Source organism: Somniosus microcephalus, chromosome 26 (genome assembly GCF_052327205.1).
Source record: "Somniosus microcephalus isolate GS21.2 chromosome 26, FLI_Smic_1.0, whole genome shotgun sequence".
In the NCBI taxonomy this organism is placed as follows: Eukaryota; Metazoa; Chordata; class Chondrichthyes; order Squaliformes; family Somniosidae; genus Somniosus; species Somniosus microcephalus.
This window is the reverse complement of record NC_141012.1, coordinates 13,604,397-13,748,575: the sequence shown is the minus strand read 5'-3', so window position 1 is coordinate 13,748,575 and position 144,179 is coordinate 13,604,397. Positions and strand designations below refer to the sequence as shown.

The 144,179-nt window shown below is 44.0% G+C and overlaps 4 protein-coding genes and 1 long non-coding RNA gene across 8 annotated transcripts in view; all 5 read left to right on the top strand.

Moving 5' to 3' along the window:
* The window catches only part of sik3 (SIK family kinase 3), a 349,943-nt gene extending 290,948 nt beyond the window's left edge, over nt 1-58,995 (top strand). For 2 of the 4 annotated variants that reach the window (XM_085967853.1, XM_085967857.1), the window contains 16 exons: nt 6,541-6,618; nt 8,777-8,886; nt 11,768-11,924; nt 17,415-17,570; nt 18,443-18,516; nt 22,470-22,613; nt 32,246-32,408; nt 33,412-33,537; nt 34,511-34,611; nt 37,286-37,401; nt 38,728-39,091; nt 41,684-42,600; nt 48,735-48,880; nt 49,950-50,079; nt 54,295-54,496; nt 57,391-58,995. In XM_085967853.1, the coding sequence (XP_085823979.1) occupies nt 6,541-6,618; nt 8,777-8,886; nt 11,768-11,924; nt 17,415-17,570; nt 18,443-18,516; nt 22,470-22,613; nt 32,246-32,408; nt 33,412-33,537; nt 34,511-34,611; nt 37,286-37,401; nt 38,728-39,091; nt 41,684-42,600; nt 48,735-48,880; nt 49,950-50,079; nt 54,295-54,485 (2,973 nt within the window). In that variant the 3' untranslated portion in view covers nt 54,486-54,496; nt 57,391-58,995. The remainder of the gene's footprint in view (nt 1-6,540; nt 6,619-8,776; nt 8,887-11,767; nt 11,925-17,414; nt 17,571-18,442; nt 18,517-22,469; nt 22,614-32,245; nt 32,409-33,411; nt 33,538-34,510; nt 34,612-37,285; nt 37,402-38,727; nt 39,092-41,683; nt 42,601-48,734; nt 48,881-49,949; nt 50,080-54,294; nt 54,497-57,390) is intronic. The other 2 variants (XM_085967854.1, XM_085967856.1) reach the window with 2 other exon arrangements.
* Nucleotides 58,996-67,573: 8,578 nt separating this feature from the next.
* LOC147100305 (uncharacterized) lies at nt 67,574-74,891 on the top strand. Its single transcript, XM_085967852.1, has 4 exons — nt 67,574-67,851; nt 71,522-71,584; nt 73,163-73,313; nt 73,829-74,891. Exons 2-4 carry the CDS (start codon nt 71,542-71,544, stop codon nt 74,424-74,426), a joined length of 792 nt encoding a protein of 263 aa, XP_085823978.1. The 5' UTR covers nt 67,574-67,851; nt 71,522-71,541; the 3' UTR covers nt 74,427-74,891.
* A 12,156-nt stretch (nt 74,892-87,047) lies between these two features.
* Nucleotides 87,048-101,278, top strand: LOC147100304 (uncharacterized). The gene is made up of 4 exons (XM_085967850.1): nt 87,048-87,139; nt 95,243-95,308; nt 97,653-97,806; nt 99,497-101,278. The coding sequence occupies exons 2-4, from the start codon at nt 95,266-95,268 to the stop codon at nt 99,984-99,986; spliced, it is 687 nt and encodes a 228-aa protein (XP_085823976.1). The 5' UTR covers nt 87,048-87,139; nt 95,243-95,265; the 3' UTR covers nt 99,987-101,278.
* Nucleotides 101,279-103,985: 2,707 nt separating this feature from the next.
* On the top strand, nt 103,986-112,548 carry LOC147100303 (uncharacterized). Its single transcript, XM_085967851.1, has 4 exons — nt 103,986-104,081; nt 106,240-106,302; nt 108,361-108,457; nt 110,652-112,548. The coding sequence occupies exons 2-4, from the start codon at nt 106,260-106,262 to the stop codon at nt 111,139-111,141; spliced, it is 630 nt and encodes a 209-aa protein (XP_085823977.1). The 5' UTR covers nt 103,986-104,081; nt 106,240-106,259; the 3' UTR covers nt 111,142-112,548.
* Nucleotides 112,549-133,558: 21,010 nt separating this feature from the next.
* LOC147100302 (uncharacterized) lies at nt 133,559-141,492 on the top strand. Its single transcript, XR_015073708.1, has 2 exons — nt 133,559-134,159; nt 140,544-141,492. It is a non-coding gene; the product is annotated as an uncharacterized LOC147100302 (long non-coding RNA).
* The last annotated feature ends 2,687 nt before the right edge of the window (nt 141,493-144,179 follow it).

Genomic DNA, 144,179 nt, shown 5'->3' with positions numbered 1-144,179 from the left:
TAGAAACTTGTCTTTGCCTAGCTTCAGTAAAGGTGCTGCAACTGTTACTCCATCGAATGCCAAACAGTTTGTCATGGAATATATTCTTTTAATGTAAATTCTGATAATTAAGGAAAGAAGTTTTGAAGAAATGTTCACATTGGTTACTTATGAGAGCTGTTTCAGGTGTTTACACTGGTTATTTATAAATGCAGTTGTAGATTTATATCCTCATCAACAGCTTACATTTATAGAACGCATTTAACAATAGTAAAACGTCCCAAGGTGCTTAACCAGTGCAATATCAATTAAAAAAAAACACACTTTAATCCTTTGAGTAATTTCCCCAACCTCTAATAACTCTCTGCTGGAAAGCAATGGAGCTCACTCCTGGCTTTGATCTGGATGTGTGCTTCCTTGTATTGGAGAGCATTTTTAGCTTTCAAAGTATAATGATGGTTACTTTTGCACATGAATATTGGTACCTAACCCAATCAACTGTTGTTAATTAATTTAGTTGCCTTTATTTTTGCTTTGCTTTACTTCCTATTTTTTTCATGCTTTAATTCCCTGTATACCATTATGTAGATGAGAGGATGGCTAGGCAATTTTGTCCCTGTCTTGTATTGATACTGCTCTTGAAAAGGACACCAAGTGTAACAATGGCAGAGGATGATTTGGATTTTTCCTCCTTCTCTGTGGAGAACAATCTCGTGTGCTGGGTATTTCCTCATGAAGACACAGCTGAGATCAGAAATTTGGTGCCTGAGTAGGACAGAATCCTGGCTACAAAAGTGATGAGGCTGTGGCAATAAACTGCAGTGGTCTTGTCTGCCATCTGAGCTGTGAAATAATTGAACTCTGTGGGGGCAATTTTAACCCTACTCACTCAGCAGAAACCTGGCGGGTGGGCAGTTAAAATCACCCTGGCTCTTGCCTGTCCGAAAGCCACCACGATCGCAGCATCTGCAATTTCAACCTGCTCTCCTGAGCAGGCAGCAAGGACGCGTGCCTGGAGCCAACAGGGTCCTTCTTTACATACAATAGCAAAATACTGCGGATGCTGGAAATCTGAACTAACAACAGAAAATGCTGGAAACACACAGCAGGCCAGGCAGCATCTGTGGAGAGAGAAACAGAGTTAATGTTTCAGGTCAAAGACCCTTCTTTACATATGCAGGTTGTGGCCCGATGACATCATTGAGACCCGACTGTAATTTTAACTCGGGCCTGAGTGGGGAATCCACCTGGAGTTAAAATCGGAGCCACATCTGACATGTTAAAGTGCACAATGCAAGCTTGAATCTTTTTAGTATAGGAAAATGAGGTACTGTGTACATATTCTGAATGGATAGCAGTGGCAGTGCAGAGAATGCAAGAAATTACGCTTCACAACAAATTATGCACCAACCACTCTAATTACGTGTCGTACTGTTCCATGGCACAGCGTGTTAGCACAACAATACTCTGTGTTCCTGCTTCATTTTTAGACAAAAAAAACATTGTACAACAAACCAGGCATACATCAAAGCTTGTACACAATGTCAGCAAAGAGAACAGTAACCAATTCTATTAAAGAGAGGGAGCTACAGCTCTCAACAGTGGCATTTGAGATGCTTTTTAACTGTTTGGTTGAAGCGATACTTGGGTTGTACGGCTTAGTTTTGTGTCGTCAAAAGAGTAAGTGCACTTTCATACATCAGAACGTACAGGTTTTCCTGTAGTTTCACACCTCCGAAATCAAGTGTAGCTGTTGCTTATTGCCAGTAATCATTTCCCTTTTGTAGTGAGTGACCCTGACACAACACCAATTATTTTTTCTCTGTGAAAAATATCTTTTACCAAAATAGCAGATGGTCATTGCCTGAGCTACCATTATACTTCGTTACAAGAACATAAAAATGTTAGGGACCAAAAAAGGCCATTGAATCCATTGAAGCTCATCCATTCAGTACCTTAACTCTTCCATCACAGCATCAAACTATATTTTTAGCAACTACAGTGGTTTTGTCTCTATTGCTCTGCCTAGCAAACTCTTCAAAACATTCATCACTTTTTGTGTAAAGAAGTTCTTCTTGATTCGTTTTAAATTTAAGCTAAGTTTAAATTTCCATTTATACCCTCTTGCCCTCCTTTCCTGCCTTACTTTGAAGTAATATTATGGGTTTATCTTGTGTGCAATTCAATACCGTATACATTTCAAAGAGATCCCCCTTCAACTACCTTCTTTCTAGCCCGTAGAGCTTCATCTTTCCTTATATTCTATCTTCTTTGCATTTGTTGCCCTTTTCTAATGCATGTGTAGATTGTTTGTGGTGTGGTACCAAAACTAAAGTATTGTACTCTAATTGTAGTCTAACCAGTGCATTGTAAAGTCTTCGTATAACTTTGGCAGACTTGCATTCTATTGTACTGGCTATGTGTTCAAACATTTTAATAGTTTTTTTAAGATTGATGAATGAGGTAAGTGGACTTTGTTTGAATATAATTAGGAATCCCTGCTATACAAATGCTCCTGCAGCCAATTCCTTGGAGCAGATTCCATTATTTTACCTACTATTGATATCTGTAGATGTCTAGATCAGATTTATAGCCCTTTTAAATTTAGCTACTGTATGATGTTTGCTTACTTCCAGTCCCGTGGAGTCCTCACCAGTATCCAGCGATTCCTCTATAATAGCCAGTAACCTAAAATTTCTCACCTGGTCTCCTTCTGTACCGCAACTTATATACTACCTGGTCCAGGGGATATTTAGTCTTAATTGCCCCTAGCTTATGCCATAGATATGGTGAATTCAACATTTTCAGGGATATCAGATGTATACAGAAATTGAATACAAGTTAGAATTATGCTCTAGTGAATACTTCTAGAAAATATTAATTAAATATTTCAGCTATTTTGTCCTTACTACCACTTTTACCTTTGAGTTCTAATACTGGAAGAACATTTTAGCATTACCAACTTCAGCGATGCTCATCTATAGGTTCCTCCTTGCACCTCTAATATCTCTTTCAGCCTATTCTAGAAAATATTCTACCAAATACTCCTCCTATCATTCTCTGCCTCCTTTGTCCTATAGGTTTTATAAATGTTTTTCTTTTTGAAATATAATTTTATTTGATCTTGAGTAAATGCTTATTTTGGATATTCAGCATTTGTAAAAGTGTTCCATTATTCCTCAACTGAGATATATTTCAGTGATACTTCCCAGATACTTTAGTTTATTCTTATTTCCTTTGAAATGTTCCACTTTAAAAGCATATACTTTTGTCTTTACTGGTGCTGATGCCAGAACATCTTCACAGACGGCACGGACTCGATGGGCCGAATGGCTTCCTTCTGTGCTGTTGTGACTCTATTATGACTGTAATGTCATATTGTGGTCATTAGTCACTAGAAGTTCCACTACTACTTATTATGGATTGTACACTGATCACATACAAGAACCAGCTGAAGAAACAAGTTGCCCTTAATGGGATCCTTGAAACATTAGACAATGAACAATCTTTTACCACATTCACCTTGGCTCAGTGGTAGCACACTTACCTCTGAGACAGGAGGTATTGGGTTCAAGCCCCATTCTAGGATATTAGCACTTAATCTGTCTGACACTTCAGTGCAGTTCTAAAGGAGTGCTGCAATGTCAGCGATGCTGTCTTTCAGATGAAACGTTAAACTGTGACCCTGTCCACCTATTCGGGTGGAATTAAAATAAATCCCATTACACTTTTTGAAGAGAAGGACATTCTCAGTGTCCTGGCCAACATTCATCCCACAACCAATGCCAGCAAAACAGATGAATTAGGACCTTGTTGTGCATAAATTGGCTGCAGTGTTTACCTACATAACAACAGTGACTGCACTTTGAAAGTAATTAATTGGCTCTGAAGGACTTTGGGACATTCTGAGGATATAAATGCAATCCCCCCACCCCCCACTAGTTTTGATTCTGTTATCTCATTTCCATCAAGGAATCCGCGGTTTATATTGGGCTGATTGAAAACATCTATTAAAACATAAGAAATAGGAGCGGGAGTAAGCTGTACGGCCCCTCGAGCCTGCTCCGCCATTCAGTAAGATCATGGCTGATCTACTTCAACTCCACTTTCCCACCTTATCCCATAGCCCTTGCTTCCCTTAGTGTCAAAAAACAGTATTAATGTCTGCACATACTCTTGTCATCCCATCATACTTTGTCCTGTAATTTTTATTAATTCTGTCCACTGCAGCATTCCTCACCTCCACATATTGAATTCACTCCCATGTTTTTGAAACTCCTATAGCATCATAATTTCTTCTGGGGTATATGCCACTAACTTGAGCATTTCATTCTGATTGGTTCTAGCATTCAGACTGAGATACTTAATTATACTTTCCTTTTAAAAAAAAAAAAAAAAAAAAAAATTGTCCTTCAGTTACTAAGTATTTGAAGAATGAGAGATGATCTCATTGAAAGGTATAACATTTTTAAGGGGCTTGACAGGACAGATGCTGGGAGGATGTTTCCCCTGGTTGGGGAGTCTAGAACCAGGGGTCACAGTCTCAGGATAAGGGGTTGGCCATTTAGGACTGAGATGAGGAGAAATTTCTTCACTGAGGGTGGTGAATCTTTTGAATTCTCTACCCCAGAGGGCTGTGGAGGCTGGGTTGTTGAGTATATTCAAGACCGAGATCGATAGAATTTTGGATACTAAGGGAATCTAGGGATATGGGGATAGTGCGGGAAAGTGGAGTTGAGGTAGAAGATTAGCCATGATCTTATTGAATGGCGGAGCAGGCTCGAGGGGCCAAATGGCTGACTCCTGCTCCCATTTCTTATGTTCTTATGTTCTGTTTGTTTCCTTGGCTTGGAATTATTTTCTCCTTTTGTGTTATTCTTACCCTTTCTCTTCAAGGTCTGAATATCAACATTTAAAGTCTTACCTCCCCTTTCCCTCTACATTGTAATTGTTTCCTAAACTGGCCAGGGACTGCACACCATATCTTTTTCAGCCTTGACCAATTGTTATGTATGTGCTGATATATTTTGAACAATGATTGTACCATGAAAAAAAAATCCCTTGTTGACACCGATATCTGCATGGAAATCTATAGGCCTAGAAATTCAGTTGTTAGTGCCAGCCGCTAGCGCCTTAGGAGGAGGAGAAGTGGGGCGCTAAGTGGCTCGCGCCCGGGCGTGGCGCGATCTGCGCCTCTTGTGAACTTCACTCAAGATTTAGCGGCGGCGCAAAACCGCAGCGCCCGCTCAGCTGCGCGCGCAGATCCTGACGTCATTTCATGGTGCAACGCCCTTGGTGCGCCCCGAACCGGAACTTCAGTGGCGCCGCCCTTCTGTGCGCCTGGCGCCCCCAGCGAGTGGTAGAGGGGAACGGCTCCCAGGTGCGGGGGGCACTATTTAAAGGGGACTCCTCCTGCATTATAAGTGGCAGCCATTTTGTGCCAATCCTGTGTGAGAGATGGATATTTAGAGAGAGACAAAGGGAGAGAGCTTTCTGCTTTGACTCAGCGCTCGCACAGGTACTTCTGGCTTCAGGCCAGAGCTTTGCACTTGTCTTTAACTTCAGTGCCATAGCCTTGAGTTGCCACATATAATGGGGGCTGCAATGGGTGGAAACGTTGGGCTTCTCCATTGCATTCAAAGGGCTCAGAGACGCCGTGAGAGAGTGCCAGTCATGGCCAGACGGAGAAGGGCCAACAGGCGTCGGCACAGGAGACCTTACCCACCCAGGGTATACCGCCAGCAGTTCTCATATCTGAACATGTCTGAGGAGCAGTGTGTTCGGAGGCTGCGATTCAGAAGGGAGGTGGTCACTGAGATCTGCCACCTGCTTCGCAGAGATCTGCAGCCACAGCTGAGGAGCAGGACGTCTCTGTCGGTGGCAGTGAAGGTGACGGTGGCTCTCAACTTCTATGCCACCGGCTCCTTCCAATCCGCTACTGGGGACATTGCCAACATCTCCCAGTTCGCGGTACATTGCTGCATCTGCCAGGTGACCAATGCCCTTTTCAGAAGGAGACGTCAGTACATCTCCTTCCCCATGACCCTGGACAAGCAGCAAGAGCGTGCAATGGGATTTGGAAGAATAGCGGCCTTCTCCATGGTCCTGGGCGTAGAACTGATGAACCAGCAATGGTCAGGCCTTGCTTCAGGGCTGCAGTGTGCAGGGCGTACCAGCCAAACAAATCGACCCTCCCCATTTAAGAGCTGACCGGTGCCAGCGTGTCTGCCTTCAATCAGCAACTCGCCGCACCTGCGCTGCGCCCGCCCTCGGTGTTAACGCCTCGGCTCGCCGGCTTAGCGCCTTATGATAGTCGTGCATCGCCTGCTTTAGTGCAGCAGCAACCTCTTGGGGCGATGCAACTCAATTTCGGCGAAGGTGGCGCTAAGTTGCTCCGGGCGCTAAATTTAGCAAACGCTCAGCTGTAGTACCCCAAACGTGGCGATACTGAATTTCTAGGCCATAGACTATTAAACAATTCTGACTTTTGTGTTGAGAATGAAATTTTGGAGGAACTGATCACTTCTTCTTTTCTGACTTTCCTATGATCTTTAACACCAGGCTGAGCAAACAGGTAACACACTGAGTCTAAATGTGCCACAAGTGCAGCTCATCAACCCAGAGAACCAGATAGTGCAGGTCAGTTATGAGACCCTTATAGTGTCATTGGATGTTTCTGGTAAATGCACAATATGTTCAAATGTGATTTATTTTAACTTTTCCTGTTGAGGTCACCGAATAGTTCTGGCCTCTTAAGGCTGCAGCACCATACTTAGAAATACTTAGAACATAAGCTTTAATCTTGATGAAATATTCATTTTTCTTTCTTCCATGTTTTAAAAAGAAGAAAAAAGGCAAGAATCTTCACTGTTGATAATAACCAGGTTTTCTGGATTATATTTGAGAAGTTCTTTCCCGATTGCATTATCTTTCAGAAGGGACTTTATATCCCTTGTGGAAAAAAATTGGGATTGAGTTAATCGAGTCTCTTTTGTTACGGGTCAGAAGAACCTGACAGATACCAAAACCTCTGATCTTGGCATCAATTCTGCATGTTAACAAAAAACAGCAATAAAAATAAACATAATGCAAGAATATTTATGAAGAGAAAAGTCCATTCAGCTCATCAGGCCCACTCCTTTCTCAGATCATGCACAACACCCTCAACCTCCCATAACCCACCCAGACCTCTCTGCTCTCTTCCTAACCCCCTGTGACTCTCATAGATTCATTACCTCTAGCCCTCGATCTCCTCCTTTTCTGATGAGCAAATATTCTGATAATATAATGGGCGTACTTGGTAATGAAATAGTATTAAAAATATGCAAAGGATGTTCTCTAATATATTTAATGTAAAGACAAGTTCTATGGAAAGAGCTAGTTACTTGCTGGGTTAGAAAACTGAGCACAGATTTTTGTCTGACACTTAAAATGCAATAACTCACTACTCATCATCTGAGGTGATTTTTATTTATATTCTAAATACAATATCAAAAGTTGATACAACACGTTGGAAATGGCTTTTCTATTAACTGAAGACCTAATTATGTATAATTGTGGGTTGGGCTTTTTGATTTTTGTTTTGAAAGCCTTAATTACTGTCAATTAAATGATAATCTACTGGACTCTTACCAATGCTGATATTTATCCCAAAATCTCATTTGTAAAATAAAACACTAGCCAGCAATACATTTTTATTGAGACCATATAATAGATCTCAAATTGGAAGTAAGACATAAAACTGTCCTTTTGATATACTATGCAAGCCCAATAAATACATGTATATAATAAATGAGACAAGTAATTTGGTATCATGCTAATCTACTCGGAATTTGACATTTTCACTGACCTCCAGAATTCTCTGTAAGATTGAAGTACTCAGGCTCATCAGGCCCACTCCTTTCTCAGATTATGCACAACACCTTCAATCTCCCAGTGCTGTGCGTGGTATGTGTAGAGATTTCATGGGGTTTGTCACTGGATGTTATACTGTGCCAATCGCTTTCCCTAATAAGGAATGGAAATGAAAACAAACAATATGTGCACCAACTAAGATCAAGATAATTTTTCCCACCCCCATGAAGATATATAATGTACAAAAAATGTAAGTAATCTATCAATGGAGATTTCATTTTAAAATCAACTGTGTAAAAGGGCTTGTTGGGCTAGCTGCAATATTATTCATAAACACAGCAATTAGGATAACTTGCAGACCCTTCTTATGTATACTTTATTATGCCCCTAGTAAACTACAATTACAAACTGACATTAAACCATAAAACATTACTTCAGCACTATTACTTTTTGTGCAGAAACTGCTTACGAATGTTTTGATTTCAGTAGAAAAATGCTGCCTGCAATATTCTTATCTTTGAATCTATCTGAAAAATATACAGAATTTGTAGATTTTTGCAAGTTATTTAAGTTAGTTTTTTTGTTGAAGTCTGCCATGCCGTGTCCTTCCAGGCTAGGCTGCCGTCGCCATGGTGTTTTCCAGGCTAGTCACTGGGACATGACATTTTGTCACTTAGTCTTCACTCCCAGGGCCTTGTTCTCTCTATCCTGCTGATTATTGGTTTAAATTGTATCATTTTTATCTGGAACATACTTTTAACAGTGCTTACAAAGCATTTTTTATATAAACTCATGATTCTAAAATTTATAGATCCAGAGATTCTTTACTAAGATTAAGAATTTTTTCTAGGTCAGATATAATCACGATGGATGAGGTTAATAGTGACAGATTGTGACACTGCTCCTTCTGTTAGTCACTTGTGATGTTGGTCTTCCTTCTCAGACTGACGGTAACATGAATCTAGATAGTGACGAAGGTGAGGAGCCGTCCCCAGAGGCACTGGCGCGATACCTATCCATGAGGAGACACACTGTTGGCGTTGCGGACCCCAGGTTGGTATTAGCAACGTAATAACTTTGCCTACTTAACCAATATAAATGTCATTAGATACATGCATGCTTATATTTAATGCACATCGAATCATAGAACAGTACTGCACAGAAGGAGGCCATTCAGCCCATCGAGTCTGCGCCGGCTCTTTCGAAGAGCAATTCAGTTAGTCCCACTCCCCCCTGCTCTTTCCCCATATCCCTGCAATTTTTTTTCCTTCAAGTATTTCTCCAATTCCCTTTTGAAGGCTACTATTGAATCTGTATCCACCGCCCTATCAGGCAGCGCGTTCCAAATCCAACCACTCATTGCGTAAAAAAGATTTTCCTCATGTTGCCTCTGGTTCTTTTGCCATACATACATACAGGAAACTCTTTTTTTATCCGGGACCGGTGTGGTGACGGTTTATCAAAAAGTCCGGATTACAGAGAGGTATAGTAAAAGGTACGAGAGCCCCGTACACAGCAACAAATCCAGGCTTCCCTGTTGCTTAACAACAGGTGCAGGAACCCCGGCCACAAGATCCAGGCGTCCCTGTTGCTTAGCAACAGGTGCAGGAACCCCGTTACACAGCCACAGATCCAGGAACGGCCACTAATATGAAGTAAAACTTACCTGAACCTACTCCTGAATTTTGCCGGTTAACCGAGATTTCCGGTTATTTTTAGGTGCCGGTAAATCGAGAGTTTCCTGTACATACATATATATCAGGGAAATCAGCACCTTGTAACTGTGCTGGATGACTTTTTTTTAGAAATGTGAATATATGCATTGGGGAGAGGGAAAGATGCTCTATGTGTACTCTTGTTTTAATCAGATGTAGTACATATCAGTAAATATTAGGATGCTTTATACAAGAAGCACTGGTCTTGAATTGACTTTGAGATTATAATGGTATTATACTAGATGTACTTTCAGGAGTACATTTGGAAGTTCCGTACAGATATGCTCAGAAAATTGCACTGCAGCTAAGACTGGGGGAGAAGGGGAAAAAGCGTGTGTAGATTGGGAAATGCACAGCACTGAAAGAAAGAAAGACTTACATTTATATAGCGCCTTTCACGACCACTGGATGTCTCAAAGCGCTTTACAGTCAGTGAAGTACTTTTTGAAATGGAGTTGCTGTTGTAATGTGGGAAATGCGGCAGCCAATTTGCGCACAGCAAGGTCCCACAAACAGCAATGTGATAATGACCAGATAATCTGTTTTTGTTATGCTGGTTGAGGGATAAATATTGGCCCTACTCTTCTTCGAAATAGTGCCATGGGATCTTTTACGTCCACCTGAGAGAGCAGACGGGGCCTCGGTTTAATGTCTCATCCGAAAGACGGCACCTCCAACAGTGCAGCACCTCCTCAGCACTGTTCTGGAGTGTCGGCCTTAGCTCACTGGGGAAGGGGGAGTTTTGCACCCTCAGCGATACGCAGCGAGTTGCACCGCACGAACAAAGCTGTATAGAAGTGCACTGGGATGCAGCAGTAGGAGTTAGTTACACTTAAAAACTCTCAGGATGTGGGAAGGGAGTTTGGACAGGGGAGAAGTTACGAACATTGAGAGAGAGATTTTGTAGAGAGAATCTCAGTGGAAAAATTATGCATCGCATTGGATAGACTGCTGTTATAATGTTCACTCCAGTGATTAAGGGTCGAACATTGACTGCTGGAAAACCCGATGGCAACGTTTTGTGCCCAATCTTGAGGCGATGCACTTGCCCTTTATGTGGTGCCAATGGGGACAACGCGCACACCATCAAATACAGCCCACTCTCCATGCTCCAGCCTACTATTCCCAAACTGTGTTAGCAAGAGGGTCGGTTAAAAAAACCCAACCAAGGAAAGCAACGTGAGCCGAATTCAATTCATGCTCCTGACCAGGCTACGTAGACTAATAATATTTGGACATTATTGGGCCTATTTTGAGTCTGGGATAAACATTTTATAGTGACTGAATATATACTTTGTCTAAATTTGCTTACAATCTATACTTTGTCTAAATTTGCTTACAATCGAATGTTTCTGGTGGAAAATCTAGACCAGAAATCTACCTCAGTTATATAATTAAATATATAGTTTATGGAAATAAGAGAATGTCATAATCAAATTCTTTTTGTTTTTAAATCCGCTATATGCATTTCGTTTTCAGAAAATTTAAGGTAACTTTAACAGTGATATATTGTAGAAGATGTATTTTGATTAAATTTTTCTTTTGAATGTAATGTTTGCTACTTTTAAAAGTGAAATGTAAAAAAGATCTGAAGATTATTAATAATAAGTAACTGTGTTAACAGTGCGGGGAGCCAATAAATTTTCACGTTTTGAAAAACATGGCTCGAGTGGAGCATAAATGCCAGCAGGGACTGGTTGGGCCGAATGGCCTGCTTCTGTGTTGTAATCCTATGTAATCTGCTGGTTTAAAAGGTTGGAAAACAGCTCCATGAATGGCTTAGTGGATAAATGTATGACTTGGTGTGGCACTGAGGCATACATGCCAGGAATGTTCCAGTTTCAGTATCCGATCTGTGTCCTCTGCCAGAATGATGATGGAGGTTTTATAGCTGACCTCCGTGATCCTGAGCTATGGAGAAATTGTGTAAGTTTTCCTGTCTATAACTGCTATCAAGTGACTCTTGCTTGACTTTGCGCATGAGTAGATGTCAAGTCAGAACAGGATCAAGCACAGCTATGGTCTCCCCATGGTTAAACAGCCTACCGACAACTCACTCTTCAGACTTGCACATCAAGAATATCAGGGCAAGCTGCCAGAGGGTTGCCATTGTGCATCGAACAATACAAAAGCTTAATTGCTGGCTTTAGAAGAGAGGGGGTTAAGTGTGAGAGGAAATGTAATAATTAAATTAAAATGTTGAATGTTTTATGATGTAGAACTGAAGTTACAGAAGATCTGCAGAAATGCCACCTGCCTGGTTTTCCACGTGTCTTGCCTCAGGCTCCCTTCCTGCAGGTTGTTCCAAACGTTAATCTAATGCAGAACATGCTTCCCACGCAGAATTTACAGCCAGCCACACAGCTGGAGTACAAGGTATGGATGTTTCTGCTGCAAAATGATTAATAAATAATGAACTTGAGATTTAACTAAGGTACCCTGCTCTCCCTAAGCTGAATGTCAGTAAATCACAACTTTCCAGTACTTCTTACGTTCCCGCATTTGGAAGCTGCATCCAGTTGTTGTCGCTATTGATCCCAGAAATTGTGTGACCAGGATTTTCATTCCACAGTCACAAAATTACCCTGGAAATTATAAATTGGATCAGTACAAGGCTGTAGTGCCACTGAGTTTCTGCTGGCGGTGCTCCTGAGCATATCCATAAATCAACATCGCCTCCACCAGGAACTCAGAAGTACTGCAGGTATCTGCAACGTATTCAAATAAAAATTGTACAATGTAATAACAGAACATTTCCATTTTTAAACCATTTAAAAGATGAAGGTGGTTGCATTAGCAACTTGTGTGTAAGTATATATATGTATATGTAAAATAGACACACAGTAAACACTATTTAATGAATCTACAGGATCCTAAAGAGCATTAATTTATTGTACTCTCGGTGTGGAGCCTTGTCTGCCAGAAGCCTATATTGGGAAATCCAGCTTGTGCAGCCCATGATTTTTCATCTAGTAAAATGAATGGACAGGAACTTGTGGGTTGACTGTTTGCAATATTTTGTGGTGTTCTCTCAGCAGGTGAAGCTCCGCCCCAGGAATGTGCAATTGTAAAACTTGCCCTTCTATACCATTCGAACTTTCTGAATCTCCTACATCCAGCTGGATAAATGATTCATTTTAACCGTTTTTCAATCCAAATGGGACACGTTTGGGAGAAACAAATTCTAAGCAGAATTCTTTCAGGCTTGTCTGAAGAGATCTTTTCTAATAGAATATAATGGGGCTGAATTTGCGGTCGGGGACTTGCCGCGGACGGATGCCTCCGACCAGCAAATAATCTACGAACTTACCTTATGGTCCCGGAGGTTCCGACACTTGCGCTCCTGGGCCTCTGCGCGTAGGCCTGTGTAGAGGCCCACATATCCCAGGGGAAGCGACCCTGAGATTCTGTGGCCTGGCCCAACCAATCAAAGAAGAGGACCCCCATTCATACTTATGGAGGTTCCGTTTGTATGAAATCTCCATAAGCATGAATGAGTTGACATTAAAAATAGATTTAACATAACTAATAAAAACATTACATGATAATCAATTAAAATACAATATAATTAAACATTTAAAACAAATTTATTTTTTGAAAAGTAAATTTAAATATTTTAAATGGTCTAAAAATAAACTTACCTTATTGTACATGTGTTTTAATGTTTAAATGAATTGAAACATTTTATTTCTATGTTTTTTAAAACTCTTATGCTGGTACAAGCAGGCCTTGCGCCAGCTTTTACCAGGTGTAAGAATTTCACGGGCATTTGCTGGGCAGAAGTTCGGCAAATAGCGCAACTCTCTGCCCGCGGATGCCTTTTTCCCAAGGATGCGGATCATCTTGACCGATTGCAAGTTCCAGGTTTTAGCGCATGTGCTTCGCATGCCTAAACCCGGAACTTGTGCAGCCCCTACGGGCGTGTGCGCACCTCGTACGTACCCGTAGGGGCCGCAAATTATGGCCCATTAAGTATACGTGTTAGTGAAGTAATTCTAGTGAAGAAAAAGAAACCTGAAAAATGCACTGAAGTGTCAACCTAGATTGTGAGTCCAAAGCATGAGGTTCAACCCCACCACTTCATTCTTAATGTTGAAAATACTCAGTGTCACCTTTCTAAAAAAATAAAATATAATGCAAAAACCAGTACTCTGCCTAGAGTTTGAATTTTTTCTCTGTCAACAAATTTGATAAATTAATCTTATTAAACATGCCGTTGTTTTTGAAAATGCAGAAGTCTGTGAAGCACTAAATTGCTACATCATTAATCAGTAGATTACTCTGTATTGAACATAGTATCCAGGTTCCCTGTGGCCTGAATGTATGTCACATTCACTTTCAGCTCGGATGAGTCTTGCAGTGACGGGCACCACTCTTAATTTGATAAGAGTAAGTTAAATATTTTTAAATGGCAAGATTACTTTAATGCTTTCCAAATCAGACACTACAAGTTGTAACCCCAGGGCCACCTGCAACTCTCGACTGCTGTCTTCAGTCAATTCTCAGATGAGCTGCCGGTGGGCGTGCTGCACGGAAGCAGAAGTATTTATCCCTGGAGAAGGTTACTGCTGTTGTCCAGTTTATCTGCTTCTGCACCTTCAGCCGCCTCCGAGTTGAGGATAAATGTACAACCCTAATGTGCTGCCCCCTCAACAGGAGAGGAATGTCTGGTGTTAAAAGTCCACAGGAAGAAAATTAGGAAAACATCTTAAAATCGCACAAAACATGATAAACAAACTTCATCAAACACTTGTGCCCAGATTTCCCAAACTTGGCTAGACGTTAAATGGCTTACCACTAGTGAAAAAATACGGCCGATTGGGAAATCTAGGCTTTTGTTACAAATAAAAAGACAAGTTGAAAATAACTAAACTATACAGTCCATTTCTAATTTAGCAGAATTAGGGTTGCAGAGTTAAATACATAGTTTAAAAACACCACATAATTATTCTGCTTTAAGTTTTTGTAAAAATATGGTATAACTGTACTTCACAGTTCTAAACTAAACAATGGAACCAGCCAAAGAACACGCAAAATGTATTGGATTTGAAATAAGAGCTGGTTACCTTCATGCATTTGATTTTTATGACACTTCCAGTTCATTTTGTTCAGATGCTATGGGGGAAAAATTCAGTTGGCTGCGCCACCCATTAGCGCCTTAAGAGGGCGCTAAGTGGGGCGCAAACCAACTAGCACCCGGGCGCGGCACTGCCCATGGCTCCCGCAAAATTCAGCGGGAGGTTAGTGGTGGCGCTAACCGTTAGCGCTGCGCCACTGGCTGACGTCATCGGTGTGCGCAGCGCCCCGCTCACGCCCCGGCCGCGATCTTCGGGAGCGCCCCCTGATTTACCGCTGGACGCTATGTCCGACAGGGTCCGAGTGGCGTACCTGCGGCCGGGGAGGCGCAAATTAAAGGCGAGGTGCGGGGCGGCCATTTTTGTTGTTGGCCGCCTGCCAGCACCTGCCTGCGCTCCCGTCCCCGGCCTCCGGAACCCCCCCCCCTTTCTCTTGGGTGCCGGGCTCTTTTGCCAGCACTCCCGATCCCCGGGGGCCCAGATCGCGCTGCACAAGGCCCCTCCCCTTTAAGAAGGGGAGGAAGGCCTGCAATACCGCAGCGCAACGTGCCGCAGCGTGTGGCGCTGCGGCACGTAGCGCCACGATATTCACTCGCAGCGCCCCAAAAGGGAGGCGGGGCACCTCCAGTAGCACCCCGCTTCCCTTTGGGGCGCAACCAACCAATTTCCGGCACGGGGCGCTGATTTTTCCGGGATGCTACTTTTCGCGCCCCCGCGAAGTTAGCGCCCCAAACGGGGCTATACTAAATTTCTCCCCCTATATGTTTTCCATTGACTGTTTTACCAGTTAAATAGCTGTGAAAGTTAACTTTATAAATCATATATTTATACTTTTTCACCAAAGTATAGGGCAACATTAATGCAACATTGACATGAAAAATACTGCTACTTTTGCAGTTATGCAGTAATCTGTACAGCTACAGTGAAGAATATACAAATGCATGGGGGGAAAAATTTGGTTGATTAGCGACTCCCATTAGCGCCTCCCGTGGGCGCTAATGGGGCACAAACCAACTAGCGCCTGGGCACGGCGATGTTTGCGCCGCTGCGAAATTGACCAGACATTTTGCGGCAGCGCTAAACACTACCACCACGATCTCCTGCGCCCGCAGATCGTGACATCAGTCGAGCGTGCACCGCCCCGGACCGGTTATTGAGTCGCGCCCCCTGCCTTTCCGCCTGCCGCTAGCAACGACAGGTTGAGGGGAGTGTTTTGCAGTCGGGAAGGGACTGGGGGAGCGCTATTTAAAGGCGGCCGCTTCCTGCCTTTTTTTGTCGGCGACATTTTTGCACCACACATTCTGAGAGAGAGAGAGACTTCTGGAGAGATTTAACGCTGTGTGAAGGAGTTTTGGGGACTGAGCAGCACTTTGCAGGTTCATTTTGATTTGACCTTCCTTGCATCGAATTAGAAGAGACTATGGGGGTTGCACTCTGAGCTCTTTCCCTGGGTCTCTCCATTGTTCTTTCCAGCAGAATTGATGTACAGGTCTCTCCAGGCCGAGATTCAAGGCTGCAATGAGCAGGGTGTGGATGGAGAGCAAGATCGACCCTCCCCTTTAAGAACTGGCCGGCGCCAGTGTGTCTGTGTTCCATTGCTGACTGACATCACATGAGCTTCGCCAGCGCTCTGAGGTAGCGCCTCGCTCCTCGGCGTTAGCACCTTAAGAGAGGTGTGTAGCTCCTGATTTAGCGCTCCAATTACCTCCAGGGGCGATAGAAGCCAAGTTTGCAGTCGGAGGTGATAATTAGCGCCAGGCGCTAAACTTTGCGCCCGTTCAATAATTGCGCCCCAAACGGGGCGATACCGAATTTCTCCCCCGTTGTTTTTGCTTGCTCCAGAGATGGCGCTGTAACCCTTCACAACCTGTCAGAACAAACAGCTAAAATTTCCTCTGACTAATCATGAGCAGTGCCGTGGGTGATCGTGTGTGTGTACTATATGTATCGTATATATTTAATTCTTATTTAGTTTGTTACCTTTTTACCCCGGGTTTCTTAGTTCCCTTTGTCTCATACAGCTTTTCCTTCTTCCCTTCCTTTCTGTAGTGTCCACAATCAGTCCTGGGTGGTGGTAATGTGCAAATAGTGTGACAATCAGTTAAAAATACGTTTTCAAATACAATTATGGAAGTTGGCTTTTGGAAAAATGTATTCATAGAATCACTGTACAGAAGGAGGCCATTCGGCCCATCGAGTCTGCGCTGGCTCTTTCGAAGAGCAATCCAGTTAGTCCCGCTCTTTCCCCATTGTCCTGCTATTTTTTTTCCTTCAAGTATTTCTCCAATTCCCTTTTGAAGGCTACTATTAATCTGTATCCACCACCCTACCAGGCAGCGCATTCCAAATCTTAACCACTCGTATAAAAAAAGTTTTTCTGATGTCTCCTCTGGTTCTTTTGTCAATCACCTTAAACCTGTGCCCTCTCATTATTGACCCTTCAGCCATTGGAAACAGTTTCTCTTTATTTACTCTATCTAAACCCTTATGATTTTAAACACCTCTATGACATCTCCTCTTAGCCTACTCTGCTCCAAGGAGAACAACCCCAACTTCTCTTGTCGATCCACGTAACTGTAATCCCTCATCCCTGGAACCATTCTAGTAAATCCCTTCTGCACCTTCTCCAAAACCTTCACATCCTTCCTAAAGTGTTAATGGAAATATGGTACTATTTGCAGGCTGTTCCTGATATTACTAGGCAGGAAGTTATCACCATTCAATGAATAGAATTTTTATGATGTATGTTTATATATTGCATATTCCTAAATCTCTCTTTTGAATTCCTTAGGAGCAATCCTTGCTTCAGCCTCCAACTCTACAGTTGTTAAATGGTATGGGACCTCTCGGTCGCCGTGCTTCTGATGGCGGAGCCAACATCCAGTTGCATGCCCAGCAGTTACTAAAACGTCCAAGAGGCCCTTCACCACTGGTCACCATGAATCCAGTAAGTAGTAGCACAAGATGGAACCATGCAGAGAACCAACGCTAACAAGGGGAAAATAAAGTAACCAGCATTTTCTTTCTATGTGAAATATTCCAAATACACAATTAGGAACGTGGTAGAATTTAAAATATTTTATTATTTTCTCAGCCTAGCTTAGGGTCCACTCCAACCGTGCAGTATTCCCAAGATGGTGCTGACATTGAGCTGGGCAGTGGTATGTGTTAGTGAGCAGGCTAGTGACCTGTCCTGAGATGTAACATCCCTGTGCAGAAACACCCAACCTTTCCTGTGTATTTTCATTCTGATGACAGGAACGTTCCTTGTGGGAAACCATAAGTGACCACAAACTTTCTCTTACTACCATGCAGCACAACATTTAGGATCACCAGTGTACTCTCCTATTTATTGATCTTAAAGGGAACATTAAACAGGAGGTACTTCAGTCTAAACTGCTTGCCCTGTATAGTTGCAGGACACTAAAGATTTTTCCAACCAAGAGAAATACTAGTTTTCCTCCCCCTGCCAGCAAACAGTATACTGGACAATTGCTATATTTACTCCTAAACCTGGAAAAGCCACTTAATTGACATTTATGATCCTGTCAGTTAATGACTATTATTGTAATATTGTGAGACGAGATCCTCCCAAATTCTTAATGTGCATCTTAGGACTGTTAGCAATGCAATAATTCAGCACTGGCAAACCCCACAGCGCACTCTCTCTTATTGAGTGCAGATTGGTATTTCTTGTTGAGTGCAGTCCAGCATATCTTTATGCAACTCTTGGTTCATTTTCCTTGTAGCTCCTCCATACCCTACTACACATCATTTTAATTCTACAGAGAGTGTCATACTCACTTCTTTTCCCCACAGCACGCTGTGCCAGTCGTAACACCAGTAGATGAGGAGAGCTCCGATGGAGAGCCAGACCAAGAAGCTGTACAGAGGTATGTAACTGTAGCAGTGACATTTTTGTTGACCCCTTTCAATCGCCAGGCTTTCCTCAGAAGGAGGCATTCCTTTAGCATTCCCAGTATCTACTTCCACCTTCCGAATATCGCCTGCCTTTGCCCCTAGCTTTGCCTCAGTCCATCTGCTGCTGAAACCCTAACCCATGGGGTCGATTTTCATTTTGCCGTGAGGCGGGGTTTCAGGCGTGTGGGGGCGGGGGGGGGGGAAATCCCGAATTCGGGGGTTCCGACACCATCCCGCCCAAAACCCCGCTCCATGCAAGTTTCAGAGGCGGCGGATACCCGCCCCGCACTGGGACCCGCCGACCCCAGGCGGGAAGGGATTAGTGCCAATTAACTGCCTGTTAACAGGTAGTTAACAGGCAGTTTTTAGCCTAATCCCTATTTTGAGGGGTTTCGTGTGGGATTCCCGACGGCTCCAAACCACGCCAGGTTAGAGCAGGCGGGCCGTCGGGTTGAAGGAGTTGGAGGGGTCGCGATGTCGGTGCTCAGGTGAGTGATGGGTGCATGAGTGCAAAGGTAAGTGTGTTTGGTGTGTCTAAAGTGTGTAAAGAACTTTTACTTACCTGTACTTACCTTAACAGCCTTTCTTCCTCTAGGCTTCGGGAGCGCATCAATCAGCCGGCACTTAAAGCTGAATGGCTGCGATCTGTGAAAAGTGACAGCCTTCAGCTTTGAGTGCTGCTGAGAGTTCTAACTGAGTCTGTGCAGAAGGACTCATGTTAGAACTCAGACTGTCAGTGTTTCACAGCTTCAAACAGCTGTGGAACCCTGATATTTCATCTGTCAAGAACTCTTGACAGATGAAATTGCAGCCTGTGACGTCACCTGTTGCCGGGTGGCCCTTAATTGGCCTGCTGAGCCCGCTGGGCGGGCTCAACAAGGTCAATCAAGGGAAAATCGCGCGGATTGGCCGGACATCGATGTAGGCGGGTCTAAAACCCGAAAGTTGTAGTCCCGCCTTCTTCCCGACAGCTTCGGGAAAATCGACCCCCATGTCTTTGTCATCTCCCAGACTCGGCTTCCAATGTTCTCCTGGCTGCTCTGTACCTTCCATAAACTCCAGCTCATCCAAAGCTTTGCTACCAGTATCCAGCCTACACCAAGTCCCTCTCACCCATCACTCCTGATCTCGCTAATGTAGTAAGATTCTCATCCATGTGTTTAAATCCCTTCCTGGCCTCGCCCCTCACTGTTCTCCTGACTTTTGTGAATTCCTCCCTCACTTCGCCCACTATTGGCAGCCATGCCTTCAAGCGCCTAGACCTCATGCTCTGGTACTCCCTCACTTTAAACCCCTCTGCCTCTTAACCTCCTTTTCCTTTGACCCTCCTTAAAACCCACCTTTTTGAACAAGAATTTGGGCATGTCTCTCAGCATCATCTTCTTATGGCTTGGTGTTGGTATCTTTTTTTCTGATTACGCCTCTGTGAAGCACCTTGGGATCTTCCTCTATGTTATAGATGCTATATAAATGCAAGTTGTTGTTCTCATTGATATTTCAGAAATAGCTGGGTGGAGGGAGGCGGAATTGGGAATACTGGTGGCTCTTTACGTTTAAATGCTTGGAAGAACCCTTATAAAATCATAGAATAGTAGAGCACAGAAGGAGGCATTGAGACTGCGCCAGCTCTTTCGAAGAGCAATCCAGTTAGTCACACTGCCTCCGCTCTTTCCTCATATCCCAACAATTTTTTTCTCCTTCAATATTTATCCAATTCCCTTTTGAAGGCTACTATTGAATCTGTATCCACCAGCCTATCAAGCAGTGCATTCCAAATCCTAACCACACATTGCGTAAAAAAGTTTTCCCTCATGTCGCCTCTGGTTCTTTTACCAATCACCTTAAATCTGTGCCCTCTGGTTATCGACCCTTCAGCCATTGGATACAGTTTCTCTTTGTTTACTCTGTCTACATCTTTCATGATGTGATTATCTCTCTGCCGAGGTGGGATAAAGGGCAGTTAGAAAGATTACCTGTAATCATCTGGCAGTGTTCTCTGACTATATATGCTGTGCCTATATGCATCTCTTCACTTCACCTGACAAAGGAGCAGCGCTCCGAAAGCTTGTGATTTCAAATAAAGCTGTTGGACTATAACCTGGTGTTGTGTGACTTCTCACATTTGTACACCTTTCATGATTTTAAGCACTTCTATCAAACCTCCTCTTCGCCTTCTCTGCTCCAAGGAGAACAACCCCAGCTTCTCCAGTCTATCCATGCAACTGTAATCCCTCATTTCTGGAACCATTCTAGTAAAACCTTATTCAAAAAAAAAATCAAAAACAAAAATGATCATGTCAGGACACAAAATCAGTGAAATAGGTTAGACAGAGGAAATCACATTCCCAAGCGAGAAATCTCTCATTCTAAATCTGTACATAACTAAACATCTTGCGTTTAACATGTCTGACACCTTAAATGTGTCCATAGCATCATCATCATCTGTAGCAACTTAATGATTCGCTCCAATAATCACTGCTCAGGCAAGCATTATGATTTGCTCAAATTTCTGATTGTCACTACCTGGATAGGAGAAGTTGCCAGTACCAATCGAATCAACGATCCGCACATATTAATCACATTGGTCAAATATTTTTTTAGGCCACTAATCTGGAACCAGTAATTAGCACAAAAGAAGCCAATTAAATCACCCTTGTGTTATATAATAATATACATTGCAAACTATAACACTGCTTTTGTTATTAAGCAGCATCTTTTGTACCTTATTACCATGAGCAATGCCACGGGAGAGCTGCTAGTGTATATGGTTTGTAGTTTCGTGCTTAAAAGATCTTTACTGAAAATCTTAATTTATGATACAGGTGAATCTTACACGGGGGTGGGTGGGGGGATGGGGTGGGCTGTGGACTGTATCCTGTTTGGCAGCATTTGGGCTCTGTTTTGCAATATAAAGGTCCAGTGATAGAGAAAAGCTTTCTATTTTGAGAATCTATTTTCCTTTGTGTTGGCCAACACAAGTTTAGCCTTTGCTTGCTCCAGAAACACAGCCTTGCATTCAAGTCGCTGTTGGGAGCAAAACAACTCAAGCAGGAGCAAACATTATTTGATAAGCTCGTGTGTCACTACCTTTATTTTATATATAAATCAAGTTCATCCATGATCAGCGCTCACAATAAAAATGAAGCTGGCACAATATAACAAGGGTAAAATTTTATCTAGTCTGATCATTGACTATCACTAGCCTGGGAGTTCTTGGTGCTGTCACTGGTTGCAAAGAGACAATCTATTTGTACCTTTATTGGGTACGGTAGCATAGTGGTTATGTTACTGGACAAGCAATCCAGAGGTCTGGACTAATGATTCGGAGACGCGAGTTGAAATCCCATCACGGCAGCTGGGGAATTTAAATTCAGTTAATTAAATAAATCTGGAATAAAAAGCTAGTATCAGTAATGGTGACCATTAACTACCAGATTGTTGTAAAAACCCATCTGGTTCACTAATGCCCTTTAGGGAAGGAAATCTACCGTCCTTACCCGGTCTGGCCTATATGTGACTCCAGACCCACAGCAACGTGGTTGTCTCTTGACTGTCCTCTGAAATGGTCTAGCAAGCCACTCAGTTGTACCAAACTGCTACAAAGAGGTCTAACAGCACTGTGGGAGTACCTTCACCACATGGACTGCAGCAGTTCAAAAAGGCGGCTCACCACCACCTTCTCGAGGGCAATTAGGAATGGGCAATAAATGCTGGCCTTGCCAGCGACGCCCACATCCTATGACGGAATTTTAAAAAGGCACAAAACCTTATTTTAAAAGAATAATATCACATTTAGAAAAAAATAAATCAAATGTAGTCACTGAAAACTTAACTAAACTTAATCATAACTTTCTAACTATTAGACAGTAGTATTATGGTATTTATCTTAGATACATTTCAACTTAAATATACACTTGTGTTGCAGGTATCTGGCTAACCGGTCTAAACGCCACACCCTCGCAATGACCAACCCTACAGCTGAGGTTCCCCTAGATTTGCAGAGGCAGCTGGGGCAGCAGCAGGCAATCCGTTCACGGGCCTGGGTTCCTCACCCTGAGCAGCACAGCCGGTGAGTGGCATTTGCACAGAAATCTGTGTCTAAACCTCAGATGTTAGAGTTGAACTACTGCAGGTGTGCAGGATCTGGGTTTCCAGAGTGACCAACTTAGACTATTTTAAAGATTTTTATTAACTCCTGAGCCCCATTAGAAAGGGAAAGGAATTATTCTGTGCTGTTGTCCACATGCCTGTCTGTTTTTTCAGTGCTAACTTTACACCTCAGTAACTCAAATGGTGTATCTAGGTGGCAAAGAAGGTAGATTTTTCACAGTGCAGTTGTGGCAACAACCCAAGTTTCCTATTCTAGCTGAGTTTCCTGGAGAGGTAGAGGGAGCAATTTAGCAATCCCAGCTACCTCCTAACAACCGGTTACAGAGCAACATTGGACTGGGAACAGGATACCAGCCCACCCCCCCCTTTGTAGCAGCAAATGGTTTGAAACCGGGGATGTATAGGAGAACACAAATAATTAGAATAAATAAGAGACGGCTTAATGTATTTTTACCACTTAAATAATTTACATGCAGCACACCATATGTGTACACGTAATTCCTATTATTTCTTACCCAGTGTTTGTACTGGAAGCATAAACGGGGAGGTCAGAAGAAATTAAAGGTTGTAAAAATATGAAATGTATAATCACAAACGACTATTGAAGACAATTCAGTCAGAACATTTAAGAGAATGAAATAAACACTTAAAGAAAATATCCAAGGGTATGGGAAAAGAATACGGAAACTGGATTAGATTAGACAACTTCATTGCGGACTCAGCACCGGCACAATGGGCCGAATGGCCCCTTTCTGTGCTGAAATTCTGATGAAATCCATGAAAAACTTACTGAATAAAGTATAAAATCCATAAATAATCACCTGTCTTAAATCACATAATTTTTTGTGTACTTTACAATAATTTCTCTTGGGGGGGGGGTGGTAGGGAAAGAGGGAATGAGAGGAATTATTTCCAAAACTACAAGTGGTAATAAATTATGTTCGAACATGTAACTCGCCACTTGTTGCTAATGAGTACAAAAGCTGAGAACAATCATTTATAAAAGTCTGAGATGGTGGGATTTTAATTTTACTCCTTTGTTTTTAGTAACCTTTCTGTGGCTGTATATAACGGTACTGGTGGCTCTCCCTTGGCTTTGCCCATGGAAAGTCAGGACAATTGAATTAGCCTCACAGGGCATTATTGATGCTGTAGGTATAGGTATGCAGATCTGCAACTTATGAAGCTTACATAACATAAGAATTAGGAGCAGGGGTAGGCCATATGGCCCCTCGAGCCTGCTCCGCCATTCAGTAACATTATGGCTGATCTTCGACCTTAACTCCACTTTCCCACCCGATCCACATATCCCTTCATCTAGTAGTAGATGTGTTTAGCTGCTGGTCTAATTGTCACAGAAAGGGTGACTAATTAAGAAGTGCGTGACATACATATGAAATGAATTATTACCAGTCGATCGCCAATGACATGGCACACACTGGGAGTCAAGACCAAGTGCAATACTGAGGTCAAGCAGGGTTAGGGGGATAATTGGACCCAGGTAGGGGAGAGGGAAAGGGTAGGGAAGAGAGGAGCTGGTGAGGGAGAGAAGGAGAGTGTAGGGAGGGGAATGGGGGTAGATGGACAAGGAAGGCAAAGGGAGGGAAGGGATGGGGGAATAGGGAGGGAATGGATCAGTGGGAAAGGGGAGGCTTCCAGATTTTCTCAAGAAGAATGGGGGGGTGGTCCCTTTCCATCCACAAGGCACGAATTATCATCTCAGAGGTTTGAGCTCTGCCTTACCAGGAATTTCCTTGTTGGGGGTGAATTCACTCACATTGTTTTACTCTGTGGGGGGTGGGGTGGGGTGGGAAGAGGGGTTTCAAGACCAGTTTTCCTAGTCCGTAGAGGAGTGGTAAGGGGAGAAATTGGACCAGTTGTTTTGTTCTGTGGGGGCCTAGAGGTCTATTTTCCTGCTCAGTTGGGGGGGGGGGGGGTTTCTGAAAAGAATAATAGAGGGTGGGGAGGAAAGCGGCATCACTCCTAATGAAAGTGATCAAGTTCACCTCATTGACCCTGAACGTTGTGCTGCTTGGAGAATTTGGAGTCAATGCAGCGGGGCTGTAATGTAACATTACATGGGCGCCACTGCACATAATAGGTCACAGCACATGACCCTCACTGCACTCCCTCTGGCCGCAATATCTTTGGACTGTTGCAGCAACTCAACATATTTAATATAGTTTTGCCATTTGCTGGCTGAGAATAAATATTGGTATGTCAGTCTTTTAATTAGTGTACTACAGGAATTTTTTTTTTATCCGGGACCGACGTGGTGCCGGTTCATCAAAAATTCTGGATAACCGAGAGCTATAGTTAAAAGATACGGAGAGCTGAGAGCTCCGTATAAAGCAACAAACCCTGTTGCTTAGCAACAGGTGCAGAACAATGGCCACAAGTTCCAAGTGTCTCTGTAGCTTAGCAACAGCTGCAGCCACACCCTTGCACAGCAACAGATCGAGGAAGGCAAGTACAATATGAAGTAAAACTTACCTGAACCTACTCCTGAATTTTGCCGGTTAATCGAGATTTCCGGTTAGGTGCCGGTAAATCGAGAGTTTCCTGTACTACTAATATTCTGCCTCGTTGCCTGAGACAGCCCGTAGAAACTATCGTTGGAGAAAGTTCCAGCTGCCAATCGGGAACACGGATCTCCAAACCCAGGCACATGGGTTACCCTATTTGCACACCTTTACGTGAGCAGAAAACACAAGCAAAAGCGTTTACATATATATATATTTGCATATATTTAATACTATAGTATTTACATCCTTTAAAATCTAGTTACCCTTGCAAATGAATTCAGGCTTGACAAATTGCTTTGGCTAGTTTTGCTCACGTCCTGCAATTTCACATGTATTTTGTGCGCTTCTTGATTATTTTTATTAAATTTATTATTCAGTCAGATGCAATCTATTGCAACAGATTGACAGAACTGAAAGCACACACTAAATAATAGTTTACAGCGGCTATTCATTTTATTATCAAGAGTTGAGCAAATGAACTGCAAGGTTGCTGCCACGTTGGAATTCTCAGTAGTAGAGATACATGATTCAGATAAAGAAACTGTTAATAGCAGCAAATTTCTGACCACAATACAAATCAGTGGCTGGGTCAGAACTTGGTGTTCTACTTACTGATTTAACAGAACTGTTGGAAACAATCCAGATACTTTTAGGATCATATCCTAAAACACAATAATCTACATTTGTTTAACAACAGAAAATGCTGGAAATACTCAGCAGGCCAGGCAGCATCCGTGGAGAGAGAAACAGAGTTAACGTTTCAGGTCGAAGACCCTTCGTCAGTTCTGATAATCTACTTTTGTTTGTTGGGAAATCTTGAACTCTTAATTCAGGTCAACTGAGTTAGGAACCTTGTTTTTTTTAATTTTGGCTGGATTTAGTCACCTTTTAGAACTTTGTATATATTCTGTACCATGCGTTTTAAAAATAAGTAGTTCCCTAATATCCATGTTATTATAAAGGCATTTAATTACCAAGTGATTATGTTCAATTTCCCTTGAAATAATGTTAATATTTAATGATCCTTTAAACCTTTTAAGTAACATGCCATAAACCTCAAAGAAGACGATAACTCATTGAGGGCCATAAATTGCACGTATTGTTTTACAATTGTGCAGGACCCGTAACTCTCAGGTGCTAGGTGTGCAAGTGAGTTATAGCTGTGTTATACTCAAATAAAGGATGTTTCAATCTCTGGTCCTGGAGCGAGATTAATTTCTTAAAGATTAGTATTTAAATTTTGACTGCCCTACTAACTGGCAAATGACAATTCATGTTTGTATTTTAGCCATTTGATTTAGCACTGGCTTGTTAAATTATTGTTCAGTCTCAGAAAATGAACTTAATTAGTCACAATATTCACTGGATGAACCAAAAATAAACAATGTTTAGTTTATCATTTGAAGCCAACATTTTTATGAGTAAAACTAACTCCTTAACATAAAGTAGCTTGACCTAAGATTTTCTCTCCCATTTTAGTAATTGCTTGTCCTGGCAGAGCGCATGGACCTTAACCTTGCAGTGGGATTATTAGATAGGAAAGCTGATTGAGAAAAGGATTGTGCTGTAAAAGAACACTTGTTCCACTTTCCTTTAATTATCCAATACTTGATTTTTGGCAATCCTGACTTCTTTAACAATTTCAAAAGTAACATCACATTAAAGTAACTATTATAATGATTATATTTGTGGGCAGCACTCCCATACCATCAGGGTGCCATCACAGCACATCTAGCACTAAGTACCTTAGATTGCTTATGACTTGCAATTTTAAAACATAAAATAGGGAACAAGGAACCTCTATGACACCAAGAAAGGTGGAAATATCTCCTTTTGTAATTATTCAGTACAGTAAGAAAATAACTTTATACAGCGCCTTTCATGTCCTCAGGACATCCCAAAGCGTTTCACAGCTAATGAAGTACTTTTTGAAGTGTAGTCACCATTGTAATGTATGGAAACGGGCAGCCAATTACGCAAAACAAAGTCCCACAGCAATGAGATAAACAACAAGGTAATTTGTTTTTAGTGAGTTGGTTGAGGGATAATTGCTGGCCAGGACACCAGCAGAACTCCCCCGCTCAGCTTCAAATAGTTCCATGGGATATTCTACCTAAGAGTGCAGACGGGACCTCAGTGAGGTGGAAAGGTAAAAGAGCATTTAGAGTTCATCTTAAGCTTTTGGACAAGGAAAACCAAATCAGATGATATGCTAACAAAGGGGAATGAAAGCCTAGGGAATCACTTTCTGTTCCAAATAATTTCCTCATCTTTGAAACAGATACATTAGTTCCCTAATATATATATTTTTTAATCTGGTATAGCTGAGCCCCAGCTTTCCCTCCTTAGCTGTTCCAGTAACATTAACTGGGGGACTAGAAGCCTCCTAAGAGCTTTTCATTCAATGCAATGGGGGCTTGGCATTTCACTCCAGCCAGGGTCATGATCCACAGAACTGGTATGGCATCAGTGATGTAAGAAAGAATGGAAAGTACACATACAGGGATAGATTAATCGTGGACATTGTCCGGTCAAATAACCAGTGCAGCAGTTAAACCCTGTTCGGAATGGCTGTTACATTGCTGAATCAAAAATAGTTGTGCAATCCACACAAATCTTGCATAACCAGGTACACTGACTATAAGCCTTTTTATCTTCAAATTTTAATTCCACTACTGTCTTGGAAACCCTATGGCTGGAATTTTCTGGGGGGTCAGCGGGCGGGATCGATGGCGGGTCGGGTGGGAAATTTGATTTTTTTGATAGCGGGTCAGGAACCCGCTGTCATCCCGCCTTTCCCAATGGCGTGACTGTGACCTCGGATCGGACCCGACCCACAGAGGCGGACAACCCAATTAAAGCAATTGTTGATTTGTTGACAGACCCTTAACTTTAACTGCTTGCCCACGGGGTCCATGCTGCTCGTGGACGACGTTTGTTAACCTGAGGTGGGAGTTGAATGGCCATTGAGTCAGCTGATTAGTTGACAGCTTGAAATGTACTATAAAAGCTCCCACGTCAAAGCTGTTCACTTTCCAAGCGCAGAAGCTGTTGCTTATTCCATTTGGAACACAGGTTGAGCTTTATGCAGGTTGCAAGTGTTTGGAGCAAACTCCCCATCCAGTATCACCTCATTGGAACAAACTCTCCCACCATTGACAGATTGCCTCTGTCATCTCTACTTCACCTGCCATCTATTCCATCAGCATGGGTACCATTTTTACTGTTTCATCTTGGTCCTCAGAATCTGACCACAATCAGCCCCAACACCAGCAGCACCAGGCACACCAGCAGCACCAACAACAACACCAACCTTCTCCGCAATAACCTGATGCTGCACAGGACAGAGAGCATCAGCACCCGACCACATTGCTGCCCGGGAGGCCAGGGATGGCCTCACCATGGCTAGATTTACTTCACTTGACACTGTACACCCTGGCTGCCATATGATGCACCAGGTTGGCACAACCCCACACCATAAAGCATCCCTACAATGTCCAAGCCATTCCTTTTACACTCCTCACCATTGTGGGGGTACCGTTCAATGTTCCCTCTAATTTATTTTTATGCTGAGTGGGCCACAAACTCCTTTGAGCACGACCTTTTCATTCCTGAGCAAATTTTTAAAAACAGCAACAGTTAAAAGCATATATACAGTAATGCCATATTGCCACCCCACCGTCTCAAATCATGAGACAATCAGACAAAGTTCTATACAAGTTTAACATAACTTCTCTGATTTTGAATTCTATTCCTCTAGAAATGAACGCCAGTGCTTTATTGGCACTTCTATGGCTTTTTTAACCTTTGTTGCTTCTTTTAAGGATTTGTGAATCTACACCCCTAGATCCCTTTGCACCTCTACTCCATTTAGACTCTGAAGCCGCGATTTTATCGGCACTGAGAGAGCGGGTTTGAGGTGGATCAAAGGTTAAAATGGTTTTGATTGACGGCGGGTTCCGATCCCGCCGTCAACCTGCCTCCAAACAATTTTCCCAAGTGTCGGGTCCCCGATTTACGCATGGACCCAACACCTGGCAGTGGGAAGAGGATTAAAACCAATTACTTGCCTGTTAACAGGTAGTTGATAGTTTTTTAATTTTGCCGCTTCTGTCTCGGGTTTCCTGACGTCCAGACACCACGCCAGGTAAGTGTGGCGTGTAGTGAGTCTGCTGTAATGTTTCTGGATTGATGACAGCTGCAGAAGTGGTGTGAAGGATCCAATGGTGCACTGGTGAGTCTCGGGTAAGAAAATGTTGGGAAATTCATTTTTAATGCATTTACACATTTCTTTAGGTAACAAGTTTTGAAATCCATGTCCAGTGTCGCCTCATTGGGAGAACCTCTCTCATCAGTGACAGATCGCTTCTGTCACCTCACCTGCAGCTGCCATCTATTCCAGCCTATGGAGAGAGTCACTGGAGAGCCCTTTGTACACTGATTGTCAGTGTTTGCAGCACCTCAATGCTGTCAAACACTGAGAAATCAGCTGTCAAAACAATATTGTGCGTGGTCCCTTTAAGAAAACCGGCAGATGACGCGTCATCAAATGGCGTCATCAGACCCGCTTCCTCTTAATTGGCTGGCAATCCCGCAGGGCGGGCTTAACAAGGTCAATCAAGGTAAAATCACGTCCGTGGGCTGGATGCAGTTGGGAGCAGGACTGAAAGCCGGAAACCACCTGACCCACACCCAACCCGCTTCCAATGAAAAAATCGCGGCCTTATTTTCCAAGAAGTAGGTAGCCTCCTTATTCCTCCTACCAAAATGCACCACCTCACATTTATCTATATTGAAATTCATTTATCATTTACATGCCCATTCTGCAAGTTTGTTTGCAGTAGAATTAATTAAAAGCTTTTAGTTAGTCATGTACAAACTCGATTTTAAAAAAAAAAAAAAAGAAAAAAAAATTCCTTGTCAGAAATGACTGGGATATAAAAGAACTGCATAATAATGCATTAACACTTCAGAGACGTCACTCAGTTACAAGGTTATGCATCGACAAACAATCCAAAAGCCCAAGGTGAGCTGAAAGAGGCATATCTATTTGTGCAATTTGTATTAATTTTAAAGTTCCAAGCCCCAATCTTTCGCTCCTTCCCCCCCTCCCTCCTGCCCACGATGGTCTCTCTTCCCTTCCCCCCCCCCCACACCTCCCCCCTCTCCCCCCCAATGCTCGATCTCTCACTCCTTCCCTTCCGTGATGGCCTTTCTTCCCCACCCCTGAAGCCCCGATCTCTCGCTCCCTCCCCTCTCCCGATTGCCGGGGACCATGCCCAATGGTCACCAGCTGCAGCCGCCTGTCAATTTGGCCGGCTGCCGGGCGAGAAATAGAAGAAAAAAATTATAATGAGTTCCTGGCATTAATTCTGCAGAACCTCCGTGTCCCTGGCCTTGCCAGGCTTTGCCTGCGCTCCCACGCACTCTCTCCACCCACCCGCCCCCTCCCAACCTCCCCGTAACTTTTGCTACCATTAAGTCAGCTCAGAACAGGGATTGAATACGAGACCTTTTCTGGTCTGTATGACTCCGCTACTCACTGGATAAACTTGCAGAGACTTGAGCTTGGCCCACAGCACAGTGTTTATACTCATGTCTAAAGCCAGAGCTCAAACATTTGACTCATTCATGGTCATCTAATTTCAAGTCCTGACCAGTCGAAAGTATTTCAATGAACTAGTTTAATTGTTTCAAATTCAAGAAATTGAGAAATGGAAAAGTTGATCAGAAGTACAAAGGGAATTTTAATGGATTAAAATTTTAAAAAACCTCCACAAAATTGGACTGCCATTTAAAAAAAGAAATTCTGGCAAAATCAATTGTTGACCAGATCCCTAAATCCAAAATTCCTATGCTGGTAGCTGACAGCGCAGTGGTATATTGCTATGCTCAAGCTGCACTTTAGTTGGGAGAACTGCTTTTTACTAATAAAAGTTTCAAAGCTGTCCAGCAGACATGGACTTTTTCTTAAACTTCTTAAACTAAAGTGTGTGAACTAGACTTTGCATTGTTTGTAACTAGACTGCAGCTTGCAATGGTAGCGTTATGCAAGACTGCCTTCTTGAGCTAGTGTCATGCCCAACATCAAATCCTAAGGTGAAATAAAAACACAAAATGCTGGAAATACTCAGCAGGTCAGGCAGCATCTGTGGAGAGAGAAACAAAGTTAACATTTCAGATCGATGGCCTTTCAACAGAACTCCTAAGCTGACGTTGGTTCAGCTACTGAAAGTGATAGGGCGGTATAAGTGCTCTATTGGCAAATCTATTAGTTAGTATGATTTACTCAAGGCAAGTAACCTAAGAAGTTCTTAAAGGAATCAAAAAAATTGATCTTTACTGTTCTTCATTTTACTGTGCACAGGGTAAATCCGCCAATCTTGCTTTCCCAGTGGGGATCTATGATCAACCCGAGTGAGGGTGGGAGATAGGAATACAATGCTGCAGGGGCATGGATTGGTGAATTTACCCTGGTATGTTGAAGTCCAGGTGGAAGGATGCTGCCTCGTTATAGCAGTTTTGTCGCTAAGTAAGCACTTGGGAATAAAACTGTCCTATTTCTATAGATACTTCATGGGGAGGGTGAGAATTAAACCAAAGTTCTGTAGGAAGGAAATTAAGCAAAACAGGATATCTTGCAGGCCTTTTGGTGTGGTTTGTTGTTTATGGTTTGTTTTGATAGTTTTTTGGTGTAGAATACTTTTTAATTCAGGAAGCTGGCTTGGAAGAGTTATTAAGCTTAAAAATATGATACCAGATCTTTATTTAAGAACTTGCATAATCTTTCTGCAACATAGCTGTTTCTATCCATTCATATGTTGTTGGGAATGCAAGTTCACATAGAGGAAAGTAAATAGAGAAACTGAATAATTTACAGAAATTATGCATGCGAGATGCAGAAAGAACCTCTTTAGGATCTGAGATGGCTTATCATGTCTGCACATACAGCTGTAAAATGAAACAAGATTAGGTCAGAAGTTGAGATTAGAGTGGCGCAATGAAGTCTGATTTGTTGCAGTTTCACAGAACCTGTTAATTATTTTTAAATTTTGCTTTATTTCAGTGTTTGCTACAAAGACCCCAACACCCTGCACCTTCCAACGGAGAGGTTCTCTCCCGTTCGTCGTTTCTCAGACGGTGCTGCTAGCATACAGGCATTCAAAGCCCATTTGGAGAAAATGGAGAAAAGCACAACCACAAACAGCAGCATAAAACAGCTACAGCAGGTGGGCAGAATTCCACAGCACTGATTAGGAAATGTCAAGCAACCAAGCCTAGAGGACAGTGTGAAAACTTATCAAAATCTAAAGTTGTGAAGTATAATTTGATTGTCCCCACTGGCCATTAACAGAGATTGGCGAGTCTTACGAGTAATATGTGAATAATGCCTACCCAGACAGATGACCTCTCGCTAATGTTTTATCCACTGCCATCCAGACTGAGGGAGTGATTACTCCTGTTGGTAATTTCAGTGGAAAAAGTTGATGTGGGTGCCAAAAATTATCATTAAGAAGAATTCCATCTCCTAATAATACCTCTGCAATACTTCCCCAATCAAAGAGAAAGCCCAAAACAGGAGTACCTATAATGGGAAAGACTCCTCAGCTTATGTGTATACAAGTTCTTGCCACTTAGCTTGATCCTTCATCTTCTTCTGTAATTGAGACTTTGTTAGGAAATAGCCTTTGTTTGGATTTCAAGCCCATCTTCTGGGTGAGTAGGTTTGAGCTATAAGGTGCAGACCTAACCTATGCAATGCGAGGTTCTTGACATCTGTGCACTGTTCGTAATATGACATACTGAAGCTGAAAAAAGGGAAGCAATTTTAACCAATAGTCACAGGTAACCTGCATGACTATCTGCTAATACTTTGTAAAAGCTTAAACTACTGATGGAGTGAAACTTACTATGAATACTGAGGGTCCTTAGTACAGTACACACTTGGTCAGTTAGCAAAATGTTTGCATATTGCGCTGGAAGTAAATACTTATCATCAATGCTTTCTGGTGCATGTAGTAACTGATAAGTGGTGCCTTCCAAAAAAAATCAAGAATGCACACTGGTTGCCTTGCCTCATAAATCTAGTGTTTTCAGATTTTGGATCTATCAGATAATTACTTTGATTGACCTGGTTCTTGGGTTGATTAGTACTGGATCTAGTATTTCAGAAACACTAATAACTAGCCACTTCTCCAAATTACCACTATTAAGCTCTATTTTTATGTTTAGGAATGTGAGCATTTACAAAAGATGTATGGAAACGCTATGGATGAAAAAATATTCGAGAAGACACAACAGCAACACATACTTTACCAACAAGAGCAGCAGCAACAAATCCTACACCAACAGATTCAGGTAGCATAGCGATTTACAATGACATACCACTTGTACTGTGAGTGCATGTGTTACTTTGGCTAGTCTGATAGTGACTCCGGCACTCTCCCCTTCCAAAAATAAAGCCAATCTGGAAGTCTCACTTTATTTCCCCACCCAAAAGCAGTCTGCAGGTTCTGCTGATTCTGCTTGCTTTATGGAAATGGGGAACCAATTGATCATATTATCTCATCAAGGAGCAACATCCTGTAGTGCTTTTTGAATTATATCAGATGCCAAAAGTAAGCAAAGCAAACAAATACATCACCCAGAAGTAATACTGTGTAGTGTAATCTGGTAGAAAACACTGTGGAAACACAAATGGCCAGACAGGCCAACCAGTACTTTTAGGGGTATTTTAGCCCTCATTTTTCTTTTTTTTTATTGTGGTTTAAATGTACATGAACAATTTGCAATATAAGGTCTACTCCTGATAATTCAAAGTTATTGTTTGCGCTAAAGTATTTGAATTATCTAATAATTTAAATTAAGCAATGTAAGTATCACAGCAAAGTGGGAATTAGGGCTTAAAAAATGGAATTATCAGATAATTTGAATTGAGTGACTTTGAATTCAGAAGCGTAGACTGTATGTGGGGTACAATTTGAAACTTTTGAAATTACAGCACATTAAAGGTAGCAGTGATTTGTGAGGTTAAGACAACGAGCAGCTCAATTGTACTTGTGAGCACGACATGGTTTTCTTTGTTGGGTTTGGAGGAAGATAAAAGTATTCCACCCTCGTCAGGCGGCCTTTGCAACCTATCAGGAGAGTTCAACATAGAGCAGGGTATCCTAGGAATAGGAAATTATAGAGTATAATTTTATTCCACAATGAATGTTATAGCCATGACAGTAAATCAGTACGTTTGACTCCTGTTTAACCTTGTTGTATGTACTGCACGATAGTAATGTATTTTTGCCAATTATGACCATCCATTTCTCTGGACCTATAGGAATGTATTCGACCAGCTCAGCCTTCACCTCCATTGTCAACAGCTTCATTGGTACAGCATGTAGAAAACCAACCAGCGTTAATCACCCACCAGCTGCAAAGGTGAGTAATCCAAGTATAACTTTTTCCAGTTCTGATGAAAGGTCATCGACCTGAAACATTAACTCGGTTTCTCTCTCCACGGATGCTGCCTGACCTGTTGAGTATTCCCAGCATTTTCTGTTTTTATAACTTAGTCTGGGTTGGCCAACTATATAATAATGTGCTATTTTAAAGGTTATATTTTATTGTTTTACATTTGATGTATTTTATGTTAATACATATATTAATATTGTGTGTCACCTTGGCTGTCATCTGTGTTCCTTTTATTGTGAGTTTGCGCCTCATACCAAGTTTTGAACTCGTAATCGAAGCTAACACTTGAGAGTGCTGCCCTGTTGTAGCTGGCAGATGAGATGTTAAGCCTTGGTCCTTTCAGTTTGTTCTGATAGTTCAAGTGGACATTAAAGATCCCATGGCACTATTCAGAGAAGATCAGTGAGTTCTCCCAGTATCCTGGACAACATCCCTCCCGCAGTAAATAGATTAACAGATCATTGCTGTTCTGGGATGTTGCTGGCGGTAAATGACTACCAAGTTACATAGCAATGGTTATGATATTTCAAAAACAATTCGGTGTGTGAAGTGCTTTGAAATGTGCTGGTATGATAGATAAGCTATAATGTAAATGTGAGCAATGTTTCCCCCTAAGGTGCGCGGCTGCGAGTTCCCACGCAGGCCGCTCACCAGCTCTTGCCGCTGGAACAGATGCCGTGCAGCAAATTTAAAGGGACCGCGCACAAAAAAAATTTAGAGGGAACATTGAATGCGAATATATATTCACATGTTAAATAAGCTTAGTAACAAAACATTGACAAGGCAGTTTGGCCTAGAAATTGGGTTGGGGCGCAAAAGTCGGCTGAGCGCAGGATTTAGCGCAGCGATCGGTGTGATCCCGATCGCCAGAAATTCAGTTTCAGTGCCCCTCGAGGGAGACGGGGCGAGGCTCGAGGCGTTCCGCGTCCCTCTTAGGGCGCTGAAACTGATTATCGCAGCGCAACGTGCCGCAGCGCCACATGCTGCGGCACGGCACGCTGCGGTACTGCAGGCCTTCCTCCCACTGTTAAGGGGGAGGTGCCTGCAACAGCGCGATCCCCGATTGCGAGTGCCGGCAAATGAGCCCGGCACCAAGGAGAAGTGCCGGGCTCTCGGGAAACAGCCGGCAATGCTGCGGGGGGGGCGGGGTTAGGAGGTCGGGGACAGAGGTGCTGGCAGGCGGCCGCCGAAAAAGCGTCCGCCCCGCACCTCCACGGCGCCCCGCACCTCCACCTTAACTTGCGCCGCTGCCGGCACAGTAAGGCCCCGTGAACCGGGCGCGGGTAGCGAGCGGTGCAACTGCGGCGTTCGCTACCAAATATCGCGAACGGGGCGCTGTGCACACCGATGACGTCATCGGTGGCGGCGCAGCGCAAATGCCTAACGCCACCATTAGCGCCCCTACTGAATATCGCCGGAGACGCAGCCAGTGGCGCTACAGCCACTGACTGCCTCTTTAGGCGCTAACAGGTGGTGCTACTCACCCAATTTCTCCCCCTTGGAGTTTTGTTGACTTTCCACTAACCTGTGCTTTGCTTGATTCTTCTTTTTCGCACAAGAAAAAATTATTTCTATTATTACTAATGCAATTACTTTGAAAGTGCCATATTTGGATTAAATTTTTAACATTTTCAAACAGATTTTAGTGAAATGCTTTGTTGATGAAATATCCTTATATAAACTTTCCATCATGTTTGATGCTTGCATTGTATTTAATTTGGAATAAAACCAGTGATCTTAGAACTGTAACACCTGAAATATTTGTGAAATTATAATGGGAACATTCTAATGTTACAGGAAACTCTTGTTCAAACGGCACCTAAATATCCGGTATTCTCTATTAACCGGCAAAATCCTCACTCCAAAAACAACACCTCAATAACCGGCAATGTTGCCGAGTCCGAGTCTCCCACGGTGGCCGAGTTAGTCAGTGGGGATAGTTCTCCAAACTGCCATTACTCGGCTTCTTGGCGCTGTCGGAAGTCGGGAACACCTCAATACCCCTGTAACAGGAGTCTGACTCTCCCGCGCTGCCGATAGTCTCTTTGATCCGCCATTTTACAGGGGTACTGTGTGTCTCCCACGCTGCTGGTAGTCATTGCATTGCATTACCCTCAACTGGCAGTACTGTACTTAATCAAGCATCTTCCACTATCCATTTAACACAACATTCTGTAGATGAGTACCCAATTACTGTATACTGCACATTTCTTGATTTTTTTCTTTTTCTTTTTTAAAAATAGCCTTGGTAGATAACCCTCTCTGTCATCTGGAATTTTTGATCAACCGGCAACATGCCGGTCCCATCGGTGCCGGATACCAAAGAGTTTCCTGTACATTTATAAGCTCATCTCCTACCACAACTAACACTACTTGTCAGACAACACATCCAAAACCTATTATGTTAAGCATGGAGTTTAGCTTATAGCTATAAGCCACATATAATGCATGGGCTTGTCAAATCCCACTGATTTTATAAGTGTGCCTCACTTATGGTACGTTATTATTGGATAGGATCATTGGGTATTTAAACATTTTGTATAAAATGCTACATTTGCCGATTATATGACAACAATCACTTAATTGAAACTACCTGTAACTGCCTCTGAATTATGACATTAAAAAATATCACCTTTTGCAGGTTACGAATTCAGCATGAACAGTCGAGCCCTCCTCCCAACCATCCCAACAACCACCTCTTCAGCAAGTCTAATAACAGTCCTCCACCTGGCACCTCGGCCATCATGCAATCCAGCAGTAAGTATACTCCATGTTCATTTTGGATCCTCGGTTAATCAGTCTAAACATCTTTTGCAGCTACTTTTTTATTTCGATTGATAGATTATCTTTTTCCGACTAGGTAAGTGTAGTCTCTGGAGTCGAAGTGGCTCCAAGATGATATGCCTGTTGAAAGACAGTTTGGAATCAAGTCAACACTTTGTGGTACACTCAATAATTCTGTACCTGAGCCAGGCAGGTCAACAGTACTGCAGGGCACTGTTGATGATTGACCAGCCAGCCTGGTTCACTGATGGAGGGGTAGAACTGTCATTGGGGACCAGGATTCTTCCCACTTGGCTTCATGTAACCCTGCAAGCCAATGCCCTAATATGTAGGGTAGCCCTACTTGTACAAGCAGTAAGAATCTTAATATTACACTGGCACTGCCCACCTAAGCTCGCTATCTTAATATAAGTGCGGCGTTTACTTGTGGGAAAAGTGTGCACCTCGTATTGAGCAAACAGAAATTCTACACACATGGATTTTTCAGTAACTTGGTTTGGAAACTTAAACATGGTGATAGTTTTCCACGCATGTCAGACATCTGGCTGACCAAACATAAAATCTTTCTGCCAATTAGTACATATAATGTTGTCCACCTAAGTTACTTTTAGTTGAGTGTTTTTATACTTGGTTGTGTCACACTCACCCATTCCAAAGTAATTGGAATCAACTGAAAAATATAGTGAACTCTCAAGTATGAGGTACCCCATTATCTTCTTGCACCTTGATGCTCGCTATCAAATTGTGGGTAGCATTATTGCTACTGCCAAAAGCCAGTTTCTTTCTAGCAAGGAAATAGAATTCCTAAATCTTTTATTTAGGTATAAAATAAGGTTTCAGATACCGTGCATGCAAAAATACTCAGTTTAATTTATGAGTTAACTGGACTCTCTGTTAATATTAAAGCTTTAAAAAAAAAAATATTCATGGGATGTGGGCATTGCTGGCAAAGCCAGCATTTATTGCCCATCCCTAATTGCCCTTGAGAAGGTGATGGTGAGCTGCTGCCTTGAACCGCTGCAGTCCGTGTGGTGAAGGTACTTCCACAGTGCTGTTAGGGGGGGGAGTTCCAGGATTTTGACCCAGCGACGATGAAGGAACGGCGATATATTTCCAAGTCAGGATGGTGTGTGACTTGGAGGGATGGTGTTCCCATGCTTAACTTTAAAAGGTTCCCAGGCTGATGAGTGGACTGCTTGGAACTATTTAAACCACTGGGTATTGCCACTAGACTATCACTTGTGCAGTGGAATAGTTCGCTGTCAGAAATATTTGTTTTTACTTTTTTAAATTTCTTAGGTTGTGCTGCCTCTCCATCTCAGTTTCAAGGCCTACCATCCCAACATGCTCTGTTCCAACAGCCCAGTAACAGCCCGCCTCCCCCAAACCTTAATCTGCCTCGAATGAATTTACAGCCTGGCTTGTCACAGCAATCACAGGCGCAGCAGGTTACAATCCAAGTCCAGGAGCCACCAGATATGCTCAGCAACAATTTGCTACAAGGCGCTGGGCAGACATTGCACACCGCGCACCCCCGTGGAATCATCAGCCCAGGGAATCAGATCCCCCTACAACAGAGAGGGATGCACATGCCATCTCTCGGGCTTGGACAGCACAGGGCCTTAGCAAAACAACTGAGTGCTGACAGCGCAGAAGCAAACAGGTAAGATTACATTTGAATCCGATTGCTAAGTTTTAATACTTTGTGTAGGTGCTGAGGATTGAAGATTAGTAAGGATTGGAATAATCTTCTCCAGAAGAGAGCAGGCACTGACTTTGCTGCCTGAGATGTGGTCTTTACATCAGAAGGAAACCGATTTGAACCGCAGTTTTAATATGACAAGTTGATTCTTTTTTATTACCTTGTCATTCTTAATTCTGCAAATTGAAATGTTTTTATAATTAATTGTTTGGTATGGTTAATACTGGCCCTCAAATGGAAATCACCACACACTGTGTGAAATCTGATTCTTGTAAATGTGGTTTTAAATATTATATTCTCATTTACAGAATTCTCGTGATAAAATGGTGTATAGATCAAATAACATTTTGTTGAGAAGTTAATCTGATCAGTGGATGACTTCTAATGTTTTTCTTCTTTTAACTCATGTTGAGCTGAAGGGACAATCCTTTGACATCAAATTAGTATCTTTTAGGATGCTCGAGGATTTCTTCATGCTTTGTAAATGGTGGCATGCTGGTTCAGAAAACTTGGGAGGAATTTTAACCACCAAAAACGGATTGTTTTGGGTCGGGTGGGATGTAAAATTTTTTTAAATCTAAATCCAAACCCAAGCCGCCTTGAACCCGCCCACTTCCGGTAATAACGGAGACGGGGTGGGATCGGGCAACCAACCCGCTCTCAGGAGGCGGGTTGGTCATATAAATATGTTACAGGAAACTTTCGATTAACCGGCCACTAAATAACCGGAAATGTCGGTTAACCAGCAAAATTCAGGAGTCGGTTCAGATAACTTTTTTTTACTTTTAGTTACTTTTTTTTACTAATTTCTGGCTGTGCAAGCGTCTAATTGAAGCTGTTGCTAAGCTACAGAGACGCTTGCAAGCTGTGCTGATTGTTTTGAAGCTGTTGCTAAGCAACAGGGTTTGTTGCTAGATACGGAGCTCAGAAGCTCCGTATGTTTTAATTATAGCGCTCGATTCTCCGGCAATGTTGATAGACCAGCACCAGCTCGGTCCCGTCCGTGCCAGATACCAGAAAGTTTCCTGTAATGAGGCTGAGTGCCTCACAGTTTAACAGGGCCTCGGGAAACCCGGCAGCAATGTTCCCTTTACGCTCTGCGGTTCCCACGCAGCTGGCTCACCGGCTTTTAAATAGGAAAAACCACGCATGCACATAATGGCCTGCGCACCCCAAGAAAGTATTAAAGGGAACATTGCCCGGCAGCTAAAGGGAGGTGAGAACTGCTGCGTGGAAGAGGGAAGTGCCATTCCAGCACTGCTTGTGGGCCAAGAGGAGCAGGAGTGCTTCCTCCAGCTCCCCCAAGCAAACCTGCTTCCTTTCCCCACAGTCGGAACACCCCGCCGATCTGACACCCTGGGAAATCGAGCATTGGACAGTTCGAACCAAAAATAATAGTGAGAAAAGAATACATTCGAAGTTGAAGCATTGCTCAAGAAGTCCCATCACAATCCCTAAATGTGTCATTATAGTTCTGAGTCTTGAATGATTTAACTAAGCATAAAGTAACAATCTAAGTATGTGAAAGAACAACTAATGCCAACTCCAAAGTTGTAGGTTTGACACACTGGTCCTGAAATTGCGGTGTGTATGATGGCGTACATGTTGACAGGCCATCCGTGGGAGCCCCGAAAAAGCAATTGCTGGCGCAGGGTTGGGCTATTTGCCCAGCGACTGGCCAGCAATTCCACACGGAAGTCTTACAGTTGATGTAAGCAGGCGCAGGGCCTGTTTGTATCAGCGTAAGGGGATATCTACGGTTTTAATTAAACATTTTCATATCCTAAATTATGCACATACACTGTATTAAATGAGTTTATGCAAATATTGGCCCAGATTACACTTTTAATGGTGTATAAAATTATCAAAAAATTAGATTTTTAGTGAGGTTGGTGGAATGAAGGTAATTATGAATAAAATTCCAATTCTGTACATTGTATAATTATTTGGGGATTCCATTGCATATCATTAGGGGATTCCCTTCGTAAATGTTTGAAATGGAATTCTGCTTATTGATTGGAGGACCAGACCCACATGATTCCAGGTACGCTTCCAAACCGCCTGCGTCCCTGGGATCCGTGGGCCATTACGCTGCTCTCCGCTTCGAGGCCAGATACCGCAACTTTTCGCAACCTGGCCACCAGCAGGTACTTTCGTAATTGTTTCGCGGGTCAGAGACGTACCCTGGAGGTAAGCCACCGACCGCAATTTCTAGCCCTATATATGTGATCATACCTCTAAGGAGAATACCGATGTTATTTCACTCCATCTGTATTCAGGTCTGAGACGTGTATGGAAATTAAGTGATTATGGTCTTGAACTAACAACGCAGATGTCATGCGTTCAAATACCAGCTAGCAAGCTCTGGAATTGAATTCTATAAATATGGTAATTTGTGGACCATGAAAGCTGACAGATTGTAATAAAAACCCAACTAGTTCACTAATGTCCTGAACGGAAGCTGACACTCCTACCTGGTGTGGCCTATACGTGACTCTCCGGTTGATTCATCATGCTCTTAACTGTCTTACACTGATTTCTATTTGTTTTCAGTCGACCTATCAGTCGATTCTCTCCTTTGAGCTACGATCAGACGCACTTGCACCCTCACCTTTTCCAGGAGCAGTATCGAGTTTTAACTAACGACTTCAACCCAGCAGCAGCATTTTCCCAAGCCATGAAAATTGCACAGATGGACCCGCTTTCAAACTATAACCAGAACATAGCTGGTAAAGCCCTCCTTCAGCACGAGCAGCAGCAGCAGGATTTCACAGCTTCGTCACTACATCAGGCATTGCTTTCTCCCACGCCATCTGACTACACAAGACACCAGCAAGTTTCGCAGCAGTATGGCCACATGATCCAGGGACTACTGTCACCCAGGCACTCTTTGACAGGACAACAGGACCTGCGCTTGCCTCCTATCGAGATGGCACATTTCTTAAAACGTCACCAGCGGCAGCAACAGCAGCAGCAGCAGCAGCAAGAATATGACTTGCTGCGGCACATGAACCAAGGGGTGGGGGATGCTGGGAACATGACTGCCAACCTATGTGGGCAGCAACAGACTTTATCAGAGCGCCAAGCGTTAAATATGCCTTATCAAAGTACAGAAACGTATCATCAGCACCATCGTCTACTACAGGTCAGAGGCCAAGAGCATATTCCACAACCCCCTTCTTCCTCCCAAGGGCACAGTTTTGTACACCACCCCCCATTGATGCATTCGGAAAGTATGGAAGAGGACTGTGCGAGTGAGGGGAACAGGGAGGGGTATCAGGACAATACAGACTGCACTGACACATCCACCAAAGGCTGTCAAGAGAATCCAGCACTGCTTAATGCTATTAGATGTGGGGATGCAGAGACACTACTAGCAAATATGAATCATGTGCACGAGATGGGTGCGGCACAGCCTTACAGTCATCAGCCAGTCCCTGGCTTTGCCAGAAGCAAAGTGCCAAGCAGAGGTAAGAGAAGACATTTGTGCTCAGCCGTGTATTAGATAGTCTTACTCTAGGTAGTAGACTTCCAACTTCTAAAATCTTGTTGCATAGACATTTGGAGAAACCAAAGGCTCGGCTTGTCGGATTGTACATCCCTTTGCACCATTCATAAAATTCATGGTGAGCTAGCAGAATTTTCATGTGGGGCTTCCATTGCCAGACTTGCGCATAAGCTGAGTCCATTATGGATTTATTCCAGTTATAGACTTGTTAATATGCTAATTATGCAATATATACGTGTGTATATATAGATTTATCACAAGTTGGGCTGAGTATTTTTCAGACTTCACATGGGATATTAGGCACTTCCTGCTGTCACAAGTTAAATGATGCTGGTACGGTCTGCTGTGGAATAAATGCTTGTTGCCCAAAATCACACTCAGTCACTCATTGAAACATTTTAAAAGTAGGGTTTTTTGGATGATACCTATCTGTTCCATCAGCTACAGCATGAATCCTGACATGATTTTACCTTAAAGCAACAGGCACTTTCCTCTGTTCATTGTAAAAAATCAATACAGTGATGAACTCAGCTTTCAGTGATGAGTACATTTGCTCACCATCTGTAAATAATAGGGGTGGTTTTACCCGATGAGCGGGATCGGTGCTTTGAGGGGGGGGGGGGGTGTCTGGGCACATGGCAAGTTGGCATGCTGGTGCCACGTGAGGCCGTAGGGAATTAGCTCGCAGCTCTCATTCCCATAAAGGAGGTCGGACTCCCGCCCTCTGGCAGAAATCACTACCTGGCCAGCGGGCGGGAGGAGGAATCCCGGCAACAGGAGCCGGGGACCTGACAGAATGATCCCCGACACTCGGGTAATTATTCAGGGGAGTCCTGAGGGGATCGGAGTCGGGGTAGGGGATGCCTCAGGTTTCCTTGCGAGGCCTAGGCGAGCACTCCTACTCCTCCTGGCCCAGAAGGAAACCCAAAACATTTTGTTAAAAGCTCACCTTTTTGACCTTGGATCCACTTTCCACCAGGTTGGGCTTGGCGCGAAAACTACAAGGGCTTTCCCACGCAGTCCTGGGTTTAAGATTGCAGTCGGGCCCCGATGAAGTCACCGGGGCCCAATCTGTATATTTAAACGAGGACCCCGCTGGCTTCAGGCAAGTGTCTTTGCCACCTGCCATTTAAAATTGTAGTCGACTGGATCGAGATGACAGGTCAGCGGGTAAGTCACCATTGTAATTGCCACCCTGCTGGTTTCCGTCAAGTGGGGTTTAAAATTCCACCCAATGAGTCTGTAGGTTAGGACTGCTAATTGTAAATCATGGCACACAATTGTGTCAAGCTACTATAATAATAATAAAGTAGATCTACATTTGTTGCTTAAGCAATTTTATATGATGTGTGTATATATACCAAGCATTGAGGTTTACAGTAATTAGCTGGAGACTATTTCTCAGTAACCTCTGAGTGACAGCTACAAAGTTTTTAATATGCACAGCTCACCGTACATCAGGACTGAGATTTGGCATTTGCCAGCACAAAAATACATTTATTTAAAATACAGTTATTTAAGTAAAATTAAATGCGTATATGTTATAAATAAGAAGGTACAAGGGATAATTAGAAAACTACAATCTGGTCTTGGGATTCAGGCGACAGTGATAAACCAGCTGAGTTTTGCGATTGTGAATGCCCCCTGACCTCCTGATCTGATTACTGGCCTGTCACCACTCCGGGTTTCCATTGTCCTCTAGTTTGATTAAAACTCTGTGTAATCAGTGTGATAGGAATCAAAACTGTACAGTAAAGAAATTAGAAATTACCTGACCTGTGTCCCATTAACAATTTAAGCACATCAATCTAAAAGTCAAGTTGCAAAAGATTGTTGAGATCATTGTACAAGTTGCACTCTTCATGTGTGACTTTTGTACTGAATTTTATATTAATGGGAGAATGGACAGCAGTGTCTTGGGTAAAACTAGTTTCTTGACTATTGAGTTAACAGTGTGGTTAAATGGGGGGGGGGAGGGGGGGCGGAGTTCAGTGCAAGGAGTGTGGTACACTGCAAAGAATCGGAAAGCAGATAAATCCAGAAGTCATGGTTGATTTAGTGTGATGACAAGCTATGTGTTTTTAAAAAAAACTTCAGATCATAGGTGGAACCAAAGACTGAGGATGGTGAGGTAATTGAGGTCCAGGCAAAGAATGAGTTAGAGTAGAACACATTCTCTTAAGTTTGCTGGACACAAGATCAACATTTCTTTGGCTCACATGTGAAGCAATACTTCGCCACTACTACACGATGTGAAAGGAGGCAACCACACAGTAAATATCTCGCCAACTACAATGATTTCCCAGCATTAATTTCTGAGTGTGAAGGATTCATAACTTACTTTTCAATTGTTGTAGGTCTTTCATACTTAAGAACTGCTGTAATTCGTCATTGTCAGTGAAATAACCTCTTTCTCTCCAAAGAAGATGGGACTTCAGTCTCCTGCAGTGTGTAAGCTCTTTGAGTTAAAGCTTAACCTAGTCTCAGTCATCCTTATGGGCCCTCAATTAACACAAGTATGATAACGGCCTGGTACCAGATGTTATCACTACTGAAGAGATAAAGCTAAAAGACGAGGAATGTAAAGTCTGGTATTTAAGAGTTTGTAAATAGTGGCAAAAATGATTAATATTCAGTTACTAAATACGTAAATAGCGGTTGAAATCTCTGAAGCCACTTGGAAGTACTTGTTATCTTTTGGAATTCCTATCTCCGTAACCTCCTTCAGCTCAAACCCATTCACTCCCTCACCCTGCCCCCCACCGCCCAGAGATCTCCATTCCACTGACAATGCCTTCTTTTGCATTCTTCCCTCTTTTTCCCCATTTATTGCTGGCTGTGCCTTCCCGTCTGGAATTCCCTGCCTAAGCGCCTCCGCCTCTCCGCCTCCCCCTCTATTCCCTCTGCTCCTTTAAGGCCCTCCTTTAAACCATCCCTTCCTAATGTCTCCTTCGTTAGCTCAGTTTCCATTTTGTTTTTCTTGCGTCTCTGTGAAGTGCCTTGGGATATTTTTTCTACTTTAAAGCTGCTATATAAATGCAAGTTGTTGTTCGGTACAGACAATTGGAGATGCTCAGTTGATCATGATGGGAGTAGAGTTGTAGTTTCTCTCAAGGCATTCCTTGATGTTGAAATAGATTGGAAATCTGAAAATAAAGTTTTGATGATTTACTGATTATTATCTGAAATTAGATTTGAAGACCAACTAAGGTAGAACCTTTGTTCATGTACTAATCCCTCCTTTATTCTTACAAAGCTTTACAGGAGAAGGAAGAAAGAATTATCACTTTTTAAAAAAAGTTTTCAATTTCTGTTGTTTTTCATCCCCTTTTCTTATTTCTCCCCAATTTTAGATCCTCTCTCTACCCTGTACACCACCTCCTAGAAAAGCAGATAACATGCTCTCAGGCCTCTGCCAGTAACCCTGTGTAATTGGCTACCAGACATGTTGAATGAGTACCCTGAAATGACTTCCTCTCCACATTCCCCTATTCCTTAACTTCTGCTTAGCAACATACACTGAAACATTCTACAATCTGTCTGTCTTGCACCTGTGCCATCTGGCAATAAATATTAAAAGAACTATAATTCTCCTCCCCTGCCTATATTCTGTAAAGTTGCTGAGTTCTGACATGACTTGCTCTTTTATTTGAGATGACGACCCTTTTTAAAAACATTTCCACTAATTTTTGTTCACCTCCATGATAGTCAAGGTTTCAGATTTCTTCATAACTGCTGCCAGTGTCATTCTGTAATTGGCCAACAGGAAGAATTCCTCTCTGCAGTGGAACAAGGTGGGCAAATTCCGGTTTGCTTCTTCTCGGAGGCAGCACTCTTATCAGGCTGTTCATTGTAGGAGAGCCAGTGTTGCGACAGCAGCAGGTTGGTCTGGGAATCCTAACCTGCAAACAGTAGATTGTGAAGTAATGATCTTTGCCATTGTGTTACTAGACCAGCTCAAACATGCGTCTTCTTCTTCTTCTCGTGTCTTCTCGCTCTTCCCTTTGGGGAACAGTGTGAAGTAGTGGAAGGATTCTCAGGCTGATTAACAGTCTGTCTGGCCATGTTAACGCTCCTTCCGTGGCCGTAACCATCTTTATACCAGCCGATAGGGTGGTTGGTCCTATACGGCGAGAGGGTTTTATGAGCTCCCACAACCCATACAATGACGGGAGGCACACCCACACTCTCTGGACGCGAGTTTCCCGCTGGATGTCAACCCAGAATTCAGAGCCGGAGCTCCGACTCCGCTCGCCGGGACTGTCTGGAGTGAGGTTTCGAACCCTGCAGAGGCGGGAATGCTACCACTGCAACATGCTTCTGACCTGACAGAGTTCCCATGGATTTCAGAAGTGCAGACAATCAAATGACAGTGTTCCCTTGAAGTGTTACAGACAGTGAAACATTTCAAAGCTGCACTCAGACGGTTTGAAAGACCAGTAGGAATCTGAGTTTATGATAATCTTAGACATCAGTGTTAGTGTGTAATCTGTACATTAAAGATTGCGTTGAAAAATATGAAAATCATCTTAATGGCACAAAAGTTGCTTTGTAGAAAAAGGAAAACAATAGAATTACTTTTTTCTTTATTCACAATCACAGAGAGATGACTGTTAATGCAGTTAGTGCCATTGGATCTGGGAGATTACATACCAGAAATACTTATTACTGATATCACACAGCACTGTGGTGAGATCACTTTTGTCCTTGGGAAGGACATTTTAGGAGGACAAATTTTCTTTTGTTAGCTTCCAGAAGAGCTTTGTTCCCTGTCCAATCTGAACTTAGTATCTCATTTAGTTTTGCTATTCCATGTACAGGAACTCGCTGTGAGTGCAGTCTTAGACTTCACTTCCAGCTTTGCCCAGGTAAAAATGAGGCCTGGCATTTAAACAGCTGCTAACTACTGTTGATTGCACTTGACTCAATAAGCTGTGGGAAGAGACTGCTCTATCACATTTATCATATATGCCTCTGTCTGTCACTGTGCTGTGTGATTCTTAGAATAAAACCTTGATTAATTCCCATAATGGTGGGGACATCTCTGCTTCTAACATAATTGAAATTGGTGAATAATTAAGGTTCCACTTGGGCAAAGAGCACACTGATCAGCTATTGGGAACAACAGAAAAGAAAACGCTGATCAGCTATTGGAAGCTATTATGGGTCGATTTTAACCTTACTCGCTCAGCAGAAACATGGCGGATAGGGAGTTAAAATCGCCCCGGCTCTTTCCTGTCTGAAAGCCGCCATGATTGCAACATCTGCAATTTTAACCTGCTCTCCTGAGCAGGCAGCAAGGACACACACCCGGAGTCAACAAGGTCCTTCTTTATATATGCATGTTGCAGCCTGATGACATCATTGAGACCTGACTGTAATTTTAACTCAGGCCTGAGTGGGGAATCCACCTGGAATTAAAATCGGGGCCTATGTATATAAAGATATGAGTGGCAGAGGAGAAGGTGGGTAGAGAAAGGGAGTTGACACTCTGAACAGACACATGATGAATAGAAACCAATGCAACTGGTAAAGTCATAACGTATGATGTGTCAGCACTTGTATACTATATTAGGAAAATAGGAGGCTCTCACTAGTTGATCAAATCTAGCAAGGCAAAAGCACATTCTACTGAGTAATAACGTTGTATGACCTACCTTTTTGTATGGTTTTTCTTATGCTTTGAATGTAGCTCATCCTCCACATACAAATCTCTCTGCCTCTTACTCCTCTTTTCTTTTCTCTCTGCAACTTGGAATTCTTCGGCCTCTCATTTTCCTTTGTAATTACAGTATATCATCTCAATCTCTTACACCCTCCTCCATCAAAGAACTGAAATGTAAAGCTTTACATACAGCATGGCTCAAGAACTTCCATGTAATGCCTTCACGGAACAAGCTCCTGCCATGTCCTCCCTTTTAGACAGCAAGTTATTAATGATAAGTAAATCATGATCTGTAGTCAAAAAATGAGGAAAGCTGCATTGAATGTATCCTAAGTGATTAAAAACAGACAAGCAACAGAAATACTTAAAGCTCAGTTCTGCGCTAACCAACAAAAAAGCACTGGAACTACATAAAAGCCTTCTTATTTCAGAGTCCATGGCAGGGGATCGAATGGATGGAAGAGCTCCTATGCAACCAATGGAGGTAAATGATCACAATGGAGTTGGTTACACAACGAGGCAGCCAACTAGAACCCTCCAACGGCATCACACCATCCAGACAAGTGACGATGCTTATGTATGTACAAGCCATTTTTATTATCTTGCATCATTAACTGTTAAATGTTTGATTATTACCTCTGCTTTACAGTGCAATGCAAAAAGTCTGAACAATATGACATTTTGTTTCAAGATGAATTCGTTCCATTTTCTGTGCTTTTAATATTTAAGATTATTAAACAAAAAGGCAGAATATTTAGTGAGTATTAAACAGAAACAATGGGGTTTTCAGTTATGCAGAATCCTTTTACGATAGCAAAATACTGCGGATGCTGGAAATCCGAAATCACAACAGAAAATGCTGGAAAAACTCAGCAGGCCAGGCAACATCCTGACGAAGGGTTTCGACCTGAAACGTTGACTGTTTCTCTCTCCACGGATGTTGCCTGGCCTGCTGAGTTTTTCCAGCATTTTCTGTTGTTAGGCAGAATCCTTTATCGCCTCGGCCCAGCAAAACTCAAAAGTAGTTGCTGGTGACTTAAGTGTACATTTGTGACTGGGGAATCAGCAAAAATAGGGTTAAAAGAATTGAAGACATCCTCTGATTTATAAATATGGACGTTCCAATCATAAGCCTTCTCTAAAACCCTACTCTTCAACTGTGTCTTCACCCCCAACCCTTACATTCTGCCTCCGGTGTCCACTGTTTTCTCCCTCTGTCCTATGAAGTTGCTCTGAGATGTCTCTGTCTCTCTGTGTGTGTCTAACATTGTAAGAGGTTGTTGCAGCAAATTAAATATCTAACTAAATAGCCAGTTGCAGCATCAATCATCCCTTTGGAAAAAATTTAATGTGTGAAAAATTAAGATGAACATTCTTTTGTGTCTTTTTTGTGCTTTGGTTAAATGGTCAGTGGCGATGATCAGGGAACTGAGCTGGAGAAATTGCTAAGCTTTCATCTGGGGCAAAGAAGGTTCCCAAGCCAGTTCTCCCTGTGATGTCATCAACATTCTCCGTTTTAAAAAGAGGACAATCTTTATAGTTTTTTTGAAGGGATAAAGTACTGATGGTGCTGCTTATTCCTTAACTTTACAGCCCCAGTCTACATTTATTGTCAGATTTAACTTTGCTTTTCTTTTCTTTTACAGGATCAGGCAGAACCTTCAGGGATGAGTTTATTAGCTGGAAAGGTGCTGAGCTCTGCCCGTATGTCAGATGTTGTCCTTAGCCAGTCATCACTCACAGGGAGCCAACAGCTACAGACCAGAGAGAATAAAGGTGAGAACTTCTTGAGTGTGCTAATCCGTAATACATTAAATGCAAATTAAATACTTAACATATTGATAGGCATATAACCCACCTCTGCATATAGGCTGCACCAACTCAAACTTTTTTTTTGCTTCAAAATCATATATGTGCATTAATAATTACTTAAATTGTCTTTGTGGTAAATGCAGTGGGGAAGGTGCGATACTCTATACACACTGCTTTTGCAGAGAACTTGATATTTTTGTAGTGATGACGTTAGTTACGTACTACATGGCACACAAACTGTATTCACTATTCAGGAATGATTTCTAGAAAATGGTCTTGTATGTAACAAACTCCATTGACATCATTCATCTCCGTGGGTTACATAAAGGATTTTGTGTCGATTCACTCCCCACTTATTGACTGCTCTTTAATTTGTGAGCTGGGTGGTTAGGATTTGGTTGAATAAAATAATCTAGGTAAAATTGGGTTTAATTAATGAGATGTTTTATTTTTTAAATGTATAACGTCCTGGAATTAGGTTCACACTAACTCATTTGCCAAGGTCGTAGTGTGGGACTTTCACGAGTAATATTTCATTCCCACTAAGGAATTTTCATGATGACAATCATGCCTAGAAAAAAGAAAGACTTGCATTTATATAGTGCCTTTTACGACCTCAGGATATCCCAAAGCACTTTATAGCCAAAGAAGTTCTTTTGAGGTGTAGTCACTTGTAATGTAGGAAATGCGGCAGCCAAATTGTGCACAGCAAGCTCCCACAGCCAGCAATTATCTTTTTTGTGATGTTGAGCGAGGGATAAGTATTGGCTAGGACCCCGGGGATAACTCCCCTGTTGCTCTTCAAAATAGTGCCACAGGGTCTTTTACGTCCACCTCTATTTATGAAGCCCAAGATCCCGTATGCTTTGTTAACCACTCTCTCAATATGTCCTGCCACCTTCAGGGACCTATGCACATTAACTCCCAGGTCCATCTGTCCCTGCACACTCTTTAAAACTGTGCCATTAAGTGTATATTCCCTCTCCCTGTTCCTTCTGCCAAAGTGCATCACCTCACACTTCTCTGTATTAAATTCCATCTGTCACTTGTCTGCCCATTCTGCTAACCTTTCTATGTCCTGTTGCAGTCGATTGATATCATCATCACTGTTTGCCACACCCCCAAGTTTGGTGTCATCGGCAAATTTAGAAACTCTACTCTGTTGTAATGTAGGAAACGCGGCAGCCAATTTGCGCACAGCAAGCTCCGACAAACAGCAATGTGATAATGACCAGATAATCTGTTTTTGTGATGTTGAGCGAGGGATAAATATTGGCCCCAGGACACCGGGGAGAACTCCCCTGCTGTTCTTCAAAATAGCGCCACAGGATCTTTTACGTCCACCTGCGAGAGCAGACGGGGCCTTGGTTTAATGTCTCATCCGAAAGACGGCATTTCCGTCAGTGCAGTGGAGTGTCAGCCTAGATTTTTGCGCTCAAGTCTCTGGAGTGGAACTTGAACCCACAACTTTCTGCCTCAGAAGCGAGAGTGCTACCCACTGAACCATGGCTGACACGAAGAAAGAGTGAGAGAGAGAGATTGCTCAAGCTACATGACACGATGGGGAGTATTGAACTTTCATTGCTTGTAATACATCTCATTAAAACTAAATAAGTAAATGAAACCTTGATTAACTTACTTGTGAAGCAAACTGTGTTCCAGTGTTTCCTACTGTGTATCATCTTACCTGGGTGGTAATGTTTCAGGTTACATTTATCAAGTAACTAGTAATATTATGAAATAAAAACAGAAAATACTGGTAATACTCAGCAGGTCAGATAGCATCAGTGAAGAGAAAAAAAACAGAGTTAATGTTTCAGGTCGATTCGTCACCGACCTGAAACGTTAACTCGGTTTCTCTCTCCACAGATGCTGCCTGACCCGCTGAGTATTTCTAACATTTTCTGTTTTTATTTCAGATTTCCAGCATCTGCAGTATTTTGCTTTTGTATTAGCAATATTATGAGATAAACTGGAATTCTTACCTTTCTGTATTATATATTGCTTTTATTAAACTGTTAGCACAGAATGGTAACAATAAAAATAATTTAAAAGGGTGTGAGATTCGTGGTCGATAGTAAAATGGAAAAGTAGCAATGAACCAAACACCCATTGAATTATTTTTAATCACTAGTGTGAAAAAGACAACTATTTTTTGCTTTGCGAGTTATTTCTAAAGCCAGTAAGCAATATGCATCCAAGGCAGGCAAAGAATTCAACGTGATTTTGAGATTGTCTGATGAAATTTGAAAGAACAACTTTAGTAACGTACATGCAGATTGCTAGAGATGGCTGGTTACGAACAGCCCCGACTGAATTTTCCATAGCTCGTACTGAGGCAAGGAGATAGCACGGTGCCCATGAGTGGCAAGATATAGATTTGACCTTGAGTTCCAGATCTTGCCTGAAGTGCTGTAGGGAGATGTCTCGCTACCAGAAGGGAGGTATAATTAGAAGAATAGGTGTGACTGATCCACACTTTCATGCCTTGTAGGAGCTATTACAGGAAACTTTGTGCTATCCGGAGGTGAGCTATCTGGCAATCTGGAGCCACCGGCAAAAATCAGCAGCCGTTTTTTATTCTTTTTGTTTGTTTTTTTTGCTTTGTTTGAACAGTCAAGCTGTGCAAGGTCTGTAGCTATAGCAACAGCTTCAGCTACAGAGCTTTAGGGCCACACCCGAGTGTTTAGAAGCTGTTGCTAAGCAACAGTGTTTGTTGTCAAATACGGAGATAAGAATCTCCTTATCTCTCAACATTAACTCTGGAGAGTACGGCAGTTTTGAGGCAACTGCAGCAGCTCGGTCCCGTGGGTGCCAGATAGCACAAAGTTTCCTGTACATCACTGCTATTGGCTAGAGTTGGTTGCAAGTTGCCTGCTCATCCTCTGCAACAGGAGGTGTATGATCTGTTGAACAGCAGAAAAGGAACAACATCAATTGAAACACAAAGGGCCAGATTTTCAGTGTGCCGTGAGGCGGGCTTTCAGGCGGGCGGGGGGGGGCAAAAATCCCGAATTCAGGGGTCCCGAGACCATCCCGCCCAAAACTCGCCTCCACGTAAGTTTCAAGGGAGGCGGGTACCCGCCCCGCACTGGGACCCGCCGACCCGAGGCGGGAAGGGATTAGTGCCAATTAACTGCCTGTTAACAGGCAGTTTTTAGCCTAACCCCTATTTTGAGGGGTTTCGTATGGGATTCCCGACGGCTCCAAACCACGCCAGGTTAGAGCAGGCGGGCCGTCGGGTTGAAGGACTTGGAGGGGTCGCGATGTCGGTGTTCAGGTGAGTGATGGGTGTATGAGTGCAAAGGTAAGTGTGTTTGGTGTGTCTAAAGTGTGTAAAGAAGTTTTACTTACCTGTACTTACCTTAACAGCCTTTCTTCCTATAGGCGTCGGGAGTCCATCATTCAGCTGGAACTGAAAGCTGAACAGCTGCGATCTGTCAAAAGTGACAGCCTTCAGCTTTCAGTGCCGGTGACAGTTCTAACTGAGTCTGCGTAGAAGGACTCGGGTTAGAAGTCAGACTGTCAGTGTTTGACAGCTTCAGACAGCTGTGAAACACTGATATTTCATCTGTCAAAAACTCTTGACAGATGAAATTTCAGTCTGTGACATCACCGGTTGCCGCGTGGCCCTTAATTGGCCTGCTGAGCCCGCTGGGCGGGCTCAACAAGGTCAATCAAGGGAAAATCGCGCCGATTGGCCGGACGTTGATGGAGGCGGGACTAAAACTCGAAAGTTGTAGTCCCGCCTCCTTCCCGACAGCTTAAGGAAAATCCAGCCCAAAGAAGCAGTACTTTTTAAATCAGAATAAAAATTTATTTTTTGATGGAGCTTCAGAATAGACATTTGGTAAGGCTACTGGGCTTGTGGTTTTCATGGAACATGGGCGGATCTGAGGAATTTAAACCTCGAAACACTGATTAAAATCCTGCAATTCCACATAATAAAAACAGGATTTGACTTAGTCAATCGCTCATAAACTAGTGGATCTAATTATGAACATCTGGAATTGGGAAATGTGATCACCAAAACACTGGTAAGAATTCAGGAATTCCATGCAAATATGACCGGCAGCCCTCGCTGTAGATGCCACTGGTCTATGTGAAACACTACAGCATAAAAGTTTGAGTTTAAACATTTTAAAAATAACCTTCTTGTTGATTCTTTGCCATTTTCAGAGTGCGATGGAAGTTCACAGAGTTCTGCTGATCCAAACCCAGGAGAGGGTTCACCGCATTCAAACAGTTCCTGCTACTCCACCAAATGCATCACTGACATCCTGAAAGAACTGAATCCACCATTTGACAACAAACTACTCACCTACAAACACCCTGATTTGGCCTTTGGAATGGAGCAAGCTGGAGTGTAGTGGATACTGAGGTGAGATAACACTGCTATTCTGAGGGTAATGTGTGTGTTTGGCTTGTCTATAGTTTCAGTAGCTTTATTGTATAAGGATATAATTTTGTTGATGTTTCTCATAGGTTACAGTGACCTTTTTATCATCAAAGTAAATATGTGAAGAAAACAGCGTTACTTGTAAAATAAAGTTATTCCTACAAAACTAGTTCAGAAGGCATTTTGTCTAAATGCAAATATAGATTACAAATAGGAACACTTCAGTTACCACAATAATGGGAAATAGAGTCGTCATATAGTAGAGCAAAATATCAACCATAATATTTTGTAGCAATAAAACTACAGTGTTTATTCTAGATGTTTTCCGATAAGACCCGCAGTTATATAAAAACAAGAGATCAGTGCTTCCCTGAGGCTCAGTGGGTAACTTCACTGTCCAATGTGACACTAAGCCATTAATACCAGAAAGGTCCCAGGTTTAACCCCAGGTCTCTGCCATGTTAGGGTGAACTGGGGCGGGACAGCAAAAGGGGTGCTGTAGTTGACCTTGTGAATGTGAAAAACCTAGCGATGTGAAACAAAATCAACTTCTGATTGCTGTCCTGTGCCCCTTACTGGAAAGTTTGGATATGTGTATGTCAGTTGGGGACAATTTAAGCTTAGGTTTGATGCCTTTCACGGTCCAAATAGCCTGCTGCCACTCACTGTCTAGACTCGCGTATGAAGAAAGGCCACTTGTGTGAAGTAGCAGAGCGCTACTGAAACAGTATGCCAACTTGAGACAGTGCCTTCAGGATAGAAAGAAAAATTGAGAGAAAAAATACACAGGCATTGTATGTGCAAAAGAAATGTACAAAATTAGGAGTTAAATTTACAGAAATTATATTGTGTTTGGTGTATATGTATATATAAAAATTACCAGTTAGGAATATGCTTGGGAAAATGCAATAAGAAGTCACATATCATAAATCAGTGGAAACTAGACATAATTAAGAAATTACTTTGCCTAGGTTGAACTTAAATATATTTTTTAATTTTAGTAAATAATTTAGGTAATAAAAGCTGTATTAAATAGTGGTGTTGAAATATTTTAATATATGGAACATTTCTTGCCTTGTGAGTTTGCTGGAGGTAATTGACCAGTTCCCGAGATGTAAGCTGCAGTATGGATATTGATTATGTTCAGCATGGTCTTTCCTGCAGAGGCTTCTGCAAATTGCAAAATAATAGTGTTTGCTTTATTCAGATTTTGAAAAAATCATAGACCTCATCTGTTTTTAATGTAACTGTAGGCTTCAGAATATAGCTGAACTAATATATTGTGCTTTTTAAAATATAATTTTTTTGTCCTATTAATAAATTATATTTACCCTCTCGTTGGGTCCCTCATGCTACATGTATTTCCATTCATTAGTAGTGATTATAGCTGAATTAAGAACTTTTTTTTTTTAAGTCAAGGGTGAAAAAACCCATTTAGCCCCCTGAAGATTGGCCCGCTAATTCCCTAACTAACCCAGCCTATTTTGGAACTCCATTAATGCCTTTGTCCTCATGGCCTTATCCAGTTGATTATTCCTAGACATTTATCATCCTTTGAATAAATATTTTTTTTTCTAAGATCTGTTTCGCTTTTCCATAATTTAAAATTCTGTCCTGTTGCCCAATTGGCCCAACTAACCTTGATATTCTGGATTCACGGTATCAAAATGCACAGCAAGGTCTGTCAACTTCTGAAAAGCGAGAACAGCTTGCATTTATATATCTAAGATTGGTTAGTTCTGACGAAGGGTCTACACCTGTATTTCCTCTAAATTGTCTTTGTTGTGCGTGGCCTGTTTATTTCAATGTGCGGTCCCTTTAAATTTCTGCACATGTGCGGTATTTCAAATGGCAAAGCTTGTGAGCGGCCTGTGCAGGGCCTTGCAGATTACTGCGCGGCCACGCACGCGCGCAGCTTAGAAGGAACATTGCTCTGCGCACAAAACACTAATTAATTGATTCTATTTTCAGTTACTGACTCACCTGCTCTGTGCATTGTCTGTTTTTATTTCGGATTTCCAGCACCTGTAGTTTCTTTATTTTTATAAGTTCTAATCATTACACCAGATGGTTCTGTGTAATAAATGATGGGTGAAACTGAAGTGCCACTTACCCAATTAGTTCACTAATATCCTTTAGGGAGAGAAACCAAGCAACCCTGACTCGATCTGGCCTATATGTGACTCCAGTCCCACACCAACGTGGTTGACTCATAACTGCCCTGAGAAGTAGCCTGGCAAGCTGCTCAATTGTACCCAACTGGTATATAGAAGAAGGTCCACCACCATCTTCTCAGGGGAACTCGGAATGGACAATAAATGCCGGCCTTGCCCGTGGCGCCCACATTCTGAGAATAAATAAATGTTTAAAAATCTGTTTATAGATAGAACTTCTATTGAGTTCTGAGGAGAATATTATAGGTTTAGAGCTTTAAAATACAATTCTTCTCCATTCCTCGCCTCTTTTGAAGTCATTGGCTCCTTGTTGGCACACATGCAGCTTACTCTCCAATACTTGGTCTACTTGGCCATTATTTACATGCAAGTCTTGTTGGCAAGCTATTTTCCATCACCGCCAAGCCCTATCCTAATCCTGCCCTCATAGCCACACATAAGCATGGTTAGCGGGCAATGATGAGAGCAAAAGCCCTGACTGATTTTCTCTTTTCCCGCTTACCAACCCAATGCTGCTTAGCTTAGGGCCCAGCTAACTTTACATAGATATGAGATTGAACCAGGGACCTTACTGCTCTGTAGGTTCCAGCTACTCACTGAGCTATCAAGGGAGCTCGGACACAGATTACAGTTAGCAAATTGAAATATTGTTCAGTTCTTCGCAGCTAACCACCAGTTCTTTTTTTTTTTGTTCTTCTGCAGATGAATGTGTTCAGCTTTGAGGTGAAAGGTCCATTTTGCCAACAGTATCTAGCAGCATCACGCCAAAACTTCATTGTATTTCTTTCCAGCACAATATCGTGGCTCGTTCGCTGTCAGTGGAGTGGTTGTGCTACTTGCCACGTCTGTCAGTACCAGTCATGTGGAGAAGAGAAGACTGAAGTTTTCAAAATTACAAAAAGAGAAAAAGCAAAACGGCCATGGCTCCCAGACATCCTCATGCGTCAAGCCCTCTCCCCCTGACCTTACCCTGCCGAAACAAAAACCCACCGAGCCCTGTGATGTCACTTTATCCAGGGAGAGTAACTGAGCAGTGCAGCATGCGCCCCGAGGCCTAATTTACTCTGTGAGCAATAAGACTGCTTGCTGTCCCTCTGGTACTCCTCCATTTTCGACTTTTGCCTAACAGTGGTGCAATATGCTTTGTTTTCCTAAGTTTTTTTCCCCCCTGTGTTTGTCATTGTGCTTTCTTTCTCATGTTAATTTCTGCGTCATTTACCAAAAAAAAGCGTACGGCCATTTTTTTTAAAAAGCAAGTTAGATTTTATGGTTTTTAGCTCCCATCCATGTAGAACCTGTTATGTTATCTTAAGATATCAATTAAATGAACCGCGTGTTAAAAAGAAATTGTCAAAATAGATGATTTTGTTATATTTGAATTGTAACTTGCACCTTTGTTAAAGTATTTTTCCCTTTTTATGGCATTGTAATTGTGACTTGTTTCCTTGTGCCAGGTGAAACTTGTTAATGTTAACCCTTTGAAATTTCACAGTGCGTATTATGTTTCTATGTCATGTCATTTTTTTTTAATATATATATATATATATTAAAACACCCAGAACCTGCCCAAAAGACCAGGTTTTGGGCTTCTTTCTGAACTCTAAAACTGATCAGAAACAGAAATTTAAGTTGAAAGATTTAGCTGCTTCAAAAAGTGGAAGAGGCAGAACTTCGAAAGGAATTTGCACGAACGGAAAGAAAGACTACAGCTAAGCCAGTCAAGCAGTGTTCAACTGTGATTTTAGTAATCATGGTTTTTTAAAAAAAAACAAAAAAAAGTAGCTTGGGACAGAGAATTTTTAGACCTGATGGAAAATTAAAAAATATCACCCATTTTATCTGCTTCTAAACTACATATCTGTCCAACTTCTATCATTTGTACATTTTTTGTTACATTTATTTGATGAAAAAAAGTCAAAAACTTGATATTCAGCTGTTTAACGGGAAGGTACCAAGAAAACACTGAAAGCTTTTATTGTACGTATCTTTTCTTTGTTTACATGACACTGTATTTGTGGGAGAGCGAACTGCCAACCTAAGGAAAAACAAAATCGGAGCTGAAATGCAGTGCCATCTCTCATCTGTAACACATTTTTAATGTTGCTTTGTATTGTAGTAATCAATACGCAGTATATGTTGAATGTATATTAATATACTTTGCTATTTCTGTTTCGGAAATGTTGAAAGTATTTTTCCTTGTTTATGTTGGACAAAAGGTTCAGTGATCTAGTACATTGTGTGGGTCACTTGCAACTAGTAATTTAGTTGGAAAGTGGGATCATGACAAATAAAACCTATGTGATTTGATCTGATAAATGTCACTTATTTAGCTTAATTGTAAGCACTTTTCCCTACGTTCCCTTCTCTCTTTTTTTGGTTTTGCAGTACATTACCTCCACGGTATTTCATAAGGCTCAGGCGTAAAGCAGGCAGGCTGTTGATTCTTCCTGGGTGTCTGACACCAATGGGTTTGTTGGACGAGGAAGGCAGGAGGCATAATAATGGATTGGTGATGTTTCAGGTGCATTTGCATCGCACCTTAACACAATACAGGAAACTTTCGTTTAACCGGAGGTTAAAAGTCCGGAAAGCTCTATCTACCGGCAAATTCAGGAGCCGTTTTCTATAAGTTTTTTTACTTCTCGTTGCTTTTTTTTCCCCAGTCAGGCTCTGCAAGGTCTGTAGCTAAGCAACAGCTTCAGCTAGAGACGCTTGCAGCTGCAGCCGACTGTTTTGAAGCTGTTGCTAAGCAACAGGGTTTGTTGATTCACACGGACCTGAAAAGCTCTGTATGTTTTAACATTAGGGCTGGATTATACGGCAGTTTTGATCTAACGGCACCAGCTCGGTCCCGTCAGTGCCGGATACCAGAAAGTTTCCTGTAATTGTACCTTTAGTTGGCCTGTTGAAATGTGTTGTGGGGATGATGTGCACATTTGATACATGGTCTAAATCTTAACATTAGGAGTTGGTGCTCTGAGAAACTAGCGCTTTAATTTGGAACATGTGCAATATCCAGTTATATTGATCGACATTGTTGAGTAAAAGTGTTGCAGTGATGGTTAAAATGTATCTAAACGGTTAATGCTTTGTGACATTTTAAGAGACTTGTTGCTACTGCATTTTATAATCGGTGCCTATTGGAGAGTCTTGGATCAAGAAAGAAAGGACTTGAATTTGTACAGTGTCCTCAAAGTTCCAAAACACTTCAACATTAGTGCAGTCTCTAATATATTGGTCTCCAGCCTTCCTCATCCCGGCTCCTTATTGTATTGTGGAGTTCCAAGATGGTAATGCACCCTAACTCTAAGCAAAAAAAAATCTCATTGTGCCATTGCCGGATTAGACTGGGCAAATTTCAGAGAACAGCAAGAAAGCGGGCAGCACCTATTAGGAGTGAGCAAGCTGGTACAAGGGAGGTGTTGTGAGCTCGGAATCCAGTAGATATGTACAGGGAATGTGGAGATTGAGTACTGGCAGCCGTTAAAGCCTGTGCATCCACTATGAAATATCCAGAACTGTGCATGTCTTATATTAATTATTGAGCCAAATGAAAGTCTTTTTGTACTGAAAGTATTGTACTTAAAAATCAACATTTAACTATTGAGAAGTCATTTTTTTAACAAATGGGAACTTATCCCAACACGTTTCTGAATTTCCAAAGTTTGAATTTTGTTTAAAGTATAACATTGTTATATTTAAATTAAAACACGCAGTTCATTACAGTGAGGGATATCAATAGTGGAACCTAAGAGTTTTCCATATTTAAGGCTCATGGTTGACTTAAATTAGACTGGGTCAGAAATAATGTGGACTGTGAATTGAGTAGCATTTACAGTACTCTGTTCCAACAATGTGCCTTAACCACAACCTTAGGATGAACAGACATGTATTCCATCCTTAACACCATTCAGTCCACTCATTGTAAGTGGTTTGTTTTGCTGATTCAGCAACTTTATTTCAGGTCATCATTCATATCTGTGCTAATTGTTACATATGGTTGAATATCAAACCCAGACACATCTATTTAGCTGCAAATCCAGTCTGGAAACTCTTAACTAGGAACCATGCTGCATACAGAATTAGAATCACAGGCCTGACATTTTAGGAATGTTACTCAAGCTAAAATGGATGCTTTTTACATGATTGAACTTGAATGTTTTAAAAGCATAAAATGGCACAAATTCAGCCATATCCACCATTAGCTATCCAACTACCACTATCCGCTCTTGTCATTGAAAGACTACTGCTGTTTGGCTACTTGCCAAAGATGTTCCCCAAGGACTATCATAAACTATTACTGGACTTGTTTTCCATTCCCAAGTTGCTGTGCTTCTCAAAACTCTCCCACAATTCAGCAGGTTGGATCAAGCAGTCTGGAAATTGATCCTCAAGTTTAACTATTGTGGAAGACTTTAAGCTCTTGGAGGATTGTAATACACGAGGCTTGCTGTGTCCTTGGCACATTAACGAGCAGTAGAAGTAAAGTCATTGTAGTCTTCAATAGCAGATGGAGTCTAGCATTGCAGCTTGCTTGCTCCATAACATGTCTAGAAATGATTATTACTTTATTTTGATGCAAAATAGGAAAGTGTTCCATTGAATATCTTTGATAAAATGAACACTAATTTGAAAATACTCAGATCAGTGCCGTCAAATTAATTGTGTGTAAAGCACATTCAGATGTTTGAGAGACATGGTAAGGCATTATATAAGTGCCAGTCTTTCTCATTTTTATTTATTTATGGTGTTTAAAAAAAACAAGGAGTGGAAAAGACATTAAATTAACTATAGCAGACCCAATAATATTTAATGGCAACAGAAGTTGAAATAGTAACTTAATGAAAGCCAACAAAGTGAACTAAAATATCATATTTGACAATTACTGCTGATTCAATAAAGCGATGTTTTAAGTGCACAAAAACAAGTCATCAGACAATAACATTACATGGTGTACAAGACCCATACATAATGTAAATAGACAACTTGACAATCTTGAGGAAAATGACAAAGACAGGAGGGGACTTGCCCATTAATACTGCTGTCTTTTTAAAATTACTTGTTCTTGGGATGTGGGTGACACTAGCAAGGCTACATTTGTTGTCCTCCTTTTGTTGCTCTGGGAAAGTTGAGGTGAGCCACCATCTTGAATGACTGTGAGCAATTGTTTGTAACACTGAGTGGCTTGCTAGACCACTTCAGAGGCAATTAAGAGTTTTAGAATGGACTAGAGTCATGTGTAGGCCAGACCAGGTAGGGATGATAGACTGGTTCACTTCCCTTGAGGACATTAGTGAACCAGTTGGTCAGTTTGTCTGGTGCTAGCCCACAAATTACCAGATTTATTGAGTCCAGTTGCACAATTTGCCATGGTGGGATTTGACCTTGCAACGTTTGGGTTGTTGTCCTGTACCACAACCTTGAGTCAATGGTTATTACTTTCCATTATAGACCAAATAGGAGAGGGCAGGGAAAGTTAAAATGAATATACCATGTTCCCTGGACCCTGCTAGTGTTGCGCTGCAGCCAGATTTTTGTGCTGGTTTGCCCCATCCACCCTCTGGAAAAGTGACCTCTCTGGTCAGCACTTCCCCCCTAATGACATGACTGAGATCATTGCTGAGGTGTGAGTGGAATCAGTCAGAATCCTGTGTCCGACCACTTCACACTGCTGTTTCTCCCCTACTTTAAAAAAAAAAAAATGCCGCACTGCACAGTGTTTGCGATCTCTAGCGGATTATGTAAGAATCTTCATGAACACTCTCTTGAATCCTCATGTATTTTCCCTTCTGTACCTTCAGATGAATTGTGTGGAAGTGATTCTAATCAGAACTGCCAATTGTCAGAATTCACATGAATCTGGCATTTGCGTTGCTGTCAGCTCATGAAGGCACTCGTTATCATACAAATATACATTGTGCTTGCTCAGTGCATTATGTCATGTTCTGTCCCTTCTTAAGATTTTTCAAGATAGGCAACGTCCAATGCACAAGAAACGGGGGAAATTAGCTATGCAGGATGTGTGTTAATTAGCTATGCAGGATGTGTGTTAATTACAGAAGGGTGGAAGCGGACGAGAGTAGGGCTAGTTTTTTTCCCCAAGATGTAAAAGATTCTGGTGTTAAATCTACCCGCTCATTTCTTTCTGTTCCCCAAAGGCCTAAGGCTTGGGTACATCTGTGCTAATTTGGTGGCAGTGAGTTCTCCAAATGTTAACTTAGGTATTATATTTACGTATAATCCAACATTCTCGTTATCCAGTAAAAGAGGTATAAAATGGCATTTCACATACTAAAACTTTTTCTCTAAAAGGAAATGTGCATCAAGATTGCCATCCTTATATTGCTTTAAATATCATATTTGATGTGTGTGGGAGAGGAGAAAAAACATGGTAGACAGAAGCTATGGGCTCTATATTAAACCGCCCCCCTTCCACGATGGGCAGGAGAGTATTGGGGGGAGGGGGGTTAAAGACTTAAATATGGGGAAGGCGTCCCCAACAAAACGTCCAATGTCCAGCTGCCTTTTTTACGGTGGTGGATATTGGGGTGTCCGAGTGTCTCGCCGTGGAGAGGCGGGCCACCTCATTAACATGTTTAAATTGGGCACCACGGTGCAATTGGGATCCTGATGTAAAATTGACTGCTGCTGCACGGTCGAGAAACCCGCAACTGAAAAGGAGGCGGGAGCTGCCAGCTCCACAAGGTTAAGCACCTTTTCGGTAAGTTTCCCCCTGTCCCTCAAGAAAGCGTTCGGCCTCCCCCCACCGATTGCAGCCTCTTCACCTCCGCCCCCCCCCCCCCACCCTGCGCTGCGTTTGCCAACCTTCCGCGATGTCCCCCGCCCCCCCCCCCCCCCCCCCCCCCAAGCCCTGTTGGCCTCTCCAAACTCCCACAACTGGTGACCTCTTACTACCCCCTCCCATCCCAGCCCGGTTCTCCATCCTTCCTCCCCCCGCCCCCAGTTGTCAGGGACCGCCCCTAGGGTTCCCCGGATGCGGCCTCTCACCACTGGTTTTCCCTCCCAGCCATCGGCCAGGCTGTCCATTTGGCCGGCTGCCAGGCGGGCAATTGAACAAAATAAATGATAGTGAGGTTTTGCCATTGCGTTTGGCAGGACCTGCGCGATCCAGGCCTTGCTGCATTCTTCGGCCGTTTTCGGCCTCCCCATGAACCTTCCCACCTCCCTGTAAATATCGGGGCCATCTGTCTCTGAAGAACAGCCATGGGATTAGTGGGAATGATGTTTGGTACGGTAACTTATTAGCATTGGTTACATGCTTCCTTGTAACAATGTTTTAATTTATCATTGCAGAGAGGATGATTTTCACATTTCCTCTTGTTTTATTGCTTCTAACCCTTCACATCCCACTATAGAGAAATCGGACCCGAAGACCATGTGACAGGTAGCAACGAGTTACCGGTTTGTATCCAATGCGAATGCAGTTTTATTTAAGACAAGTACAATTTAGACTCGAGCCCATTAGAAACTGAATTGAGGCCATCGAAACTCATATAAAGTTTTTACATGCAAGAGACTTTAATCTCATTCATCTAGCCTGGTATTCAAAGCTGAGTTCTAGAGGTGAAAGTACAGTTTTTTTGATCGCCAGCCTTACCCAGTTTCTCTTTGGTTACAGGCATTTGAACATCAAACTTTTAACAACAACAAAGAGAATGCATTAAGGAGTTTAAATAAGCTGGAATGAAAACACTAAAGGTTATTTATAACACAAAAGTGTTCCAAACGTTCACAAAGATAAGCATTTTTTAGTGGAACTGTTAAAATTACTTCTGTACAATTAACTGATTTAATCATAAAAGCTTGATAATGACTGCAACATATATCCTTGTTTCTTACAGATTGATAATGCTGCATAACCTGCTTATTTGTTAATGACAGAAGTAGCAATCTGATTCCAGTGTTATATGTCCTGGTACAACATACTAGATACATGGGCCACTAACATAAAGGTCTTAGATAAGAACCCAGTGAACTCGAGGAGCACTGTTCGTGCATTTTTCAGCATTGGATACTGATTGCACTTGCTCACCAAGTTTGCTGTAAAGTTAGATCTCCAGGTTAGCAATATAAAACCAGATGCTCGTACAAGTAGATAGTGAAAGTATACTGAAACAAGGTGATGCGGTAGGTCTAGCAATAATACATTCTACATTAAACTCTATCTACCATCTGTGTTTCAGTGTTGTCGAAGACTGGTGGATGGATTGCTAGATGCTGTGTTGGGGTCACAATTAGCAAAGAGACCTACCCTGTATCAAATTGTCTCTTTTATCTGTCAGTTGCAGCCCAGCAGGATAAGCCCAGTGTAATAGTCTATTCTGACAGGACTGGACAGACTAGATGCAGGAAGGATGTTCCCGATGGTCGGGGAGTCCAGAACCAGGGGTCACAGTCTAAGGATAAAGGGGTAAGCCATTTAGGACAGAGATGAGGAGGAATTTCTTCACCCAGAGAGTGGTGAACCTGTGGAATTCTCTACCACAGAAGGCAGTTGAGGCCAATTCATTAAATATATTCAAGAAGGAGTTGGATATATTTCTTGAGGCTAAAGGGATCAAGGGATATGGGGAGAAAGCAGGGACAGGGTACTGAGTTTGGATGATCAGCCATGATCGCATTGAATGGCGGAGCAGGCTCGAGGGGCCGAATGGCCTACTCCTGCTCCTATCTTCTATGTTTCTATACTCCCTTTTAGAAAAAAAGGGCCTGGCGTTTGCGGTCGGCGCCAAAGGCGTTCGCCGCTGGCCCCGAAGTAAGCTTCACACAAACATCTGGCAATCTCTGTGTCAAGAACTTCGGGTTTTCCGACGTTGAATTCAAATCAACGGAGGTTAGTGGGGATCCCCTTGTGCGAGCTGCTGTGATGTCAATGAACTTGTCTAAGCAGCCAATCAAAACACAGAATTCTCAGAGAGCGAACAAAAAGAAGTGAATATGCTCTTAAAATTCTTAACTTTTTAAAAATGTTAGAGAAAGCAAACCAAAGATTGGTGCTCGCACATGGAGAAAAGGCAAACCTGAAATAAAGATGGACAAAGTCTTTAAAATAAAAACTAATTTTTTCAAAAAGTTTCTTAAAAATGTTAGTTTTTATTAAAATTGATAAATTTCACACTGCACAAAATTTTAAATGAGTTTTTCAGGCCCATAACCTTTGTTTAGCAGTCAATACGCTGTTAAAACCCCAGTTACACCTAATCACTTTGGGTCTAACTTTTAGTGGAGAATTTGACAGCATGATTACTGCGGAAGAGCCGAAGTTTTCGTCAGTTTCCCTGATTTGAGAGATTTCCCTGATTGCCGGCTCTGTGGGGGGCACAGCGCAGCCAGTGTTGGAACTGTGAATGACTGACCACAACTTCAGGATTTCTGCATGCGCCAAATCCCGAAGTTCCGGTCAACTTCAAAGGCGGAATGACGGCGAATGCTGCCAGTTCACCATCATCCAGACTGGAAATTCTGAGTCATTCAGTTACATCTTTTTGTATATTTTTGAGGTTTTTTTTTTGTGTAAATGTTTTTTTAAACTGCGATCAGTGGGAACCGGCTTGGAGAAGTTACTTAACCAATTAGTGGGTGGGTGTTGAGTGTGAGTTTAATGATTTATTTGCCTTTTTTTGGGATTAGTGATTGTGGCCCTAAAATTCCTCGGGGGTTCCACCGCTCTCCTGCTGTAACTCCAACGGGAGACTGGTGGCATCCCTACGAAAATGACAAGAGACCTGTTTCCGCTGGATCTCTGCGGGAATTTACTGGTTGCCTTGAGGTGAGAATCCTCTCGTCTTACAAGGCAAATGATTGCAAGGGGTTGGAGCTAGGAACGGAAATTTTCGGCATAAGGAATCCAGCTACATGGGTTCGTAACTGTGGAGTCCAGTGCACTGAGTGAGGTGAGGTGTACTGAGCTCCATAAAGGCTGATGTGGACCTCAATTTTGGGATCCAGGCTAGGGACGTGACTTGGATCCCCAAAGAACCCTACAGGTACTATTCTGAAATATTTCAGGAGCGGCCCTCTTGCTCAGGGCTGAGGGGAACATGGTAATGGGGAGTTCTGGGCAACTCCATCCACCATGGTGGGTGCAAGCAGGAGTTTCTGGCTACCAGAGATGCACCCCTGGTGGTACCTGCGCCCACCTTACTCATGCTAATGAGGTGCCCTCCCACTGATCCCGCAAACTTCAGCAGGCTCAGTGCTGGAGGGCACGGGTGGGTGCAACCACTGGGCTCAGGATCTGGGGATTTTAGACCCCCCTGTCTCTCCTAGTTTTAATTCAGCTGTCTTATTGTCAAGTTCCATTCTCCAAATGTCAGTAACCTTCACTGATTTTAAGGAGCTGGCTCAGTGAGCAAGTGTGGTGTTGCATTGCGCCATCCCGGACAAGATGGTTCCAGTTTCAAACCATGATCTGTGATGAGTTAACAGATTCTGGCTGGGGCAACTGAAGAAGCTTCAGAAACCTTTCAGGGTTCCTATTTCTGATTACTGTTGATGACCACATGCACGCTTCTGGTCGGGGACACTAGGTAATAGCATGGCCGTGATGGCTACCAAGTCAAATAACATACCAACACTTATTCAGGTTCACACATTTAGAATGGCCCCTTGAGTGAGGTACCAGAAGGTTGCCCATATCCCTCTGTGTGTTAGTGCCCTTGGGAGAGGGAGAGGGGTAAAGGGGGAACAATCAGAAGGGGGAGAGGCTTAAACAAATAGAAGATCAAAACAATTGTTAATAATATTAGCTTGATTTGTCTGGGATAGTACAGTGATAAATAGAAGTCTCTGTAAAAGAAAGAGCTAAAAATGAGTCAAAAAACTTTTTGATAGGATGAAGAATTTAAAGAAAATCGTCTTGTTAAATACAAACACTTCGAATGACTCTTCATGTGATCAGTTGATCTTCGTACTGCTGTGGTGCTTGTTGGAAGTTGACTATCATAAACGTTAGCAAGTTGGGAACTCTGATCTTTGACCCCTATACTTCCACATAGCTAAAACTTACAAAGCACAGTTTATAGTTCTCTTCCTTATCAGATGTGATAACAGCCGAGTGATAAATACAAGGAGACTTGGGATCCAGACAGCAGAAGAAGCGAAGGAGAGAAGACGGGCAAGGGAGGACTTAAACGGAGATAGGTGAGAGATGCTTCACTAATTTTCAGGTGTCATGTCTCTGTGATATTTTAGCTCTCACAAAAGCCATTAAGGTTAAAGTGACATGCTTGAGAATAATTGCAGGGTAGAATTTTTGGTGCACATTATAGACATGTTTTATACATGTGGCAAAGTATTTCGATATGAAAAATTATTCACTCAACATTAAATTTCAGTTAGAAATATTCTTATGAGGAATTAGCACCTTGAATTGTAACCGTTTTATTTTTAAAACTAGTTTTTAATTTATTTTAGTGAAACTACCTGCTTTGAAGAGCGTTAGATTATTTTATTTTTCTCCAGTGCATTCATTCAGAATTTTCAGATAACACATCCTCAGTAATAAGGGGATCTAACCAGTGACACCCCACAGACACGGTGCTCCAACACACTATCGTCTTAAGGAGTTACTTAATATATACAATTCCCTATTTCACTTGACTTAGTTGCTGGCACTCTCGGAAGTTAAACTTGTAATCTAACCTGACAGGCAAGTGTAATGCTGAGGGAGTGCTGCGACATCAGAGGTGCTGTACTTCAGTTAAGAACATAAGAAATAGGAGCAGGAATAGGCCACTTGGCTCCTCAAGCCTGCTCCGCCATTCAATAAGATCACGGCTGATCTTGGGCTCAAAGCCACTTCCCTGCCCGCTCCCCATAACCCTTCACTCCCTTATGTAAAAATCTGTCTATCTCCACCTTAAATGTATTTAATGACCCAGCCTCCACGGCTCTCTGGGGCAGAGAATTCCACAGATTTACGACCCTCTGAGAGAAGAAATTCCTCCTCATCTCAGTTCTAAAAGGGCGACCCTTTATTCTAAAACTATGCCCCCCGAGTTCTAGATTTCCCCACGAGGGGAAACATCCTCTCTGCATCTACCCTGTCGAGCCCCCTCAGTATCTTATATGTTTCAATAAGATCACCTCTCATTCTTCTAAATTGAGACATTAAACCAAGGTCTCGTCTCCTTGTTCTGGTTGATGCAAACGACCCCATGGCACTGTTTGAATCCAACATTACCACAAACAGATTACCTGGTGATTCAGAGCCGTGCTGTTTGAGGGATCTTGCTGCCACGTTTGCCCATGTAACGAGCTTCCAAAGTAATTAATTGTGCGTGAAGCACTTTGAGGCATTTCTCAAAGAGTTGATGGCGCTTTACATAATTTGGCTTTCTGAAGAATTTTCATGTTCATTTATTTTTTTGGGGTGGGGGGTGGGTGGGAAGAGGGAAGATGTGTTTAAACTCAATTCAAATGGTGAAACCCCTCCTCATATAGAATGTAAACCAATTTAGGATAGCACGGATTTCAGAAGTACAAAGCCAAGTATCAGATAAATGAAATCGATTCATAGAAAACCTACTACAGCAGTGATTCAAATTCAGTTACACAATTAAGTTTGTGTTTCCCTGAAAAAAGTTCTAAAACTTTCCAAATTCTCCAGGTGAAGGCAAAGTAACTTTGCTTTTTGTGAAATGTATTATTTAAACCGTACTGGGGAACTGGTCGATTAAAATCCTGTCCATGTTTACAGTTGTTCTCTGTTAATGACACGAGCATGAGCTAAATATTCGCATCAGTGAAAAATTTATCTTCCTCCAGCTTCCCTCCTTTCCTCAAGGTATTGACACTTGTAAGGCTCCATGAGCGCATACAGCTTCTAGGGTTTTGAAAGAGGTGGCTATAGAGATAGTGGATACATTGGTTGTCATCTTCCAAAATTCCATTGATTCTAGAACAGTTCCTGTGGATTGGAAGTTAGCAAATGTAACCCCACTATTTAAGAAAGGAGGGAGAGAGAAAACGGGGAACTACAGACCAGTTAGCCTGACATCAGTAGTGGGGAAAATGCTAGAATCTATTATTAAGGACGTGGTAACAGTAGAAAATAATAATAGGATTGGGCAGAATCAATCCGGATTTATGAAAGGGAAATCGTTTTTGACGAATCTTAGAGTTTTTTGAGGTTGCAACTAGCAGAATAGATAAGGGGGAACCAGTGGATGTGTATTTGGATTTTCAGAAGGCATTCGATAAGGTGCCACACAAGAGGTTATTAAACAAAATTAGGGCTCGTGGGATTGGGGGGTAATATACTAGCATGGATTGAGGATTGGTTAACGGACAGAAAACAGAGAGTAGGAATAAACGGGTCATTTTCAGGTTGGCAGGCTATAACTAGTGGTACGCAAGGATCAGTGCTTGAGCCTCAGCTATTCACAATCTACATCAATGATTTGGATGAGGGGACCAAATGTAATATATCCAAGTTTGCTGATGATACAAAGCTGGGTGGGAATATAAGTTGTGAGGAGGATGCAAAGAGGCTTCAAGGGGATATAGACAGGCTAAGTGAGTGGGCAAGAACATGGCAAATGGAATATAATGTGGAGAAATGTGAATATATTCACTTTGGTAGGAAAAATAGAAAAGCAGAGTATTTTTTAAATGGTGAGAGATTGGGAAATGTTGGTGTTCAGAGGGACCTGGGTGTCCTTGTACATGAATCATTGAAAGTTAACATGCAGGTACAGCAAGCAATTAGGAAAGCAAATGGTATGTTGGCCTTTATTACAAGAGGATTTGAGTATAAGAGTAAAGACGTCTTACTGCAATTATATAGGGCCCTGGTGAGACCACACCTGGAGTATTGTGTACAGTTTTGGTCTCCTTACCTAAGGAAGGATATACTTGCCATAGAGGGAGTGCAGCGAAGGTTCACCAGACTGGTTCCTGGGATGGGGGGGATTGTCCTATGAGGAGAGATTGAGTAGACTAGGCCTATATTCTCTTGAGTTTAGAAGAATGAGAGGTGATCCCATTGAAACATACAAAATTCTTACAGGGCTCGACAGGGAGGATGTTTCCCCTGGCTGGGGAGTCTAGAACCAGGGGTCACAGTCTCAGAATAAGAGGTCGGCCATTTAGGACTGAGATGAGGAGAAATTTCTTCACTCAGAGGGTGATGAATCTTTGGAATTCTCTACCCCAGAGGGCTGTGGAGGCTCAGTCATTGAGTATATTCAAGACAGAGATTGATAGATTTTTGGATATTAAAGGAATCAAGGGATATGGGGATAGTGCAGGAAAGTGGAGATGAGGTAGAAGATTAGCCATGATCTTATTGACTGGCGGAGCAGGCTCGAGGGGCCAAATGGCCAACTCCTGCTCCTATTTCTTATGTTCTTCTGTTCTAGTACTTCATCCCAAGTAGTTATTCTTTACCTGTGAGCCTAGACAGTGCATGTCAGCAGGTTATTTAACCGTTTTTTAGTTGAACCTGATCCTTTCCTATCATAAGCTGATGTCCGCAAATGCTCACTTTCTATCCCTCGTTAGTGGTCAGGAGCAGGAACCCTGACTAATTTTATTTTCTCCCCCTGCCTAGCAAGAGATGCTGCGGCAAATTGTGGTGCCCCACCGTAATTGCGGCTCAGATCAACCAATGAAACCTGGAACTTTTCTGGTCTATTGCACACCAGGCAACGCATTTACCAACTGAGCCATTGTGGTGCTAAAGATCCATTGATTCTATTTCTTTGACCTTAATAAGCCCAGAATACTGACTGTGTAATCATCGGACAGCATAAATGAAATAAATTCTTGTTAAATTCAGAAGTTCTAAAAGTTAATATTTTATTCACAGTGTCTAAGACTACAGCCATCATGAAGGCAATTGCTGTGACCTTGGCCCTTTTTGTGATCACAGGTATGTGAGTACAATCCTTTAACCTCAATCGTTGAAGAAATACACCAGCTGTGTATGAATCATAGCTTTGATTTGATCTAAGGGAAGCGTTTGACGTCGCCAAGTTTAATGGGTTCATTATTTTCTTCATTTTATTTAACTTGTAAATAATGATTTACAGCTGATGTGTGCTACTGTGCAAACCTGTTTAGCATTATAATAATACCACGCTGGTATCTCGAGTTACTAAAACACATCACAGTGCTCAGACTAGCATTGTGTTGTGTTTAGGAACACTATAACAAAGTATGAATTTAAAGCCAATCGAAGGATTGTGTGTACATCAAAACCCATTAGATGCTTTTGAAGTACCTGATGCACCATTTGTGTGTCCCTACACTAATTGAATAAAACACCTCAACATTACTGCTCAAACATCACAACTAATCTCACGAGCTGGTTCAGCTGCCAATGGATGGCCAATGCCCGAATATAATCTAGTTGATAATTTTACTGCTTAAATTACTTTTCTCATGTCCTTCACTTTGTTACAAACATTCTGTGTAAATAGGGTAGATAGTTTGATTAAAAAATTAACTCAAGTCAGACAACCTGTACTTTCGAGTTATGAACCCTGGTTATTAGTGGTTTATTTTTATTTTTGGAAGCTATTACAAATGTTTATAGTTTTTTAAAAAACTTCCCTTCTAATTTTCTCCTTTGCTCTCCTGAAACTGCTGTCTCATGATGGGACGAGGTTCTATGGGCACTGAGTGCCCACCAATACCCCACCCAATTGGCCATTTTACATGTATGAACGTAGACAGTGAGTGTTGGTGGGCGGTTCCTCTGCAGGGGGCATCGCCGCCAAACACCATCATGTCCTTATACAACAGCAAAATACTGCGGATGCTGGAAATCTAAAATAACAACAGAAAATGCTGAAAACACTCAGCAGGTCAGGCAGCATCGAGGAGAGAGAAACAGTTAACGTTTCGGGTCGAGGACCCTTCGTCTGAACTGGCCAGAAAAGTCATCGACCTGTTTCTCTCTCCTCGATGCTGCCTGACCTGCTGAGTGTTTGCAGCATTTTCTGTTGTTACTATCATGTCCTTACCCAGCGCACGTTTTCCAGGAGGAGTCAATGGACAATGAGCAGGAACTGTCTGTTTTTTTTCCCCCCTCACTTGCTCAGAGGTGCTGATGTCAGGTGTGGTAATGTAACTCCCACCCCTAGTGAGATCAATAACCTAATTGCAGATAAGGGATCAAACCTGAGACATCTTTGCTTTAACCCTGACAACATCCCATGCATTCAGACAAAAAATGTTGCATCGTTTATCTTTGCATTAACTCCATTACATTATCAATTTTTCAGCTGATCTTTAGTAGAGGAACTATTTATTACCCATTAGCTTTAGAGAATGTACATAAATTAGTCAACAATGAGCCTGTGTATTTCATAAATAAGACTAAAATATCAGCATGTGGCTTTTTCTGCAGAGGTTGTAGGGTATGTGAAAAATATTAAAATGTGACTCAGACCTGATTTATTAATTGTTATCATTAATGTCTTTCTTCCCCTATTCTCTTGTATAGGAACTCATGGTGCAGTCCTGTGGCAGGATGAGCCCCAAACTGGTCTAGATAAGCTGAGAAATACTCTTCAGAACTACCTCAGCCAAGTGAGTGACTCAGCCAGAGGCACTATTGAGCAGATCGATAACGCCGAGATTGGCAAGCAGCTGAAGTAAGTATCTAACAATTACCAACATTCGACCAAACATTTGGTTATTTATACAATAGAATGACAATAGGATCATCTCCATTAAGGTAAATACTGTCTGGTTTTGATAGAGGCAACTAAAAATGATGAGGAAGACGATTTGTTTTTGGCCAGTGTATATTAGAATAGTCTCATAGAGTCTTCCATAAAACTGCAAGTTCTGCTTAAGTGGTTCATCATGTCTAACTCAAGATGAAAGGTGACTTAGGTAGCTGAAATAAAGCCACTAGTTTCCACCTCTAGGCGGATGTGCCATTTTGGCTAAGTCTTAGATGGGTGTTACCAATAGTAATAATGTTTACCTTCTTTCCCAACTCTAGTAGGACTCATGGCACTAATGGCTTAAAGTTCAAAATGTATTTGGGTGGGGAGATAGAGATGCAAAGTAGCTCAAATGAAAAAAAAATACTAGCTTACTTGGGGCACAGAAAGTGTGACAAAAGTGGAGTCCTCTTTGTAATCTTTGGTTTCATCTGTAGCCTAAGAATTTCAGAGAGCTTGGAGAACCTCAGAGGCTATGCTACAGAGCTGCAAAAGATAGTAACTCCTCTGTCAGATGAAGTTCGTGAGAGATTCCAGAAAGACAGCGCAAAGCTCGAGGAGAAGATTCAGAAGGACTTGGAAGAGCTCAAAGTCAAAATCCTTCAGTACACTGAGGACCTCCGTAATAGGGTCAACCAGAATGTCGAGGAGTACCGCCGTATGCTAGGCCCCCTGGCCGGCAGTCTTAAGGAGCAAGCTATTCAGAATGCTAAGGATCTTCACCAAAGGCTGACCCCTTTAGCGCAGAAGCTCCAGGAGAAAATCAAGACCAATATTGAGGACTTTCACACAAACGTCTCCCCATATGCCAAATCTGTTCGGGAGAAGGTCAGCCGACGACTGGATGAATTCCACCAGAATGCTTCTCCTTATGCCAGTGAATTCAGTGAAAACATTTATCAAAACGTTGAGGGGATGAGACGGAAATTCACCCCTCTGGCCCAGGACGTCCAGGAGCGCCTCACTCCATATGCTGAAGACCTTAAAAACAGGTTGACCTCTCTGTGGGACACATTCCGCCAAAATTTTAATTAAGGACAGTAGAGCAAGTCAAGCAACCAAAATTGTACTTTAGACCATGATCAACTGTGACCTGTCTTGTTTTGCATTACTAATACATTAACATTCCAATGTTTACATTAATACAAATAAGTTGACAATGTTGTATCATTTTATTTATTCACTAGGCAGGATACCAAAATGCCGTATTAACAAACATGTACCACTATCTTTACAAGAAGAATGTGCTACAGGTTGTTCCTAGTCTTGTGAAAATTGCTGTCACAAAGTATGTTTATGTCAGCTACTGGAGACTGATTACCTAGGTGTTAGGGGTGCCATTTCTAAATACACGATGACTTTACAATGGAGAAAGTCGACATCAGTAGATTACCTTGATATGTTGCTCTTACTGAAGACTGTGAACATTACAAATTGATCTACATTAATCTGATCTACTGCACAAAATAAACTTGGGCAAATGTTTTAATAACGTTGAAAGGTGTACTGTGTTGATTTTATGATCTAACGTGCATTGCTATTTAATAGAAATGTATCTTAAATGCAAGTGTGTTTTCCATTGGTACTAGGATCAGTGCATGTGCAGATAATTAAGCCAAAGGGAAATCTGCTGAAGGAGATGCATCCCTTTCAGTTCTTCTACTTTTGATTTTATCAATTTCCCTTTTAAAAATAAATAAATAAATAAATAAATAAATTATGGTTTTTTTAAATCTCATGAAGATGAGAGTAATAAGGAAAAGGAGCATTTTCATTTTTTTTACCCCAGTGTCAGCATTGGATACCCTAGGATCGCTGCAGCATTGCTTGGTACAAAATAAACCTCCTACTGTGCCCCAACAATGTGTCTTAACCTAGAACTCAAAAGAGCAACCTACACAATATTTGAATTCTAGTTCTACACTAACCACCCTGAACTGCCAATTAATGTCGCATTATGGGTGGTTTTACAACAGCAACTTGCATTTATATAGCGCCTTTAGCATAGTAAAACCTACCAAGACTCTTCACCGTAGCGTGATCAGACATAAGTTTGACACTGAGCCACATAAAGAGATATTACATCCATCCATGGATACCATGAATACATATTTCAAGTGGCATAACAATACCATTGTAACAAGAGCACATGTTTTGTTAATTTAGCCCTGACGGTTGCTGGTAATACAGAAAGATTGAGATACCAAAGGGACAAGACACAGAATTTCCATGGCCTAATCATGGTTGACCAAGTGATGATTAACTCTGAGAGCTCCATGCGCATAACAACAACAACTTGCATTTATATAGTGCCTTTAATGTCAGCTCATCTGCTGCTGAAACCCTCATCCATGCCTTTGTTACTCTAGACTTGACTATCCCAATGCCCCTCTGGCCGGCCTCCTATCTTCCATTCTCCATAAACTTGAGCTCATCCAAAACTCTGCTGCCCGTGTCCTAACTCACACCCATCACCCCTGTGCTCACTGACCTACATTGGCTCCCGGTCCGGCAACACCTCAATTTAAAAATTCTCATACTTGTTTTCAAAACCCTCCATGGCCTCGCCCCTCCATATCTCTGTAACCTCCTCCAGCCCTCTGAGATCCCTACGCACTGCTGAAGGCACGGCCGCCAATGGTGGGGCGAAGGTAGTGAGGGATACACAAGAGGTCAGAGTTCGAGCAGTTCTCGGAGGACGTTCTTTCAACCCTATTCAGGTGTGGGAGATTGGCCCCCTAAATTGAACCTCTTTGCATCTGTCACCCCCATGATGTTTAAGTGTACAAACTAGGTTATTGAGAAATCAACACCAGTAAACTTTCTGTGCCTCATATGGAGCGCACGCTGTCTCCCTATAAGGACTCACCTCACTTACCTAAAACCAGGTTGGCAGAGCCAAGGCTTAGGCAGCCCAAGTGCGCACAGGGGTACTACTGGAGTTTAATCAGCTAAAACTGCATGGTTTACCAGTACAGAGCACTGATAAGCACCCTCTTATCCGGCTAGGGCTATATAGCGCAATATCTTGCAGGGTTATCTGGAGCCAAGTGGGAAAAATCCCAGCCCCCAGTGACGGATCTACTCTGCCAGGTTCCTTTAGTCAGTCAGCTTGGCTAGTCAATCGTTCACAATGTCCTGGAGAATCCCAGATTTGCCTGGATTACCAAATCCAGCATAGAGAGTTGGATTGGAACCAAACTTCCATTGTCAGGTGTGTTGTTTTGGAAACCGTTTCAACTACAAAGAGATTGCGATCGTCTCCCTCCCCCGGGATAGTCACTAGATGGCCAGTAGACAACTGACCAGCACAGGTGTGAGCCATCACTAAGTGAATGGCAGGTACCTGGAGCTCCTTAAGAGTGGCATGGTGAACAGCATAACTCGCCATAAGGTTTGTGAGTGCATTGCCACCATCCTCCTAACCCACAACATGGACTGACACCATGGAGTGGCGCTCGTTAAAAGTGAGAAGCTTCAACAGCAGCTGCTTGCTCTGCAGCTCAATCATGGTAGGCACTGAGCCCTAGATACACAAGTGTGTGCACTCATAGCCGGTCTCCACAATTAATCTCACATCTGGCAGCTGTCATTAAAAGTCCCAGTGTTTCCTCATTAGCGCAGTCCCGAAAAACTATGTCCAGGCCGAGATGGCTACCAGGACCACTCGGCACTGGTATGAATCAACATTTGGGACAAATGCCCCCATATATTCCAGTTAATACCTTCGAGATCCTCTCTTGCGCCATTCAAAGGCATAACACCGCACTTGGAGGCCCCCATCACCAATTCAATTTCAATTTCTATTCAGTTTCAAAATCAGTTTTGTAACTTGCTGACAGCTAGTCATTATCCCAAAAACATTAGGATAGAACTGTCTTCTTTGAGGATTAATATTTATGCAGTGAACATAAATATGAAGCACACAGTGAATTATGATTCCTTACCTTCATAAAGAAAGATTTGTATTAACATAGAAGCGAAACATGTTTCTCAAACATCGCCGTGGGCCTTCACATCCAATTACACACTTTGAAATGCAGCAATTTTTATGCAAGCTAAGATGGCAGATGTTTTATGCACAGCAAGTTCCCACAAATAGAATTGTGATGAATGACTATTAATCGGTTTTATTCAAGGAATGTTGATCAGGCCACTGGGAGAGCTTCCTTCTTTTTAAATAGTGCTACGAGTCTTTAACGTCCGCCTGAACCACTCTAACAAGCCAATGTCACTCTGCTTTTCTCATCCAAAGGACTGATCTAGTTTTATTTTGTACAGCGCCCCTCATCATAAACTGACCATTCTGCTACAGTACCCAATGGATCAGTAGTGCGACAGAAAGGGAATGTTCAATGGCTTTATATGATGTTGACGTCTATCAAAATTATCTTAAAGGGGGAACTGTTTTATTTTATTGGTATCAGCATTGAGTGCTTCCAATTGCTTTGGCAAACTTTACCAACTGCCCAGTGCATTTTTCATCCTTCCTGTAAAATTCGATGGATGATATCCATGGTGGACTACATAAAAAGAAGGAAAGACTTGCATTTATATACCGCCTTTCACAACCGCTGGACGTCCCAAAGCACTTTGTGAAGTCATAGTCATAACGGCACAGAAGGAGGCCATTCGGCCCATCGTGTCCGTGCCAGCTCTCTGTGGAGCAATCCAGTCAGTCCCATTCCCCCGCTCTATCCCCATAGCCCTGCAAGTTTATTTCCTTCAAGTGCCTATCCAGTCTCCCCCTGAAAACATTGAGGCCTAGAAATTCGGTTGGTAGCGCCAGCGATTAGCGCCTAAAGAGCCCGAGAATTGGGGCGTTACCCAATTTTCGGGCGGGCGCAGTGAATATAGCGCCACCTCCCATATTGAGTATCCTTTTAGCGCCGGTGCTAACTCTTTTCGCTCGCCCGCGGGCGCAGGCAGATCATGACGTCATTTCAGTGTGCAACACCTTTTTGGCGCCCCGGACCGGATATTCGGTGGCGCCCGCAACCTTTTCGCCTGGCGCTATTAGTGACAGTTGGATGGAGCGTTCCCAGGCCCTTCTCGGACTCAGGGGGGCGCTATTTAAAGGGGACAGCACTAGTATAAAAGCTGCAGCCATTTGGGCTGGCCATTCTGATCGTTGCTGGAGAGAGTTGCTGACCTTCTGTTGGACAGTAATTTTCTCATTGAGCCTTCGGAGGCACTGGCACTGGCAGCTTGAGGGCCCAGCTCCCAAGCTGGTGATGCAGCATCTGAAAGCAGGGAGGTGGAAGAGTGGCTTTAGCAAAAGGACAGCTTGGCAGCAAGGGATGCCAGATTGCGACAAGGCTATGACATGGGTCCACAGTGAGAAAGCATGCTGGCGGGGGGAACAAGTGGAAGGAGACAGTTGTAAAAGGTGAGAACCTTACCATCGCTGTCGACAATGGGGTCGGCAGCTGCAGTGGTTACAGGACCACTCAGACGTCCTCCAAGAATCTGGTGGACTCTCTCCTCGAGATCCGTGAGAGTGACCACTTGTGGAGGTCCTCCACCGGTGCGAAGCTGGTCTTTGCCAATCCTTGCCAGCTTGGACTGCAGGGGAAAGGAGGGGAAGTTATGTTACATGATGCCCTGAGTGATCATCTCATGCCCCCCATGGTGCAAGAGCCCTTACATGACGCCTTGAGTCAAATGTGCATGTGTGTGCCCAGAAAGGGCCGTGGGTGCTTGCTGGCCAATGGGGCACAGCCCACCCTGTAGCCATAAAGTCAGGTGCAAATGAAGGGATGCAGAAGTGTGCAGAAACAACACTCACCCTCACGACCCGAGTGAGGTCGTTGAATTTATTTCTGCATTGGACGGGGCTCCTGGTCACCATGCTGCTGGAGTTGACCATCTGGCATACATCCCTCCAAGCTCGTCGGTAGTCCTTATGATTCGGCCTCGTGCCATTGTCTGGGTAGAGAACATCTCGCCGGCGCTCCACTGCGGCCACCAATTGCTCCAGAGCCTCATTGGTGAAGCGCTCTGCTCTCTGTCTCACCTTCACCATCTGGTCCAAGTTTTTAGCGCCAGAGAAGGGCCTGCGCCGATTCTGAGGCCTGCAAGGTGAAGAGTGTGCATGCTGAAGCTGACTGACCCACCCCTTTAAGAGCTGGCCGGCGCCTGGAAGTCTCGTGGTCATCAGTAATAGAGAGCATCTGCGCTGCGCCCGTCCGCTCCGATATTGGGTTGCGCCGGAAGATTAGCGCCTTAGGAGTCCCGTGTAACGCCTGAATTCGCGCCTCAATCCCCTTTAGGGGCGATGCAACCCAATATCGCGCCAGGCGGCGATAAGTTTCATCTGGTTATAAACTTTGCGCAGCGCCAGTTCTAACGCCTCAAGCGGGGCTATACCCAATTTCCAGGCCTGAGTCTCTGCTTTCACCACTTCCGTCGGCAGCGAATTCCAGGTCCTCACCACTCGCTGTGTAAAAAAGTTTTTCCTCACATCCCCCCTGTATCTCTTGCCCAAAACCTTAAAGCTAGGCTGACACTCCAGTGCAGTGCTGAGGGAGTGCTGCACTGTCAAGAGGGGCAGTGCTGAGGGAGTGCTGCACTGTCGGAGGTGCCGTCTTTTGGATGAGACTTTAAACCGAGGCCCCGTCTGCGCTCTCAGGTGGATGTAAAAGATCCCACGGCACTATTTAAAAGAAAAGCAGGGGAATTATCCCCGGTGTCCAGGCCCAATATTTATCCCTCAATCAACGTCACTAAAACAGATTATCTGGTCATTATCACATTGCTGTTTGTGGGAGCTTGCTGTGCATGATTTGGCTGCCGCGTTTCCCACATTACAACACTTCATAAGTACTTCTTTGGCTGTAAAGCGCTTTGTGGTCGTGAACGGCGTTCTATAAAAGCAAGTCTTTTTCTTTCCTGGTTAGAAATACATTTCATTACTGATTTTGTCCTCCTTTGGAGAGTCACTGTTTCCATCGAACCAGGAACCTGCTATGGGATCATATTAAGAAAACCCAGAAAAAAACACAAGATCAGTTTGGATGCTGATTCAGAGGCATCAAAGCTGGGGAAATCCGTGTCAGCTGCACACACACCAGAATCACTCTCGTTCACCCATTGTTTATATTCGCCTTAAATTAAATCTGACCTTCTGTTGGCCATGTGCTGGTTCTAGGAGAAAGAGAAGCAATCCAAAAAATATGATTTTTTTCTTTTAGAAACTGCAACAAAAATTCCATGCTGAAAAGTTCAAGAATGGCAGCACTGTTGGGTAACATAAGCTGCATTTCTCCACAATCTTTGTTCTGACTGAAGACAAACAAGCGAACATTTTGTACCTGTCTGCAGATCCGAGCATTTGATACTCAGATCCTCTACAAATACTGTGACATAATGGACAGAGGAAAGTTCCTCTTTGCATTAGTTGTCCTCAGATCACAAACCCATTCATTAGAAACCCATCTACAATTTCACTATATAGTGTCAGTCGTGCCTCAGTGGGTAGCCCCCTGGCCTCTGAGTCAGAAGGCAGTGGGTTTAAGTCCCGCTGCCGCGTTTCCCACATTACAACACTTCATAAGTACATCTTTGGCTGTAAAGCGCTTTGTGGTCGTGAACGGCGCTATATAAATGCAAGACTTTTTTCTTTTAGATCATCCCGGTGTTAAAATCAATATTCATCAGATTGACTCCTACCCTAACTCAATCTTTCCCAGGCGGTCAAGATTGTGGAACTCTTGTCTCCCTCACTCTTCTGTTACAATCATGTTTGGTATCATCTAACCACTACTTCGTCACTTATTATTTAGGCGTGTTTTTGCACTCTGTGCCTCGGCCCCATCCCAAATTATCTCAGTAATAAAAAGAAACTTGGGGTTCATATAGCACTCACAAAGTACTCAAGGTTTGTTCGTGTGGTATACAAGGTCGTCTGAACCCACTGATTGTCACTCACTTTGTACTTATCCCATATGTTATTTAGGACTTCATTGATTTCAAAAATTAGGTAAATGGTTTACAGAGTGTACTCAGGACCCTGTCTTTATATTTATTAATTAACTTGAGTTACAGATGTTGTCAGTAGAATGTTTTTCTCCACAAAGTCCTCTTTAATTCCTTGTATGAACCAAGGGCAAAGATTTTTTTGCAGTGTTTACAGAAGGTAGAAGTCAATATTTATTTTAGCCTGAGCTACATTTCTTTTATACATGTTGCAAGCATTTGTAGTGGGAACATTCTCTCTATTTTGTTCAGTTTTTTTTGCAATGTTAGAAAGAAGAAAGGAAGAACCTGCATTTATATAGTGCCTTTTGTGACATCTCAAAGTGCTTTCCAGGTGAGGAAGTACTTGCTTTGAAGTGTATTCACTGTTGTAATGTGGGAAACGTGGCAGCCAATTTGTGAACAACAAGGGCCCACACATGGCAACGAGGTAAATGACCAGGTCCTCTGTTTTTAGTGAGGTTGGTTGAGGGTGAAAGTTCTATAACTGAGCCAGAACTAAAACTATTCACAACCACTCAGCATCACCCGGTATCAGTTCCTCACTCTGTACCTGCTTCTACATTTGGGGAGGATCTTCCAGCACCTCTTTGCAATCATGGACAGGATACAAGAAAAAGTTTGTCGTCTGATAGACAATCTTTCTCTTGATTCCTGAATCCAACCTCTCTGTCGCAATTGTCCTTATCTCTCTAACTTATCAATGCCACTGTGGCCAGTGTTCCTCTCTCCTTGCCGAGCTCCAGATACATCGAATACACAATCTTCCTCCTCCCTACATCTTCACTGTTCAAATAAAGACGTGCATCGCCTCCAAGTTATTCTATTTTAAATATTTGGATCCACCTCATCTCCTTACTCTTCCCCTACAATCAATAGGCTTATAAAACTGAAGCTTTGCATGACCCAGTCACTACTTTATTTATTGTATCTTTTCTCCTACTCTTTTCAACATTGGTGGTTTTCTGAGCTGTGGGCCTTGGCCTTTCAGACAGGACCCTCCTTCAGAAAAACGTTATTACCCAGCCAGATGCAAGCCAAAGATCTGTTTCTTGTCCTTTATTCCAGTATTGGATATACATCCATATTGCACTAATGTGATTTCTTCCACTTCTCACTCAAACCGCCCTTATGCAAAGCAGTTCTGCCCTTTAAGAACTGCTGGTCTTCCAAGCTCATGGAGCGTGGCAGGAGAAAAGGAAGATGAAGTGGAATCCTCTCAAGAAGTTCATATATTCTCCCACTCCACCGAGGTCCCTCAAAGGATTGCTGAAGTGACAGAGAATGGGCAATTATTGGCAGCTACTACAGGAAACTCTCTGGTATCCGGCATCGACGGGACCGGCGTGTTGCCGGTTGATTAAAAATTCCGGATGACGGAGAGGGTTATCTACCGAGGCTATTTTTAACAAACAAAGAGTCAGACTCCTGTTATTGGGGTGTTCGGACTTCTGACTGCGCCAAGAAGCCGAGTAGTGGCAGTTTGGAGAACTACCCCCACTGACAAACTCGGCCACCGCGGGAGACTCGGACTCTGACTTGGCAACATTTCCGGTTATTGAGGTGTTTTTGGAGTATGAATTTTGCCGGTTAATAGAGAATTCCGGATATTTAGGTGCCATTTAAACGAGAGTTTCCTGTACAGGCATCCCTTCCTGTTGATTTATGCATTAGAATTAATGTGTGGAGCCCTGATAGCCATATGGGTTCTATTGATACCTGCCTAACTCTCGGAAGCCTGACAGCTGGTAAAGGTTCTGTGTCCTCTCAATTTGCTGTCTCCTTGTCACTGGGAAAGTGGGATCTCATTGAAACTTATAAAATTCTAACAGGACTGGACAGACTAGATGCAGGAAGGCTGTTCCCGATGGCGGGGGAGTCCAGAACCAGGGGTCACAGTCTAAAGATAAGGGGTAAGCCATTTAGGACTGAGATGAGGAGGAATTTCTTCACCCAGAGAGTGGTGAACCTGTGGAATTCTCTACCACAGAAGGCAGTAGAGACCAATTCATTAAATATATTCAAGAAGGAGTTAGATATATTTCTTAAGGCTAAAGGGATCAAGGGATATGGGGAGAAAGCAGGGACAGGGTACTGAATTTGGATGATCAGCCATGATCGCATTGAATGGCGGAGCAGGCTCGAGGGGCCGAATGGCCTCCTGCTCCTATTTTCTATGTTTCTATAACAGTGGGTCTGGCAAATATGGCACCAGCCACTTGCTTTATACAGGTGTGAGTTCCAGATGGCTTATCTGGCAGAGTCTCTTGGCGTGGTCCAGAAGGATTGTGTTGCATAGTGCTTTAGAGCCATTGTGATCTTCACCCTTACGGAAAGAACCATCCCAGCCTTTGACGATATCTGCAAGTTAGCCCACAGCAGACGACATGGCTCAGTCACTGCCCCTTCCGTGAAGTGGGGGGTGATGAAGAGAGTCCTCCTCTGACATACCCAGGTAGGAGCGATGTGGTCTGTCAATACAGGTCCTCGGGTATTGACAGGAGCACACTTACTGCCTGAGGTGTCATTCAATTTGAACCCTTTCATGAAATTGCCAAACTCAGCAAATTCACACAGCCCAATGGCAACAGTAAGAGAGATTCTCACCCTCCCATCTCTGTGAACTCCCAATTGTAATGCAGAGCAATTGCCAAGGTTGCAAGAAATTCTTACCTAGTAAACTAAAGACTTGGCAAAACCCCAGAAATGCACAGGAAAAAATATTATGCAAGATGTTTGCAACAGTAGGTAAATGCTCACTGCCAAAATAAATACAGTTAGCAACTCAAACAACAGCAACCTTGCTTTAAGGTTTGGGCAAAAGCAGATGAGGTCCGTTGGACTGTCATGAGCTAATTTAAATGGACGACATGCATGCTGGGGATGGCCCAGCAATCACGAAATCCAGTGTTGATCTCATCTGAATAACTGTTGTAGTTACAGTAGGGATCTGCTGCCTTTGGTCCCCAGAAATTGCAGAACTCGGTACGCTACGAATATGGCGTGAGGTCGTCACCAGTGGGAGCCTCGTAAAAGTGGTGCTGCCGTGCAGGCTTTACTGGTCGTACCTTTCCACTTTGTGAAACAAACTGGCGTAGCACAATTCTGCTCCAGGTTGTTATTTTGGTTTTTTTAAATGTTCTTATCTGTGATATATAGAATTGCAACTGCCCTTATATACAAAAATTAAAGTAGATAGTAAAAAGCATTTAAAAAAGCATACGGGATCCTGGGCTTCATAAATAGAGGCAGAGAGTACAAAAGCAAGGAAGTTATGATGAACCTTTATAAAACACCGGTTCGGCCTCAACTGGAGCACTGGGTCCAATTTTGGGCACCACACTTTAGGAAGGATGTGAAGGCCTTAGAGTGGATGCAGAAAAGATTTACAAGAATGGTTCCAGCAATGGGGGACTTCAGTTACGTGGCTAGACTGAAGAAGCTGGGGTTGTTCTCCTTAGAGCAGAGAAGGTTGAGAGGAGATTTGATAGAGGTGTTCAAAATCATGAGGGGTCTAGACAGAGTAGATAGAGGGAAACTGTTCCCATTGGCAGAAGGGTCGAGAACCAGAGGACACAGAGTTAAGGTGATTGGCAAAAGAACCAAAAGCGACATGAGGAAAAACTTTTTTACTCAGCGAGTGGTTAGGATCTGGAATGCACTGCCTGAAAGGGTGGTGGAGGCAGATTCAATCATGGCTTTCGATAGGGAGTTGGATAAGTACCTGAAGGGAAAAAAATTGCAGGGCTACGGGGAAAGGGCGGTGGAGTGGGACTAGCTGAAGTGCTCTTGCAGAGAGCCAGCACGGGCGTGACAGGCCGAATGGCCTCCTTCTGTGCTGTAGCCATTCTATGATTCTATGATTCAATATACTCTTAACAACACATTTGTCTTTTGGCTCATTATATCTGGGAAATAAACAGCAGATGCCAGTGCAGCTCTGTTACAAGATGAAGAATGGTGTTGCAACGCACTTTAAATCTGAGTCACCAGACGACTGCTTGCATTGAATCTGGTGAATAAAAATTCTATCTCGGGAGGTTCCCAATCAGCCTCGTAGCTCAGTCATGGCTGTAGGCTTCCCCAGGGAATGTCAAGGATTCAGTTTCTGGGATTTCCGATAGAGCTGCTCCCTCCCTCACCTGTAGCTAAGGTCAGTGGAGGATTTCGCCATTGCGAGGGAACCCCAGACTTGTCAGGTCTCTGCCAAGAGGAAAAGCAATAATAAAAATTAAGGATGCTTCGGAGTGGAAAGGAAATTTTTACCCATTTTTCAAGGGATTGTTTCTGCTCTCCAGAATAATCCTGGAGTAGTGGGTAGTTTTGGCAGAGGAGAGTGAGGCCAACTAACGCTTGATATGGTCCAGCCAGATTGGATGATGGATGGCTAAACCAGTTCTGCACCAGATACACTCAGCTCTGTCCCCCCCCCCCCCCGCGAGACTTGAGAAAGTGAAGGTGGGGAACGACCGGGTTGGGGGAGAGAGTGAAGGTTTTACTGGGGAGGCGAGGGAACGGTTGAGCTCCACACAGGCCAGAGATGGAACTTGAACCTTTCTGCTCTGCAAGCCTTAGCACCTACTGAGCCATTGACAGTGCTCCTCCATCTTACAGTCTTAAACATGCTGTAGCAGTCTTAAACAAGGGTGTTCCTCAATGTCAGAAATAATTTTAATAAATGTTCTATTTGTGCCTGCAAAAGACAATTATGGCACACAGCTTGTTACTAATGAACACGATAAACTTGGTGGAGAAACCCCTCTGTAAGTGTAATTGGGGTTTATCCATATCCTAGCACTTTTCAGCCCTTAAGCAGTTAGCCAGCAGTTGTAAATCCTACCGTACGTGGCCAAAAATCAGTACAACTGCGACCTGATGATGAACTGACTGTTTTGAGAAGGGCTAGTTTTGCATGTACTTCCTGAGCAGATTGAATTGTACTTGGGGGTAATTTTAACCTAACTCCACCACTTGCTGGAAACTGATGGAATTGTTCGAACGCTGGTTTTTACACCCACCCGATCTTCATCACCACTGAAGTCAGTGGAAAGTAAATCGGGCGGGGAGTAAAACTGGGGTCCAACATGAAACAGTCAGTTTCCCGCCAGGCAGAATAAGTTAAAATGACCCCACAATGTTCAATTTGTCTGCCTCAAGACACGGGATACTTGAAGGAGAAAAAAATTGCAGGGATATGGGGAAAGAGCAGAAGAGTGGGACCGACTGGAATGCTCTTCGAAAGAGCCGGCGCAGGCTCGATGGCCTCCTCCTGTGCTAGGATTCGAGGATGTGACCTGATGCGATGTGAAGTGGCATAACATGACTCCAATCCAGTCCACTTGTCTTGCTCATGGACTGTACTGGGATTGCCTTTATTACTGTAAACAGGAGTTTTCAGATGCATTCACTCCAACTATGGGTTTACTTCCGTCTCTCAAGGACAGCCTGTTTGCAGCAACTTTCCAGCCATACACAGATACAATTGACCACAGTGGGGTAACTAGTTTACTGTTTAATTAGATTAGTGTGCACCATCAGACTAACATCAGCTGGTAACTTTGTTCAACTTTCTGTTAATGTTTGCTAGACGCAAACACTGAATGGCCTAAAATCTTGATCCTTGACCCTATGTTACCATGTGAAAGATAAAACGTAACTCAAATTAGCTAACTTCCTTCTCTTATCAGATGTGATTGATAACATCAAGTTAATAAACCTCAGAAAGCTGAGGATCAGAAAGCAGTCGTACAGGGAGGACTAGCTTGAGCCAGGTAAGTGATACTTCTGGTGTTTTCTGAGCTTTAAACAGCAGTGCACGACAACTAGTAAAATGATATGAACATTTTCTTCAGCGACGGTTCAATGTAAAGCCCTTTTCGGTATCCCATTTTATTCAGGTCCCCAAATGGCTGTGTGGCTAAATGCCCCGTGTGGCTTTAAGTCACACAGGCTGGGGACATCCCTGGTCCAGTATCTGGTGTGGTCTGAGTTAGTTGGTCCGAACCTGCGTGGTGACAGTGGCATTGCCATTGTCATCTGCATTCCTGGACAAGGGAGAAGAAAAACCACCCAAGCTTCCCACTCCTGATAGCTTATCTTTTTAAGACCACATTGTCTTAGTGTGGTAAGTAGACAGATGCTGAGGCCAAACTGGGGGCTATTCTCTGCTGCTGAGGGAGCTTCTCTGAAACCTGGAGGAAATGACTGGCTTTCTTTTTTGTATATGCTATTATATACATATAAGTGTGACAAAGAAATTTGCATGCATGACACAATATGATGCCTGAAATGTGATGGATGCATCCCAAACTATTATAGATCTATAGTGATACAGGAAACTTTTTTTTATCCAGCACGGACGGGACCGACGTGGTGCCGGTTCATCAAAAATTCCGGATAACCGAACGCTATAGTAAAAGATAGGGAGAGCTGACAGCTCCGTATAAAGCAACAAACCCTGTTGCTTAGCAACAACTGTAGAACAATGGCCTCAAGTTTCAAGCGTCTCTGTAGCTTAGCAGCAGCTGCAGCCACACCCTTGCACAGCAACAGATGGAAGGCGGCAAATACAATATGAAGTAAAACCTACTCCTGAATTTTGCCGGTTAACCGAGATTTCCGGTTATTTAGGTGCCGGTAAATCGAAAGTTTCCTGTAGATAGATGGAATCAACACTTTAGAGGCCATGTTGTGAATAAAATGGTGATTATTTAAATTCAGTTGATACCTTGTAGGTGGTCACAGGTGGCCAGAACCAGGGGTCACAGTCTAAGGATAAGGGGTAAGCCATTTAGGACTGGGATGAGGAGGAATTTCTTCACCCAGAGAGTGGTGAACCTGTGGAATTCTCTACCACAGAAGGCAGTAGAGACCAATTCATTAAATATATTCAAGAAGGAGTTAGATATATTTCTTAAGGCTAAAGGGATCAAGGGATATGGGGAGAAAGCAGGGACAGGGTACTGAATTTGGATGATCAGCCATGATCGCATTGAATGACGGAGCAGGCTCGAGGGGCCGAATGGCCTACTCCTGCTCCTATCTTCTACGTTTCTATGTCACAGGATCAATTTGTGACAACTGACTGTATTACTCCGACTGAGGTTGTTCCATTACAGATTTGACCGTCTTCAACAAGGAACGAGTTAGTTTAAATTTCTGCACTTCGAACGAGCTAATGTCATTGTGAAATGTAGTATTAGATTTTAAGGCTCGACGCATAAGGCAATGTTAGTGTCGCTACAAAGTAGCTCCTGCTTCACAGCGATGTGAACATTGCAGTATAACTGCGAAGTCAAGTCCTGATCCAACTCCAGAGGGCAGTGTTGTGAGAGTCCCTGGACGAGGTATTCTCATTCCACTTGGGTTTGGTGACCACTTGGGCTGTAACTCCAGTGTGGTGTCAACCTTGGTGCTAAAAGTCTCCAGGGGACCTCTGGGGCTCCTGAGCACTTTTTCCATTGACTCATTGCTAATTGAATATTTAGAGATTGCAGACGCTCCCACTTACACTCCGAGTAACTCCTAATAACTGGGAGTTCTGCACCTGCCTGTAAACAAGGACAGGCCTCTCCCCCTGGGCAGAATTGTATTTGGAGTCAGGCAGTCTAAACTGGTCTTTGTTCCAAAAGTCCTTGCGTCTCATGAAACTTCCACTCTGACTTAAAGTCTAAACTGGTAACCTGCCAGTCTCGGACTGGTACCTGCAGCATAAATTCACCTTAATACTTGTAACTGCAGTGTTTTGCATCATTTTTACTAAAGAATTTAAGAAAAGGAACTCAGAGTTTAGGTTAGGCATTGCCCGGAACAGTTGGAATGTGAAGTTATCTCTGCCCAACATCATTACTGTACTTCATCATGCATCACAGGGAAACAATCCTGCCCTGCATCATTGTAACGTTTCAGTTTTCTGCACCAGCCATTGTTGCAGCCTCTCTGATTGAGTTTGCCAAGTTATTGCCAGCTAGTCCTGAGTTACACGCAGCTGTGTGCCCACTGGTACTGGATTTCGCACAAGACTTGTCACATCATTCTGCGCTGAATTTAAGCCCAGGGGTAAAAGGATACAGTGCTAATTCACATAGACTTAATGCTGAGCGCATTCTTAACCAGGTACTGGAGCAATATATGAATCTGCTTGTACATGTTTTTGCTGGGATTACCATCACCAAGCATAAGTAAATTTACTGGCTTAAAAAGAAACATCCTTTAAAAATCAGTTAAAAAAATTATATTTCTCAAAATTTAATATTAGTAATTGTGGAAAATGAATGGGTTCATTGCAGATTTTTTTTTTATATTTAAAAGGCTGCTGTGTATATTCTTTTTACAATAATTCTTGTGCCATTATCTGTGGCCTATACAATAGGCACAGTCCTTTCAGTGAAAATGGCTATTTTTCAGAGGGTTCTAAGCGCACTTGCCAATGTCCAGTAAAATGACCAGAAAGGATAACTTCCTGACAATTTGAGAAAGTTTGAACTGATCAAACTAAAACATTCACACTGGTCAGGAGGCAGAGTGGAAGTTTCATGAGATGCAAGGACTTCTGGAACAAAGACCAACAGAGGTTGGAAGATTATTCACCTCAATAGGTGGTTTTAGGGAATGGAACACTCTTTCTAAAAGTTTCTTGCCCGGTGTCAGCATCAAGCACCCAGGTCAGTAAAGAACAGTCAACTGCAGAAAATATCCCTTTACTTTGCCCCAATAATATTCATTAAATCCAATCTGGGGCGGGGGGAAACACTCTCTGCTGCACCAGTGTGAATATTTCCACTTCTCACAACAGCCTTTCCACTGATTTGCATTCTCTGTCATTTGTTTTAAATTGAGAGTCCAAGGAACAATGGTGGAGGCTGACAGCAAGGTTTAAAAGATTAAATACCAGGTATTGGTGATTAGGAGAGGCCTAATTTATATAACGCACAAATATTTTATTGACCGCTATTTTGAGGGAGGGGGGGGGAAAGACAATGACGGTTTTCCAGAGTTTGGTGGGGGGGGTTGTCACCGGTTGATCGATGCCACATAATTGCTCGGGAATAATCCGAGTGTTTTGAATGTTAAAAGCCTGATTGTAGGAAGAAGTGAACATAGGAACAGGAGGAGGACATTTAGCCCCGCGAGCCTGTTAGACCATTCAATGAGATCATGGCTGATCTGTGACCTAACACCATTATAACCGCCTTTGCCCCATTCCAGGGAATTTCAGGGCTGTCTGAAGAAGATTGCTAGTTTTTGTCTGATTTGTCTGATCTTCCAATCTTCTAGCAAGAGGGGGACTATCCAAGTGGTCTACATCCATACCAATCAGTAATCAAATAGAAGATTTGTAGCTTTGTACTGTCTAGAACAGATGAGCAGTCAGGCTAATAGGTTATACTAATAATACCAGATGGAAAATGGGACCCCAGGTAAACATTGGCCCAGAAATTCGGGTCCCCACGGGTGAGTACGCACGGGGTACTCACCCGTAGGCCCAATGGAAGTGCCGGTTTCCTGCATGCACTGTGCATGCGCGGGAAACCGGCACTTCCGTTCCCCTGAACGAAGGGGTTCAGAGTTCGAACGCGTGCGCCGGAGAGGCAGTGCGTGCGCATCGAACTTACATTTTTTCCCCAGGTTTCTCCGGGAGGGTAAGTCTCCAGAAGTTAGACATGCCTGCTTTTTACAAGGTAAGTAGTGAATTAATTAAAATTAAAACATTTTTTCCACAGGTTTATTATTTTTAAATACTTTAAAGAAGGTAAGTTTATTTTTAGCCCCGTTAGAAAATTTAAAAAAAATTTCAAAAATTTAAATTATTGTTTAAAATAGTTATTTCATGTAATTTATAGTTTATTTAAAAAATGTGATTTAAAAAAAAAATTATTTGAAGTTTTAGTGATGTTTTGGGGCTTGTAGTATTTATAGGTTTGACAGCCCTTCCTGTCAAACTTATGAATGAAGCATTCCCTGCTACCATTGGCTCTCCATGGCCCACATGATCCCAGGGGACGCATCGAACTAACTGCGCCCCTGGGATACGCAAGCACTGCGCGCCGGCAGTTGGAGGAGGCCCAGGATTGGAATCCCACGCGGGCCCACAGCTCAACGGCCGGCGCGCAAGCTAAGTGCAGGTCAGGGGCTTGCACCCGCGGGAAGCCCCCGACCCGAATTTCTGGGCCATTGTGACTAAGAAGGAAAGTCAGGTGGAATGTTTTTCACCCATAGCCCAATAGAGTTGTGGAATAAGTTACCAGGGAAGGACCTTAAAACATATGGTAAATAAAAAATAAGGAGCTGGTGTCTAGCAGGTGATAGGCTGAGTTACTCAAACCTGTTTCACATAGAATACCTTACAACAAGCAGAGAGAAACAGAGAGCGAGACGTTCATCCTATCAGTCTGGGGTGGACTGGACTCGAGTTCTACAGCAAGCAGCCAGGCACATTTACTTATATTCAAATGAAGGAAATAGGCAGCCTGCAGCCTGCAAAACTCCAAAGAGATGTAAGAAGCTCCAAAAATTACTAATGCGTCCCTGAAGGTGGCGGAACATATTGAGAGAGTGGTTAGCAAAGCATATGGGATCTTGGGCTTCATAAATAGAGGTATTGAGTACAAAAGTAGAGAAGTTATGCTGAACCTTTATAAAGCGTTGGTTAGGCCACAACTGGTCCAGTTCTGGTCACCACACTTTAGGAAGGATGTGAAAGCCCTTAAGAGGATGCAGAGGAGATTTACCAGAATGGTTCCAGGGATGGGTGATCTTAGCTACAAGGACAGGTTGGAGAAGCTGGATTTGTTTTCGTTAGAGCAAAGGAGGTTGAGGGGTGATTTTGATAGAGGGGTACAAGATTATGACGGGTTTGGATAGGATAGACGGGGAAAAGTTGTTCCCACTATTTGATAGTACAAGGACTAGGGGACACAGATTTAAGGTTTTGGGCAAGAGATACAGGGGGGATGTGAGAAAAACTTTTTTACGCAGCGAGTGGTGAGGACCTGGAATTCGCTGCCGATGGAAGTAGTGGAAGCGGAGACACTCGGGGAGAAATTGGGTGAGTAGCGCCACCTGTTAGCGCCTAAAGAGGCAGTCAGTGGCTGTAGTGCCACTGGCTGTGTCTCCGGCAATATTCAGTAGGGGCGCTAATGGTGGCGTTAGGCATTTGCGCTGCGTCGCCACCGATGACATCATTGGTGTGCGCAGCGCCCCATTCGTGCCCCGTTCGCGATATTTGGTAGCGAACGCCGCAGTTGCGCCGCTCGCTACCCGCACCCGGTTCACGGGGCCTTACTGTGCCGGCAGCGGCGCAAGTTAAGGTGGAGGTGTGGGGCGGCCGCTTTTTCGGCGGCCACCTGCCAGCAGCCCCCCCCCCCCCCCCCCCCCCGCAGCATTGCCGGCTGTTTCCCGAGAGCCCGGCACTTCTCCTTGGTGCCGGGCTCATTTGCCGGCACTCGCGATCGGGGTTCGCGCTGTTGCAGGCACCTCCCCCTTAACAGTGGGAGGAAGGCCTGCAGTACCGCAGCGTGCCGTGCCGCAGCATGTGGCGCTGCGGCACGTTGCGCTGCGATAATCAGTTTCAGCGCCCTAAGAGGGACGTGGCGCACCTGGAGCCTCGCCCCGTCTCCCTGGAGGGGCACTGAAACTGAATTTCTGGCGATCGGTATCACTCCGATCGCTGCGCTAAATCCTGCGCTCCGCCGACTTTTGCGCCACTTTGGCGCCCCAACCCAATTTCTAGGCCTCAATGTTTTCAAGGGGAGACTGGATAGGCACTTGAGGGAAATAAAGTTGCAGGGCTACGGGGATAGAGCGGGAGAATGGGACTGACTGGATTGCTCTACAGAGAGCCGGCACGGACTCGATGGGCTGAATGGCCTCCTTCTGTGGTGTATGACTATGTAGTTTTACTGATTTGCATTCTCTGTCATTTGTTTTAAATTGAGAGTCCAAGGAACAATGGTGGAGGCTGACAGCAAAGTTTAAAAGATTAAATACCAGGTATTGGTGATTAGGAGAGGCCAAGCTTGAGTGTTAAAAGCCTGATTGTAGGAAGAAGTGAACATAGGAACAGGAGGAGGACATTTAGCCCCGCGAGCCTGTTAGACCATTCAATGAGATCATGGCTGATCTGTGACCTAATACCATAAACCCGCCTTTGCCCCATTTCCCTTAATACCTTTGGTTAACAAAAATCTATCAATCTCGGATTTAAAATTAACAATTGATCTAGCATCAATTGCTCTTTACGGAAGAGAGTTCCAAACTTCTACCACCCTTTGTGTGTAGAAGTGTTTCCTAATTTCACTCCTGAAAGGTCTGTCTCTAATTTTTAGACTCTGCCCCCTAGTCCTAGACACCCCAACCAACGGAAATAGTTTCTCTCTATCTCCCCTATCTGTTCCCCTTAATGTCTTGATAACTTTGATTAAATCACCCCTTAATCTTCTAAATTCCAGGGAATACAAGACTAGTTTGTCTCTCTTATTTTAACCCTTGAAGTCTGGGTATCATTCTGGTAAACCTACGCTGCACTCCCTCCAAGGCCAATCTATCCTTCCTACGGTGTGGTGCCCAGAACTGCTCTCAGTACTCCAGGCGTGGTCTAACCAGGGTTTGTATAGTTGTAGCATAAGTTCTACCCCCTTGTATTCTAGTCCTCTAGATATAAAGAGGAAGTTTATTATCTTAGTGGCAAGAAACTGGAAAGTACTGAAGTACAAAGGGATCTGGGGGTCCTGGTGCACGAAACTCAAAAGGTTAGTATTCAGGTGCAGCAAGTGATTAAGAAGGCCAATGGAATGTTGGCTTTCATTGCTAGGGGGATAGAATATAAAAATAGGGAGGTATTGCTTCAGTTGTACAAGGTATTGGTGAGACCGCACCTGGAATACTGCATACAGTTTTGGTGTCCATACTTAAGAAAAGACATACTTGCTCTCGAGTCAGTACAAAGAAGGTTCACTCGGTTAATCCCGGGGATGAGGGGATGGACATATGAGGAGAGGTTGAGTAGATTGGGACTCTACTCATTGGAGTTCAGAAGAATGAGTGGCGATCTTATTGAAACATATAAGATTGTGAAGGGGTTGGATCGGGTGGATGCGGGGAGGATGTTCCTGATGATGGGTGAAACTAGAACTAGGGGGCATAGTCTTAGAATAAGGGGCTGCTCTTTCAAAACTGAGATGAGGAGGAACTACTTCACTCAGAGGGTGGTAGGTCCATGGAATATGCTGCCCCAAAAAGCTGTAGAAGCTACATCATTACATAAATTTAAAACAGAAATAGACAGTTTCATAGAAGTAAAGGGAATTAAGGGTTACGGGGAGCGAGCAGGAATTTGGACATGAGTCTAGGTTCGGATCGGTCATGGCCCTGTGGGTAGCGGAGCGGGCCCAGGGACCGTGTAGCCTGATCCTGCTCCTATTTCATGTGTCTAATTCTGTTAGATTCAGGAGATGGTTCTGTGATAGTAGATTGGCAGTTAGGATCAGATCAGCCATGATCTTGTTGAATGGCGGAGCAGGCTCGAGGGGCCGATTGGCCTACTCCTGCTCCTATTTCTTATGTTGTTATGTTCTTATTCACAGTTTTGATGTGCTGAGAAAGAAATATCTGAAAAATTAAACGGTTGAGTAGAAAAGGGAACAAAGAATGATTATAATAATGACATGGCAAGGATCATGAAAAAGGGTCTGTCAACTACCCAGGACCAGTGAACATCTTATCTTACATCAGCCTCCTATGTGCTGCTCCAGTGACTTAATTCTATATTTACTTTGTATATTTGGTAATGAATTGCATAGTTGGTAATGAATCCTTTATTCTTAAACCACTCTAAATATAATGATTATATCCATTTAATTCTCTCGCCTTTACAGAGGTTTGAAGACCTGACACCACCATGAAGATATTTGCAGTTGCTTTGGTGCTCCTTGTGGTCAAAGGTACATAACAAAAACTCTTCAGACTAACACGAAACACAACTAGCAGTGAAAACAAAACGGAAAAGTGAAAACCACAGCAATATATTACACTGATAGACTTTCAGTTTGTAGATTCCATTATCCGTGTTGCACAGAGAGCACTTGGTATTATAAATAAGAACGTAGGCAATGCAAAGCGTTAGCGCACCAATGTCCTACATCACCGAGTGGCAAGAACGCAAGCTCAATTCTTCCATACGTGAGGGACATCAGTACTGGGATCAAACATTGCACTGAGCAATCCCAGCTCAGCACAGAATGACCCACATGCAAAGTAAAGCTCCCTACAATCTACCCCCATGTGTTCGCCATGGTGAAGGAAAAAGAAAAGGAAAGACTTGCATTTATATAGCGCCTTTCACAACCACCGGACATCTCAAAGTGCTTCACAGCCAATGAAATACTTTTGGAGTGTAGTCACTGTTGTAATGTATGAAACGCAGCAGACAATTTGCGCACAGCAAGCTCCCACAAACAGCAATGTGATAATGACCAGACAATCTGTTTTTAGTGATGTTGGTTGAGGGATAAATATTGGCCAGGACACTGGGGAGAACTCCCACTGTTCTTCTTCGAAATAGTGCCATGGGATCTTTTACATCCACCTGAGAGAGCAGACCGGGCCTCAGTTTAACGTCTCATCTGAAAGATGGCACCTTCGACAGTGCAGCACTCCCTCAGCACTGCACTGGAGTGTCAGCCTAGCTTTTTGTGCTCAGGTCCCTGGAGTGGGACTGTGAACCCACAACCTTCTGACTCGCGAGGCGAGGGTGCTACCCACTGAGCCACAGCTGACACACTAGCGTCATTAGTGACATAAGGACATTAGTGCCGGAGAATGGAGGACTTCTCCTTTCAGTTATCCATTGAGTTTATGATTTCAGCTGCATTGTTAAACAGGACAAGTTCAACGGAAGCAGTAGGAGGAGCAGAAGTTGAACAAAGGCTCCTTCTCGGGCAACTCTTAAAATGGCCCTGGTAAGGTCATGGGAACAAGGCCGCCGAACACGTGACCCAGTTAGACTGGAGGCGATCTGCCAGATGGTCTATTGCCAGACCACAGACTGTGGGCTTAGCTAATGCTATGACTTTGATTGACACTTCAAATATAAACAAGCATAATAAAGTGGGAATTATTATACATCACAGATTTTTTGCCAAATTAGGGTTATTTTTGTGAAATGGTCCAAAATTAAAGCGAATCTCTTTAATGTGAATCTTCAGTTCTCCTTTAACTAAGGCTATCTTCAAAATAAATTGCAGTGAGATTAATTTTTGACACTGCTGTGAGGGAGGGAATGCTGCCTTGTCAGAGCTGCTGTCCTTTGGATGAGACTTGAGACTGACACCATGGCTGTTCTGAAGCTCAGGATCCCAGGGCACTATCTGAGGAAAAGCTGGGAATTTTCCCAGTGTCCTGGCCAACATTCCTCCCTCAACCAAGATCATCCAAAACACACTGGGGGGAAAAGTTCATTAGCGACCACTTTGGGTAAGCCGGACGATTTCCCCCCCCCCCCCCCGCCCGCCACCTCCCCTTTGCTTAGCACCCCACGAGCCTCCTGCCGCTCTGTTCTCGCCCCCTGAATTGGTCGCTGTCATCGCCCGGCGCAGATTCAGGGGTCACGGGCCAATTTTGCAGGTGGGGCAAAAATGGGGCGCTGCGCACGGTGATGACGTCGTCATCGCCTGCGCAGTGGAACGGGGCGCTACCAGTTACCGCCGCCGCTAAACTCTCGCCGAATTTAACGGGAGTCGTTAGCGGCGCCCGGGCGAAATGTCGTTTGCGTCCCGTTAGCACCTCCGGGGGTGCTAACGGGAGGCGCAAATGCACCGAATTTCTCGCCCACTGACTTCTTCATTCATTCCTCTCATTGCTGTCTTTTTTGGGGATCTTGCTGTGCACAAAACGGCTGCATCAAAGTAATTAGTTGTGTGTGAAGCACTTTGAGATGTTTCTGTGAGGTGGACACACTAGTTTATTATAGTTAGTGTTAGAACTGTGTAAATAGCAGTTGGGACACAGCACCTTGGTCTCAGTGACCCTGGGCTAGAGAGAGGAAAATCTGAACCTCATTGCTATCCAGTGCCCTCTGCTGGAAGCTGTGTGTATGGACATCAGGTGAGAACGTTAAGCAGGCTGCAGGCACCCATCAACCTGTATGGTAGCAAGGGTCACGTCTTCAGGACAGGAGACTGAGGGGAAAATACACAAATTAGCAATGGCATTAGGGGGGTAGCTATTCACATGATCTTTATACAATAATCATGCATAAACAGTCTTTTTTTCCATGTTCTTGCCCAGGAACCCAGGGTGGTGTCATACCCCAGGATGAATCCAAATCCAACAAATCGGTAACCTGGCAGCAGACCTATTGGGACTTGCACAATATAGGGAGTAGCATAACCGCGGTTGCAATGGAAATTTTGGCACAGTCTGAGGTGGCCAAATCAGCTATGTAAGTAGTCAGCTACCGGCTATCAAAGGAGCTATCTTCCGGCGGTAGTTCTACCTCTCTCTCCTCCTTAAAACCTACCTCTTTGACCAAGCTTTTGGTCGCCTGTCCTAATATCTCCTTGTGGGGCTTGATATCAAGTTTCGCTTGATAAACACTCCTGTGAAGCAGCTTGTGACGTTTTACTCCGTTAAAGGCGCTATATAAATGCTGTTGTAGTCGTAATATAAGTCAGCTGGGGGGATGCGCACAAGAGGGCTGATTTCCCCAATTCACGAGGAACGCTAGTCAGGAGATCATGCCCCTGTAGCAATGTTCCCTGTAATTTTTGTTTGAGTGTGCGGCCCCTTTAAGGGTCTGCGCGGGACTGGCAGAGAGCTGCGCGGCCACGCAGGTTATAGGAAACGTTGCCCTGCAGTCCCTGATTTTCCATCCACTTAAATGAATGGGACTGCGGGCCCACAGTTTCCTGACTGGGCTCCCTGAGATCGCTGGGAAACCCGATTGGGAACCAGTCCTAAAGGCTGATTACATTGTACTCTATCGCAAACGAAGTTCTACCAGAAAGTATGAGTATTTAGCAACAGGAAAATGCCATTAAGTTCAACATGCCCATCCCTTTTCCATACCTGACCTTTTCGTTGCATCTCTTAGCCTCTTCTCTCTCAGAAGTGAACCTAACTATCTCTTGCACATTTCAATGGTTTTCCCCAGTAACGTAATTCACAAGTCTAATCGCTTTTAAAGTGGAAAAAGCTCCACCTGACTCCCTTCTTCTTTCTCATTTTGAACTTGTATCCCATAGTGTTTGAGCCCCTTCACCAGAAAGTACACATTTGTCTGGTGCACATTTGTCAATTCCCCTCCTAATCACAACAATTTCAATGAGGTCACCTCAAAGTCAAGGATAACAAGTGCAGTAACTTTGCTCATACCAACTTTCTAACAGTCAGAATTATCTTTGTTGCTCACTTCACTGCACTCTCAAGGACAATAATATCCTACCAGTCTCTTATAGGCTTTCTCAAACATAAACATTAGTAGCTCATTTTGTATTCTCTGCTCTTCCGCTGGTTGCACATTGTGTGTCTTCTCGTGTATTTGTATCAAGAAATGAGTAAAGAAGCAGAGAGATGTACAAAGGATAGCATTGAATAAGCATATAGTATTGATGCATTTAACAAAAGAAAGACTTGCATTTATATAGCGCCTTTCCCGACCACCGGACGTCTCAAAGCGCTTTACAGCCAATGAAGTACTTTTTGAAGTGTAGTCACTGTTGTAATGTGGGAAACATGGCAGCCAATTTGCGCACAGCAAGCTCCCACAAACAGCAATGTGATGATGACCAGATAATCTGTTTTTAGCGATGTTGATTGAGGGATAAATATTGGCCAGGACACCGGGGATAACTCCCCTGCTCTTCTTTGAATCTTCATGGGATCTTCCACCTGAGAGAGCAGACGGGGCCTCGGTTTAACATCTCATCTGAAAGACGGATTTAAGGGAGAGGGGAATAGAGGGATACGGGGGCAGGGTGGGAGGAGGTAATTAGAGTGGGAGGAGGCTCGTGTGCAGCATAATCACTGGCACAGACCAGTTGATGCGAGTGACCTGTTTCTGTGCTATAGATTCTATGTAAATCTACGTAAAATGTGTAAACTTCACTATATCATTTTTTCCCCCTCCAAAGATCAAACCTATCAGATTTTGGTAGCGGTTTCGATGGCTTAATTGAAAAAACAGTGCTGGAGCTGTCCTCTTTGGCAGAAGACGTTCAGTGGAAGGGGGTCTCCATCAGCGACCATCTTATAGAGCAGGGTAAGGTGGTCCACGGCAAGCTGACCTCTGTCGGCCAACAGCTGCACGAAGCCATTGGCAACGAAACGACCAGCGCCATTCACGATCAACTGGAGATGCTCTACAATGGCATTAGTCACTACAGGCAGAACCTGAGCCTGATAACTGATCGCTTCAACCAGAGGTACGAGGGTGCCAGCCAACAACTGGAGGAATGGCACAAGCGAGCCACTCCTTACACGGAGGCACTCCGTGAGAAAATAACCCAACAAATCGAAGGACTGAGGAAATATCTTTCACCTGTGGTTCATGACGCCAAGGAGGAAATCAAAAAATTAATAACAGAATGGAATGAAGCATCATTGCCTACAGTTGCGCCTTAAAAGTGTGCCTGATGGGTTCTGACGCCAATGAGGTTAATTAGGGACAGAGAATACAAATTAAACTTCAAACCAATCATAATGTGAAAGACCTTTGTAACCAGCCCCTATTATATATCGGTATTTATAATTAATATAAACATATTCAAGTTGCTATGGCAAAAAATTGGCATGAACTAAACGATTTTGTTATTTATGTTTAAAACCAACACAATTTTCCCTTGACTGAGCGGCCCAATCGACTCTTCCTATTGGTCCCTGAGTCAAATTTAATCCTGTGATGTCATAACACAGACCAATCCACTCAGCCAATCTGATGATGTCATATTATTCCCCCAATCAAATTATGTCACAATTATCACGAATCGGGGACCAATGACATATAAGTAGACTATTAAAAAATCTTAATAGTGATATTAAAGCCAAATTTTTGCCTGTCCCTGGATATTGTCTGCAACTGGAACCTCGAGTACCAGCAGCCTGGGGATTTTGAGTCCTAGTGCTACCATCATATGCTAGAAATTAATTGGCTAATGAGAGGATTCTTGAACTGGATTAAGAGAGAAATGAAGAGGTTCATTGTGATCAGAAAATGGCATGCTATTTCTGGGAAAGTTTTCAGGATTGTTACTGTCTGAAAGAGCTTGGCAATACGTCAAGAGGCAGACAGATGAATGTGGTTGGATGAGGTGATGGAGTGGGCAGGGGGAACATCATGGCTCATCGAACCCTTCTGTACAGTAAACAGAAAATATGGAGTACACTGGCTGCAAAGGCACAGAGAGGGAGTAGTTGAGATATTACAGTAGTTATTGCTCATTCTTACAGATGATACAAAGAGACAGTCAGTCAGGCAAATGGCAGCTTACAATTGAGTCCCTTTGAGCCTGAATAATAAAGATAATTCACTGAACAAGAAATACTTCTCCAACAAACCCATCAGATGATAGAAACAAACGAACAGCCAACTAGAGTAGAGTGCATGAGGTAGTCTAATCTTAATCAACTCTGTTCATGTCTGATCTGAAGAAAAATCCGACAAAATGCTGGGGCCATATAAAAATGTAAAACAAATCCAACTAACTCACCCATTACTGATAAATAATATCACTAATTTTGTTCTTTCTGAAAATATGTAACAACTTGAGATGCTTATATTTTAGTAACTGCGTTTATATGTTAACTGTTGTAATGTCACCAAAGGTTGCAAATGTATTTTGAAAGTGCTCAATAGCTTATGTGCTGTATTAATTGTAATGCACAGAATAAAAGTGACTTGTGCTCAGAAGCAGAAACTCGACTGTTCCAATTATCTCCTGGCCGGCCTCCCACCTGTCACCCTCCGTAAACTTGAGCTCATCCAAAACACGGCGTATCCGAACTCGCACCAAGTTCCGTTCACCCATCACCCCTCTGCTCGCTGACCGTGGCCTAACTCGCACCAAGTCCCGTTCACACATCACCCCTCTGCTCGCTGACCTACATTGGCTCCCAGTTAGGCAACGCCTCAATTTCAAAATTCTCATCCTTGATTTCAAGTCCCTCCATGTCCTCGCCCCTCCCTATCTCTGTAACTCCTCCAGCCCTGTAACCCTCTGAGATCTCTGCGCTCCTCCAATTCTCGCTTCTTGCGCATCTCTGATTTTAATCGCTCCACCATTGGCGGCCGTGGCTTCAGCTGCCTGGGCCCTAAGCTTGGAATTCCCTCCATAAACCTCTCCGTCTCTACCTCTCTCTCTCTATCCGTTTACATCTATTTGCACAGCTAATTCATCCACCTTATTACGAATGCTCCTCACATTAAGACACAAAGGGAGAAAAATTCAGTTGGTAGCGCCACCCGGTAGCGCCTTAAGAGGGCGCTAAGTGGGGCGCAAACCAACTAGGGCGCAGCACTGCCCACGCCTCCCGCAAAATTCAGCGGGAGGTTAGTGGTGGCACTAACCGGTAGCGCTGCGCCACTGGCGATGACGTCATTGGTGTGCGCAGTGCCCCGCTCACGCCCCGGCCACGATCTTCGGGAGCGCCCCCTGATTTACAGCCGGACGCTATGTCCGACAGGGTCAGGGGGGCGTACCTGCGGCCGGGGAGGCGCAATTTAAAGGCGAGGTGCGGGGTGGCCATTTTTGTTGCTGGCCGCCTGCCAGCACCTGCCTGCACTCCCGTCCCCGGCCTCCTGAACCCCCCCCCCCCCCGCGGAGTGCCGGCTGCGCTCCAAGAGCCCGGCACTTCTCTTGGGTGCCGGGCTCTTTTGCCTGCACTCCCGATCCCCGGGGGCCCAGCTGGGCCCCTAGGTTGCGCTGCACAAGGCCCCTCCCCTTTAAGAAGGGGAGGAAGGCCTGCAATACCGCAGTGCGCTGCGGCACGTAGCACCACGATATTCACTCACAGCGCCCCAAGAGGGATGCGGGGCACTTCCAGTAGCGCCCCGCTTCCCTCTTGGGGCACAACCACTCAATTTCCGGCGTGGGGGCGCTAATTTTTCTACTTTTAGCGCCCTGGCGAAGTTAGCGCCTCAATTGGGGCGCTACTCAATTTTTAGCCCAAAGCCTTCAGGCTTGTTTTTTTTAACACTCTTAGTCCTTTTATAATTATAATTATTTACTGTGGCCCTGTTTGATTTACACACTTGATTTCTCTGCCTTCCACTTTTGCTTTTCTCCTTCCTGTCTTTTGCTTCAATCCTTGCTTCCCTTTCCTCTGTCTCCCTGCACAGCTTTCCAACCTCCTGCCATTTTAGTTTAAACCCTCCCCAACAGCACTAGCAAACACTCCCCCTAGGACATCGGTCCCGGTCCTACCCAGGTGCAAACCGTCCAGTTTGTACTGGTCCCACCTCCCCCAGAACCGGTTCCAATGTCCCAGGAATTTGAATCCCTCCCCCTTCCACCATTCTTCTAGCCACGTATTCATCTGAAATATCCTTCTATTTCTACTCTGACTAGCACATGGCACTGGTAGCAATCCTGAGATTACTACCTTTGAGGTCCTATTTTTAATTTACCTCCTAACTCCCTATGTTCAGCTTTTAGGACCCCATCCCGTTTTTTTACCTATATGCACCATGACAACTGGCTGTTCACCCTCCCCCTCCAGAATGCCCTGCAGCCGCTCCGAGACATCCTTGACCCTTGCACCAGGGAGGCAACACACCATCCTGGAGTCTCATTTGCGGCCGCAGAAATGCCTATCTATTCCCCTTACAATAGAATCCCCTATCACTATAGCTCTACCGCTCTTTTTCCTCCCGTCCTGTGCAGCAGAACCACCCCTGGTGCCAGGAAGTTGGATCCTGCTGCCTTCCCCCGATAAGCCAGCTCCCCCAACAATATCCAAAGTGGTATATCTGTCTGAGAGGGGGATGGCCACAGAGGACCCCTGCACTACCTGCCTGTGCCTACTACTCTGCCTGGCGGTCACCCATTCCCAGGTTTTTGGTTACCTGTTCTAATATCTCCATATGCGGCTTGATAACGCTGCTGTGAAGAGCCCCGTGACATTCTACAATGTTAAAAGCGCTATATAAATGCAAGTTGTTGTTGTGTGGATGTTGAACAAGAACAGCACTGGATTTACCTGTGACGTTCTCCATGACCAGATAGCCTGCACAAGGTGTCTAGGCTCACACATGAATGGTCATTTGTGTGATATACAGAAAGTCTGTTCCTGCCTGTGGTCTTATCCTCCTCCAACCAAATCCAATCCCAATGTCCTTCTCAGGCACCACACTGGGATCAGGAGAATTCCTGCTATAGATTTAGTCCATGATTTTGAGGGCAAGGCAGTTTACAACAACTTCATGTCCAGACACAGAAACAATTAACTACAGTGGTCACTGGCTTTTCTGTTTAATTAGATTGTGTTTAGTGTACACCATCAGGCTAACACCAGCCGATAACATCTATCTATGTTTGCTATGCACAAACATTGAAAGGTCAAAAATCTTTATCCTTCAACTTAATAAAAACAAACGAAAAAAACCCAAATCTCTACAGTTTACTTATCGGGTGGAATAGATAAGAGCAGGTTAATAAATCTCAGAGATGTGAGGTTGGGAAATCAGAGACAGCAGAAAGCAGGAGGACTAAGCTCGGGCAGGTAAGAAGTGTTTCTGACATTTTTTCAGGATTAATCAACAGTGCTAGAGAAATAGTTAAAATGCAGCAGAGTTTTCTTTGGTGGAGACCAAACAACTTTGCTCACGTGAAATTTCGCTTGGGTCTGCTGATGGCTCAGTGTCTGCTATTTTACTGAGACGTACTGACCAGATTCGATCCTTGCACTGGTGTTAGGGCATTTACAATTGCCCTCATGTCTCTGCTTCTACCGAGAGGGGAAATTCAGCCGGGATTCCTCTTCCTAATCATTATCCAATGGCCTGTACTAGTCGCGCACACATGCGGACGGGATCGGGCTGGTCGGTGATGTTCCCTGTGGTTGAGCAGCCTACTGACATTCGCTGTCCACTTGAAATGGGGTCACTTAGGCGAGATACCAGAGGGTCGCCATCACCCGAGGGACTGTACGCCCCCTGGGGTCAGCGCCTTCACAAGAAGCGGGAAAATCTTGGAAAAGAAGAAGCAAAATCTGCTCTTCTATTAGAAACTGTGGAAATTTATATTGAAGTGGCCTGTGCTTGTGTTCAATAACAGAAACTAGATCTTGGCTGCAATGCAAGTAAGAGCGAATATTAAAAACTTTTATCTGCAATAAAAAGGTACTGAACAAAATTATTGATTTTACTTAAGTAAACATTGAGTAAATGATCAAGGACTTAAGGAGTCAAATAACTATTTATCTGCATACACCTTGGTGATAGCTGACCACCATGAGCTGGAAAACCACCGATCGGCTTGTTCCATTCGAGGTTTGACCACCTCCAGCATAAATGAAATGAAGCCAATTACTTCAAAATGCTACACGTCATAAAACGCAAACAAGCTCATTTATGTGAACCTCAATTTTAGATATTAATATTTGCATCTGTCAAGGGTAATGCTTTTTGGTACCATTTTGTTAAGGATTTAAGAAAAGGAATTCAGAATTCAGGTTAGCGTGATATAGAACGGTTGGACTCTTTCTGCATTGCGCCTGAATGCAGTTAAATCCAACCTCAAGAATTCCATTACCAAGCTGCTGTTGATTTTGAATTGCAGAGGTTTATCACCTATTAGGAACTGAATTGGACCTGCTTCATACTCCTAGTGTGCAGGAGTCTTTCAGCAATCACAGAGACAAGACTTTCATAACATAAAGCTGGGCCAAATTGAAACCCAGGTCCCAGTGATAAAAGGACAGGGCTCCGGCCCACTACATCACACAACCCTGATCTGATGTACATTCTTAATCAAGTGATAGTATACGATATATCCTTGCTGGTGTATATTTTGGATGGAATTACAGTCACCCAGCATCAATAAGTTTATTGCCTTGACTTAAAAAAAATTATTGAGCAAAAACACTTTCTCAATTTAAATTCCACGACTGTTGATTGTTCTATCTTTAAAATGCCTGCAGTGAGTATTCTTTTCACAATAATTGCTGCTTCATTTTCTGGTATCAGTATAATAAAAATGGTTCTGTCAGTAGGTATGATTGAATCGACTGAATTCTCATCTTTTAGGGGGCTGAGTTATTCAGTCTGCACTGACCAGCAGATTTCTCTTGTCTTCCTGACTCTTTGGGAAGAATATGAATTGATCAACTTGGTCTTAGATAATCCTGCTGGCACTAGAATTTTGGAAAATCGGAAGTGCTAGGGAATGAAATACTTTCCCACAATTTTGTCACCCAGTGTTAGCATCAAAAACCCTTTTAGGTTGGTATAGCCTGGCCCACTGCTGAGTATAGCTTTAACCCCAACCTGCGAAGTGCATTCCCTTCAGCACCACTCTTTTTACATCTACCATTCCTGTGGCTTCTCTGAATGAGATTGTCATTTTTTGAGCCAATAAATGTTAACTAGCGGTAATTGTTTAACTCTAGTTTTAACTGTAGCTCATTGGGAGCTACCAAGGAGACAGGTGGGGATAGGGTTAGACAATTAAAACAAGGTCTGTCAACCACCGCAGGATCTGGGACTTCCTTGTTGACTTAGCATTGCCTATGAAAGGTTGCAGGTTGTCCATCAAAGGGCTTCAATAATAGTTGGATTACACACTTTCCTTATATGGGTCTTGTGTTCCACAAGTCTCCATTCATATAATGTCTAAGTCATTGAATTCTCAAGATCTAAAAGCTTACATTGTCTTTGTAGGGGTTGAGAACCTGATCATCATGAAGATACTTGTGGTTACTTTGATGCTGTTTGTGGTGAAAGGTATGTCACAAAAACATTTTTGATGTCAACTTTGGATCAGTGGGTAGCACTCTCGTCTCTGAGTCAAAAGGTTGTGGGTTCAAGTCCCACTCCAGAGACTGGAGTTATTTTCTAAATACCCAGAATAGTCTTCTGGAGAGAGTAATGGAGACGAACACTCTGGAATCAGTCAAGAGGCAATTAGAAGTTATAATATGGGAATTCGAGGTCTCTATGGAAAGCTGTCCAAGGTGACCCAAATTATCTTCCAATCTGTGTACACAAGCAGAACAAGTAAAAACAGAAAATAATAATACAGGAAAATTAAAAAGATATTGCAATATCTTAATCTTTCAATTTGTAGATTGCGTTACGTGAATGTGAGTGGGTCAATTCTAAACAAGAATATAAGGCAAAGGGAAAATGAATAAAGGTTTTTGCTACTGATCACTATCTCACAAAGACCACCTCTGTAATCTCGCCCATCTCTGCCCCTGCCTCAACCCATCTGCTGTTGAATCCCTCATGAACGCTTTTGTTACCGTCAGACTAGACTATTCCAGCCCTCCCCTGGCTGGTTTCCCATCTTCCAGCCTCCATAAACTTGAGCTTATCCAAAACTCGCTGTCTGTGTCCTAACTCGCACCAAGTCCCGTTCACCCATCACCCCCTGTGCTCACTACCCTGTGTCCTAACTCGCACCAAGTCCCGTTCACCCTTCACCCCCTGTGCTCACTGCCCCGTGTCCTAACTCGCACCCAGTCCCGTTCACCCATCACCCCCTGTGCTCACTGCCCCGTGTCCTAACTCGCACCAAGTCCCGTTCACCCATCACCCCCTGTGCTCACTGCCCCGTGTCCTAACTCACACCCAGTCCTGTTCACCCATCACCCCCTGTGCTCACTGCCCCGTGTCCTAACTCACACCCAGTCCCGTTCACCCATCACCCCCTGTGCTCACTGCCCCGTGTCCTAACTCACACCCAGTCCCGTTCACCCATCACCCCTGTGCTCACTGCCCCGTGTCCTAACTCGCACCAAGTCCCGTTCACCCATCACCCGCTGTGCTCACTGCCCCGTGTCCTAACTCGCACCAAGTCCCGTTCACCCATCACCCCCTGTGCTCGCTGCCCCGTGTCCTAACTCGCACCCAGTCCCGTTCACCCATCACCCCTGTGCTCACTGCCCCGTGTCCTAACTCACACCCAGTCCCGTTCACCCATCACCCCTGTGCTCGCTGACCCGTGTCCTAACTCGCACCAAGTCCCGTTCACCCATCACCCCTGTGCTCGCTGCCCGTGTCCTAACTCGCACCAAGTCCCGTTCACCCATCACCCCTGTGCTCGCTGACCACCTTTGGCTCCCGCTCCACCAATGCCTCAATTTTAAAATTCTCACCCTGGTGTTCAAATCACTCCACGGCCTCGCCCGTCCCTAGCTCTGTAACCGCCACTAGCTCTACAACCCTCCGAGAACTCTGTGTTCCTCCAAGTCTGGCCTCTTGTGCATCCGCCATTTCCTTTGCCCCACCATTGACATCTGTGCCTACAGTTATCTAGGTCCTAAGCGCTAGAATTCCCTTCTCTAACCACTGCCTCTCCTTATCTCTTCCCCTTCTTTAAGATGTTGCTTAGAACCTACCTCTTTGACCAAGCTTTTGGTCACTTATCCTAATTTTCCTTTCGTTACCTTGGTGTCAATCTTTGTCTGATTATGCTGCTGTGAAGCGCCTTGAGATGTTTTAGTATGTTAAAGGTGCTATATAAATGCAAGTTGTTGTTGTAGTGACCCTAGCTGGCTAGTGTGTGTGCAGGGACTTGGGTGAGGACAGGATCAGATTAGATTATATTATCCATGGCCAAGTAGTTCAGTGACACTGTCTAGGCTCACACATAAAGAACAGACATTTGGGTAATATACGAAGGCCTGTTGGCACCAATGGAACTGGACCCAACAAATGTCATCATCTCCAAGAGAGGAGGGCAGATAATTGGCAGAAAATAAATAGTTAATGAGTGTGGGTGATGTAGTTATTCATCTGATCTCTAAGATAAATGTTTATTTTTGTTTTCATGACCAGGAATTGAGGCTCATGCCCTCCCAGGTGAGCCGGATGTTATGTTAATTGACAATGCAAATTTTGTGGCACCTCCTCCTGAACCTGTCAAACCAATGAAGTAAGTACTTAATCTCCTATTGCTATATCGCTGTTAAACCTCTGCCAAAAGAATAGTGAGCAACGTGAGGCAACAGTGTGATTGTACACACGGTCTGGTCACAGTTCTTCTAGTTTTCTTTTACATAGAAACATAGAAGATAGGAGCAGGAGTAGGCCATTCGACACCTCAAGCCTGTTCCGCCATTTAACGAGATCATGGCTGATCATTCAAACTCAGTACCCTGTCCCTGCTTTCTCCCCATATCCCTTGATCCCTTTAGCCTTAAGAAATATATCTAACTCCTTCTTGAATGTATTTAATGAATTGGCCTCAACTGCCTTCTGTGGTAGAGAATTCCACAGGTTCACCACTCACTGGGTGAAGAAATTCCTCCTCATCTCTGTCCTAAATGGCTTACCCCTTATCCTTAGACTGTGACCCCTGGTTCTGGACGCCCCTGCCATCGGGAACATCCTTCCTGCATCTAGTCTGTCTAGTCCTGTTAGAATTTTATAAGTTTCAATGAGATCCCCTCTCATTCTTCTAAACTCCAGCGAGTATAAGCCCAATCGACCCAATCTCTCCTCATGTTGTTGTGTTTTCTAGTCCAGCATCGAGATTTTCAGCTCTTGCTGTATTGGCTGAAACACAGCCAATTCCTAAGTTGCAGTCAACTGATAATTTATATGGTTTGTTTAGGTTTTTGATGTGACTCAGGAACAAAGGGAGACATAGACAATAAATTTCCTTTTTCTTATTTCTTTCGTTAACCTTTATGGATGATGCATAATCAATATTTCTTAACTAAGTTCTCTTTTCCGTCATTTAATTGCATGCGGCCTCTGATTTCAACCTCTCGTGCCTGGGTCCATCCATCCAAAACATTCCTTCAGATCTTCTCATTCGTGCTCACCTGTTGGCTTTCCATGCCTCTCTCCCACTTTTCCCCTCTATTTATGCCCAGGCTCTTGTACATCTGATAGGTGACCAGGTCATTCTCAGGTCAGGTCATTCTGTGCCTTTCCATACTCAAGTCATTCTCAGATTACCTTTACATGTTCTTTACCATGACACATTAGTTTGCATTTTGTTAAGAGTAATAATTCGTCATACAATTCCAGTAATTTCAACAAGTAATTAATCAATACCCAGTAAAAAGATGACAAAAAAACAGAATATTTAGGATTAGAAAAAAGCTATTAAGCTCAACGAAGTCTCCCCACCTCTCCACTTCTCATTACATCCTTTCTAACATCCTCATTTTTAACTGGTGTCCCCTTGAATCTGAACCATTTACAGGAAACTCTTTTTTATCCGGCACTGACGGGACCGGCGTGGTGCCGGTTTATCAAAAAGTCCGGATTACAGAGAGGTATAGTTAAAAGGTACCAGAGCTCCGTACACAGCAACAAATCCAGGCTTCCCTGTTGCTTAGCAACAGGTGCAAGAAGCCCGGCCACAGACCAAGCGTCCCTGTTGCTTAGCAACAAGTGCAGAAACCCCCGATTACACAGCCAAGAATCAAGAAACGGCCACTAATATGAAGAAAAACTTAACTGAACCTACTCCTGAATTTTGCCGGTTAACCGAGATTTCCGGTTGTTTGGGTGTCGGTAAATCGAGAGTTTCCTGTACATGGACCGGTGTAGTTAACTCCCTTCATAAGCTTAAAAACTTCAGTTTGGTTACCTCAAAGTCAAAAAACCAAGGCTACCAATTTCCTTTCTTTATCAATTAAATCTCTGATATCAGGAATCAATTTTTGTTGCTCACTTCACGACTTTCTCAAGAGCAATCATATCCTACCTGATGTAATAAAACTCACTACGCACTTGGTTTGAGTATAAAGCAAGGCTTTAATCAACTTGTTTCAGAACATGGAGGTCTAGTTGTACTTCACTAGCTCCTTGTCTTACAAAATGTCCCTGGGAAGCTGGGGCCCACGCCCGAATATTTATACTCCTTGGACGGCGCCACCAGCTGGCCGTCCAGCGTTATTTCATAAGTAGTTTCTTGAAGATGAGATTTATAACACTACCCATCTCTCCTCACTGGGCAGCCAAGACGCAAAGATCAGTAAATTATCACAACATTTTCCAGAGATAAAATTCCTATTTCACTGGTTTCACATTGTATAACCTCTGTACCAAGCAAAGGTTCCGCAGCTGTGATGTACAAAACGTAGATTTATATATTTTTTTCTCCTTCACAGGGAAATCCAAAAGCTAAGTGCCTATTTTAAAAATTTACCACAGAACATAACTTCTCTGACAAGTGAACTTCAGCAGAAGGTGAAAACCGCTGAAATAGATCTTGAGAAGCAGGTTAGTATGGTCAGCGACACGCTGTCCTCTCTGTTTGAAGAGTTGCAAGGGCCAAAAGAAAACACTTCCAAACCGAACGGCCTGTTGATTATCAAACAACTAGAGATACTGGAGAAAAACATTAACCAATTGAAGCTGAACCCCATGCTTGCTAATTTCAATCAGACTTTTGAAGAGACGGTGCAGCAAGATCTCACCCAGGCAATGGAGCAATTGCAACAGATTTTCACCCCTTTCATGCAGTTTTTCAGTGGAGCATTCATTGAAGGAGTTGAAAACCTGAGGGAACCCATGCCAACTGAGGTTCATGGAATCAAGAAACCTGTCTCTGAGGCAGAATCCACGGTAACAATGTTGGAAGAAGCGCAATTGTCTTAAAGTTGCTTGATGGATTCTGACACTAATGAGGTTAATTAGCGACTGAGAATACAAATTAAACTTCAAACCAATCATAATGTAAAAGACCTTAGTAACCAGTCTCCATTCTATATCGGTGTTTACATAGTATTACATAGCGTTTACAGCACAGAAACAGGCCATTCCGCCCAACAGGTCTATGCCGGTGTTTATGCTCCACACGAGCCTCCTCCCACCCTTCTTCATCTAACCCCATCGACATATCCCCAATATAAATATATTCCAGTTGCGCTGCCAATAATTGGTAAGAACTGAACAATTTTGTTACAACCGACAACATATTTTCCCATGACCCTATTGACTCTTCCTAATTACCCCTGAATGTCTGTTAAAATTATCAAATTATGTCACAAAATCTGCAAATCTGGAACCAATGACATGTAATTAGAATAAAATTGTAACCCATAATAACTTAAAAGTGAAAGTAGAACCTTTTGTTTCTTTACGGAACGATACTTGCCATTTTAACACAATAGCAGTTAAAGTCGGCAGGGCCTGCGGAAAACCTGGCCTCCCGGGTTTCCCACCCATCTCGGCCCCTAACCCGCCTACCTGCAGAAAATTCCGGCCATAGAGCGAGAGAAAAAGAACGAGAGAGAGACAGAGAGAAAAAAAGTTCCGAAGTTACAATTGTTATTCTCCACTCTTATTGATACAAAGATACAAGGCCCTGATTTTAACTCCAGGCGGACTCCCCGCTCAGGCCTGAGTTAAAATTACAGTCGGGTCTCAATGATGTCATCGGGCCGCAACATGCATAGGTGAAGAAGGACCCTGTTGGCTCCGGGCATCTGCCCTTGCTGCCTGCTCAGGAGAGCAGCTTAAAATTGCAGATGCTGTGATCATGGCGGCTTTCGGACAGGTAAGAGCCAGGGGCGATTTTAACTGCCCACCCGCCAGGTTTCTGCTGAGCGAGTCGGGTTAAAATCACTCCCATGGTCAGGGAGACGAGAACTGGCCCATTTTCAGCCTCGGTAATAAAGATAGTACAATAAAGTGACCAATATTTGTCCAGTAATCCCATCAACCAAATGAGCAACCAACTGGTAAAAGGTGCATTAAATCTTCTAATCTTAATCCTTCCTGTCCTTGTCAGATCCACAGAAATATCAATCATTCACATATAAATGTGTGAAAAAAAACCTCAACCAATTTGCCCATTATTCAATAATTAATATCTAATTGTATTGTCTGTGAAAATTACTTAATAACTTGGATTTTAATAGTTCCATTTTTATTTTAGCATTAATATGAATGTTGAATTGATTATAAATGAATATATGAAAGTGGTCAGTAGTGTATACATTGTAATGCACAGAATAAAGATAATGTAAAAGCTTTAAATAAAATAACAGCATTATATTTGTCCTAATTCAGTCATTTATTATTCAGAAATTAAAGCCTAAAGCGCTCCCAATGGTCCAGTGAGTAAATGCACTGCCCTGTGTGGCCTGAGCAGATATGACCCATGGTCGGTGTTGAGTTGGCCAACCTTACTGGATCTAGTCATTGAAAAGCCACAGTTAGCCTCGGTGCCCTAGGGAGGTGAAAATCAGTGAAAGTTCCCACGCCTGATCACTATTATGGTCTCTTGGACCAGTTTCAATTGCCTAAGGAACTTGCCTGAATTTTTCCCCCCTAATTTTCTCCGACAGGCCAGGAGCTGGAAAGTGGGATAAGGCTGGATGGCTCTTTCTCGGCCGGCACAGACAAGATGGGGCCGAATGGCTTCCCTCTGTGTCGTAAAACTATGATTCTATGAATTGGCCTGGGTTTTTATCTGTTTTTTTTCACCTCTCCCAGGAGATGTGTGCGGGAAGTGTGTCCAGCTGCAGCTCATGTGGGACCGCATGACGGCCCTTGAGCTGCAGATGGACTCACTTTGGAGCATCCACGATTCTGAGAGGGGTGTGGATAGCACATTTAGTGAGTTGGTCACACCGCAGGTTAAGGCCAGCGTAGACAGTACATGGGTGACCAAAAGGCAGAGCAAGGGCAGGAAGGTAGTGCAGAAATCCCCTGGGGTTGTCTCCCTTAGCAACAGGTTCACCGCCTTAGGTACTGTTGTCGGGGGGGGTGACACATCGGGGGAAGGCACCAGCAGCCAGGCTCATGGCACCATGACTGGCTCTGTTGCAAAGAAGGGAGGGAAAAAGAGTGGCAGGGCTATAGTAATAGGGGATTCGATTGTAAGGGGAATAGATAGGGGTTTCTGTGGTCGCGACCGAGACTCCAGGATGGTATGTTGCCTCCCTGGTGCAAGGGTCAAGGATGTCTCGGCGCGGGTGCAGAACATTCTGGAGGGGGAGGGGGAACAGCCAGTTGTCGTGATACATGTTGGTACCAACGACGTAGCTAAAAAAAGGGAAGAGGTCCTACAAGTAGAATTTAGGGAGTTAGGAGCCAAGCTAAAAAGTAGGACCTCGAAGGTAGTAATCTCTGGATTACTACCAGTGCCACGTGCTAGTAAGAGTACAGAGAACAGGATAGTTAGGCTAAATACGTGGCTTGAGCAGTGGTGTAAGAGGGAGGGTTTTAAATTTTTGAGGCATTGGAACCAGTTTTGTGGTAGGTGTGACCTATACAAAAGGGACGGTCTACACCTGTGCAGAGATGGAACTGATGTTCTCGGGGTAATTTTTGATAAAGCAGTTCGGGAGCATTTAAACTAGTATGGCAGGGGGCTAGAAACCTATGTAGTGAAATAGAGGAAAGTGAAAGGCAGACAGAAATAAATGGTAAAAGGGTGAGGAACAAAAAACAAAGGGCCAAACTAATTCATAAAAAATGTGAGCATAAAAAAAGCCTGAGGGTTTTATACCTTAATGCGAGAAGCATCAGGAACAAGGTAGATGAATTAGCTGTGGAAATAGAGGTTAATAATTATGATCTAATTGGGATTACGGAAACATGGTTGCAGGGTGAGCAGGGCTGGGAGCTTAACATACAGGGGTATTCAGTATTTAGGAAGGATCGACAAAAAAGAAAGGGAGGAGGGGTAGCATTGCTAGTAAAAAAGGGGATAAATGCAATTGAAAGGAAGGATATTAACTCAGTTAATACAGAATCTATATGGGTGGAGCTAAGAAATAGCGAGGGGCGAAAAACATTAATAGGAGTGGTATATAGGCCTCCAAATAGTAAAATAGAGGTTAGGGAGGGCATCACGAGGGAAATTAGAGAAGCGTGCAATAAGAGCACAGCTGTCATCATAGGTGACTTTAACTTACATATAGATTGGACTAGCCTAATCAGTAAAAATAATGGAGGAGGAATTCCTTGAGTGTTTAAGGGATGGTTATCTGGATCAATATGTCGAGGAACCAACTCGGGAACAGGCTATATTGGACTGGGTACTGTGCAATGAGAAGGGACTAATCAGTAATCTTGTTGTACGGGGACCCTTGGGTCAGAGCGATCATAACATGATCGATTTCTCACTCGAAATGGAGAGCGAAGAAATTGACTCAGAGACTAAGGTCCTGAATTTAAACAAGGGGAATTATGATGCCATGAGACGGGAACTGAGTAGGTCTGATTGGACAACGTTCCTGGGAGGACTGGAGGTAGATAAACAATGGCAAACATTTAAAGATAGAATGACAAAATTGCAAAAATTGTTTATACCAATCTGGCATAAAAGGAAATCTAAAAAGGTGACTCAACCGTGGATAACAGGGGAAATTAGAGACAGCATAAAATCCAAAGATAGGGCGTATAAAATAGCCAAAAAAAGCGCCAGAGCGGAAGATTGGGAACAGTTTAAGATAGAGCAAAGGAGGGCAAAGGGCATAATCAAGAGGGGCAAAATAGCTTACGAAAACAAGCTGGCGGAAAATATAAAAACTAACTCCAAAAGCTTTTATAAGTATATCAAAAGGAAAAGACTGGTGAAAACCAAAGTTGGTCCATTGCAGTCAGATACGGGGGAATATATAATGGGAAATAAGGAAATGGCAGATCAACTAAATGCATACTTTGGGTCAGTCTTTACGAAGGAAGACACAAAAAACCTCCCTGGGATATCGGGAAAAATAGGGACATTGGCAAAGGAGGAACTGACGCAAATCAATATCTCTAAGGATATGGTGTTAAGGAAGCTAAAGGGATTGAAGGTGGACAAATCCCCAGGGCCTGATAACATGCATCCTAGGGTACTGAAGGAGGTGGCCCTAGAGATAGCGGATGCACTAAGGATGATTTTTCAGAATTCATTAGACTCGGGAACAGTGCCCATGGATTGGAGGGTAGCTAACGTTACCCCACTATTCAAAAAGGGGGGTAGGGAAAAAGCAGGTAATTACAGACCTGTAAGCCTTACATCAGTTGTGGGCAAAATGCTGGAGTCCATCATTAAGGATGAAATAGCGGAGCACTTAGCAAATGGGGACAGGATAGGACAGAGTCAACATGGATTTACAAAGGGTAAATCGTGCTTGACTAATCTATTGGAATTTTTTGAGGGAGTAACTGGTAGAATAGATGGGGGAGAGCCAGTAGATGTGGTGTACCTGGACTTCCAAAAGGCCTTCGATAAGGTCCCACATAAAAGATTAGCATGGAAAATTGAGGCTCATGGGATAAAGGGGAAAGTATTGGCGTGGATAGGGAACTGGCTGTCAGATAGAAAACAGAGAGTTGGAATAAACGGCTCATTTTCTGAATGGCAGGCAGTAACAAGTGGGGTACCACAGGGATCTGTCCTGGGCCCCCAGCTGTTCACAATTTACATTAATGACCTGGATCAGGGAGTCGGATGCAGCATTTCCAAATTTGCAGACGACACTAAACTAGGAGGGGGGGTGGGCTCAGAGGAAGAGACCAGGAAGCTCCAGAGCGATTTGGACAGACTGGGCGATTGGGCGGATAAATGGCAGATGCACTATAATGTGGACAAGTGCGAAGTTATCCACCTTGGGTGCAGGAACGGGAGGGCAAATTATTATTTAAATGGCAATAGATTGGGAGAGGGGGAAGTACAGAGAGACCTGGGTGTTCTTGTACACCAGTCACTGAAGGCGAGCATGCAGGTGCAACAGGCGGTCAAGAAGGCAAACGGTATGCTGGCCTTCATAGCAAAAGGGTTAGAATACAGGAACAGGGATACCTTGCTGCAGCTGTACAGGGCACTGGTGAGACCACACCTCGAGTACTGTGTACAGTTTTGGTCGCCTCATCTGAGGAAGGATGTTCTTGCCATGGAGGGGGTGCAGCGGCGATTCACCAGGCTGATACCAGGAATGGCGGGAATGACCTATGAGGAGAGACTATGTAGTTTAGGGATGTACACACTGGAGTTTAGAAGATTGAGAGGGGACCTCATAGAAGTGTATAAAATTCTGACAGGTCTAGACAGACTGGATGCAGAAGGAATGTTTCCCTTGGCGGGTGAGAACAGAACTAGAGGACATAATTTAAGGATAAGGGCTAAACCATTTAGGACAGAGATGAGGGGGAATTTCTTCACTCAGAGAGTGGTGAACCTGTGGAACTCATTGCCACAGAGGGCAGTGTACGCCAGCTCATTAAATATATTTAAGAGGGAATTAGATATATTTCTACGGGCAAAAGGGGTTAAGGGTTACGGAGAGAAGGCGGGGACGGGATACTGAATTAAAGGATCAGCCATGATCTCATTGAATGGCGGAGCAGGCACGAAGGGCCGAATGGCCTACTCCTGCTCCTATCTTCTATGTATCTATGTATGACATGGCTCTGGGTGGGGTGGGGAGCGTGCGTATTTTGATGCATGTGTATTACAACTGTATGGAACAAGATGTATGGGCCAGTAGATCTTTTCCTGTACGTCATTTTCCACGTGTCTGAGCCCTACTGGCTATTGAATGACTACAGGATTAGGCTCAGTTGTGTTGCCTTGCGTGGTTGGATAGCCTCCAAACTCGTGCAGAATTCCCTCATTCACGTTTTTCAATCTGCGTTATTTTAATAAGTGATTTAGTTTTAGTCCATTCAATGGGTAGCACCCTTGCCTCTGAGTCAGAAGGTTGTGGGTTCAAGTCCCAATCCAGAGACTTGAGCACAAAAACCTAGACTGACGCTCCCAGTGCAGTGCTGAGGGAGTGCTGCACTGTCGGAGGTGCCATCTTTTGAATGAGACGTCTGCCCTCTCAGGTGGATGCAAAAGATCCCATGGCACTATTTCGAAGAACAGCAGGGGAGTTCCCCCCAGTGTCCTGGTCAATGTTTATCCTTCAACCAACATCACTAAAACAGATTATCTGGTCATTATCATACTGCTGTTTGTGGGAGCTTGCTGTGCGCAAATTGGTTGCCACGTTTCCTACATTACAACAGTGACTACACTCCAAAAAGTACTTAATTGACAGTAAAGTGCTTTGGGATGTCCAGAGGTTGTGAAAGGCGCTATATAAAGACATATTGGGCTGGATTTTCATTGAGGAGGCGAGTAGGAGGCGGGACTACAATTTTCAGGGTTGTAGTCCCGCCTCCATCGAGTTGTAGCCAACCCACGCGATTTTGACTTGATTGACCTTGTTGAGCCCACCCAGCCCGCTCAGCAGGCCAATTAAGGGCCACCCGGCAACAGGTGACGTCACAGACTGAAATTTCATCTATCAAGACCTTTTGACAGATGAAATATCAGCGTTTCACAGCTGTTTGGAGCTGTCAAACACTGACAATCTGTACTCCAAGTACAGGATGATTTAGAGATCTCCCCGGAACAGAAAGCTGAATGCTGCAATTTTTGACAGCTCACGGCCATTCTGCTTTCTGTACCGGTGAGATGAGGGACTCCCGAGACCTGAAGGAAGGAAGGCTGTAAAGGTATGTAAAACTACTTTAAACACACCAAACACACTTACCTCTGCACTCACGCACCCATCACTCACCTGAACACCAGCTATCTCGACCCCTCCAAGCCCTTCAGCCTGACAGCCTGCCTCGCTAACTTGGCGTGGTTTGGAGCTGTCGGGAATCCCACACTTCAAGAATGAAAATAGAGATTAGGCTAAAAACTGCCTGTTAACAGGCAGTTAATTGGCACTAATCCCCTTCCCGCCTCGGGGAGGTGGGTCCCAGAGCGGGTTGAGTACCCGCCTCCTTTGAAACTGGCATGGAGGCGGGTTGGGGGCGGGATGGGTTTGTGCCCCCCGATTTTAGGATTTTAACCCCCCACGCGCCTCCAATCCCGCCTCTACGGCCCAATGAAAATCCTGCCCATATTGTTTGTTTCTTTTCCAGGTTATTAATAACCTATGTAGACAATTGGTAACAGGAATGGGAGAATGTGGTATCAACTGGTACAGGGAGAACTAGCCGCCAACAAAAGCTACCTCCACAACTGGATCAACTGATAGAATTTCCGGCCTAAGAACAATGGACTAATCTAATTCACAAATTAAAATAATGCAGATTGCAAAACATGATTGAGAGGGAGTTTCAGCACTGCAGGTGAATTGTGAATGAAACTATTCACTCCGTTGATCAATCTATCCTCATAAGACCAGGCCTTAGGTTCCGATTAGGCACTTTGCAGCCTTCCGGACTCAATATCGAGTTCAACAATTTCAGATCATAACCTCGGCCCCTATTACATTTTTACTTATGTAGCCAAGTGGGAAAATGCAGTGAATATTTAAGTCCACTAGATGGCGCGGTTCATTTTCCCCTTTAGAATTTGAAAAAAGGAGAAAAGGGTTATGGGAAGGGCCATGTGATGCCAAAGGAACCTCCCCTTTCTTCACAGCCTCCATTTTCTAGATCCAGCGTGAGGGGTGTGCTCTGAGGAGAGTTGGGGTGAATATGACTTTTGAAATGAACTTAGTCTGCGTAAAGTACAACTAAAACTGCATTTAGTGCAGCCAGACATAGTTTTAAAGTGATATTGTTTCCCAAATCACTCGATATCACGGGGATGCTTGTAGATTGTCCCACCATGTGCTGGTGTTAACCTTTGTTAAAATTGTTGTTGAGTCCTTGGGGCTACGTTTCGAACGAGTTTAATACTTTCTGTTTGCTTGTAAGAGGTAACAAGTGATAACGGGACATACGAATGTATGGTATGATATGTTTTGTTTTGTATAATGATTTGTGGTTTACCTCATGTTCTGTTTTACAGCAAGCCACTGCCGTATTTTGTCGACTGTGTTTTATGTATTTACAATTTCATCCTAAACCTAGACCCAAGTTATTAATACAGAATAAAAAACCCCAAAAACGAAAGTTCGTGTCCTGTGCTGCTCCATTTCGCCAGGCTACACATTTTGGTACCAGGAGTGGGGTCTGTTAGCTTGGAGTTTCTCAGGTTTGGGAAAGTTACATAAAATACGGCAGTGGGGGAAGAGCGGTGTGGTGCCAAGTGGACCTGGAGACGGACGGAGAGTGCTGCCTGGGGTTGCTAAGGAGGACCAGACCAGACAGACGGGATCCAGAGGGCGCCAGGACCAATCTGGGAGAGGACCCATCAAGGCACCGAGGAGGGACACCATTGGAGAAGAATCGTCACAGCGGCCATCCCATTCAGTGACTGTCAGGGACTTGTGAACTGAGTCAAAATGTTAGACCCTCCTGAGGAGGCGGGTGGAGCTCACAATTCGGATGGTGAGGACAATACCTCGAGTGTGGGTGAGGGCAACCAGATAGATCAACTCAAGGCACAGATTTCAGAGTTGAAAAAAAACCATGACCAAGCAATGGCAATTATTGCCACTCTAGGTAATGGGGCAACCAAGTCATATGTGTATGTACCCAGAGAGCGTCAGATCCAACCATTCAGTGGTGAGGTATCTAAAGATAGTCGTTCAGTTGATGAGTTCATTGAAGAGGTTGAAAGTGTACTACGAGCTAGAGATCAGACTCCTGCAGAGCAGGTAGATTTCATTCGATCTTTGTTGAGGGGGGCAGCCCTACAGGAAATTAGGTTACGGTTGGGTGGAGAGTCTAAGCAGCCCAGTGACCTGTTCAGTTACCTAAGGGGGGCTTTCACCGAAAAACGCAGTGAGTCCCAGCTGTTAGAAACTTTCTATGGACGCAAGCAAGAAGAGGGTGAAGGTTTCCAAGAATACTCACATGCACTCTCTCAGATTATTAGAACTTTGGTAAAGCAATCACCTGATGCTGTGCCGGACACAAAACGGGTTGTCAGAAACAGATTTGTTGATGGTGTTAGAGATCCCTCACTCCGGAGAGAGTTGCGCAAGTTTGTACGAGACAACCCCCAGTCTACCCTGTTCGATGTACGTGAGGAAGCTGTCTTATGGTCCTTAGAAGACCAGCCCTGTAGCACTAAAGTTGCAAAGAGCAAGAATGTAGTGTGTGACAGTACGGGGAGGGATCTTCAGTGTTCTGCCATTGGGGTACCAGGCAGCCAGGCTGTCACTTTACAGGATGTTCTTAAAGTGGTGGCGGAACAGGGTAAAGCTATCGGGGAACTAACAGAGGCAGTACGGGGTCTTGCTCTACAGAAGGAAAACACGGGTAATGACAAGGTTGGGAAACCTAGAGCCAAGCCAAAGTTCACTGATGAAGGTCAGCCTATTTGCTTTAAGTGCAACGGGGCGGGGCACATTGCCAAACAGTGTCCTCAGAAGCACGAGGTAGCAAACACATCCACCAATGCTGGCTGGGGTGCAGGAAAACTAACTCCCTCGATTGCCATGAGCCGGGCAATGCGAGGAAAACCTGCAGGCTCTCAGAACAGTACTGGTATTCGTGACAGATTTCTTGACCGTGCAGTAGGTAAATGTCCAGTAGTAGATCTCAAGATTGGGGGGGTTACGGCTAACTGTTTACTGGATACCGGGAGCCAAGTCAGCACTATTACTGAAGTTTTTTTCAGAGAGCACTTACTTGGGAGGGATGAGGATATGCTGCCTACAACCGGGTGGCTTAAGATCACTGCCGCCAACGGGTTGGACATTCCCTACTTGGGCTACCTTGAGTTAGACGTTGAAACTATGGGCATAACCTTACCCGAATGTGGTTTCCTGGTAGTCAAAGAGCATCAGCAGTCACAGCCTGCAGCACCAGGTCTTATTGGTATGAACATCATCAGCCGATGCAGACAACTAGTTCATGCTGAGTTTGACACTACTCTAGGGGGAAAGTTGGATTCAGATTGGAGGGAAGCATTTCAGCAAGTACAACAGTGTAACATCACTCCAAAGTCATCTTCTGTCCGTGTAGCTGGTAGGGGTGCTGTACATGTGCCTGCGTCTTCCATAGCTACAGTCTATGTAAAGGGACTTAAAACTCAGTCAGGTGGCAGCACTAAAATGCTGTTGGAGCCAGGTAACACACCATTGCCAGGTGGCCTGGTAGTTGTCCCCACTCTAGTTGAATCAAAGGGACATTTATTTCCAGTGCAGGTGGTAAATTTCTCTGAGGAGGATGTGTGGTTAAACCCCAGGACCAGGCTTGGTATTCCGACTCAGGCAGAGTGTGTAGACAAGGACTCCTGTGAGGTGCGATTTCAACGCATCTCCGCTGACACAGAGGAAGTAACTGTTGGCAGACAAGAAGGACAGATGACAGACCAAGACATTCAGTTGCTTTTGGACAAACTACACATAGGTGGCACACAGGGCCAACAAGCAGAGTTAGGTGCACTTTTAGCCAGGTATTCGGAAGTATTTGCTTTTAAGGATGAGGACCTAGGCTACACTGATAAAGTTGAGCATGAGATTAACTTGGTAGATGACGCACCAGTTACAGAGCCATACCGTCGTATCCCACCTACACTGTACAAAGAGGTGAGGGACCACATCACTAAGCTTTTAAGAAAGCGTGTCATCCAGGAGAGCAATAGTTCATACGCTTCACCCATAGTGGTAGTTCGTAAGACTGATGGAGACATACGACTATGTGTTGACTTTAGGAAACTAAACTCAAAAACCAGACGTAACGCATTTCCTTTGCCCCGCATTGACGAGAGTTTTGATGCCCTTCATGGTGCAAAGTTCTTCTCGACCATTGATCTTGCAAGTGGGTACCACCAGGTTGCTGTTCGTGAAAGTGACAGGCCTAAGACTGCTTTTACAACTCCTTTTGGCCTTTTTGAGTACCTCAGAATGCCTTTTGGTGTCTGTAATGGACCTGCGACTTTTCAACGACTTATGCAAGCGACTATGAGCGACTTAGTGTTCCACATCCTATTAGTGTATTTAGATGACATCCTTGTGTTCTCTCAGACCTTCCTGGACCATTTAGAGAGGCTTGAGACAGCTCTAAGACGACTGAAAGAGACAGGTTTGAAAGTAAAGCTTGAAAAGTATCACTTCCTGCATCAGGAAGTCAGGTTCCTTGGGCATCAAATTTCAGGGGAGGGTATAGGGACAGATCCAGAGAAAATTGCCGCCGTAAAGAAGTGGCCGGTCCCCAGTACAGTCAAAGATCTGAGGTCATTTCTTGGTTTCTGTAGTTATTACAGGAGGTTCATTGAGGATTTTTCTAAACGAGCTGGCCCTCTCCATGACGTAGTCAATGCATGCCTTAGGGAAGACAGCCCAGCAAAAGCAAAACGGTTGTTTGAAGGTTCATGGACAGCGGCGTGCCAAGCTGCTTTCGAACAGCTGAAAGAAAAGCTGATCAGTGCTCCAGTGTTAGGTTACGCAGATTTCACTCAGCCTTTTATTGTAGAGACGGATGCCAGTAACCTAGGATTAGGTGCCATCCTCCACCAGCAGCAGGGAGATAGGAAGAGAGTGATAGCATATGCCAGTAGGAGGCTCCGTAATGCTGAAAGAAATGACAGAAACTACAGCAGTATGAAACTAGAGCTCCTCGCCCTCAAATGGGCTGTTTCAGAGAAATTTCGAGGTTACCTTCTAGGTTCCAAGTTCACTGTCATAACAGATAACAACCCCCTGTGTCACCTTTCTACAGCTAAGTTAGGTACTGTTGAGCAAAGATGGGTGGCTCAGTTAGCTGTTTTTGACTTTGACGTCAAGTACCGCCCAGGCCGCTGTAATGCAGCAGCAGATGCCCTCTCTAGGCAGCCGTTAGCAGGGGAGCCCGAGTCAGACAGTGGGGATGCGGACTATGATGGTTGTGTGGCCATATGTAATGTCACTCACAAGGGAACAGCTCTAGGACCAGACTTAGGGACAGCAGGAGTCAAGTGCTGTAAAGTCAGACAGATCCGTGTTTCAGACGCAGAAGAAAGTACTGAGCGTAGTGAGTCACAGGGTAACACACCAACACTTCCCGGTTACTCTAAAGAGGAACTACGTAAGTTTCAGGACACAGACCCCACCCTCAGCGTGTTTAGGAAGTTTTGGGGTGAGCAGCAAAGGCCAACTTACAAGGAGAGGTCGCAGTTATCCAAGCTAGTATTATCCACGTTAAAGCAGTGGCCCCGTATTTGTGAGCAAGATGGTTTGTTGTACCGTGTAATCGAGGATGTCCATGTTGGTGAGTGTCACCAGCTACTACTGCCCTCTTGTTTGAAAGAAGTCGTGCTTGAAGGTGTGCATGATCGTATGGGCCATCAGGGAATAGAGCGCACACAGAACCTTTTGAGACAGAGATGTTTTTGGGTTGGGATGTATGGGGATGTGGAACAGTGGGTCAAGAAATGCGAGAGGTGTGTTTTGACAAAAATGCCCCACCCCAAGATACATGCCCCTATGAAATCATTTCTAGCCTCCCGGCCCCTTGAAGTAGTTGCTGTAGATTTCACCATGCTGGAACCGGCCTCCGATGGTCATGAGAATGTGTTAGTGGTGACCGATGTTTTCACTAAATTCACACAAGCCTTCCCTACTCGGGACCAAAAGGCTGATACCACGGCAAAAGTCCTTCTCAAAGAGTGGTTCATGAAGTATGGGGTCCCAGAAAGATTGCATTCAGACAGAGGTCGAAATTTTGAGTGAAATCATTGCCGAGCTGTGTAAGCTTTATGGTGTAAAGAAAACCCGCACTACCCCACACCACCCAGAAGGAAATGCTCAATGTGAGAGATTCAACAGATCTTTACATGATCTTTTGCGTACACTGCCTCCAGAAAAGAAGCGCCGCTGGCCTGAGCACTTATCTGAGTTGGTGTATGCCTACAATGTAACACCCCATGCTACGACTGGCTACTCACCGTACTATCTGCTTTTCGGGGTTCATCCACACCTTCCTGTAGATGCTTTATTAGGTCAGGAGCAAGTGTTATACAAGAAACATGAGTGGTTGGTTGTCCACCAAGAGCGTTTGAAGGAGGCACATGCAAGGGCAAGAGAGTACACTGAAAAGAAATCAGCTCAAAGTATTGAACTTAACAAAGACAAAGTGTACTGTCCAACCATTGAGGTGGGTCAGTTGGTATACTTACGACACAGGCCTTTGGGTAGGAACAAAATTCAGGATGCTTGGGGTCCTACTGTGTACAGAGTGGTGGAGGTACAGGGTACTACACATGCAGTTGAGCCTGTAGAGGGCGGTCCTTTAAAAAGGGTCCATAGAGTTAATCTTAGGCCATGTGTTACCCCTGTCCCTGAGCCTAGGCGGACGAGAACCAAGTCCCCTGTCACCGTACCCCCTGTCACTCTTTTGACAGAATCGTTGCCAGAGCCCTCTAATACTGAGTTTGTTGTGGTAGAGGAAGTCACCTATCCAGAGTTAACTCAGGAGGAAAAAGTAAACAATGATCCTGTTGGTAATGCCCAAGATGTACAGGAATCAGAGGCTGTTTCTGAGCCAGAGCATTCAGATCCTTCTGAGTGTGGGACTGAGGTTGAGGTACCCATTCCGGCTCCTCGCAGAACTAAAAGAGCCAATGCTGGGGTAAACCCTAACCCATACCATTCGCCTCAGTCAGCCTGTAATGCAGTCTCACTCAGTCCTGAGGTGTTCTCTCATGTTTTATCGAGTCTGGGTACTGCATTTTTTCGAGAAGCTGTAAAAGAAGTGAAAAACGGGTGCTAAGTCACTGAGGACGTTGACTTTAAAGCAGGGGAGAATGTAGCCAAGTGGGAAAATGCAGTGAATATTTAAGTCCACTAGATGGCGCGGTTCATTTTCCCCTTTAGAATTTGAAAAAAGGAGAAAAGGTTTATGGGAAGGGCCATGTGATGCCAAAGGAACCTCCCCTTTCTTCACAGCCTCCATTTTCTAGATGCAGCGTGGGGGGTGTGCTCTGAGGAGAGTTGGGGTGAATATGACTTTTTAAATGAACTTAGTCTGCGTAAAGTACAACTAAAACTGCATTTAGTGCAGCCAGACATAGTTTTAAAGTGATATTGTTTCCCAAATCACTCGATATCACGGGGATGCTTGTAGATTGTCCCACCATGTGCTGGTGTTAACCTTTGTTAAAATTGTTGTTGAGTCCTTGGGGCTACGTTTCGAACGAGTTTAATACTTTCTGTTTGCTTGTAAGAGGTAACAAGTGATAACGGGACATACGAATGTATGGTATGATATGTTTTGTTTTGTATAATGATTTGTGGTTTACCTCATGTTCTGTTTTACAGCAAGCCACTGCCGTATTTTGTCGACTGTGTTTTATGTATTTACAATTTCATCCTAAACCTAGACCCAAGTTATTAATACAGAATAAAAAACCCCCAAAACGAAAGTTCGTGTCCTGTGCTGCTCCATTTCGCCAGGCTACACTTATATTTTTTTCCACCCCTTTGTTTTGGGTCTTCCCTCCCACCCCCCCCTTTCCTTTTTCTTTTCTCTCTCCCACATGGCAGCTGCGTCTCATTCTGCCAGTACACTTCACACCTAATCTCAGCCATCTTTTGTCTCCACTGTCCTATTACCATCTCGTCTGGTTTTGAATACCTCTTAATGTCTCTTTTACTTCTTTTGTTCTATCGCAGCCCTGCCTTCGATCTATTTCATTTCCTTTCCAGTTTTGAAAAGGGTTTCGACCCGAAACGTCAACTCTAATTTCTCTCCACGGATGTTGCCTGGCCAGCTGAGTTTTTCCAGCATTTTCTGTTGTTATTTCGGATTTCCAGCATCGCAGTATTTTGCTATCGTACTTAGGTTATAACCTACTGGTACTATCGGTACACTTTACAAACTCCTGCTGCTGCCTACTGGGAATTCAGATACGGAGGTCAGCGGGATTTTCAGGGTTTTCCATTGGAAGAGCAAATTAATAAAATTTACCCTTATATGTGTGAGACCCTGTTGTTGTACTCTGTATAGTCGCATTATTTTAAGGGGATGGGGTGCGTGCGTGTGTTCAGTAGGGCCAGCCATATGGCACTTAGGAGGGCACAAAGCCCCACACTGCTCCATTCCTGTTATACCGGTGCTTACCTCAGCAAACCCGCACAGTTCTCTCTAACCTGTTCTGTTCCACGTCCTCCAGAAGAGGGCAGCAGCTCCATTTTGGAATCACGTAGAGAAAAATAAGAAAGAGGCGACTAACAGTTGGCAAAGATTGGAGCTCCCTGTCCCAGACCCCTATATTTTGCGGAACATCTCCGTTCTGTCCGTAAGGGTGACCCCGAGCTTCCGGTCGCCTGCCACTTTAATTCTCCGCGCCACTCCCACTCTGATGTCTCTGTCCTCGGCCTCCTACACTGTTCCAATGAAGTTCAACGTAAGCTCGAGGAACAGCACCTCATCTTTCGATTAGGCACTTTACAGCCTTCCGGACTCAACATCGAGTTCAATATTTTCAGACTATAACCTCGGCCCCTATTTTTTCACATGGCAGCTGTTGATGATTCTGACATCCCCATGGCAACACTTAATCTCTCCTGCCTTTCATCTTATCACAGACCGTCCCTTTTGTTCTTTCCTCCCCCTCCCCCCTTTCCCTGCCTCTGCACCTGCTTATTACCTGTTACATCTCTAACTTTTTCCAATTCTGACGAAGAGTCACCGACCTGAAACATTAACTCTGTTTCTCTCTCCACAGATGCTGCCTGACCTGCTGAGTGTTCCCAACATTTTCTGTTGTTATTCCCTATATTGCAGGGGTTGTGCAGATTCGGTTGGATATGCAAATAAGTTATGAGGAAGGCCTTGTAACTCGGGTGCATCACCCGATGTAGGTTGATCACCATTTTCTGCCAGTCCATCATTGTCAACATCCCTGAAGACAACGTCATCCTTGAAAACATGTTGGAATTCAAAAGAATAATACTTAAAAGTCATTTTCCTCCCAGGCTGTGATTTAAAATTATTGGCAGATACAGACTCAAAAACTAGTTGTGGCGCCCAGTACTTCACAGCAATAGCAATAGTAAATAGATGTTGTTGATGATGACAGAGCTTAAAGATGCAGTGGGTCTTTGGGGAAGGGGTGAAGAACAGTGCACCTGCCACATGTCATTTTCATTGCATGCAACCAATGCAAAGGTGCGTTTCAGGGTGACCTGCTTCTTCACATTCCAGTGTTCTACAAACACCTTTTGATAAGTGTAGTGCCCCTTTAATGGATTCGACGTCGCTGGGTTCCATGGCAATTGTGAAATTGCTAAACCTATATAAACCACGAGTTAGGCCCCACCTGGAGTATTGCGTCCAATTCTGGGCAACGCACTTTAGGAAGGATGTGAAGGCTTTGGAGAGGGTACAGAGGAGATTTACTGGAATGGTTCCAGGGATGAGGGATTACAGTTACGTGGAGAGACTGGAGAAACTGGGGTTGTTCTCCTTGGAGCTGAGAAGGTTAAGAGGAGGTTTGGTAGAGGTGAAGGGTTTAGATAGAGTAAATTAAGAGAAACTTTCCAGTGGCTAAAGGGTCACTAACGAGAACACGTAGGTTTAAGGTGATTACAAGAACCAGAGGCAACATGAGGGAAAACTTTTTTACGCAACGAGTGGTTGGATTTGGAATGCGCTGCCTGATAGGGCGGTGGAGACAGATTCAATAGTCGCCTTCAAAAGGGAATTGGATAAATACTTGAAGGAGAAAAAATTGCAGGGATATGGGGAAAGAGCGGGGGAATGGGACTGACTGGATTAGTCTTCAAAAGAGACTCGATAGTCCGAATGGCCTCCTTCTGTGCTGTACTATTCTAGGATTCTATGAAGTCATGAGGAAATGGTTGATGTGGAAAACACATTATTTCACCTTAGTCTCCTCACCAGCTCCCAGTACAGCCCTAACATCCTTTTAATTAGCTTCATGAAAGACGTAGGAATAACCTGGGCCTAGACCGTCTGTGAAATATCACTGTGTTGGTTACCAAGGTGAGTTCTCTCGTCAGGACTGGTAAGTGACATCTGCTGCATTCTTATTTTCTGCATTCAGAGTTCTTGTTCCACTTGTACCCCTCCCTCTGGTCTGTTACCCTCTCTTCAACTTGTGACATCGGCCATCCCAATCTCTCCACTCTCCTCACTCACTCTGAACTTGCAGCACTCTTTTCTCTCAGGTCCAACCCTGACATTGACATTAAACCTGCTGACAAGGGCGGCGCTGTTGTTGTTTGATGTACAGACATCTACCTTGCGGAGGCTGAATGCCCATTCTCCGACACCTCCTCCGACCTTCCCCTGGACCATGAGACCACCACCGAACATCAAACCACCATTTACCAGGCTGTCACTGACCTCATCTCCTCTGGACATCTTCCCTCCTCCGCCGCCAACCTCATAGTCCCCCAACTCCGCACAGCCCGCTTCTACCTCCTTCCCAAGATCCACAAACAGGACAGCCCTGGTAGATCCATCGGCCGGGATTTTCCTTACCTCAGCAGGTCCGGGGCAGGCGATGTCTAGTCGCGGCCCCGCTGCTGGCTTCATCCCGCTGCCTAAAATGAATTTACGTTTCTGGGGCTTGTTAAGCCTGCCCAACGCATTTCCGGTCCAATTAGAGGAAGTGGGTCTGGTGCCGCCATTTGATGATGCGTCATCAGCTGGTTTCTTTAAAGGGACCATGGTCAACTTTGTTTTGACATTTGTGCTGTCTGTGTTCTACAGCATTGGCGTGCTGCAAACACTGACAATCACTGCACAAGAGGCAGAGGGCTGCACTCGAGTTCTCTCCATATGCTTATGGAGGGAGTCACAGCATGCAGGGGGGTCCTCTTCCCTTCCCATGGACGGAAGAGACCTCCACAGGAGACCAAAACAGCCTGGTTGCACATTGCAGAGGAGGTCTCAAGCAGGGATGTGGTCAGGAGGACCTGGGTGCAGTGGCGCAAACCTTTCAATGATCTCAGTAGATCATGAAACATTAGTACAAAGCCACACTCAACCTCATCCTCTCATCACATCCCCATCATTCTGCCTTCCCTACCCTACTCCTGCACATACTTACTCACAACAACTTACCTTGCACCTTCACCCATCCCTCTCTATCTACATTATCACATCCCCATCTCACTAGCCACTTGTTTCTCTACTTGTCCCATTACCTTTCGCCTTCCACCATCATCCCTTTTGTCATTTAATCTCTCCTGCCTTCCACCCTATCACAGACCTTCCCTTTGTTCTTTTCCCTGCCTCTATCCTTGCTTAAAACCTGTTACATCTCTAACTTTTTCCAGTTCTGATGAAAGGTCATCGACCTGAAACGTTAACTCTGTTTCTCTCTCTCCACAGATGCTGCCGGACCTGCTGAGTATTTCCAACATTTTCTGTTATTATCACTTATTTAGTTGTTAATTTGTCATTGTGATTATGGCTGCAGTTGCAGTGCCTATGTGTGGCTTTCACTTCCCAGTAACATAAAATGATAGCATAACTCAAAAGGTGGGACCTGCCATGACTCCAAGGGGGAGATACATGAGAATCCCCTCAAAACCCTCCCTTCACCCCAGCGAAGGCAGTCTCACACTCTGGCAGGTCCGTCTCAGCTGTGGCTCAGTGGTGTAAGTTTCATGGAACAGTTTGGCCCCAGCATAAGGGCATGAAACGGTTAAACTTTAAGGCACAGAAAAGGTGCCAGTCATTAAAGTTTGCAGTTCTTGGAGAACACATTGATACTGGATGATTAACTCTGAAAAGGACATTGACATTGAACTGTGAGGCCTCGAATCATGATTGGTTTCAATGGGAAAAATTAACATCTGGACAATGCTCTGAGTTTAACTGAAACAATGGGGTCACGATCGACTTCCTGACCTGTTGGAAGATACACAAGTCAATCAGCCAACTGGCCATCAACAGTAATAGAAATCACATTGAATATGCGTTACAGAAAGTGGGAGAAGAAATAAGGAGTTATCTTCGATCTCACAGCTCTGTACACCTCCGGTGATTGAATTACAGGTTGATGAGGTGTGAATGTTGGACAGTTCAGCAAACTGACAACCGAAACTGGTTGGGGGAGGCCCAGCATGGGGCCAGGTGACTAAAAGAACTATAAGGAACCACACCACAGCTCTCTCTCTTTTGCTCGGAAGCTCTCTCTTTCTCGGAAGCTAGCTCTGACTACAGCAACTGCCAGGTGTAAGAAGGAAGGGAAGACGGTCATCTCCAGCCTCCAGCCTGCAATCGACGTCGGCCACGACCAGCCGGACGGGTGATTGTAAGTATCAGGTGACTCTACAAGGGGTTTGCGCTGTGTAGGCAGCTGCAGTCAGATAAAGGAGGACGGGGACAGGTCATCTCCGATCCAGGCCTACAATCCACAACGGTAACGACCGGCCGGATGGGTGATTGTAAGTTTCAGCCAAATCGCAACAGATTTTTGTCTGTGTTTTGTTGGTTTTAATAAACTAACAGTTTTGGGTTGAACCTAACCCTTTGTGCCGTCTACCATTTTGTTCCTGTAAAACCCAGAGTCAAAGAACCCTTGTAAGGACGAGGAAACCAAACACCTTACAGTGGGTAGCACTCTCGTCCTCGGAGTCAGAAGGTTGTGGGTTCAAGACCCACTCCAGAGACTTGAGCCCAAACACCTAGGCTGACGCTCCCAGTGCGGTGCTGAGGGGAGTGCAGCACTATCGGAGGTGCCATCTTTCGGATGAGACGTTAAACCGAGGCCCCGTCTGCTCTCTCAGGTGGATGTAAAAGATCCCACGGCACCTCCGCCCCACCTTTGAAATCAATGGAGATCGGCATTTTCCCGCATTTAAGCCAATTTTTACACCACAGCCACTTAGACTTAATCATAATGGCCCTGGTGGCCTGACAGTGGTGTGGTTTATAACGCAGTCACTGAATCTTACTTTTACTTTTAAATGACGCTGGAAACAATTTTGAGCTCCTGAAGAATTTATTTCCTTTCAGAGTACAAATCACAATGATTTTTGAAAGAAAGATGTTTCAGCAAAATACCTGAAACTCGAGCAACGCGGGTGTGTTGTTTGAGTTTTTATCTGTTTTGTCGCCTCTCCCAGGAGATCGCATGGTTTCGGGTGGGGTGGAGAGTATCACAAGTTGTGTGGAAAAGGCTGGATGGACTAAAAAGAAAGATTTGTATTTATATAGCGCCTTTCACAACTGCAGGATGTCCCAAAGCACTTTACAGCCAATGAAGTACTTCTTGAAGTGTAGTCACTGTTGTAATGTAGGAAACGCGGCAGCCAAAATTGCGCATAGCAAGTTCCCACAAACAGCAATCTGATAATGACCAGATAGGCTTATATTTGCTAGAGTTTAGAAGAATGAAAGGGGATCTCATTGAAACTTATAAAATTCTAACAATCCTAGACAGACTAGATGCAGGAAGGATGTTCCCGATGGCGGGGGAGTCCAGAACCAGAGGTCACAGTCTAAGGATAAGGGGTAAGCCATTTAGGACAGAGATGAGGAGGAATTTCTTCACCCAGAGAGTGGTGAACCTGTGGAATTCTCTACCACAGAAGGCAGTGGAGGCCAACTTATTAAATATATTCAAGAAGGAGTTAGATATATTTCTTAAGGCTAAAGGGATCAAGTGATATGGGGAGAAAGCAGGGACAGGGTACTGAATTTGGATGATCAGCCATGATCTCATTAAATGGCAGAACAGGCTTGAGGGGCCGAATGGCCTACTCCTGCTCCTAGCTTCTATAATTTGTTTTGCTGATGTTGATTGAGGGATAAATATTGGCCCCAGGACACTGGGGATAACTCCCCTGCTCTTCTTTGAAATAATGCCATGGGATCTTTTACCTGAGAGAGAGAGAGAGAGAGAGACGGGCTCCTGGTTTAGCATCTCCTCTGAAAGATGGCACCTCCGACAGTGCAGCACTCCCGCAGTACTGCACTGGAATGTCAGCCTAGATTTCTGTGCTCAAGTCCCTGGAGTGGGACTTGAACCCACAACCTTCTGACCCAAAGGTGAGCGTGCTACCCACTGAGCCACAGCTGGCATGTATGCTCCAAGACCGCACTAGGGGCCCCTTTCCTGCCCGTCATTGTTCGTAGGTAAAAATAAACACCCGTAACACACTGGACAGCCAGTTTCACCAACCGGTGTACATTTGTCAGGCTGTTTATAGTTTAAAATAAAACAAGCTTCAGAATGTGAAACAGCGATTTACTTGTACTTCTTGCAACCTAGTATACTGTATTCGCTGCTCACGGTGTGGTCTCCTCTACATTGGGGAGACCAAACGCAGATTGGGTGACTGCTTTGCGGAACACCTCCGTTCAGTCCGTAAGGGGGACCCCGAGCTTCCGGTCGCCTGTCACTTTAATTCTCCGCCCCATTCCCACTCGGACCTCACCGTCCTCGGCCTCTTGCATTGTTCCACGGAAGCTCAGCGTAAGCTCGAGGAACAGCACCTCATCTTTCGATTAGGCACTTTACAGCCTTCTGGACTCAACATAGAGTTCAACAATTTCAGATCATAACCTCAGCCCCGATCACATATATATATTTTCTTTTTTTTTCTCTTCCCTCCCACGTGACAGCTGTCCTTCATTCTGCCAGCGCAATTCACACCCCATCTACAGCCATCCTTTATTCCCTAACCTGTCCCATTACCACCTCCTCTCACCTTGAATATCTCTTAATGTCTCTCAATGTCTCTTCATCTCTCCCACTTTCTATCCCATCACTGACCTTCCCTTTTGTTCTTTCATCCCCTCCCCCTTTTCCCAGCCCCTAAACCTGCTTTCCATTTCCTGCTTTTTCCAGTTCTGACGAAAGCGGCCTGAAGCGTTGACTCTGTTTCTCTCTCCACCGATGCTGCCCTGGCCTGCTGAGTTTTTCCAGCGTTTTCTGTTGTTATTTCAGAATGGTTGTTTGGTATAAGCTTGCTATTTAAAAAAAATAAAAACTGAGATTTCAACAGACCTTGCAACTCAAATGAAATGCACAATTGCTCAATGGAAATTGTGATGTTAGTGATAATCTAGAGTATATGCCCCTTGTTATGGATTTTCCAACCAGCGAAAACAATCTTTCACTATTTGTTGTCTCAAAACCTTTCATAAATTTGTAAACCTCTATTAGATTACTCCTTTCCATTGCCCTGATATCCTTTTCACAATAGGGTGCCCAGAAATGCACACTGTCCTCCAACTGAGGGCTAATCACTGTCTCACGGTTAAACTTTAAGGCACAGAAAAGGTGCCAGTCATTAAAGTTTGCAGTTCTTGGAGAACACATTGATACTGGATGATTAACTCTGAAAAGGACATTGACATTGAACTGTGAGGCCTCGAATCATGATTGGTTTCAATGGGAAAAATTAACATCTGGACAATGCTCTGAGTTTAACTGAAACAATGGGGTCACGATCGACTTCCTGACCTGTTGGAAGATACACAAGTCAATCAGCCAACTGGCCATCAACAGTAATAGAAATCACATTGAATATGCGTTACAGAAAGTGGGAGAAGAAATAAGGAGTTATCTTCGATCTCACAGCTCTGTACACCTCCGGTGATTGAATTACAGGTTGATGAGGTGTGAATGTTGGACAGTTCAGCAAACTGACAACCGAAACTGGTTGGGGGAGGCCCAGCATGGGGCCAGGTGACTAAAAGAACTATAAGGAACCACACCACAGCTCTCTCTCTTTTGCTCGGAAGCTCTCTCTTTCTCGGAAGCTAGCTCTGACTACAGCAACTGCCAGGTGTAAGAAGGAAGGGAAGACGGTCATCTCCAGCCTCCAGCCTGCAATCGACGTCGGCCACGACCAGCCGGACGGGTGATTGTAAGTATCAGGTGACTCTACAAGGGGTTTGCGCTGTGTAGGCAGCTGCAGTCAGATAAAGGAGGACGGGGACAGGTCATCTCCGATCCAGGCCTACAATCCACAACGGTAACGACCGGCCGGATGGGTGATTGTAAGTTTCAGCCAAATCGCAACAGATTTTTGTCTGTGTTTTGTTGGTTTTAATAAACTAACAGTTTTGGGTTGAACCTAACCCTTTGTGCCGTCTACCATTTTGTTCCTGTAAAACCCAGAGTCAAAGAACCCTTGTAAGGACGAGGAAACCAAACACCTTACAGTGGGTAGCACTCTCGTCCTCGGAGTCAGAAGGTTGTGGGTTCAAGACCCACTCCAGAGACTTGAGCCCAAACACCTAGGCTGACGCTCCCAGTGCGGTGCTGAGGGGAGTGCAGCACTATCGGAGGTGCCATCTTTCGGATGAGACGTTAAACCGAGGCCCCGTCTGCTCTCTCAGGTGGATGTAAAAGATCCCACGGCACCTCCGCCCCACCTTTGAAATCAATGGAGATCGGCATTTTCCCGCATTTAAGCCAATTTTTACACCACAGCCACTTAGACTTAATCATAATGGCCCTGGTGGCCTGACAGTGGTGTGGTTTATAACGCAGTCACTGAATCTTACTTTTACTTTTAAATGACGCTGGAAACAATTTTGAGCTCCTGAAGAATTTATTTCCTTTCAGAGTACAAATCACAATGATTTTTGAAAGAAAGATGTTTCAGCAAAATACCTGAAACTCGAGCAACGCGGGTGTGTTGTTTGAGTTTTTATCTGTTTTGTCGCCTCTCCCAGGAGATCGCATGGTTTCGGGTGGGGTGGAGAGTATCACAAGTTGTGTGGAAAAGGCTGGATGGACTAAAAAGAAAGATTTGTATTTATATAGCGCCTTTCACAACTGCAGGATGTCCCAAAGCACTTTACAGCCAATGAAGTACTTCTTGAAGTGTAGTCACTGTTGTAATGTAGGAAACGCGGCAGCCAAAATTGCGCATAGCAAGTTCCCACAAACAGCAATCTGATAATGACCAGATAGGCTTATATTTGCTAGAGTTTAGAAGAATGAAAGGGGATCTCATTGAAACTTATAAAATTCTAACAATCCTAGACAGACTAGATGCAGGAAGGATGTTCCCGATGGCGGGGGAGTCCAGAACCAGAGGTCACAGTCTAAGGATAAGGGGTAAGCCATTTAGGACAGAGATGAGGAGGAATTTCTTCACCCAGAGAGTGGTGAACCTGTGGAATTCTCTACCACAGAAGGCAGTGGAGGCCAACTTATTAAATATATTCAAGAAGGAGTTAGATATATTTCTTAAGGCTAAAGGGATCAAGTGATATGGGGAGAAAGCAGGGACAGGGTACTGAATTTGGATGATCAGCCATGATCTCATTAAATGGCAGAACAGGCTTGAGGGGCCGAATGGCCTACTCCTGCTCCTAGCTTCTATAATTTGTTTTGCTGATGTTGATTGAGGGATAAATATTGGCCCCAGGACACTGGGGATAACTCCCCTGCTCTTCTTTGAAATAATGCCATGGGATCTTTTACCTGAGAGAGAGAGAGAGAGAGAGACGGGCTCCTGGTTTAGCATCTCCTCTGAAAGATGGCACCTCCGACAGTGCAGCACTCCCGCAGTACTGCACTGGAATGTCAGCCTAGATTTCTGTGCTCAAGTCCCTGGAGTGGGACTTGAACCCACAACCTTCTGACCCAAAGGTGAGCGTGCTACCCACTGAGCCACAGCTGGCATGTATGCTCCAAGACCGCACTAGGGGCCCCTTTCCTGCCCGTCATTGTTCGTAGGTAAAAATAAACACCCGTAACACACTGGACAGCCAGTTTCACCAACCGGTGTACATTTGTCAGGCTGTTTATAGTTTAAAATAAAACAAGCTTCAGAATGTGAAACAGCGATTTACTTGTACTTCTTGCAACCTAGTATACTGTATTCGCTGCTCACGGTGTGGTCTCCTCTACATTGGGGAGACCAAACGCAGATTGGGTGACTGCTTTGCGGAACACCTCCGTTCAGTCCGTAAGGGGGACCCCGAGCTTCCGGTCGCCTGTCACTTTAATTCTCCGCCCCATTCCCACTCGGACCTCACCGTCCTCGGCCTCTTGCATTGTTCCACGGAAGCTCAGCGTAAGCTCGAGGAACAGCACCTCATCTTTCGATTAGGCACTTTACAGCCTTCTGGACTCAACATAGAGTTCAACAATTTCAGATCATAACCTCAGCCCCGATCACATATATATATTTTCTTTTTTTTTCTCTTCCCTCCCACGTGACAGCTGTCCTTCATTCTGCCAGCGCAATTCACACCCCATCTACAGCCATCCTTTATTCCCTAACCTGTCCCATTACCACCTCCTCTCACCTTGAATATCTCTTAATGTCTCTCAATGTCTCTTCATCTCTCCCACTTTCTATCCCATCACTGACCTTCCCTTTTGTTCTTTCATCCCCTCCCCCTTTTCCCAGCCCCTAAACCTGCTTTCCATTTCCTGCTTTTTCCAGTTCTGACGAAAGCGGCCTGAAGCGTTGACTCTGTTTCTCTCTCCACCGATGCTGCCCTGGCCTGCTGAGTTTTTCCAGCGTTTTCTGTTGTTATTTCAGAATGGTTGTTTGGTATAAGCTTGCTATTTAAAAAAAATAAAAACTGAGATTTCAACAGACCTTGCAACTCAAATGAAATGCACAATTGCTCAATGGAAATTGTGATGTTAGTGATAATCTAGAGTATATGCCCCTTGTTATGGATTTTCCAACCAGCGAAAACAATCTTTCACTATTTGTTGTCTCAAAACCTTTCATAAATTTGTAAACCTCTATTAGATTACTCCTTTCCATTGCCCTGATATCCTTTTCACAATAGGGTGCCCAGAAATGCACACTGTCCTCCAACTGAGGGCTAATCACTGTCTTGTACACATGGTAACTGTGACAATGTCAATATGAGAAAGGAAAACATTTGCAGGGCTCTGGGGAAAGAGCAGGGGGGCGGGAATAATTGGAGAGCTCTTTCAAAGAGCCGGCACAGGCACGATGGGCCGAATGGCCTCCTCTGCGCTGTGTGATTCGATGATTCTATTGTATAATAAAGAAATAATTTGCATTTATATAGCACCTTTCATGACCTCAGGACATCGCAAAGTGGGTCACAGCCAATGAGTTGCTTTTGAAGTGCAGTCAATGTGGGGAAGCGCAGCGGGCAATTCCAACACAGCAAGATCCCACAGACAGCGTTGAGATAAATGATCAAATAATCTGTTTGAGTGTTGTTCGTTGAGCGCTAATTGTTGGCCAGGGCCCCGGGAGAACTCCCCGGCTTTTCTTTGAACAGTGCCATGGGATCTTTTACATCCACCTGAGAGGGCAGACAGTGAAAGAAGTGCATGCAAAAAAAAGTAATCGGATTATATACACAGAAATAATAGCAAGGGGAAGAATTAATGAATGGGTAACGTTTACAGGATGGTGCCGTTCTTAAAGTTTGAATCCTTTTCCTGCCCTCCCGTCAAAATGGTTGATTTGCTCAGCTCAGGATGTATATATTTTAAATTGGCAGTTCTGTCTTTTATCAACCTAATCGGTCAACAACAAAAAAAGCTTAGAATAAAGCCAGTCATTTATCTGTGAAGCAGATTCTGTCTCCTTTAGTTAACGCACTTGTCTTGTTTAAAATGTCACCTACACTGTGGCAGCTGTCTGACTTTGACTTGTTGTAAGTGATTTTAATTCTGACTGAACGGCTGAGGATCTGCACACCTGGATCTAGCCTAGTTTCTGTACACTCAGTGCTGTGTTAGATTCTGGTTAAAGCTGGCACTGAGAGGTTTCTGCCATCAACTCTGTCTAGCAGAGCATCTCTTTCTTGCAGGTAAACATTGAGCGGAAACTGTAATGGCCAGGAAAAAAAATGGGCCAAATGGCTTCTGAAATCAGAAAATGCTGGAAATACTCAGCAGGTCAGGCAGCATCCGTGGAGAGAGAAACAGAGTTAACGTTTCAGGTCGATGACCCTTGAAGGGCCATCGACCTGAAACGTTAACTCTGTTTCTCTCTCCACGGATGCTGCCTGACCTGCTGAGTATTTCCAACATTTTCTGTTTTTATTTCAGATTTCCAGCATCTGCAGTATTTTGCTTTTGGCTTCTGAAATCAGCTGTTTTTCAGAATTCTAATTTTTCAGTATTTAGCTGTTGAAGCTGTTTGAGAGAGTTTGCATACACTTTGAGGTTCTTTTATCTCTACATCTGATGGACAACGTAAAGCCGTAAGACTTACAACAGTTGCCTCTATGCACCTGGGAATGCCTCAGGCACGGGAGTTCAGGCACAAGAACAACAGACCCGCCAAGAGGCTTGAACTGCGCTATCTGCGTACGTCCAATCCATTGGTGCAAAGGCTGGGAAGAGGAGAGTCATAGAATCATAGGATGGTTTCAGCACGGAAGAAGGCCCTTCGGCCCGTCGAGCCCGTGCCGGCTCTCTGCAAGAGCACTTCAGCTAGTCCCACTCCCCCTGCCATTTCCTCATAGCCCTGCAAACTTTTTTGCTTTCAGGTACTTATCCAACTCCCTATTGAAAGTCGTGATTGAGTCTGCCTCCACCACCCTCTCAGGCAGTGCATTTCAGATCATAACCACTCACTGTGTAAAAAAGTTTTCCCTCAGGTCGCCTTTGGTTCTTTTGCCAATCACCTTAACTCTGTGCCCTCTGGTTCTCGACTCTTCCGCCAATGGGAACAGTTTCTCTCTATCTACTCTGTCCAGACCGATAGCTCATTCACCACCCCCAACCCCCCATCTTCAGTTTGAAGTGATACATTTTGGTAGAAAGAATGGGGAGAGGACATATAAACTAAATGGTACAATCCTGAAGGGGGTGCATGAACAGAGACACCTGAGGGTATATGTGCACAAATCGTTGAAGGCATCAGGGCAGGTTGAGAAAGCAGTTAAAAAGGCTTACAGGATCCTGGGCTTCATGAATAGAAGTATAGAGTACAAAAGCGTGGAAATTATGAAGAACTTGGATAAAACACTGGTTCGACCCAATTCTGGGCACCACACTTTAGTAAGGATGTGAAGGCCTTAGAGAAGGTGCAGAAAAGATTTACAAGAATGATTCCAGGGATGAGGGACTTCAGTTACGTTGATAGACTGGAGAAGCTGGGGTTGTTCTCCTTGGAGCAGAGAAGATTGAGAGGAGATTTGATAGAGGTGTTCAAAATCATGAGGGGTCTGGACAGAGCAGACAGAGAGAAACTGTTCCCATTGGCAGAAGGGTCGAGAACCAGAGGACGCAGATTTAAGGTGATTGGCAAAAGAACCAAAGGCGACGTAAGAAAAAACTTCTTTACGCAGCGAGTGGTTAAGATCTGGAATGCACTGCCTGAAAGGGTGGTGGAGGTAGATTCAATCACGGCTTTCGAAAGGGAATTGGATAAGTATCTGAAGGGAAGAAATTTGTAGGGCTACGGGGAAAGGGCTGGGAGAGTGGGACAAGCTGAAGTGCTCTTGTAGAGAGCCGGCACGGGCTCGACAGGCCGAATGGCCTTCTCCCATGCTGCAACCATTCTATGATTCTATGGTCTCTTTTGGTGGAGTTATATTTCTTTCTCCTTTCCTGCTCGATATCCCAGAATTAACTCTGATGGCCCCTCCAATTCCTTATATACGGTGTGCCTCCAGTCCATTCAGTGGATATTGCAGTATAACAGAAATTCTGGAACTAAACAGCAGATCAACTTCTGATGACGGGCTCCGCCTGAAACCTCTTCTGTAACTCCTTCTAGCCCAACAACCCTCTGAGATCGCTGCGCTCCTCCAACACTGGCCCCTTGCGCATCACCGATTTTTCATTGGAGGCTGTGTCTTCAGCTGCCTAGGCCCTAAGTTCTGGAATTCCCTCCCTAAGCCTCTCTGCCTCTTTACCTCTCCTTCTTTATGAAGCCGCTCCTTAAAATCTGCCTCTTTGACCAAGCTTTTGGTCACCTGTCCTAATGTCTATTTATGTGGCTCGTTGTCAAATTTTGTCTGAAAACGTGCCTGTGAAGCACCTGGGGACGTTTTACTATGTTAAAGGCGCTATATAAATGCAAGCTGTTGTTGAAGGCTTGCGGATGCTGGAAAGGGAAGTCACAAAGTGTGTCAAAGATGGGAAGGTAGATGGCCATGTGTCAACTGAGGTGTTGCCATGGCATTCTGCTTCACTTTCTTCGCTCCCTACTCTACCCTGCATTAAACGTGGTGATGGTGTCATAAAAGCCTCCTGCCGCTCCTTCTCTTGAAAGTGATGTGAGCTCCATTCCTCAGAAAACTGTTCTAACCTTTTTGTTCCTCCTTTCCTCCTCCAGATGACCCGCAGCAAAGGAACCAGGCCCCCTCAGCACCCAACTGGGCAGCCTCCTGGCAAACGGCACAAAGGCCGATTGAAAATAGAAACATAAAAACATAGAAGATAGGAGCAGGAGTAGGCCATTCGGCCCCTCGAGCCTGCTCCGCCATTCAATGAGATCATGGCTGATCATCCAAATTCAGTACCCTGTGACGTAAGAAAACTACTAGGCACTTGGTCTGAGCGTTAAACAAAGCTTTAATCAACTGTTTTACAACATGGAGGTCTAGTTGTGTCCTTCACTAGTTCCTGTTAAGAATGTCCTGCGCAAGCTGGGCCCGCGCCGGAGTATTTATACTCTCCCTGGACAGCGCCACCCGTAGACAGCTCAGTATTATTTCATAAGTCTTTCTTCAGGATGTAACCTGTCACCCCTGATCCTCTCTAACTTTTACCGCTGCACAATAGAGAGCATCCTGACAAACTGTATCACAGTATGGTATGGCAGCTGTAGCTACTATGACCGGAAAGCCCTGCAGCGGGTAGTCAAAACTGCCCAACGCATTACCGGCACCCGGCTACCGACCATAGAGCACATATACCAGAAACGCTGTTTACAGAGGTCACGGTCCATCATCAAAGACCCTACCCACCCCAGCCACAGTCTGTTTGCCCTCCTGCCATCTGGGAGACGCTACAGAGGCATTCGTACCCGTACGACCAAATTTAGGAACAGCTTCTTTCCCAGGGCTGTCATCCTACTGAACTCCACAAATAAACTCTAAAGCCTGCACGTCTGCCAATGCACTTTATTATGGTTATGTTTATGTTAATGTATTACAAGCCAAATGTATGTTGAATGTTTAAATGTCTTAACCTAAATGTACACTCTCGGGAGCCGCAAGCCTACATTTCGTTGTACTGCACTTGTGCACTAACAATGACAATAAAAGTTGATTTGATTTTGATTTCATGAATGACTGATTCATGTCACCATGTCCCTGCTTTCTCCCCATATCCCTTGATCCCTTTAGCCTCAAGACATATATCCAACTCCTTCTTGAATATATTTAATGAATTGGCCTCAACTGCCTTCTGTGGTAGAGAATTCCACAGGTTCACCACTCTTTGGGTGAAGAAATTCCTCCTCATTTCAGTCCTAAATGGCTTACCCCTTATCCTTAGACTGTGAACCCTGGTTCTGGCCTCCCCCACCATCGGGAACATCCTTCCTGCATCTAGACTGTCCAGTCCTGTTAGAATTTTATAAGTTTCGATGAGATCCCCTCTCATTCTTCTAAACTCCAGTGAGTATAAGCCCAATTGACCCAATCTCTCCTCATACGTCATTCCTGCCATCCCAAGTATCAGTCTCCTGCTCCTCCTGGCTCACAAGGAGCTTAAAACCAGGCAAAAGTTCTAAAAAAAAAAAAAATTACCTGGGCCTCTGCTGGCCAGTCAGATTCTTCCACCGTGTTGCTGTTGCCGGGCAACAGACAGCACGCCCCCCCCCCCCCCCCCGTGTTGAGGTTAAAAATAAGTTGCGGCGCCGTTGACATCATCGGGCCGCGACTTTTGCATGTTAAGTAGGCCTAACCTGCTTTTAGCGGGATCCTCGTCTGGGGCCTGAATCGCAGCGACCGGGAATGGGGTCAATTCTGATATTTTAAACCCCTCTCCCTGACACTCTCCTGCCCATTGCTGGGGGTGGGGGTTAAAACCGAGGCCCACATTTCTGGAAATCCTATAAAAATAGTGGCTGGGCTTGTTAAATTCGCTCCTACCTCTTCTGCAGTGTTTACCAACCCACCTAACAACCCTGGACGACCATTTGAAGAGGAAGTGGCAAGAAAAGGGATGTATGATGTCACTGTGTTTTTACCACCACATTTGCATAGAGCTACCTGGAAATGGATGAGTGCTACCCCTTCCAATGGAAATGATGTCGGAAAATAGTGGGAGGAGATCTGACAGAAAGTCATGAAAGGGCAAAGATCATGAGCAATTCGTTTGGCAGTTGGTTAAAGATAAGGCCAGTGTATGAAGGAGTGTGACAGACAACTGAACAAAGGAGAAAAGGAATATAAAATAACAGAGAGAGAATCGTGGAAAGTTACAGCACAGAAACAGGCCAGAGGGCCCATCAAGCCTGCATTGGTGTTTTTTCTCCACATGAGCCACTTACTCTAGTCCCATTCTACTGCTCATTCTCCATATCCTTGAATATTTTTCAAACAAATACCTAATTTCCTTTTGAAAATTGGGATTAGAATAGACAGGGCTTGTTAGCCGGCGTGGACACGATGGGCCGAAGGGCCTCTTTCTGTGCTGTATCCGGACTCTATGCTTCAACAATGGTTTTTACATAGAATGTACAGCACAGAAAGAGGTCATTCGGCCCAACTAGCCCATGCTGGTGTTTATGCTCCACACGAGCCTCCTCCTGTTGTGTCGGTACCTTTCTACCTAGACACAATTTAGGACTCAGAACTCAGAGATTCAAACATGAAGTGCTTTATTGGAAGGAAAGGAAGTTCTGGCAAGTTCCGAACAAAGAGAGCTAAACTTAACAGAGAACACCCAACCATTTATCTCCTGTGACAGCGCCACCACAGGTGGGAGGAGAACACACAATAGAACACACAATACATAACATTTCCTCCCCTCTTAAATGGAAGGTCCACATTATTCCTCAACAGGTAAGTTACTTTCAATGCACTCAACGAACCTAGGGTAGAGGTAGACTGCCTCAAACCCTGACTTTACCCTGGGGTTTATTCTGCCCCAGTCTTGTGGGTAAGTCACTAAACCTACAGATCCAAGCATCTTGGAGGCCGCCGCTCTCTGACAGGATACCGGCGGTCATCGCTGGCTTCCACAGCAGTAGGCATTGACACAGGCCTGGATGGAGAAGGTGCCTGTGTCAGTCGAAAGTCAGGAGTTTGCACAGGTGGAACAGTCTCTTTGACTTCCTGTGTTGGAGAAGAGCACTGTGGCAAAGGATGCTGGTTTGCAGTATCATCCGGAAACAGTTCAGGCCAACCAGCCGTTGGAGCCTCTGTGGCTGTCTCTGCTCCTAGCAACAGTTGATCTATGTGTCTTCTCCAGACGACGTCCTCAGCAGTCTCAACCGTGTAAGACACAGGGCCCGTCTGCGCGATCACCGTAGCAGGAACCCATTTCGGTCCAGTGTTGTAGTTTCGAGCTAGGACGTGCTCTCCAGGGTGAAACCGTCTCTCCTTGGCTCTTTTCTCTCTCTTTTCAACTTGAGCTTGTTGTTGACAATGGACAACCTGTTCTGCCCTTGGAGGTTTGAGTAAGTCAAAATTTGTCCGCAACTGCCTCTTCATCATGAGCGAAGCGGGGGAAGTTTTGGTTGTGGCATGCAACTCGTTCCTGTAGGACAACAGGAAGCTGTTCAGACGTTGGTGGATTGAGCCCTGACCTTGCGATGCCTTCAAGGCGTACTTCAAAGTTTGCACAAACCTTTCTGCCTGGCCGTTAGTAGAGGGATGATAGGGCGCAGACCTGATGTGTTGGACACCATTCACATGCAGGAAGGTTGCAAACTCCTGTGATACAAATTGTGGACCGTTGTCACTTACGAGTTGTTCCGGTGAGCCATAACGGCTGAACATCTCACCAAGTTTCTCAA

Coding starts and splice junctions, on each gene's coding strand:
- LOC147100305 (XM_085967852.1), top strand. CDS start 71,542: ATGAAGGCAATTGCTGTGACCTTGGCCCTTTTTGTGATCACAG. Junction 71,585..73,162: donor GGCCCTTTTTGTGATCACAG/GTATGTGAGTAC, acceptor TCTCTTGTATAG/GAACTCATGGTGCAGTCCTG. Junction 73,314..73,828: donor GAGATTGGCAAGCAGCTGAA/GTAAGTATCTAA, acceptor TTTCATCTGTAG/CCTAAGAATTTCAGAGAGCT.
- LOC147100303 (XM_085967851.1), top strand. CDS start 106,260: ATGAAGATACTTGTGGTTACTTTGATGCTGTTTGTGGTGAAAG. Junction 106,303..108,360: donor GATGCTGTTTGTGGTGAAAG/GTATGTCACAAA, acceptor TTTCATGACCAG/GAATTGAGGCTCATGCCCTC. Junction 108,458..110,651: donor GAACCTGTCAAACCAATGAA/GTAAGTACTTAA, acceptor TCTCCTTCACAG/GGAAATCCAAAAGCTAAGTG.
- LOC147100304 (XM_085967850.1), top strand. CDS start 95,266: ATGAAGATATTTGCAGTTGCTTTGGTGCTCCTTGTGGTCAAAG. Junction 95,309..97,652: donor GGTGCTCCTTGTGGTCAAAG/GTACATAACAAA, acceptor GTTCTTGCCCAG/GAACCCAGGGTGGTGTCATA. Junction 97,807..99,496: donor GAGGTGGCCAAATCAGCTAT/GTAAGTAGTCAG, acceptor CCCCCTCCAAAG/ATCAAACCTATCAGATTTTG.